General features: G+C 44.4%; 3 protein-coding genes across 3 annotated transcripts in view; all 3 read left to right on the forward strand.

The window, feature by feature from the left end:
* Positions 1-1090: 1090 nt before the first annotated feature.
* On the forward strand, positions 1091-35559 carry LOC120945954 (cytochrome P450 4B1-like). The gene is made up of 12 exons (XM_040360551.1): positions 1091-1343; positions 5042-5186; positions 9124-9168; positions 12017-12144; positions 14216-14340; positions 14748-14899; positions 19115-19221; positions 21245-21435; positions 26514-26647; positions 27081-27145; positions 33893-33975; positions 35343-35559. The coding sequence occupies exons 1-12, from the start codon at positions 1155-1157 to the stop codon at positions 35512-35514; spliced, it is 1536 nt and encodes a 511-aa protein (XP_040216485.1). The 5' UTR covers positions 1091-1154; the 3' UTR covers positions 35515-35559.
* An 8483-nt stretch (positions 35560-44042) lies between these two features.
* LOC120945952 (cytochrome P450 4B1-like) lies at positions 44043-86993 on the forward strand. The gene is made up of 12 exons (XM_040360549.1): positions 44043-44331; positions 56420-56564; positions 60310-60354; positions 62416-62543; positions 65395-65519; positions 67079-67230; positions 70888-70994; positions 73909-74099; positions 76011-76144; positions 81567-81631; positions 84826-84908; positions 86721-86993. Exons 1-12 carry the CDS (start codon positions 44143-44145, stop codon positions 86896-86898), a joined length of 1542 nt encoding a protein of 513 aa, XP_040216483.1. The 5' UTR covers positions 44043-44142; the 3' UTR covers positions 86899-86993.
* A 5796-nt stretch (positions 86994-92789) lies between these two features.
* The window catches only part of LOC120945953 (cytochrome P450 4B1-like), a 53589-nt gene continuing 2199 nt past the window's right edge, over positions 92790-144179 (forward strand). Inside the window, exons 1-10 of the mRNA XM_040360550.1 lie at positions 92790-93059; positions 109996-110140; positions 113987-114031; positions 117025-117152; positions 118524-118648; positions 118776-118927; positions 120663-120769; positions 132497-132687; positions 134157-134290; positions 139440-139504. Of these exons, the coding sequence (XP_040216484.1) occupies positions 92871-93059; positions 109996-110140; positions 113987-114031; positions 117025-117152; positions 118524-118648; positions 118776-118927; positions 120663-120769; positions 132497-132687; positions 134157-134290; positions 139440-139504 (1281 nt within the window). The 5' untranslated portion in view covers positions 92790-92870. The remainder of the gene's footprint in view (positions 93060-109995; positions 110141-113986; positions 114032-117024; positions 117153-118523; positions 118649-118775; positions 118928-120662; positions 120770-132496; positions 132688-134156; positions 134291-139439; positions 139505-144179) is intronic.

Raw genomic sequence — 144179 nt, forward strand, 5'->3', positions numbered from 1 at the left:
AGTGGAGGTTCACCCAAAAAATCATTTTTTAACAGTAGATTGGGCCTAATTGCGGAAAGCAGAATCGGGTGTTTTGATTAAAATCAATGCAGTACTTACCGTTTATGAGATAGATGTTCTCCCGCCGCTTCCGGGTATGGGCTGCGGGACTGGGCGTTCCTATTTGATTGGCAGCCTTCCGACCGTCGCATACAGCGCGTCACCAGTTTCCGAAAGTAGCCAAACGTCGGTGCGCAGGCGCCGTATAGCACCGCACCGACATTCGGCAACTCATGACGCGCTGTATGCGACCGTCGGAAGGCTGTCAATCAAATAGGACCGCCCAGTCCCGAAGACCATACCCGGAAGCGGCGGGAGAACATCTATCTCAAAAAAGGTAAGTACTGCATTGATTTTAATCAAAACACCCGATTCTGCTTCACGTAATTAGGCCCAATCTACTGTTAAAAAAATTTTTTCGGGTGAACTCCCGCTTTAAAAGGGGGTGAACTGAGCTTAAGAGAGTAGATCCCAAATCAACCAGCGGCTCCTTCGGGGGTAGCGCTACAGTAGTTTAAGGTTAAACCTCTTTTCTTCTAATTTTAATGAGTGGCCACATGTCTTATTAAACTCTGTTCCATGAAAAAGTTTTATCCCTACTGTGGGGTCACCAGTACGGTATTTGTAAATTGAAATCATATCCCCCCTCAAGCGTCTCTTCTCCAGAAAGAATCAGTTCAGTGCTCGTTTGTGTTTATTTTTATTCGCTTACCGTATTGATTTGCTGAAGTTTATTCGTGAATATACATTTAAATTGAGTGACTGGCAGCACAGCACTATTCTGCATTTACTTCAATTACAAATAATAATTTTACATGAATCTGGCTAACCCATTCTGATGAAATAAATTCTGCTGGATACTTTGATTTAATATTCTCTATTGCTTGTTTTCTCTTTCTTCCACTAAATCTCTCATACACCTGCTGCACTCAATGTCTGTTTATGATTGTCAGGGAAGTCACGCCCTCCTGCGTGGTTTATCCACCTCCTCTGCACATTGTCCTATCCATTGCATTTGTAAAGACATGCCTTCTACTGACAATGATTTACATATGTGATTTGACATACAGTACAGAGATCAGTGTAGTGTACACAGCGCAGTGTACATTGCCAACATGGCTTCCTCTATATTTGGATTGCCCTCTCTGAGTTTCTCAGATCTATTTCACTTTGTTGCCTGTCTGTGTGTCTTCTATCTCCTATATAAAGCTTATTCATTGCATCTGAGGAGGAAGCAGCTGCTGAAAAATTTCCGTTCTTTTCCAGGTCCCGAGACGCATTGGCTGTATGGCAATACACATGTGGTAAGGCGCTGTTATTCTTATCTTGACAATAATTTAAAGGGGTTGTAAACCCTCATTTATTTTTATTAATATTTTTTTTTTACTAGTAATGGCGGCAATCAGCGATTTTTATCGGTACTGCGACATTATGGCGGACACTTCTGACACATTTTTGGGGCCATTGGCATTTTTATAGCGATCAGTGCTATAAAAATGCATTGATTACTATAAAAATGGCACTGGCAGGGAAGGGGTTGACACTAGGGGGCGAGGAAGGGGTTAAGTATGTTCCCTGGGTGTGTTCTAACTGAAGGGGGGGTGGACTGACTAGGGGAAATGACAGATCGCTGTTCATACATCGTATGAACAGACAATCAGGCATTTCTCCCCCTGACAGGACCGGGAGCTGTGTGTTTACACACACAGCTCCCTGTTCTCGCTCTGTAACGAGCAATCGCGAGTGCCCGGCGGTGATCGCGCCCCTATTGGCTGCTCGGCGAGATGATGTAGATATACGTGATCTCGCCCAGCAGAGCCGACCTGCCGCCGTAAAACTGCGGCGGCTGGTCGGCAAGCGGTTAAAGGGGTTGTAAAGGTATTTTTTTTCCTAAATAGCTTCCTTTACCTTGGTGCAGTCCTCCTTCACTTATCTCATCCTTTGATTTTGCTTTTTAGGCCTGGTTCACACTGGTACGATTTGAGATGCGATTTGAGATGTCAAATCGCATCTCAAATTGGCGACATTTGTCGGCAATGGCACCGTGCTACTCGGTGCGACGCCGCATCTGCGGCGCTGCACCGATTTTAAAAAGTAGTTCCTGTACTACTTTTTGCGATTTCGGGTCGCGATTTACATTGACATCTGTGCAGAAACCTGCACAGATGTCTCTGAAATCGCGGCCGAAATCGGGACTGCCAGCGGGAGTGAAATCGTGCGAGTTCAACTGAACTCGCACGACTTCACTCCCGCAGCCCAGTGTGAACCTGGGCTAAATGTCCTTTTTTTCTTCTGAGAAATCCTCACTTCCTGTTCTTCTGTCTGTAACTCCACACAGTAATGCAAGGCTTTCTCCCTGGTGTGGAGTGTCGTGCTCGCCCCCTCCCTTGGATGACAGGAGAGTCAGGACGCTCTCTTCGTTGCAGATAGAGAAAGGAGCTGTGTGTTAGTGGGCATCCTGACTCTATTCGGATGCAAGAAACCAGCGCAAGGTTGGTATTGCGGCTTGCAGTCCAACCAGAAGTGCCGGTTCTGCCGGCTGTAAAACCTGTCGTGGTCGGAGGTAGAGGGGAAGCTGTCGCCACTAAGGGACCAACCACCTTATTACCAGGGACCACTGTGAGTAACTGAAGCAAGTACCGAAGCAGTATTTGCACCAACCGGGGACAGTGAAGAATTGGGAAACTTTAGCAGGTGTCAAGCCAGGGACCCAGCCAGCGGAGGTGACACTTGCAGAGCAGCCTTGTGTGTCAAGCCAGGGACTGAGCAGGCCAGTGGGGTGAAGCTTGAGAAGTATCTGGAGTGCCAAGCCAGGGACCCAGCAGAGAAGCGCGGGTGACGCCTGAGGAAGATGCTTAAGTGAAGATTGGAAGAGCTCAAGGGATTAAGTGGCAGTGAACCAGCAAGTCTAGTGAGAGAGAGACTGGGAGCTAAGTGGATTGAGAACCTGCAAGAAGTAAATGTAGAGAAAGTAAAGGAGTTTGTTACAAATTGAATTAGAAACTGATGCCATAGGAGACAGCATTCCTACAAATGCAGATTTGGTGTCTTGCTGGATGCCTTTCCCTGCATTGCTGTCTACCTGTAGAAGTCTCAAAGTCTGTCAATTAAAGCGGAGTTACACCCAAAAGTGGAACTTCTGTTTACCGTATTCCTCACCCCCCCCCCTTCCGGTGTCACATTTGGCACCTTTTGGGGTAGGGGGGGGGCAGGATACCTGTCTTTCCCTCTTCCGGGAGTCCGGGCCTCGGCCCGTAATGTCAGCGCGGGGCTCCCTCCTCCTCCCTCCCCCCATCCACCGGGCCAATAGGAGAGAGGAGCATGCCTCGCGAATGCGCTGTAAGTTTCCCGGCGCGAAACGGAAAGGCTACACTGCCGGGTACCCTTACCTGCAATGGCGGTGGCAGCAACCGACAGCTGATGGAAACATCAGCTGCAGGTGCCGACATCGCTGTACTCCAAGACAGGTAAGTGTCCATTTATTAAAAGCCAGTAGCTGCAGTATGTGTAGCTGCTGTTTTTTTTTGTTGGGGGTGCGGAACACCACTTTAACATTGCAACTACCTAATGGTGTCCTGGCCCTAAACCCTCTCTCCCACAGTTCTGTTAGAGAGAAAAACATATCTTTGCATTCAAGAAGTGTCTGGGGCCCATGAATCTACCTTGCACTACACCCACTATGCCTTACAACCCACTCTATGGGGCAGATCCACAGAGCGAGTACGCCGGTGTATCTACTGATACTTTAAAATTTCCCGCGTCGTATCGTTGTTTTGAATCCTCAAAACAAGATACGATGGCATCTGGGTTAGATCCGACAGGTGTACGTCTTCGTACGCCTTCGGATCTAAGATGCAATACTTCGGCGTCCGCTGGGTGGGGTTCACGTCGTTTTCCGCGTCGGGTATGCAAATTAGCTATTTCCGACAATCCACGAACGTACGAGTGGCCGGCGCATTTTTTTACGGCGTCTGTAGTCGGCTTTTTCCGGCGTATAGTTAAAACTGCTATTTCGTCGCGTATAGTTAGACTTGCCATGTTAAGTATGGCCGTCGTTCCCGCGTTTAATTTGAATTTTTTTTTTTTTTTTGCGTAAGTCGTCCGTGAATCAGAATGTAAGTAAGTCACGTCTATGTTTAAAAAAATGACGTCCTTGCGACGTCATTTAGCGCAATGCACAGCGGGAAATTTAGGGACGGCGCATGCGCAGTTCATTCGGCGCGGGGACGCGCTTCATTTAAATGAAACACGCCCCCTAATCGCCAATTTGAATTCCGCGCCGTTACGCCGCTTGAGATACACTACGCCGCCGTAACTTACGGCGCAAATTCTTTGGGGATTCAAACCGGCCTAATGTAAGTTACAGCGGCGTAGCGTATCTCACATACGCTGCGCCGATCTATTTGTATGTGAATCTACCCCTATATGGCATGATGTAAGCAGCTCTTGACTCTGGAGGTTCTCATTATACTAAAGGAGGCCTGGGATCTTGCTACACAGTGATGCACCATATTTTGCACCATGCAGTTTTAGTAAAATCCCAGTGTTGTTGATCCCGTGCAGCAGCAAATATCTAACACTTTTTTTGCTTCCTGTTGCCTTTTACATCATGTAATGTACCAATCCACACGTGGAACCACAGGGTTAGGTGGGAGGAATAGGTCCACACCCAGAAGTGTTAAATACCTGCAGCAGAAAGGGATCAACAACACGGCAGACGTTTAACACATGGGCCACCAGAGAGGTATATTTCATCTTACAGGGTGGCTTTATTTTACTTTTGCCTCTATAGTGATAGGGTCACTTTAACAATTGTAAAAGTTGAATGGAGTGGCGCCACTGGTAAGAAGTGCAGTTGCTCTTTAAATAACCCAATGCAACCGTTTATGTTTTCATCTTTATACTTTTACCCAGTGCAGGATTCTTCAAGATAGTCTTCCAACCGATTCTATAATGCTTTATTTTCTCCATTGTCAAAAATCTCTTTTTTTTTTGCTCATAGTTTAAAAAAGATGGCACAGATTTGGACATTGTGGCTAGTTATGGGAGAAGATTTAAATATGCATTTCCCATGTGGCTTGGAAGATTCTTTGCTACTGTCACTATCTGTCATCCAGACTATGCAAAGGTCATTTTTTCCAGACAAGGTAAGAAGTTTTTTTGCTTCTTTTTTGTTAAAGAATTTCAATTTGTAAAAGGATAACCTGTTATGTGATAAGGATTTGCGATTTGGGTATAGTAATGTAAACTTTTGCAGCCCATACATGGAGCAAATTTCTTTCCTGCAAACTGAAGAAATTCACTCAATTCTCCAAACAACACAGTGTTGACAGGAGAATCCCTCCCGCTGAGCCATTGTATTCTCCCAGAGGGGGAAGCCGTTCCCGTCAGGAGAAGACAGTGATTGTTGCTAGCGGCTATACCAGCCGGTAGCCAAAATTGTGTGTAAAATCAGGTATGCTGGTTGTACCCAAGTTAATTGATCAACTTGGTCCATTCAGCCTGCCCATATATGGTTCAAATCTTGGCCAGTTCCTGCTAAACCAGCTGAGATTTGAACTATGTATGGCCGGTCTTTGAGTTGCTTCTCTAAAGCCAGTATGCAGCAAGTGAAGTCGGAACTCCCAATCCAGTGCCGGGAAAAGGCCATTCAGGGCAAAGATACCAAACTGCGCCCCCCCTTCCTTAAAGGATAGGGTCAGGGTGCCCAAATCCCTGCCATAAACCATTGCGCCCAGGGCAGCCTCCTCTCCTGCCCTCCCCTTGTTCCGGCCCTGTCCCAATCTACAAACTTGTTCCTGGCTAGTAACTAAGGCCCAGATTCTCAAAGGGCTGACGACGGCGCAACGCCATTTGCGCCGTCGTAAGTCCTAATCTGGGCCGTCGTATCTATGCGACTGATTCTTAGAATCAGTTACGCATAGATATCAATTAGATCTGACAGGCGTAAGGCTCTTACGCTGTCAGATCTTAAATGCAATTTTTTTTCCCGCCGCTAGGTGTCGCCTCGTCGTTTTCCCCGTCGTCTATGCAAATTAGCTATTTAGGCGAGATTCCCGAATGTACGCGCGGTCGACGCAGTGAATTTACGACGTTTCTGTAAGCGTAAACTTACCCCTGCTATATGAGGGGTAAGTTTACGAAGGTCTGTCGTATGCCATGTTAAGTATGGCCTCGGGACAGCGTCGTCTTTTTCCGTCGGTTACGTCGTTTTACTAAGTCGTTCGCGAATACGACTTTACGTCAATGACGCTCACGTCGGTGTCATTGACGTTTTCCGTTGTGAGCTGGAGCATGCGCACTGGGTTATTTTTCCGCCCGGCGCATGCGCAGTTTGATCGGCGCGGGGGCGCGCTTAATTTGAATACAAGCCGCCCCCTTTGAATTACGCGGCCATACGCCGGGCCATTTACACTACGCGCTGCAAATTACGGAGCAAGTGCTTGGAGAATACGGCACTTGCTCCAGTAAGTTGCGGTGGCGTGGTGTAAATGGCTTACACTACGCCGCCGCCGATTCTATGAGAATCTGGCCCTCAGTGTTGAAGCCATTAGCTCAAAATGACAAGCAACCCACATTTTTAGGAGTGGTTAACAATGACAATCTGGATATTTCTATCACGATAGGTTCTCTTTAGAGAGAATCATTGCTGACATCTTATGAAGATTCAGAGCATCTGTTGGATGTACAGTATATTGCTGTCTGTGACCTAGTTCATCAAGGACACCAGGTTAAATAAATGGAAATATAAGATTGTTTCACTTTTATCACCTTCCTAGTTAGCCAGCTAGCTAGGCTTCATAAACGTTGTTCTTTTGGCTCTACTGTAATCAGTTGAGCAGCTTGTAATTGCTTTGGGCTGCTCTGAGTTTCACAGGATTTGGGTTTGACTGCTTCCCCCTGCCTTCTGGAGAGTACTGGAATGCAGTGGGCTGGGAGAGTCCAATCTACAGTCTGAATTCTTATGAGGTCCCAGACAATTCCTGGGGGAGGGTGACCAGTAGGTGGCTGAGAGAGTGTAGAAATAGTTTGAGACCTAGGGCAGATGGGTTCTTGTCCAGGAGAAGATGTCAGGCTGCTGCCCTTCTTTGCAGTCCCACTGTGCGTCTTCATTTGCTCATCGAGGTCCCAGCTGTGTTGGAGGGGGGGGGGGGCTATTCTACTGAACTTTGAGCTGATCGAAGGATTTATCTGGGGATCGTCTGAAGAGTTCACAGGAGACTTGTCTGGCTGATTTTGGAAGGAGGCATCCGAATATTAAAGAAGAAGTAAACCCTGATGGGTTTTGCTGTCTGCAAAGCCTGCAAATGAAAAGCATAATGGGCTAGTATGTATTGCATACTAGCCCATTATGTGACACTTACATGCAAAATAATTCAGCGATGTCCCCTGTGTAGGCAGCGTTCATCTTCTGGCCCCTCTTCCTTCCGGGCCGCGGACTCCATCTCCGGCTGTGATTCACCGTAGCCGCGTGACGTCACTCCCACGCATGGGAGCTGCCATTAACGGCACAGGCTAGGGAAAAAACGGCACTTAGTTTTGTTTCTTCCCCATGCATGCGGTATTTCCACTACCTATAGGTAAGCCTTATTCTAGGCTTACCTATAGGTAGAAGCCCATACAAAAGGATACCCCAGGGCTAATTATTGAGCTAGAAAAGTGACTGAGAATGTGTGCCCAGCTGCCTAACCCCCATCTTGGGAAAGAGAGGCTGGCATGACAGAGGTTAACTTGGCAGAGACAGAGTACGTGTCAGGGGGATGGCTTAGGGACAGAGCAGGGGGGCCGTGTGATTGTGTGATTGGCTCATGGGGATTGTGCAGGGAGGAGGACTGCCAGCAGGAAGGGGAGGGATCAGTTCACTGTGAGGGAGAGCAGGGTAAGGAACTTCCCGCCCACCCGACAACTTGGTGGGTGTTGTGTTTGTATAGGGTGGTTGCGGGATTTGAGGTTTGATTGCTGCATCTGCGGGGGTTCAAGATCATTTTAGGTCTTATGGGCACTTTAAAAGGCATGGTGGAGGGACCCGTCTGAGGTACGGCTCCCAGGTGGTACATGGGTACCCGCTAGTTGTCTCTGAGTCGGTGGTTTTCGCGACTGGAGGCCTGAGACGTACTAGCAGGTACAGTTCTGGTTTGTAGGCCATTGGGACCTTGGGCTCCGGTGCAGGGAATAACTGGTGTTATGTTTAAAAGAGTTTATGTTAATAAGGTGATTATTTTACATATTTATATTTGGTTAATAAAACGGCCCCAATGGCCAATTTCTCCATAGTCAGTGTTGCGTGGTTCTTAAGGGGAAGGATGGGATTATTGGTAGTGGTTACAAGATATAGTTAATACCATTATCGAGAACCCTGGGACCATTCAGTGGGCACTTTTGGGTGTGAGTGCTACACACTAGAGTGGGGTGGAAATTTCACGATGGGGATACTTATTCCAATGACGGTGATGATATCTGTCCAAGATGAGATAACAGATTACCATTTTTCTTCCTGCTGAGTCTCTGACAGGATATAAGGGGGGATATTTTCAAATAGAGAGACGGGCAGAATTAAAAACCCAAAAGAGGTCCTATCCCTTTCCCACTGATAAACAAGAGGGAAGGCTTTGTTTGGCGTTCCACCTTAAAGTTTTTAGGATATAGTATGTTGTATGCATGAATGCCTCCTTTTGCTTTTAGACACATACGCAGCAATTATGGTTTTACTTTACTGTAGGCCATTTGTCCCTGATGTTTATTTATTTTACCTTCCCCTCATTTTATCCTACCCTACAATGTTCATTACCACTCGTTAAAAAGGCAAATATCTCCTCATACATTTTAAAACTGAATAATTGAGTCGGGAAGCCAGGTACATTTTTTGATAGAAGGATACACTGTACATGTTTAATTATCATATATTAAATACTCTCCACTCATTTCTTACAATCCTTGTACTTTAATCTTCTGAAATTCAAAAAAAAATATTTTTTATTAAAAATTTGCAATCTGCAATTTTCCCCCTTGAATGGAGTACCTGGAACTGTTCAGTGCTCTATGTAACCTATACACAGAACTATCACGCTCTGTTTTTTCTTACAGATCCAAAGGATAACTTTGCCTATAACCTCCTCATCCCATGGATTGGTATGTAACAGCTTTCTTATTATCAGCTAACATTAGATTAGCATCTAAATACATATGTGTGTATCAGGGGCGGACTGACAACTCATGGGGGCCCCTGGACATCAGGAGGACACATGGGGACTCTGTGGGGGGGCGCAGAGGACACTGGGGGATGCAATGGACACAGGAAGATACCTTGGGGGTGCAGATGATACTGGGGGATGCAGAGGACACAGGGGGACAAGGGGATACAGCAGGGGGGGGGGCGCAGAGCACACTGGGGGGCACGAAAGACACAGGGATGCCTGGGGGGCACAGAGACACTGTGGGGGCACAGAGGATATTGGGGGCGTGAAGCACACAGGGGTACGCTGTGGGGGGCGCAGAGGACACAGGGGCATGCAGGGGAACACAGGGGGAAGTGGAGAACATAGGGGAAAGGGGAGGACACTGGGATGCCGTGGGGTGCCTGTAGGACACTGGGGGGTCTTCTGGGGTGCAGAGGACACAGGGATGTCTTGGGTGGCTGGAGGGAGGACACAGGTCCTCTGTGACATCTCTTTGATTTGGGGGGTAAGAGGATTTGTCCCCACCCCACCCCAGCACAAATCCTCTCCCCCTCCTGTGCTTTGACTTCTCCATGTGTGCTGTCCCCCTCCTCCTGTATCCATCAATAAACCATCAGCCGGTTCTAGGAGTACAATGTGCCCCCCGCAAATCCGCCGCAGAGACCACCACTACATTGTTTACAGGACCGCCGCCTGAAGAGATGGCTACCTCGGTTGTGGCAGCAAACTAAGGACGTATATAGTCATGCAACAGTGCAATTCAGATTCCAGTGAGCTGCAGCGTGTCGCGGCTGATGCAGTTACCCATAGTCAAAATACAGAGAGGGAGTTTTAGCTGGAGTCTTCTCATCATCTGCATCGTTGCCAATTTCATCTGAGTTCCAGAGTGTTTAGAGCGGGCATAGCCCATGTTATAGTTAAGGACACTGCTTTCAGACATCATTCACACAGTTCAGCTGGTGGTACTTGTAGTCCCACAGAAGTCAAATCTTAGGTTATAACGAATACTGAAAGCGGACATCTATGACCAGTTCACATTATTGACTCCAGTAGCCAGGATGGATAACACCTTTAGGATCATAAAAGAAGGAAGTCATAATACAAAAAGGGTAAACCAAATTTGCTACATTCTGTCATCTAGGATTACTTTATTTACAGCATAAAGAGGTTAGCTGAAGATATCTGGATTTCAAGTACTTTTTTACCTTTTTTATCATCCTTTTCCCTCATCTGCCTTAATTGCATTGGACTGCTAGGGGGAGCCATCTTATTTGAATATAATAGTTTGCATAGTGTTCCTCCATATTGTTCAGGATTTTCTGGCCTGTGAGTCGAGGAGGCAGAAGGGAGAAATCTGACACATAAGATATAGGGGTTGATTTACTAAATATGGTGAACGCAAGATCTGGTGCAGCTGTGCATTCTAGCCAATCAGCTTCTAACTTAAGCTTGTTCAATTAAAGGGTTTGTAAAGGATTTTTTTTTTTTTTTAAATAACAAACATGTCATACTTACCTCCACTGTGCAGTTCGTTTTGCACAGAGTGCCCCCGATCCATATCTTCTGGGGTCCCTCGGCGGCTGTCTCGATCCTCCCCGCAATTAGTCACCACAGTCATGCGAGAGCTCGCATGGTGGTCACTAATTGCGGGCTTGCTCCCGTGATACAGCGAGCGGCCATAGCCGCTCGCTGTATCACTAGGCCCTGCCCCGCACCGCGTCACTTGATGTGATTGACAGCAGCGCCAGCCAATGGCTGTGCTGCTCTCAATCCATCCGCGCTAGCCAATCAGCGGCCAGGCTGAGCGGCGAAGAGACCGCGCGGGACTTTCGAGGGGTCAGGTAAGTATAACGGACTCGGGGGGGGGGGGGGGGGGGGGGCGGCAACATCAGATGTTTTTTCACCTTAATGCATAGATTGCATTAAGGTGAAAAAAAAAATTCTTTACAACTCCTTTAAACTTTGACAATAAAACCTGGAAGCTGATTGGTTTCTATGCAAAGCTGCACCTTATTTTGCACTCTCCAGTTTTAGTAAATCAATCCCATAGTGTCAGTTGTCTACCATCCTGTTAACCTGTTCACATAGGTTTCTGTGATTGGGTTAATATTTGTGTTAATTTACAACCAAAGGAACTTTGCACCATTATATTGTGTTTTTTTTTTTGGATAAGTATAGATAAAATAGCTGTGTGTGTGTGTGTGTGTGTAGGAGTGTTTATTACTAACTGAGAAAGTTGATATATACGTATTTTGTGTTTTATTAATACAGAAAACGTATTTGAACTGTTCAAATACTGTGTGAGTCTATTTACTACTACAGTTAGTGATATGATGAAACCCAGGGTGTCAGAGGTAAGGGAGGATTTGCAGAGTCGAGGTAATCAGTGGGGTACAGAGTCTATTAGCAGCCCTCACGGGGGTACAGCTACATAAGGAACATTGTTCCCACTGACTATCGCACTAATGTAACATGAGTTGTAAAAATATACATTTTTAGAAGGGGATCCCCAAAACTGCAAAGTTAAGACAGACTACTCTGTTTACACAAGGATATGTTATCTTCCTTTTTCATGAGGCATGAAGTTTCTTCCTTACTACTTGACTTAATCCATCAAATTCTACACCTATCGTGCTACAATGGCATGCATTGTGCGCAGTTCAGAGGCAGTTGAGGCACGGCCCCATAGACCTGCATTGGTCGAGTTTGGTAGCCGTAAAACCTGCCAAGTGCAACATGTTCTGTACATTTAACTTTGGTTATTTTGCTCTGATCCTTTTTACTGTGCTTTTGTTATGCAGGGAAAGGATTATTGGTATTATCTGGTGAAAAGTGGTTCCAGCACCGCAAGCTACTGACCCCGAGTTTCCATTATGATGTTCTGAAGCCATATGTGGGAGTGATGTCAGACTGCGCCAATGTGATGCTGGTAAGAAACAATTAGTGCTGAGATATAGGCTGACCCTGTAGAGGGTGAATAAGCAAGCCGTTGCCCATCATTTTCCCAGCTGGTGAAGGTGAAACTGACCTCTAATAATCATTTGCATGTTAATTTGCCTCTTGTAGAAATGCTAGAGCATTGGCTGTCATGGTAGAGTCCTTTAGTTCTACCATAAAGAGGATTGTATTTCTCCCATGGTTGAGATGCAGGATCATTCATTCTATGAATAGTGTAGGACCCACTGATAATGGGGTACTTTGACGCAGTAGAATGCTTAAGCACTATATGGCCATATGGTGTGACCAAATCCCCATATTTTTGCTAATTTGCTGAATATGCTCAGGTTTTTTAAATGTAATTTTTATATGGGTACACTGTAAACTTTTGTTCTAGGTGAGGGATAAGCCTCACAGGGAGCCAATCCATTTTGCTGCAATGCTCCTGTGCTAAGTAGGAAAATGATGATAGGACAGAGCAGAGTGACAGTGTAATGAGCTCATGGATCTGCTGCTTTTTTCACTGTTCATTCGCAGGCTGGGGCAGGGACAAGTTCTATGACAGACCCTGTACTTCTCTTTTGAATGGTTTACCTTAAAGGGGTTGTAAAGGTTCATGTTTTTTCACCTTGGATCCTATGCTATAAAGTGAAAAAACATTTGGCGATTGCAGGCCCCCCAGCCCCCCGGTTTATTTACCTGAGCCCTCAAAAGTCCCACGTCGAGAACGCACTGGATGTCAGCCCGGTCTTTTTGTCTCTTCATTGCATAGATTGATAGCAGCGCAGCCATTGGCTCGCGCTGCTTTCAATCAACTCCAATGACGTGGGTGGCGGGGCCGAGTCCTGAAGTCGGTGGCTATGGACGCCCGATACAGGATTCGGGAGCGCGCCCACAAGGTAACCCCCTTGGCTGTTGCAGGGAGGAGCCGAGACAGCCACCGATGGACCCCAGAATGCGTGGATCGGGGCCACTCTGTGCAAAACAAGCTGTATAGTGGAGGTAAGTATGACATGTTTGTTATTTAAAAAAAAAAAGAAAAAGTGAAGCTTTACAATCACTTTAAAGTGACACTAAATTATATCCTTCCTTTTTTTTTTTTTATTATCCATACACATCTACTTTTAAATGGCCCTGTGAACTACAGTATTGCTGTGTTCCTACTAGGGAGATTTCTCATCACTTCCTGTCAGAATGGGGCAAAAAATAGTAGAGTAGAGAAGGGATAGAACTGAACTTGTTAAGTGAGCAGGTTTTCAAATTAATGTTTTTACAAAAATTCCTTGATTGGACAAATGTTGTTCAACAGTACTAAAAGCTGGAGTTCACCGGAATTTTTTTTTTAACATTAGATTGAGGCTAATTAAGGGGAGCAGAAACAGGTATTTTTTTTTTTAAATCAATGCCGCACTTACCGTTTTAGAGATCGATGTTCTCCCGCCGCTTCCAGGTATGATCTTCGGGACTGGGCGTTCCTATTTGATTGACAGCCTTCCAACGGTCGCATACAGCGCGTCACCAGGTGCCAAAAAAAGCCGAACGTCGGTGCGGCTCTATACTGCGCACCGACGTTCAGCTACTTTCGGAAACTCGTGACGCGCTGGATGCGACCGTCGGAAGCCTGTCGGAAGCCTGTCAATCAAATAGGAACGCCCAGTCCCGCAGCCCATACCCAGAAGCGGCGGGAGAACATCTATCTCTACAACGGTAAGTACGGCATTGATTTTAAAAAAAATACCCATTTCTGCTCCCCTTAATTAGCCTAAATATAATGTTAAAAAATTATATTTTGGGTGAACCTCCACTTTAAGTGTTGTTGAATGGAATTTCCTGAATGAAAACCACATATCACTCGTTCAAGAAAAAATTTCCACCCCACTCCTTCAAATTCTCTCATCATCGTGGTCAAAAAAAAAAACGATCACTGATTTGACCCATTAATGATTAGGAACTCACATCTCACCAGTGTAGTCACAGGCAGTAATAAAAAACAGACAATAGCTGAATTTAGTCTTTAATGAATGATTGCATTAATATTTTCCTTCTGGTTTGATCTTCATTAGGACAAATGGGAGCATCTGGTCTCAGAAAAGAAGTCTATAGAGCTGTTCCAGCATGTGAGCCTCATGACATTGGACACCATCATGAAATGTGCCTTCAGTTACCAAAGCAACTGCCAGAATGACAGGTCAGTATCTTCTGAAATCAGTATGAAAATTGAGAACTTTTTGTTATACCCAGGGCTTTTTTTCAGGGGGAACTTGAGGGAACTCAGTTCCACCACCTCTGGCTCAGACCCTTTGGTGCTTGCTCACCACAATCACTTGTAAACACAGAAGTCTGGTTTCTGGGTTTACAAGTGACAGCTCAGTACTCTGTGTGTAACCCCCTAAACTCTGCACTCTGAATGTAATGCAATCCTGGTATTTAATGCCCCTTTAAGACCCTTCTACTGTTTGTGAAATCTGAACAGGGTCGTGGTTGAGTTCCTGCACCTATTTTCCGAGAAAAAAAGCTCTGGTTATTACAATTAGGACACCTGGGTCTAAAAGTATTGCATGGCATAGACTGCTCTCACATTTTGTCCCCATACAGTGAGAGTGAATACATCAAGGCTGTCTATGATCTCTCCTATCTGGTGGATTTTCGATTTAGAAAATTCCAATATCATAGTGATCTCATCTTCAACCTGAGCCCCCATGGATACCGCTTCCGGAAGGCACGAAGAACAGCTCAAGAGCACACAAGTAAATGTCAACTTCTGAATGCTACACAACATCTCTCACAGGAAAAGTATATTGGCAGACGTTACTGACCTTCGAAAAACAGTCTGACTGCCTCTGGTTTTAGTATTTTATTAACATTGACCTGGAAAAACTAATCACAGCTCCCGATCCGAGTATTGGTCAGTGACTCCGAAAACACTGCAGATAGAGGATCAGCATTCATCAGCTATTCTCAACCAGGGCTGATTGACTGCTGATTTTATGGTGCCCATCACTGTTTGAGGGCCAACACCACTTGGCAGAGGCAGCAGCATGGCACCAATTATAATTTTAGCTGCCTGTAAAGGTGGTATTCTGACCAACACTGTAAGGGGGACACTCTTCATATTTAAAATGCTTGCAAACGGCAACTTCATCAAAAAATGTGTTATATTAGGTGCTATCATCTAACCATACAGTGCAAAGAAGTAAATAATATCATAAAAATATAGTTCAGCCGTGTGCATATAATCAAAATCACTGTAATAATAAATAATAAAAAAAACAGTTCAACTTCATAAAGTCCATGCTATCATGCAACTGTTGCCCTAGTGACGACATCTCATACGAAGATGCGTACGTTGGGTGAAGGTCGTAGCAGTGACATCAGCACGCCCATCAGGGAGTTGGACGGTTTAATTTACTAAATGCCTGTTTTTTTTTTTACTATACTTGTGAGTATATGCAAGGCTAGACCCTGTTATAAAGTCTTATAGCTGGATTCAGGTAGGCGGGCGCATAGTTGCGGCGGCGTAGCGTATGGCATTTACACTACGCCGCCATAAGTTTGCAAGGCAAGTACTGTATTCACAAAGTACTTGCCTGCTAAGTTACGGCGGCGTAGCGTAAATGCGGCGGGCGTAAGCAAACAACGTAAAATTTTCAAATTGCGACGCGGGAACGACGGCCATACTTAACATTACTAGTCCAGCTATTTGATGGAATGATGGAATAACTATACGCCTGAAAATGCCTTACGCAAACGGCGTATCTGTTCTGCGTCGGCCGGGCGTACGTTCGTGAATAGGCGTATCTAGTGATTTACATATTCTACGCCAAACTCAATGGAATCGCCACCTAGCGGCCAGCCTAAATATTGCATCTAAGATACGACGGCGCCAGCCGTCGTATCTTAGATAGGTTTAAGTATATCTCTGTTTGAGAATACACTTAAACTTAGGACAGCGCAGATTCCAAGTTAGGTCGGCGTATCTACTTATACGACGGCCTAACTCACCTAACTGAATCACCCCCTTAATATCTGGTAAGAGGCAAATTTCTACAACTACAAGTGGAACACAAATGGGTGATCACCTGGAGCACTAGCAAAATAGGAGGTGCATGCTTGGAGCACCATTTTTAATGTCATAATTTTAATTTATGACTTTGTCATATACAGTACACAACGTTTATGGATGGATTTTGCATTTGACTTTTGCATAATAGCACAGACTTTATGAATTTAAACTTTTTTTTTTTTTTTTATATTATGATGATTTTGTTTTATGCACATGGATGAATTGTTGTTGTATTATGTTGTTTTTTTTTTTTTTGCCACTTATATGCACTTTATGGTTACTGGTTGCATGATGGCACCTAATATAACAAATGTGTTGATTAATTTGCCTATCGCAACTATTTATATGTTGAGAAGCACTTATAAGCATTTTAAAATTACTTTTTGTATTGGTATGTGCGTGCAGTGAGTGCAGCTGTCAGTATTATTGATTATTGGCACAATCTGTATAATATTCACACTAAGCACAGAAAACAGATTTAAAGCGGTAGTTCCCTCTCAAAAAAATTGTTACCCTTAGATTGAGGCTCATTTTGTCTAGGGGAATCGGCTAGTTGTTTTAAAATCGAAGCTGTACTTACCGTTGTAGAGAGCGATCTTCTCCGCCGCTTCCGGGTATGGGCTTCGGGACTGGGTGTTCCTTCTTGATTGACAGTCTTCCGACAGGCTTCCAACGGTCGCATCTATCGCTTCACGATTTTCCGAAAGTAGCCGAACGTCGGTGCGCAGGCGCCGTATAGAGCCGCGCCGACGTTCGGCTTCTTTCGGCTACTCGTGACGGGATGGATGCGACCGTCGGAAGCCTGTCGGAGGACTGTCAATCAAAATAGGAACACCCAGTCCCGAAGACCATACCCGGAAGCGGCGGAGAAGATCGCTCTCTACAACGGTAAGTACAGCTTCGATTTTAAAACAACTAGCCGATTCCCCTAGACAAAATGAGCATCAATCTAAGGGTAACAATTTTTTTGAGGGGGAACTACCGCTTTAAGAGTCTTCCCACTGGACATTATTGTAAGAAGCATTTTCCCTTGATCCCCAATTAGTTTATTTTAGCAAGGGCTCCTTGAGATCTAAACATTTGATAAGGTTCTTCTGGGGTAAAATGGTTGATAAATGCGGCTTCAAGCAAAACCAGCAGGTACACCTTGCAATAGGAAGCTATATTATGCATATTTATTTTATATAAAATGGTAACTTAAAGTTCAATAGGAGTTATAACAAGCAAAGTTTGCCTTGTCTTTGCTTTGGGACTATGTTGGGTAATGCTGCCCAAAACAGTCCAACCATAGGCACCTATAAAGACCATGAAGGGTAATCCAAAATGTTATAGTTGTCCCCAAAACCAGAGGTAGGAGAATCTTCCAACAGACACCAGTTTTGATGGGGAAAAACGTCCCTAACCTTGGGAGGTTTCCTCTAACTTCTTGTTGCGTCCCTGGAACTGGAAGTAAAGGGAAATTCCCCCAATGTTGCACAGGCAGCAAAAAGATAATTTGACAGGGATTTTAACACTTTCCTGCTCTATCCAAAACTAAAAACTGTTTTGGGTTTACATACACTTTAAATGAAAGCTGTGTTTGAACATTTGTTAGGTGTAATCATAACTTAACTGCTTTTAAAAGGTGCACACCCTGATGCCTGGGGCTTGTGCATTTTCACACAAAAATGGGCACAGACTTGTGTTACTTATAGCTGCGCTTGAACTTCTACATTAATAATCCCTTCTGAACCAAGGTTGCCAACCTCCCGCAGCATTTTTTTACTGACAAAACATGAAAAATTTACTGGCAAAGCAAATTTTTTACTAGCAACTTGAGAAATTGCAGAACTCCTATTGAAAACTAACACCGTGAATACTTGAACAGTATAAACATGATATGGAAGCAGTGGGGTGGATTCAGTAAGCAATTGTGTCTGCGTATCCATAGTTACGCAGCGCAATTGCTTAGTTGCGCCGGCGTATCGACGTTTCTGTATTCAGAAAGCTCGATACGCCGACTGCAGCCTAAGATATGACTGGCATAAGGCTCTTATGCCGTCGTATCGTAGGCTGCATTCTTACGATGGCCGATAGGTCAGCGTAGAGTATGCAAATTGCATACTCACGCCGATTCACAACCGTACGCGCGCCCTGCGTACGCATTTTACGTCGTTTGCGTTCGTCGGTTTTTGCGTAAGGCTGCTCCTGCTATTAGCAGGGGCAGCCAATGCTAAGTATACCCGTCGTTCCTGCGTCGCGATTTTTAAAAATGACGTCGTTTGTGTAAGTGAATCGTGAATGGCGCTGGACGCCATTTACGTTCACGTTGAAGCAAATGACGTCCTTGCGACGTCATTTACCGCAATGCACGTCGGGAAAGTTTCCCGACGGAGCATGCGCACTACGTTCGGCGCGGGAACGCGCCTAATTTAAATGATCCACGCCCCCTACGGTATCATTTAAATTACGCCTTACGCCTGCCATTTTTACGGAGCGCCCCCGCAAATTACGGAGCTACTGCTTCGTGAATGAAGCGTAGCGCACTTGATTTACGGAGGCGTAGCGTAAAAACGGTACGCTGCGCCTCCGTAAGAGGGCGCAAATCTACCTGAATCTAGGCCACTGATAATATCTATAACAAAGTAATTTGCTTGATTTACACTTAAAAAGTCAACAAAGCATAAAATTATCAGCTCCTGATATTTACTGGCAGTTGTAAAAAAAATCACTGATTTTGACAAATTGTAAGTAAATTTACTGGCGGATGGCAACCCTGCTCTGAACGTTTTGTACTAAGTGTATGATATTTTCAAATTTCAGAATTTTGTAATTTGGCAGTTACAACATTTTATACTTTTATAACATCCTGATTAGTGGAAACAATGGCTGTAACGCAATTTTATTTTTTCCAATACAGATAATGTGATCAAGCAGCGGAAAGAATCTCTTAAACAGAACACTGAGCTGGAGAAAGTCAAGCAGAAGAGACACCTGGACTTTCTTGACATTCTTTTGTGTGCCAAGGTACCAAATCTAATCTGAAAGGACCACTTGATATACAGTAGATGGGATAATCTTCATCAGTTATTCAGGCAGTACAAATTGTATCCAATTCCATGGATCATGTATAACATTTTATTGGATTGTCAAACTATAGAAATAGAAAAAAGAAACATGGTTGCCTGTTTACTTATCATTCTGCAAATACTATTTTAATTTTTTTTTGCTATAATGCTTTTTTGCTATAACTCTCTTGCTTCAAAGCCGACACATGAACATGTATGCAAGGGCTGATTTACATTCTTGTTCTGGGGTCAATGTCTCAGGATATCAGGAAGCCAGAGGTCAACATCACAGCAAAGTAATACTGTATTTATCGGGGTATTGCGCGCTCCGGCGTATAGCGCGCACCCCTAATGTGGACCCGCATTCCTGTAAAAAAACATTTTAGTACTTACAGTTTTGGTGTCTTGCGCGGCGTCCATCGGCGGCCTCGTCGGGTCCGGCGTCGGTCTACAGCTTCGGTGGTGTCCTCCTTGTCAGGTCCGGGGTCCGTCTGCGGCTTCGGTGGTGTCCTCCTCGTCGGGTCCGGCATCCGTCTTCGGCTTCAGTAGTGTCCTCCCGCGCTGTTACCCGTCTAATCGCTGCTTCCCACACTCAGTTTCAATGCCTGCACCGACATATACCGTCGTGCAGTACACTCGGCTACATTCGGCTACTTGACGTCATCACACCGTTCCTAACGAGGAAGCACGGAGCACATACGAGCAGGAGAAGGAGGTGAAGCCGCCGCCGCCCCTCCATCACATTTGGATATATATATACACCGCTATCTGTTATCTTCGATCCTGTAAGTGCACAACTTTTTGGCTTAATTAAATTATGCTATGGTCTTTTTTCTTTCTTTGGTCGTTTGAGACAAGCAGACAGCACTTCCGGACCCTCTGTGGTGTATCTGAGGGAGACCTAAAATCCCCATGCATGCTGAGACCACTGTCATAGTGGTCATCTAAACAGGGTAAGGAGACTACATCACTACTCCCAGGTGTCTTCTCTGGTGGATGAAGTTTATTCTATCCCTTTACCGATCTTATGGATGATTATTTGGATTAACTCTTTTGGGACTATTTTTCCATGTGGATTGGTGCACACGTTTTCTCACTCATCACATATAGTGTGAATCCTTCCTTTTTTTATTTTGAGTTTTTGTGTTCACTATTGATGTTTTCAGTGTTACATACAGATTGTTTCATTCACAATTAAAATTTTTGTGATATTATATTTTCAAATATTTACTAGTTATCACGGTTTTTAATATTGATCTGTTCATTATTAGAATCCATTTTAAATTTTCTGAGCGCTGTACCCTATATTCCACATGTCTATCAAAGTGCCTGGACAAGGGGGAGGGGATGTATATGACGCGTGCGGCGGGGAACACAGCTATTGAATTGAAAGCTGTAATGTTTCCCGCGCTCTGAACAACCAGACGGCGGCTGGGACAGCAGCGGCGACTCTCCTCTCCTTGCTCGCCCCCCCCCCCTGCTCTCAGGCAGCCCACACTCGCCAGCCCTCAAAATTTACTTGCAAAATGCGAGCAGGCGAGTGAAAATTTTGAGGGCTGTGTGTATATATATATATATATATATATATATATATATATATATATATATATACAGAGAGAGAGAGAGAGAGAGAATAGAGAGTGAGAGAGAGAGAGAGAGAGAATCTCGTTTAACCCCAAATGTTCTGACAAGGCATATCCATATGTTTTTGTAAATAAAATGGCACCTTTAACAAGACCTGTTGGATTTTTTTTTGGATGTATAAATTCACTCACAATTTACACTAATCATTTTCTGAATTTAAAGTCAACCTTCGAGGAAAGAAATATAGAAGCTTTTGCTGACCTATCTGATTATTTATTTCATAATCCTGAGTAGACTAGGTCAAGGTTTTTGACTTGTCCTTATTTTTTGTTATTATAATATGTTGGAAGGTTTGCTAATATATGATTATTATTATTTATTTATTTTTTAAACCTCAGGATGAAAATGGTCAGGGTCTGTCGGATGAGGACTTGCGTGCAGAGGTGGACACATTCATGTTCGAGGGACATGATACAACAGCCAGCGGGGTCTCCTGGACATTATACTGTATGGCCACACACCCTGAACACCAGGACAAATGTCGAGAGGAGATCAGAGAGCTTCTGGGAGGTCGGAACACCTTGGAATGGTGAGAACATTATTTCATTGTCCTTTTAATTTTGATGACCTACGGAAAAGCTTTCTGTGCAGTAATAATGGATAAGGCCAATCAAAACCTAAATAGCACTTCTGCGTGGATGCTTGAAAGTTAGAATATCTCAGTTTTACAAATTCCACATATAAGTTGGTGGTTAAACCCACAATTGTCCATGCCCAGCTTTTTTATCATTTTTGGTTTGACTGAGCCTTTAAGCGGAGGTAATAGTCAGTGAAGAGAAGGGGTTGAATCTTCACCCTGCCTTACTCATGTGAATGAGACCAGAATATAACTTATAGTTTGTGAAAATACAGTGGGGGTAATCCACAAAGAAGCGGCGCAACGTAATTTTTCCTATTTAAGTTACACCGCCGCAAAATTTCTACCTAAGTGCCCAATCCACAAAGCACTTACCTAGAAATTTTGAGCGGCCGGCGCAAGGCGTTCCTCTTCTCCAGGGGGCGATTCCCATTTAAATGAGGCGCGCTCCCACGCCGGCCGTACTGCGCATGCTCGTGACGTCATTTTCCCGACGTGCATAGCGCGAAATTACGTTACGTCGGGCTTTGTGGATCGCGACGGGACAATAAAGTTGCGTCGGGTAAAAAAAAAGATACAGCGCCAAAAAAAAAAATTTAATTAAAAAAAAATCGCGTCGCTAGCAAGAAAGGTCTGTTTTTACAAGGTGTAAACAGTTTAGGCCTGGTAAAAGCAGCCCTAATTTTGCGTTTGCAAAATAAAACTTACGGAGAAAAAACGAAGCTGAAAAGTCCTAATTTGCATACCCGAGGCGGCATTTCGACGCAAAATGCCCCCAGCGGCAGATGCGGTACTGCATCCTAAGATCCGACAGTGTAAGTCCCTTACACATGCAGGATCTTCTGCCTAACTATGGAAAACTGATTCTGTGGATCAGTTCCATAGTTAGGACCAGGGATACGACGGAGTAACAGCAGTTACTCCGCCGTATCTCTTTTGAGGATTTGGCCCAGTGTCACTATTAATATTAAAATAAAATTATGGCCTCCCAGTTAAACAAAATGTTTGCTGTAACATAGACATGTGCAATTCGTTTTGTTCCGAATAGTTTTTTTGACAAAATTCCACAAATTCCTTCGGAAATATTCAAATTAATGAAAACCTGTTTAACAAATGTTTCCAAAATTTGAAAATCGTAAATATTAACTAACTAATAATAACTATTAAATTATAGTTATTGGCATTTCTTCGGATAAATTCGTATTTAGTTATATTCACTAAAAGCCAAATTTTAAAGGAAATTCCAATACCTATAATTTGATAGTTAGATATTTATTAGTTAGTTATTTTCGCATTTTTAAATTTGCGGATTTTCGTTCTTATTTTTGCATTTTCAAAGTTACAAAATGTATTAAAAAAATAAAAAATTTTGATCCAAAAAATTGGGCTAACTTTACTGTTGACTTATTTTTTAATTAAAAAAAGTGTATTTTTTCCCAAAAAATTTGATTGTAAGATCGATGCGCAAATACGGTGTGACATAAAGTATTGCAATGACCGTCATTTTATTCTCTAGGGTGTCGGGAAAAAAATGTATAATGTTTGGGGGTTCTAAGTAATTTTCTAGCAAAAAACCTTGTTTTTAACTTGTAAACAACATGAAAAAGAGGCTCAGTCCTTAAGTGGTTAACCCAATTGTTACACTAGACAGGGTATGGCAAACATCACATAACATGATAAATGGCAGGGGGTATAAACAATAAATAGACCACTGTGGGCACAAATTTCTCCTATCTACCCCAGGCATTTGTTACTATTTACTGTAAATTATGTTTCTTTACGCTTCCCTTACCAAACTCTTCAGATTTGGAATGTAACTTAGAGACTTAGGGGCAGATTCTCGTAGATCGGCGTAAATGTCGGCGGGCGTAACGTATCTCATTTAGGTTACGCCGCCGCAAGTTTTACAGGCAAGTGCTTTATTCACAAAGCACTTGCGTGTAAAGTTGCGGTGGCGTAGCGTAAATCACCCGGGTCAAGCCCGCCTAATTCAAATTAGGCGGGTAGGGGGCGGGTAGTATTTAAATTAAGCGTGTTCCCGCGCCGAACGTACTGCCGTACTGCGCATGCGTCGTCCGAAAAATATCCCAGGGTGCATTGCTCCAAATGATGTCGCAAGGACGTCATTGGTTTCGACGTGAACGTAAATGGCGTCCAGCCCCATTCACGGACGACTTACGCAAACGACATAAATTTATAAATTTCGACGCGGGAACGACGGCCATACTTAACATTGGTTGCCCCTCATATAGCAGGGGCAACTTTACGCTGGAAAAACCTAACGTAAACGTCGTAAATTCACTGCGTCGGCCGTACGTACGTACGTTCGTGAATTTGCGTATCTAGCTAATTTGCATACTCAATGGCGTAAGAGCCTTACGCCTGTCGGATCTAATGGATATCTATGCGTAACTGATTCTAAATATCAGTCGGATAGATACGACGGCCCAGATTAGGACTTACGACGGCGTACATGGCGCTGCGCCGTCGTAAGCCCTTTGAGAATCTGGGCCTTAGAGTCCTCTTACCTTTTGGATGTTCTCCAAACAGGAGAAGTTCTCAATGATGCAACGTCATCTGCAACGTCACTGCTCTCTGCATCACTCTATATAGATCTCGATCTACCTGTCAATTGCGGTCATGTCACAGTTGGATTGCCAGCCCCTGGTCTAAACTGCTTCTCTCACAAAGGCTGAGAGGCCCAGGGAGGGAACACACCCAGCATGCAGTGTTGATCCCCCACACCTTCCTCTCAAGTCCATCCCAGACACTTGTTTGTGATATCACAGGGGATGGACAAGTAAGGAGGGGGTGAAGGGCACCAGAGGAGCAAATAGCAGAGCTTAGACAGCACTTCACTGTTCTGCCAGTGTGGGAATTTTCTGCCCTGCTGTGACCACTGTACCTGCAAGTTTCTGCCATGCATTATTGCTTATTGACTGTTCCCTGCTTACTGACCATCCATTGCCCCTTGCTTACTGACCATTCACTGCTTACTAACCATCCACTGCCCCATGCGTACTAGGGTGACCACATTTCCAAACTACCATTCAGGGACACCCTCCCTTCCCAAAAATCAGCTTGTGCTGTAACAAATCACAGCACAGTGATTGGACACAAGAGGCGGGATTTATGATTTCTCCAATCATAAACAGGGGCGGGGATAGTGCTCCTCCAGGCTTTCCCGGCCAGGACAAGTACTGCCAGTGAGTACTTGACCAAGTTTCTCACTGAAGCAAAATTTTAAGGTAGGCTAAGTTTCTATCTTTACAGGAAAAAAATAGTTCTTATTTTTTATCATTTTTCCTTGTGTCATCCTTCCTTTTGGGGGCTTGCTAGTTAGTTTTTTATAGTAATAATATAAAAAAAGCTCCAAAACCCAGTGATCTTTGATCTTTTCCATGTTGTTCAGGTAAATCTCCACCTCTCAAAGGTTGCCTGCACCTACACTATATGAATGCAGAGAACTGTGGTGATGCTCCCTCAGTGGGAGAGTCTGTGATGTACTTGTACCCACCAGATGTTCTCAATCTTCTGTGCATCATTCAACTTAGAAGACTGAGGACATCTAATCACACAATAGAACTACTGCAGAAGACAAGAGTAAGAATTAAATATAGTCTTGGAGACTATTATAATATATATATATATATATATATATATATATATATATATATATATTAACCACTTAGTAACCGCCCTATAGCCGAAATACGGCTACAAGGCGGTTCCCTTACTCTGGGAGGGCGTCAATATACGTCCTCCCAGAGAATCAGACCCGCGCGCCCGAGCGAGCGCGCACACGCGATCACCGGGTCCACGGGACCCGCAGCAACAACGATCGCGGTAAGGAGCCAATGGAAGCGGCTCCTTACCACGTGATCGCGCCGTCCAATGACGGCGCGATCACTTGTAAACAAACTGGCGTCAGCCGTTCGGTACAGTGTGAGAGGAGGGGGGGAGCGGGTGGCAGCAGCAGCAGCACTGTGGGCTGGATCTGTGACAATTGCAGTCACAGATCCAGCCATCCATCCCTGCGCAATACTCTGCAATACCCCCCATACTGTGCAATACCCCCCATACTCTGCAATACCCCCCCATACTCTGCAATACCCCCCCATACTCTGCAATACCCCCCATACTGTGCAATACCCCCCCCCCCATACTCTGCAATACCCCCCCCCATACTCTGCAATACCCCCCCCATACTCTGCAATACCCCCCCCCCATACTCTGCAATACCCTCCCATACTCTGCAATACCCTCCCATACTCTGCAATACCCTCCCATACTCTGCAATACCCTGCCATACTCTGAAATACCCTCCCATACTCTGAAATACCCTCCCATACTCTGAAATACCCTCCCATACTCTGCAATACCCTCCATACTCTGCAATACCCTCCATACTCTGCAATACCCTCCATACTCTGCAATACCCTCCATACTCTGCAATACCCCCCATACTCTGCAATACCCTCAATACTCCACAATACCCTCAATACTCCGCAATACCCTCAATACTCCACAATACCCCAATACTCCAATACCTTGCAATACGTCGCCTATGGGGATTTTTATGTAGCAAAGTTTGGCGCCATTCCACGAGCGTGTGCAATTTTGAAGGGTGACATGTTGGGTATCTATTTACTCGGCGTAACTTTATCTTTCACATTTATGCAAAAGAATGAAGAAAAATACGAAATTTGCCAAATATTATAACAGAAACAAAGAAAAATTCATTTTTTTTACAGAATTTTCAGTCTTTTTTCTCTTATAGCGCAAAAAATAAAAAACCCAACAGTGATTAAATACCACCAAAAGAAAGCTCTATTTGTGTGAAAAAAAGGACAACAATTTCATTTGGGTACAGTGTTGTATGACTGAGTAATTGTCATTCAAATTGTGAGAGCACCGAAAGCTGAAAATTGGTCTGGTTATTAAGGGGGTTTACGTGCCCAGTGATCAAGTGGTTAAATGATTTGGGCTTAAAATATTAACATATATTTCATTTTTGTGTGTGTGATCAGGGATGATTTGAGTAAGATGCCGTACACCACCATGTGTATTAAGGAGAGCATGCGCCTGTATCCACCAGTACCAGGAGTGGTCCGTCAACTTGCCACACCCATCACCTTCCCTGATGGACGGAGTCTCCCAAAAGGTCAGTCGTCACAAATGCATTGTATACTGAGATTGTGTGATCTGTGTCTTTAAAGCTCAACTATTGTGTTTTGTTTTTTTTTAATGCATTTTTTGCGATTTGGCACTGCGTTGCTTTAACTGACAATTGCATGGTCGTGCGATGTTGCACCCAAACAAAATTGACGTCCTTTTTTCCCCACAAAAAGAGATTTCTTTTGGGGGTATTTGATTACCTCTGTTTTTTTTTCCTCAGTTTAGGGAGGTTAAAAAAAATCATCCTATGATTCACCCTAAAGCCCCCCCCCCCCCCCCCACGCCTATCAACTTTTAATTGGGAATATGGCCCATCAAATTTTACACTCCTTTGAAAAACAAAAATTTAATTATATCATTTTACTCTCCCACATCTGAGATTTACAATGTATAATGCTTTGTTCTCTTTTATCTGGCAGATTCTATTGTTTTTCTGAGTATATTTCTCATGAACAGATGCCCCAGTGTCTGGGATGATCCAGAGGTAAGGTTGGTCTACTTTAAAAATGTATGTGTAGAATAACATGTAATTGTTTCCCTTTCTTATTATTTTATCCAGTGACCTCTACAGTTGTTTAGCAGTGGCGGCCCGTCCATAGGGGGCGCCCGCGCGCCGCCCCCCCCCCCCTCCTGTAGTCATAAAAAAAAAGAAAAGAAAAATAAAAAAACCCGGCCCTTTAAAACATTTAGAATGTCATTCTGCAGCGCTGCCGGCTCTCCTGTAGTCATAAAAAAAAAAGAGAAAAAAAAAACGGGCCCTTTAAGACATTAGAATGTCTTTCTGCAGCGCCGCCGGCTCTTGCAAATAACATACATTCATGCATTGCACGAATGTATGTTATTGTGGCCAGCTGGTTGGCTGAGCGGAAGTGCCTATCAGAGCCAGCGGCTCGGCTCCCGGATGTCTTATCCTCGGAACGTAGGGGGGCTGCGTCCCTTGGATAAGACTGACGTCCGTCTCAGCCATTCAGGTTCACCGATTCTGGTTATCGGTAACCTGATTGGCTGAAGAGTCATCGAGGGCGGCAGAGGACATCGAGGGACATGGAAGCAGAAAAGTAAGTGCATTTTATAGGGCACAGCGGCGACAAAGGGCACAGAGGCGACAAAGGGCACAGTGGCATCAATAGGTACAGTGGTGACAAAGGGCACAGTGGTGACAATGGGCACAGTGGTAACAATTAAAGGGCACAGTGACATGCACAGTGGCAACAATGGGCACAGTGGCGACAATTAAAGGGCACAGTGGTGACAATTGGCACAGTGGCGACAATTGAGGGGCACAGTGGCTGCGTTTGATGGCATGGCACAGTGGTGACAATTGATGGCACAGTGGCTGTGTTTGATGGCATAGCACAGTGGTGACAATTGATGACACAGTGGCTGTGTTTGATGGCATGGCACAGTGGCTGTGTTTGATGGCATGGCACAGTGACTGCATTTGATAGCATTGCACAGTGGTGCGAATTGATGGCACAGTGGCTGCGTTTGATGGCATGGCACAGTGGGACAATTGATGGCACAGTGGCTGCATTTGATGGCATGGCACAGTGGTGACAATTGATGGCACAGTGGCTGCGTTTGATGGCATGGCACAGTGGTGACAATTGATGGCACAGTGGCTGCGTTTGATGGCATGGCACAGTGACTGCATTTGATAGCATTGCACAGTGGTGCGAATTGATGGCATAGTGACTGCATTTGATGGCATGGCACAGTGGTGGCAATTGATGGAACAGTGGCTGCGTTTGATGGCATGGCACAGTGGCTGCGTTTGATGGCATGGCACAGTGGTGACAATTGATGGCACAGTGGCTGCGTTTGATGGCATGGCACAGTGGTGACAATTGATGACACAGTGGCTGCGTTTGATGGCATGGCACATTGGCTGCGTTTGGCATGGCACAGTGGTGACAATTGATGGCACAGTGGCTGCATTTGATGGCATGGCACAGTGGTGACAATTGATAACACAGTGGCTGCATTTGATGGGCACAGTGAGGCTGCAATTTTTTTTTTGCGCCCCCCCCAAAAATTTTGAGCACCAGCCGCCACTGTTGTTTAGTAAAAGCTCTGTGCAAAATCACATCCCAAGTTTGGTCTTTAAATAAAGAAATACACCAACTTTTACATATGTAGCGGTTGGTTGCTACTAGTTACTACATCCACGCATTGTCAACCTGCTGCTAGACATCCAAATGTCACACTTGTAGACAATGAAAAGGTCTTTTGCTTTGTTTTGTTATTTCATTTGGGGGATTGAACAGGGTATGGGATGCCCACAAGATGAATTAATATATGCAAAGTTATAGCGGTTCACAATTTGCATTGAAATTGTTATAACATTTCCAAAGTAATGAGTGAATTGCTATAACTGTTCATTCATTACTTTGAAATTGTTATAACGGTTCACTCATTACTTTGGAAATGTTATAACCAGGGCTCAAGTCTTGTGGGAACGGAGTTCCTGCACTTTTTTCACAGCAGGAACTCAGTTCCCTTTGCAGGACTAGAGCAACCGAGAGCAGCCGAGCCACCCGAGTCAATCCTTCACTAAGCGGCGATGCCCAGCTCGAGTCACTGTCAGGGGCAGACGAACCTTAGTAATCCTTTATATTACTGGTCGCTTCCTGTATACGGATTCATCGGGTAGTGTGCGGGTATTCCGTCACTTCCTCGATGCCGCAATGTCTCCTGGGAGCTTTTGTCATTGTTCCCAGGAGACATTCCAGAGGTCTGCCGCGAGTTATCGTGGTATTTAGAAAGAACTTGCTTCTAGTAATTAAAATGTGGTTTAGTCATTATGCATATAAATAGGATCTTGGGTGGGAGTTCCCACACTTTTTTCCCCAGGACTTGACCCCTAGTTATAATGGTTCACTCATTACTTTGCACTTCCTCAGTTAGAACAAAAATAGCGGACTCTAATCTTGACAGCTTCACCTCAGAACATTTCCCGCCTTAGCACTCTCCCTGCAGACTTTTACCTCTAGGGCATTTCTCCTCCTGCACATCACTTTCCTGTCACAGCATTAGTACTCCTGTCCCGCCATCTTGAGCTGACCAGGCCTCACTCTTAATATAGGGTGACCAGACATCCCTGGTTTCCAGGAACAGTCCCCCGATTGAGGACACTGTCCCCGGACCAATTCTGCCCCCGATTTTGTCCCCGGATTAGATTTGAACAGGGGCTAGGGCAATTTCAAAGACAGTGGGCCAGATTCATGTCGATCAGCGGATCTTTAGATCCGCTCGATCTACGTGTTTTACGATCCGCCGGTGCAATTTAGCGAGGCTAGTGCAGTATTCACAAAGCACTTACCTCGAAAATTGCACCGTCGGATCGTAACTCCCCCTGCGGAATGCAAATTCCGCGGCTAGGGGGAGTGTACAATTTAAATCAGGCGCGTTCCCGCCGCCGGCGAAATTTCCCAGTGCGCATGCTCCAAATGACGTCGCTAGGACGTCATTGTTTGCGGCCGCTACGTCAATTGCGGCCATCCGTATTCCCGACTTACGCAAACGATGTAAAAATTTGAATCTCGGCGCGGGAACGACGGCCATACTTAACATTAGCTACCCCTCATATAGCAGGGGTAGCTATCCGCCGGAAAAAGCCGAACGCAAACGACGTTAAAAAAAAGCGACGGGCGTGCGTACGGACTTGAATCGGCGGTTCTCCTCATTTGCATATCCGACGCGTAAAAAAAAAGCGACGACACCTAGCGGCCGGCGGTAGATTGCAGCCTAAGATTCGACTGGTGTAAGTCACTTACACCAGTCGGATCTAAGGGAGATCTATGCGGAATCTGATTCTATGAATCAGCCTCATAGATCCGACCGGCTGGACTCAGAGGTACGACGGCGGATCAGGAGATCCGCCGTCGTATCTCTTTGATGAATCTGCCCCTGTCAGTGCAGAATTAATCAAATTAAAATCTGAATTACAACCCCCCCCCCCCACTCCGCCGCTCCTACTAGCTTAGGGGGGTTTATTTTTTTCCATGTGCTGGTCGAAGCAGAAGGAATATTTCTTCAGTTTCAGGTGGATGCCCATCCAGTTCCACTCGCATGTTCTTCTGCCTTGGCTCAAGTCCCAGCCAGCTGCCTGCCTGTTTATCTCCGCTCCCCACCCAGTAGTAGCCAGGAGTAAGAGTTAACAGGCTGTGAGGCGAGCGGCGGCGGTGACGGGCAGAGAGTCGCTGATTGGCGCCATTACTAGTAAAAAAAAAATGCCCCCGGATTTCATTTAAAAAATCTGGTCACCTTATCTTGATAAGCCCTAGCAGTGGTTTCAACTGATGATCCTTAGTAGGCCGGGGGCCTGCACTACCCCTCCTTGTGGCCGTGGACATTACTTGAAAGTGATATTTGATGATGGACTACCGATCCCAGCAAGCCCGACTTGCAAATCCTGCCGGCCCTCATGGCTCTGTAATGATTTGACACAGCTCTCCAGTCTCTCCCTCTGGCTCCGCACTCAGCACCCCTGGCATGTCTCTTCCAGATATTCTCTGTGCTCCTGCACCGACTCCTGCCCTGAGTCCTTTCTGCAGGATTTACCTGGATGTGCGGACCTACAGCTCCTGCTCCAGGACCCCTCTCCATGACCGTGTAAGGAAAGGCTGCCTCCCAGAGCTCCTCCGCCTGAGTCAGACCACCCCAGATGGGGGTGTTCCATCCTTCACTCCACCCTCCACCCAAGCACTCCATCCTTCAGTTCACCCAGCCGACAACTCCTCCCCAAGCAGGCTGACCTAGTTGGGGATTGGTCAGGACTTCTCACATGTACTCCATGTCACTCCAACTCTCAGCCCTGCCCCTCTTCCAGAACATTCTCACTGGAAGCCGGTGAAAGGCGTCCAAAAGCTGAAGTACATTTCATTTACCTACTGTTACACAAACAGGCCTAGCTTGCAGCATAGGCCTGCTTAAATGTACCTGCACTGGCTCTACCTATGGTAGAGGGTGCTACACATAATTTTCTGCCATGATGTGTTCTTAAAGTGGAACTAAACTGTGTCGGAATACCACAAACTGAAAACGCCATTTAACCGGTTCCCGACCAGCTTGCGTACATATACTGTGGCATAATGGCACCGCTGCGCGAAACCCTGTACAGGTACTTGTTCCTTTTTAAGAGCCGCCAGAGGGCACGTGCGAGTGCTGCACAGTGGGGGACCCCATGCACGTGGCAGGCGGTCTCTGCTGGCCAATGCGCGATCACGTGCACGAGTGCCAGCACAGGGTTTTGTGTGTGTGTGTGTAAACACAAAAATCCTTGTGTGGTCAGAGGAGACGAGACATGTCGTTTGTTCCTAGTAAGTAGTTGAAACACACTGAGGGAACACGCATACATTTAACCCCTTGATCGCCCCCTAGTGTTAACCCCTTTCCTACCAGTGTCGTTTACACAGTAATCGGTGCATTTTTAAATGTCAATGGTCCCAAAAATGTGTCACAAGTGTCCGATGTTTTCGCCGCAATGTCTTAATACCGCAAAAAATCGCAGATTACCACCATTACTAGTGTAGCACTACCCCCGAAGGAGCTGCTGGTTTGATTTGGGTGGCACGTTACCTCAATCTTCCCGCCGTCTAGGGTACTGGATGAGAGCTGTAATAAAGTCAATGTCTTTTCTGTGCTTTTATTACCCAACGGGGTAAAATGGTAGAAAGGTGAAGGGATAGAAGGTATGGAAGGTGACAGATTCAGGTGTAACTGGTTACGGAAACAGTCCTGCTTCCAACGACAACTTTCTTCGCCACTCTAGCCAGAGTGCGTATAGCGCATCTGGATCAGTGTTGCCAACCGTCCGTAGAATTACGGACAGTTCATAAATACAAGGCACTTTTTCCCTGTCCGTGAGATGGGATTTTGCTTTTTGTAAATTGTAGGAGAGAGGGATGGTTGATTTATGGGGTGTGGTGGGTATATGTAGGGGAAGTTAGGTTCACGATGGAGAGCGGTTTATTGTGGTGCTGTTCATTTTTTCAATAAATCGGGTATGAGGAGATAACCCCTGGATGTGCATATATTTTTAATTTTCCTTTTTGTGACAGGTGATGGAGGCAGGAGGTAATTGGACTAAATAATCCGCCCTTATTAATTCGAAAATAACAAAAAATTTTTTTTTTTTACCCAGTTCACCCAAAAATCAACTTTCTGCAGTTAGATCCAGCATACTGCTGACAGCTGCAGTATGCTGGTCATTTTTTTGGTACTTATCGTTTTAGCAGTATTTCTCCTATGGCTCCGAGCGGGGGAATCCTTCGGGGAATGGGCGTTCCCGAAGGCAAGCAAGTTGATTGACGGCCTTCGATAGCTAGTCGCGCTGTGCAGTTCCCAATGGTTCCCGTTGTGTTCTGGGAGCCGAGTGTGACACCGGAGGGGGGGAGGGTTCCAAAAAGCGGAGGTTCACTTTTGGGAAAAGGAAAAGGAAAATTGGTCGCACACCATGGAAGGAAGAACTTACTTTATTGTCAAAGGACAGGACATTACAGGAAAATTGGCAGACCGGTTTCACGCAGATAACTCGTGCTTGTTCACAACACAACATAGAGGGATATGCAATTAGCGGACCTCCAGCTGTTGCAGAACTACAAGTCCCATGAGGCATAGCAAAGCTCTGACAGTCACAAGCATGACACCCAGAGGCATGATGGGACTTGTAGTTTTGCAACAGCTGGAGATCCGCTAATTGCAGATCCCTGACAAATTGAACCTTAGACGGTTTAGCAGATTTGGTCCATCTATGTGCAGGCTGGTTGTACTGAAGTTGATCCATTAATCCAGCGATTCTGCCATCAACACTGACCTCTGGTGGCAGGAAAGAAAATTGCATCATACATGACTTGGTTTACTCTTGACTAAAAAAAATTGTATTTACTATGATTTTCTGTTTTAGTGGTAATGGACACCAAGACAAATGGAGATAGTAAATCTCTCCCAGTGAGACCACCAATAAAAACGTAGCAGGGTTTCTAATCCTTTCAAGATCCATCCTAAACAAACAAGGTTTTGGGCTATACATACACTTTAATGATGATAATGCTGATATTTTATACTGCATAGGTGGTCTTAATGTGTCTTTAACTAGTGTTCTATTATTTGTTGTTCTTGTCCTATTTATTGGTATGTTATGTTTTTAGTGATTTATTTTTAAAATAGTACACACTGTGATCACTTCTTTTTTTTTTTTTATATATATATATTTTTTTTTCTCTTTCAGGTTTTTGATCCTTTAAGATTTTCACCAGAGAATTCCACCGGCCGACATTCATTTGCCTTTGTACCTTTCTCAGCTGGATCAAGGTATACATCTTATCCTGATTTTACAGTGTGGGAGATTTTACATGTATTTTTTTTTAGCAAGGTTTATATGTGCCTTTTTATATGTCAACATCCCTTTAGGGCAGTGGCGGTGCATCCATTAAGGGCATTGCATGAATCTATCCATGGGCGCTTTAGTTAAGACTTTAAGACTTTAGTATCCCTTTAAAGGGGTTCTAAAGGCAGAAGTTTTTTTTTTATCCTGATGCATTTTATGCATTAAGATAAAAAGCCTTCTGTGTGCAGCAGCCCCCCAGTATACAGGTAGCTCTCTGTCCAGCGATGTCCACGGGGGGTCTCAGCCGATCAAGATTCTCCTTCCTGATTGGCTTTCACTGCTGTCAATCAAAGTCAGCTAGCCAATCAGGGGAGAGAGGGGGCAGGGCCGGGTGAGGGCTCCGTGTCTGAATGGACACAGGGAGCTGTGACTCAGCTTGGGTGCCCCCAAAGCAAGCTGCTTGTTGTGGGGGCACTGAACAGGAGGGAGGGGCCAGCATCACAGAAGGGGGACCCAAGAAGAAGAGGACCGGGATTCTCTTTGCAAAACCTGGAACGACGGCCATGCAGACCAATTTGATGCAGTGTGCAGCGTATGGTCTGAGCACTGACAGGCTGACCCCCCCCCCCCACCCCTTTAACCTCTTTGGCAATACGGGCAGCACTCATACGTCTATTTCCCAAAGACAACCTCTGGATATGACGTTGAGCACGTGCACGCAACTTCTTTGGTCGGCCATGGCAATGTCTGTTCTGAGTGGAACCTGTCCTGTTAAACCGCTGTTTGGTCTTGGCCACCGTGCTGCAGCTCAGTTTCAGGGTCTTGGCAATCTTCTTATAGCCTAGACCATCTTTATGTAGAGAAACAATTTTTTTTTTTTCAGAGTTCTTTGCCATGAGGTGCCATGTTGAATTTCCAGTGACCAGCATGAGAGAGTGAGAGCGATAACACCAAATTTAACACACCTGCTCCCCATTCACACCTGAGACCTTGTAACACTAACAAGTCACATGACACTGGGGAGAGAAAATGTGGCTAATTGGGCCCAATTTGGACATTTTTCACTTGGGGTGTACTAACTTTTGTTGCCAGCGGTTTAGACGTTAATGGCTGTGTGTTGAGTTATTTTGAGGGAACAGCAAATTTACACCGTTATACAAGCTGTACACTCACTACACAACATTGTAGCAAAGTGTCATTTCTTCAGTGTTGTCACATGAAAAGATATAATAAAATATTTACAAAAATGTGAGGGGTGTACTCACTTATGTGAGATGCTGTATGTAAGTGTACTCTACTGCGTTCCATTTATAGACGATTAACAAAAAAACTGTTGTACTCTTCTCTTCAGAAACTGCATCGGACAGAACTTTGCCATGAATGAGTTGAAAGTCGCCCTCGCATTGACGTTACAAAGATTTGAACTGAGCCCAGACCCTGAGAAAGTGCCAAAGAAAGTTCCTCAGCTCGTTCTACGATCTGTAAATGGTGTCCATGTATATCTGAAGAAAATAAATATGTAAATATAATAAAATGAATATCTGGCTTTAATATGACAAAACAATTGAGTGATAAATGTGTGAGATTTTTTTGTTATCGTTAAACCCTAACTTTCTGACTGACGGAATTATTAATTGCAATCTAACTTCATTCAAAAGTTGTACTTGGATTTTCTGGGGGAGGATTAGAACCTCTTTGTGGTTTTTATTTCTGGAGAAATTTAGTCGCATTTCTTGGATGTTGGAATCTCATTGAAAGGGATAATGTTCAGCAGAGGGATGTGTACATTGGTTCTCTGGGGGAAGGGCGGCGGCACATCACATACACCCATGGCTTTTTTCCAGCTAGAATGTGGTGAAACTCCATTCCACCACCTACGGGTTTCGTCCTCCACTCTCTGCTCACCACTGTCACTTGTAAACACAGAAGCTTCTGTGCTTATAAGGACAGCTTACCTCTCCTGGCAGCTTCACAGACCCCTCCCTGCCCTGCACTCACAGCAGGGATATGGAAGTTACTTGTATTAGTACAGTGGGCTCATGGGTGGGAGGTAGGGTGACCATGTGTCCCGGATTACCCACATTTTGCAGGTCTGTCCCGGGCACCTTCATTCCAGGTGTCCCGGAATGAAAGTGACACAGCCACCCCCCCCCCCGGCTAATCTGATGCCCCCAAAAAAGGCCGCCATATCACCGCTTTACTCACTGACAGTACTTGTTCTGGCCGGGAATGCCTGGAGGAGCACAATCCCCGCCCCCTGCTTGTGATTGGAGAAATCATAAATCCCGCCTCTTGTGTCCAATCACTGTGCTGTGATTTGTCACAGCACAAGCTGATTTTTGGGAAGGGAGGGTGTCCCTGAATGGTAGTTTGGAAAGGTGGTCCCCCTAGTGGGAAGGGGAATCACGTAGTAGGCTGTACCCTCTGGGATCACCATCTGTTCCCAGGGTGCATGGATGACAACTCCCATGTATGATCTCACTGCAAGTAAGAGCGGAAGAAGTCGCCTACAGTTCAGGGAGGCACTAGAGCCGAGCAGGTGTTTTTTTGAAAAGGTAAAATGCGTAGAACCTTTGAAGAAATGGTAGGGGGAAATTGAACACAGTGGGGTGGGTGATGGGGGGATATGAGGGCAGTGAAGGAGGGGGTGTGTGTGCAAAGGTGGGGGATAGTGGCATAATAGGTCAGAGCTAAGAAGGGGTTAAAATAAGATATGGATAGGGGGATGCAGAGGTAAGGACATGTGAAAGAGCTTCACTCTGTACATAGTAGGGCTGGGAAAAAAAATCGATTTGAGCCGTGAATCAAGTTGCGAGGTCAAATTGATTCAGATTTTGACCAAATCTATTTTTTTTTCCCATAGGACCGGCTCTCCGCGGACTAGGTCGAAGCCGATGCCTTTTCCCAGGATCGCGGTGAGCTTCGGGCAGGATTTTTTAGGCGAGGCCGCAGCTTCGGCCTAGTCCGCGGCCTTTTCACAGGATTGCAGCCAGCGGACTAGGCCGAAGCCACGGGCTCGTCTAAAAACTCCTGCCCGCATCTCCTTAGGACCGGTGTAGTGTCAGTTTGCTGCCTATCCTAGAATGCTGCGGAAGTCACGTGGCGGCCAACTGCGCATGCGCGATGCGTTCCAAACGCAAGTGCGATGCGTTCCAATGGATTTTCGACAGTACACACCAGCGAACCCGGCTCCGCTCGCTCGGCCTCCTGGCTCTTTTTTTAACATCCTCCAATCCACGGGGATGTTAAGGAAAGAGCCTGGATGCCGGTCGAGGTTTCACTGGTGTGCACTGTCGTGAATGCATTGGAACGCATCGCATTTGCGTTTGGAACGCATCGCGCATGCGCAGTTGGCCGCCACCTGACTTCCGGAGCATTCTAGGATAGGCAGCAAACTGTGACAATACACCGGCGCGTTGTCCATCAGAAAAAAAACTCGATTCGAATCGTGAATCAAGGTTGTTTTTTTTTTATTTTTTAAATCAGTTTTTTTGGGGCCAAAATCGCCCAGCTCTAGTAGGTAGCACACCCCCTAAATGCGGCACTCTTTGTGTAGTGCACCCCAGAACCCCGCACTCGGTCTATAGCACACTCCTAGACACTGGAGTCTGTACGTAGTACACGCCTGAACCCTCATGTAATGCACTCCTAGTATTAAATACCCCTTTAAGAACCTCCCACTGCAATTTGATTACACTAACCATTTGTCAGGAAGGAGGAGTGTGTGTGGTTGAGTTTCTGCACCTATTCTCTGAGAAAAAAAGCCCTGTATAAACCATAGATCACTGTAGGCAGCCTGGTGCCACCTTGAGCATGCCCAGGCCCTGGCCTGCGAGGCCTTTCGAGAAATCCATCCTTGAATGAACCCAGAAAGGACGCAGGAAGACAAGTCTACATAATGTACACATAACACAAAGACACACAAAGGTCCCTACATTCTTTTTCCAAGACCTGCGGCTCTTTCTCTGTCACATTTACTGAGTGTGGAAGACATCCAGTATCTCACAAAAGTGAGTACACCCCTCACATTTTTGTAAATATTTTATTATATCTTTTCATGTGACAACACTGAAGAAATTACACTTTGCTACAATGTTGTGTAGTGAGTGTATAGCTTGTATAACAGTGTAAATTTGCTGTCCCTTCAAAATAACTCAACAGACAGCCATTAATGTCTAAACCGCTGGCAACAAAAGTGAGTACACCCCTAAGGGAAAATGTCAAAATTGGGCCCAAAGTGTCAATATTTTGTGTGGCTACCATTATTTTCCAGCACTGCCTTAACCCTCTTGGGAATGGAGTTCACCAGAGCTTCACAGGTTGACACTTCCACTCCTCCATGACGACATCACAGAGCTGGTGGATGTTAGAGACCTTGCCCTCCTCCACCCTTTGTTTGAGGATGTCCCACAGATGCTAAATAGGGTTTAGGTCTGTAGACATGCTTGGCCAGTCCATCACCTTTACCCTCAGCTTCTTTAGCAAGGCAGTGGTCGTCTTGAAGGTGTGTTGGAGTCGTTATCATGTGGGAAAACTGCCCTGCGGCCCAGTCTCCGAAGGGAAGGATCATGCTCTGCTTCACCCGGGCGGGTGTATGAAAAGAAGGGCGAGTTTTGCACTGTTGATGGGAGCGACTTTGTGGCATCTGCCCCTTACATGATATACTTGTAATGCACCTGCCCCCCTTGCAGAGTGGAGCGAGCATCGACAGCGTGTGGCACAATATTGTGCTCAATGCACATGCGCCATGTCCAGGCTATTGGGAGGTGTGTTAAGGTTTCGGCAGTTTTCGTAGGTCCGCTGCGCCTGCGTAGGAGGTTGGCTGCACCTGCGCAGGACAGAGCGGGCAAAATCCACCGGGGGACAATTCTCGGCAGGAAACCGGCAGCACTCATGCAGTCCCAGACCATGACACTTCCACCACCATGCTTGACTGTAGGCAAGACACATGTTTCTTTGTACTCCTCACCTGGTTACCGCCACACACGCTTGACACCATCTGAACCAAATAAGTTTATCTTGATCTCATCAGATCACAGGACAATGTTCCATCAACCAAGTCCTTAGTCTGCTTGTCTTTAGCAAACTGTTTGCAAGCTTTCTTGTGCATCATTTTTTGAAGAGAGTTTACACACAGAGCTCCACGTCCCTGCTGTCACCGCCAATCGCGGGTACCTGGCGGACATCGCGGCCGCCAGGCACGCGCATCGGCATCTCAGTGATGCGCCGGGAACAGTGTTTCCCCGCGGGGAATGCACATAAAAGGACGTCCAGGGACGTCCACCCGGCAGTTGAGAGCCGCGCTGTGGACGTCTTTCGTCTATAGCGCGGCTCTCTAGTGGTTAAAGGGGGCATGGCAAAGGGGTGTGTCCTATGCCTGCCTACTTTTGCTGATAGGTGTCCTTCATTCCCAACTCAAAAAGTTGGGAGGTATGCACTAGCGTGTGTGTTATGCTTACAGCAACATGTGCCGTGATGTGAATGGGCTTATTACTGCAGGATTGAATCAGGCAGTAGAAAGAATTGTATGGGATTCATTGCAACAGTAATTGTTCCTCCTTGAAATTTACTAAAGATCGTACACAGACAAACTACAAAGTTGCATCATTCATAAATTCTTTACACCTGCCTAAGACTCTTGTAAACTCTTTTATTCTGCTTATTTTGCATGTTATAACATGCATGGCACTTAAGTCTGTAGAAGGAAAGTAAATAAAAGTGATTATGTCATTCAGTGATAAGCCATTCAGACCTAGGTTTGAGATGTACAAGTAATCACGAGACTTGAATGTGTTACCTTTACCTTCCTTTCCATAAATAAAGGATGTGACAATTGTAAGAGTGATGACATTGAGTGTATTATACCGCAACCATGTGAAAGAAGATATTTCATTTCAGGCAGCTTGAAATTCTGTGAAATTGAAAATCCACTATCCACCGAAATAAATCAGCAAAACAAGAACAATGTGAATTCCAATTACCGCATATACTCGAGTATAAGCCGACCCGAATATAAGCCGAGGCACCTAATTTTACCCCCCAAAAAATGGATAAAGGTATTGACTCGAGTATAAGCCTAGGGTGGGAATGGGAAATGCAGCAGCTACTGTAAGTGGAAAAGAGGATCAACAATGCCCATCTGCAGCCTCACTGTGCCCATCTGCAGCCTCACTTTGCCCATCTGCAGCCTCACTTTGCCCATCTGCAGCCTCACTTTGCCCATCTGCAGCCTCATGTACCTTTGATCCGCTGTGTTAGTCTTAACTGTTCTGCGCCGTCCACTGTAACAAAGCCCCGCCTCCTCCTCGTCCATTATAGACAGAACACTGAATCAGTTTCCCAGCATTGTCATCAGTGTTCCATCTATAACGGACGAGGAGGAGGCGGGGCTTTGTTACAGTGGACGGCGCGGAACAGTAAAGACTGGCACAGCGGGAGACCCTCACTCGAGTATAAGCCATAAAAAATGTGCTGAAAAAGTCATTATACTCAAGTATATACAGTAGTTATTTATTGTATTGTAATGAGCACTTTGCTTCTTGCCCTATTTTATGGGAGGACTGGTCCAATAGTTTTACCTATAACCCACTTTTAGGGGGGGGGGGGGTCACATCCCATTTGTATGGGTTTCTGGCTCTGCAGTGACTGTGCCCGGCTCCATCACAATGACACTGCACACACTGCATCAATCTGGCCTGCTCATGGCCTCACCTTACCCTTTAGTTCCCTCCTTCTCTCAGAGCATACCAGAGGCCCAAAGAAGATTGAGGAGGTGGGTGGACCGGGGGGAACACTAGGCGTGGAAGAGAGGGAGGTAAATCCTCCTCTGCTTTGAATGCTGGGGCCGCCTCAGGCTCCATCTGCATTAGGGTGGGGAGTCGCGGCCGTGACATCACTGGTTGCTAGACGCCAGGTGGCTCTAGCAACCAGTGGCCAGTAGAGCCAGTGCTAGGGCCGGGTTTTTAAACTAAACAGGCTCTCACTCTAGTCTATCTTCGCCCCTTGCGGTGGCCTATGTTTGGAGCATGAGATCAGCGCCCCAGTGCACCCCTGTTCTCTGCATTATGCGCCGAGCGGACTGTTTGCTAGTGTTCTTTCTGCCGGAGGGGGGGGGGTGTCGCCGCCCCCTCCGTAAAATGATGCCTGAGTCAAATGCCTTGCTCCTCATGGCTGGTGAAGATCAGTGTTGCCAACCTACCAGATTGAAATTTACTGACACAAAAAACAGAATTTACTGGCATGGCCAACTTTTTGCTGGCATTTCCAAAAAAATTACAAAGTGCAAATTTTAGTATTTAGGCTACACACAAGTACAATATGCAGTTAGCAATGTAATTTAAGGTAGACATTAAGGCAAAAACTAAGGCAAATTTTTGGTATAGTAAGTAAGTAGCTCAGGGACAGGACTCTCACGGTGACACTGACAGCTGTTTGCAGCGGCACAGATGGTGATGAATCCTCACCGACATGACATGTCCCCTCCTGAGTCACAGTGACAGTCTCTCTCCATGCCAGGGGGTCCATTCAGTCTAAACAGCACTGACAGTTTCTTGTCCAGCTTGCCTTGCTCCCGTCAAGCAGACCCACAAATGAGGCTTCGGCCAAACACACTGTAGCAGACACTCGGATGGTCTCTGCCTGTGAATAGCGCAGCGCAGTGCCGACTTCCTCTGCACGTGGGCTTTGCGAGCACGCCGGAGCTCATCCTTACATGCCATTACATTAAGGTGACCAGATTCTTAAAATTAAATCCGGGGACATATTTTTTCTTTACTAGTAATGGCAACAATCAGCGACTCTCTGCCCGTCGCCGCCCGCCTCACAGCCTCTCAAATCTTAGGGCCCTTTCACACGTACGGACAAACGGTCCGTTTTTTACAAGTCCGTAAACGGACTTGTAACGCTTCCCTATAGGATTGCAGACGTTAGCGGATGATGCATCCGCTAACGTCCGCAAACATCCGCTTTTGCGGACGGAAGAAAACCCTATTTTTCTTCCGTCTGGCGGAACGGATTGGATGAATACGGACACACGGTCCGTATTCATCCGATTCCCCATAGGGGAGAGCGGAGGAAAGACAGGGCGGTCTCTGCACAGTGTGCGGGGACCGCCCTGTCACACACGGGGCGGATCAATACGGATGCGCTCCGTGTGAAAGGGCCCTTACTCTTCAGGCCCCGGCTACTTCTGGATGGGGAGCAGAGGAAGATCACTCCGCCAGGGAAGGCAAGGAGATAGGCAGGCGGCTGGCCAGGATTTGAGCCAAGGCAGAAGAACATGCGAGTGGAGCTGAATGGGCATGCGCCCGAAACTGAAGAAATATTCCCTCCGCTCCGACCAGCACATGATCATCAAAAAGGGGCACAGATAAATGGGAAAAATACAACCCCCCTATGCTAGTAGGCACGGTGGAGCGGGGGGGTGCAATTCTAATTTTTCTATTTTAATTCTGCACTGACTGTCTTTGAAATTGCCCCTGCCCCATATTAAATTCAATCTGGGGACAAAATCAGGGACAGACTTGGTCCGGGGACAGTGTCCTCAACAGGGCACTGTCCCCTGAAACTGGGGATGTCTGGTCACCCTACATTACATACATTCAGTGCTGGAGGTGCCAGAGCTCTGTTCCCCCCGTGTTCCCACTGAAAAAAAAGCCCAAGTCCTATGGATGGGCAAAGTTATTCATAAATATGTTGCCATACATTTATATCAGGAAAGAAAAATTACCAATGGGTAACTAACTGTACAATTTTTCATATTTTCCATGTTGGAGAAGATTGGATCATGCTTTATAATGTGGTGGCAAAAAGCTGGGCTGTACGCAGAGCACAGCGCCATTTTGCCCTGTGCTATTAAGCACAGAATCCATCTTAATGAAATAATCCATAATTAAGCTAAATAAATTCACTCACCATCATTCTCTGCCATTCATACAAGCAAGAGACCTCACACCAGCATGTTCTCATTCCATTCAGCTCTCAGTCATCATCCCTTCTGACCTCCAGCTCCTTTTCTCTTTATTTATGTCAATTTGAGTAACAAAAGAAGGTGGTGGCTTTACAAAACAGCCAATCAGACATGGTGTATACATTCAAAAGAACCAATCACAGACATGTGATTGGAACAATGCTAAGACGGTTGCAGGCAGTTTAATTAAAAGACTCAGTAGGAAGTGAGGTCACAACATGTGACCACCTCCATAGGAAGTGAGCTCACAGGGTGTCAGCTTCACCCAGCAGATGCTCATGTATGGAAACCCCTCCAACAGGGATTCCATACAGCAATAACAAAATACAACAACACTACAATACAGCAATAATCAATAACAATACAGCAATATAATAACAATAGGATACAGTTCCTGATGAGGAGCTTATCTGCAGGTGTAAGCTCACATCACAAAACAGTGTTGATCAGGTACTGAGAGGATGACAGGAGCGCACACCAGCTAAATTGACAATGCGTTTGCAGAGCGGACGCACCGAGAAGGCGAATATCTGTGCATCACACAGGGGCCCTTTCGCCGGCCGACACCCCCTCCACAAACACCCTTCTTCAAATCAGGAAGTGTATCTCGACCAGTCTGTCTGCCCCAGTCAGCTTTCTAGAGCGGGCTGAGGGAGAACCAACCATGGGTGCCATTATGACAATACATAACAAATACATCTTTAAATTTCCACAACAATAAGGGTCGTTTGCCTTACTCTGAATTAACAGCAGGTTTGGAATTTGCTTCATTTATTTTTTGTAATAGTTGCATCTTTTTTTTCAATATATGTAAACCAAGTGAAAATGAAAACGTGTATTTATTTGCTTAGATACATTTTTTTTCTTTACTGCAACACTTATAAATAAATTGCAAATAAATGAATTTGGCTAACGCATACCTGAACAATGGAGTTTTTTGATCGACTCCATTGTTTTGTTTTGCTTTTTTTCCTTTGCACGCATGCTGATTCATGTGACTGTGAATGATTGTCAGGGAAGTCACACCTTCCTCCAGGGTGTATCCTCCTCCTCTGTACAATGTCCTATCCCTTGCATTTGTGAGGACATGCCTTCTCTTGTCACTAAACTATATATATGAATATGATTTGACATACAGTACAGAGATCAGTGTAGTGTACACAGTGCAGTGTGCATTGCCAACATGGCTTCCTCTATATTTGGATTGCCCTCTCTGAGTTTCTCAGATCTATTTCACTGGGTTGCCTGGCTGTGTGTCTTCTATTTCCTATATAAAGCTTATTCATTGCATCTGAGGAGGAAGCAGCTGCAGAAAAATTTCCATTCTTTTCCGGGTCCTGAGTCGCACTGGCTGTACGGAAATACCCGTGAGGTAAGGCGCTGTTATGCTTATCTAGACAATAATTTAAGCTCCACTCCGGGCACCAGGTTTTGAATGTGTGCACATGTGTTAATCTGTTTGTAAAGGAGGGTGACAGGCAGAGGCGTATCTAGTGAAAATGGCACCTATGGCAAGCACTGAAACTGCGCGCCTGTCAAAACATTTGAAACCCATCTTTCATATATCCAGGGACAAGGAGGGACGCAGCGCAACAAAGACAGAGAGGGACACTGGGGACCACTGGCGGCTGGTGCTGAACATTTTTGGGAGGCGCAATCGAACTGAAAAAAAAAACATCAATTGCAGCCACTGTGCCCATCAATTGCCGCCACTGTGCCCACAAAGCGCAGCCACTGTGCCAATCAAACGCAGCCACTATGCCCATCAAACGCAGACACTGTGCCATCAATTGCCGCCACTGTGCCCAACAAGCGTAGCCACTGTGCCCAGCAAACGCAGCCACTGTGCCAATCAAACACAACCACTGTGCCTATCAAACGTAGCCACTGTGCCCATCAAACGCAGCCACTGTGCCAATCAAACGCAGCCACTATGCCCATCAAACGCAGACACTGTGCCATCAATTGCCACCACTGTGCCCAACAAGCGTAGCCACTGTGCCAATCAAGCGCAGCCACTGTGCCAATCAAACGCAACCACTGTGCCTATCAAACGCAGCCACTGTGCCCATCAAACGCAGCCACTGTGCCCATCAAACGCAGCCACGGTACCCATCAATAGCCCCTGCTCAAAGTTTGCAGTACATGAACTTTCACTGAATGTGGACTGTTTAATGAGCTTGTTGCACAAATCACTTTATTACACTTTATTAATGATATCTATGGCTATGCATATTTATAATTTATTTAATCCATATTGAGCACTATATTTGATGCCTGGCACACACGCACAATCGCACATGATGACTTAAAAGCTATGCATATTTATAATTAATTTTATCCATATTGACGGATGGGTTTTCTTTGTGCAGGGGGTGGCTTTTTGTCGCCCCACTCTCCATGGTGCCCATGGCACTTGCCATGGCTGCCATACCCTAGATACGCCACTGGTGACAGGGTGGTCATCACATTGTCTATGCTTCCTCTCTCGTTAGGCGCTAAGCAAAGGATCACATGAGAGACTTAACCCGGGGTGGGTTTTTCTGGGCTACCCCGGGGTGGGTTCTTCTGGGCTACCCCGGAGTGGGTTCTTCTGGGCTACCCTGGAGTGGGTTCTTCTGGGCTACCCCGGGGTGGGTTCCTCTTTGGTTCCCCCGGGTCGGGTTCTTCTGGGCTACCCCAGGGTGGGTTTTTCTGGGCTACCCCAGGGTGGGTTCTTCTGGGCTAACCCAGGGTGGGTTCTTCTGTGCTACGCTAATTACAGGGTCACTGCCATACACACAAGGTTGAAAAACATGAAAGAACTCTAGTAAACTTTCTTGATGTCACATACACCAACACGATCACTTGTGTATTTAGGAGGGACGCGCAGAGCCAATGCCCTCTTCACCTGTCCAGCCTATAGGCCCGTACCTGCGATCGGATTTTCCGATGGGAAAAGTGTGATGACAGGCTGTTGTCGGAAAATGTGACCGCTTGTAGGCTTCATCAGACAATTGATTTTCCGACAACAAATGTTGGATAGCATGCTTTAAAATTTTCCGACAACAAATGTGTGATGTCTGATTTTCCGATCGTGTGTGCACAAGTCCGTCGGGAAAAAAATTAAAAGTAAAAACACGCATGCTCAGAAGCAATGCCCACCATAACACAACATTAGCAGAAGTTGCTCAAAGGGTGGCGCTAAAGAGCTAAAAAAAACACGTAGTTCCGTGTTTGCTGGCCAACAATTCTTTGCTGTTTGTATGCAATTGCAAGTTCACGGCCAATGGCCTTCAGACAAAAGTCTGAGACTTGGCCCGCGGGAAATCCGATCATGTTTATGAGGCTTACCACTGCTTTTTTCCTTTGATTGGTTGAACTAGTAAATTGGGGAGGTATGCATTATGGATAAGCTCCAGGTTTGGATTGAATTTTGCTTGTTTGGGAGTTCTTCCAAACACAGAAGTTGTAGCTCATTTGGCAGGAGCCAAACATTATATAGTGGCATTTTTTTCTACTACTAATATATATGACAGCTGCCTTCTCCTGTCAATTTTTGTTATGGAAGCAGCATGTGCTGGCACATTTCTTGTCCTTAGCAACCAGTGACATCACCTCACCCTATTAATTTGTTAGCCAGGAATCCCCGGCCATGTAAACAAAGGGGCAGGGATCGTGGCTGACATCATAGCTCAAATATGGTTGGAGATCAGCAGAGAAGTTTTAACACCAGAAAAGGTAAGTATATTGGGTTGTGTTTTACAATGTGTCTTTATTTTACTTTTCACTCTATAGTACGATTAGGCAAATCGAGAGCTACTTGAATAACACCGATAAAGTCAAAGATCACCGGGCACAGTGTCCTGTTGTTAGAACTGGTTCGCGCCAGAACCCAATGCCAGAAAGGCATGTTCCATGTGTGTTCCCTGCACCATGTTCAAAATGCATGGCTTTTGTTACCTACTGTGGGTGATGATACATTGTTAACCTCAAATTTAGATCGCAAATGCAGTGGAGTGCAGCATTCAGGAGTGTGTTGCACTCAGAATGCAGGGATCAGGAGTGCGTTGCGCTCAGAATGCAGGGATCAGGAGTGCGTTGCGCTCAGAATGCAGGGATCAGGAGTGCGTTGCGCTCAGAATGCAGGGATCAGGAGTGCGTTGCGCTCAGAATGCAGGGATCAGGAGTGTGTTGCACTCAGAATGCAGGCATCAGGAGTGCGTTGCACTCAGAATGCAGGGATCAGGAGTGCGTTGCACTCAGAATGCAGGGATCAGGCGTGTGTTACACTCAGAATGCAGGGATCAGGAGTGTGTTGCGCTCAGAATGCAGGGATAAGGAGTGCGTTGCGCTCAGAATGCAGGGATCAGGAATGCGTTGCACTCAGAATGCAGGGATCAGGAGTGTGTTACACTCAGAATGCAGGTATGGGGGTTTGTTATGTGAAGGGTGGTAGAGGACACTGCTATGGGGTGGCTATGCCCATAGCAGTGTCCACTGCCCCTTCACATCACTCCTGGACCCCCTCCCTCCCAATGCAGTGTTCCAAAGCATCCTACCTGTGCACACAGGAGACCATGAGGCAGCACAGTTCTGGACAAGGGGCGGAAGCTGGCAGAGTGACTTTTCATATTAACAAGCTGTTGATGATTGGTTGCTTAGGAACTAGAAACCAATCACCTGCGGTTTAACGTGAAAAGTTAATTTGGCCAGCTCCTCCTCCCGCCCTGGGCTGTGCTGCCTCTCGGTCTCCGCTGTTCACTGATGAGAGCAGGGGAGGAGGCTGGGGTGGGGAAGAGAGAAGGACCGAAGGCACGGCAGAGGAGGCTGCATTAATGGGCAATGGCGAGGCTGCAGATGGGCACAGAGCAGGTTGCATTATTGGGCAATGGTGAGACTGCAGATAGGCACTGAGCAGACTGCATTAATGGGAAATGGTGAAGCTGCAGATGGGTACTGATCAGGCTGCAATGATAGGCAATGGCGAGGCTGCAGATAGGCACTGAGCAGACTGCATTAATGGGCAATGGTAAGGCTGCATTAATGGGCAATGGTAAGGCTGCATTAATGGGCAATGGTGAGGCTGCAGATGGGCACTGAGCAAGCTGCATTAACAGGCAATGGTCCCTGATATAGGGAAACACGATCAATGATGTCACACGTCCAGCCCTGCCCCCCCCTACAGTTAGAAACACATATGACGTCACACTTAACCCCTTCAGCGCCCCCTAGTGGTTAACTCCCAAACTGCAATTGTAATTTTCACAGTAAACAATGCATTTTTATAGCATTTTTTGCTGTGAGAATTACAATTGTCCCAAAAATGTGTCAAAATTGTCCGATGTGTCCGCCATAATGTCGATGATCACCGCCATTAGTAGTAAAAAAAATGTTTTTAATAAAAATGCAATAAAACTATCCCCTATTTTGTAAACACTATAAATTTTGCGCAAACCAATCGATAAACGCTTATTTTTTTACCAAAAATAGGTAGAAGAATACGTATCGGCCTAAACAAGGAAAAAAATAGTTTTTTTATATATTTTTGGGGGATATTTATTATAGCAAAAAGGAAAAAATATTGCATTTTTTTCAAAATTGTCGCTCTATTTTTGTTTATAGCGCAAAAAATAAAAACCGCAGAGGTTATCAAATACCACCAAAAGAAAGCTCTATTTGTGGGAAAAAAAGGACGCCAATTTTGTTTGGGAGCCACTTTCGCACGACCGCGCAATTGTCAGTTAAAGCGACGCAGTGCCGAATCGCAAAAACTGGCTGGGTCCTTTACCTGCATTTTGGTCCGGGTCTTAAGTGGTTAATCCAGATAAACCTTTTTATTGAACTTGAATGGCTGCAGTTTAATCTCAGATTCCAGTTCCAGAGGTCTTTTCTCGCCGATAAATTTAGCGGGCTCTGTGTCATGTGACATCACAGCATTGGTCTCTGTGCCGTGTATTAGACAGTCATTGACTATAACAGCTGTTATCAGTTTAGAATCAAAGCCAGTAGATTACAACCTTCAACCCAGACGTGTGTTTACATTTTTTTCTTTTTTCTTGGTGAAAGGTACATTTATATAACGATGACCATGAACTACCTGCAGTATCAGTTGTAATTGAAGAGGCTACAGTATGTACACAAAACAAAATACAAAAATTGCGCAGTGCTAAAATAATGTTAACCAGTTTAGGTTTTACTGCTACAGGGTGGCACCTGTGCGCTGGATCACATGTGTGTGTATAACCCTTTCATGACTAAGCCTATTTCTGACATTTGTTGCTTGCAAGTTAAAATCCATATTTTTTGTTAGAAAATTACCTAGAACCCCCAAACATTATATATATATATATATATATATATATATATATATATATATATATATATATATATGTAGCACCTTGCTCCTGTCGAACAGGCGCTGCTGTAATTTAGAGGGGGTCTGAGTCGTTATTTGGCTCAGACAAATATGATTAAGGGCAATTTAGCCTCTGTTTCAGCCATGGCTGTGCTGGGAGCAAAACCACCATTGTTCGCCTGGGGGTGTTATTACCACCCCAGGACAAGGGTGGCAGCAGCAGAGTCAGGGTGTATTTTGTGTCCCCCTCGGTGGTGAATCAGTGGTATTGGTCGCTGTGCTGTGCGTGCTGGGGAGGGGTACTTAAGGAACAGACGCCATTGGCGTGGGGTCCGTTGTTTGCGCCTCATGGCCCGCCTGGCCTGGGGTGCGTGTTACTGAATCCTAGCTCTGGGACCACGTTGGTCCGGGGTTTCGGCTTTGCCTGGGATGCCCAGTAGTCAGACTGGGGCCTGCCTTTTTCAGAGGTGATCATGTGCTGTCTGTCCTGTGGGAGGAAGCCACTTGATGAAGGAAGCCAGGGGAGGACCTATCCCAGAGAGGACCATGCAAAAGGCTGGTATCATGGCAGAAAGGCCTGGAAACTTCATCGAAGGATGCACCGCACACTGAGAGGCTTGACAGTGTTGCCTATCGAGTCTAAAGTTCTACTAAAACTAAGCTGGAGAGATCCGGGTGCTGAATCCTGTGGCAGGGGATTCTGGACCAAAAGTGTCTCCTCATAAAGGATGGTCTGTGGCAGAGACTGTACTTCGTGCGCCGTGCGCCATCCCGGCTGCTAGGCCAGTGAGAGGGACCTATCCGGGTGAGCAATACCCGCTCTGGCTAGAGTGGCGATGAGAACTGTTTGCTGGAAGCAGGAGTGTTTCCAATTTGTGACTATACACCTGAACCTACCTACCCTTCCACTCCGCCAACTTCTTTTCTACCAAGTTCTACAAATAAATCCTAGAAAAAGAGGTGTATTGTGTAGACATTGGAATTCTTCAAACTCTCATTTCACCCTGGACAGCGAGAAGATAGAGGTAACGTGCCACCCAAAATTACTCAGCAGCTCCTTCGGGGGTAGTGCTACATATATATATATATATATATATATATAATCTAGAGAATAAAATGGCAAACGTTGCAATATTTTATGTCACACTGTATTTGCGCAGTGGTCTTTCAAATGCAATTTTTTAGGAGAAAAGACACATTCATAAATTAACAACAAAAAAATAAACCATAAAGTAAGCCCACTTTTTTTGTATAATGTGAAAGATGATGTTATGCCAAGTAAATGGATACCTAATATGTGACGCTTTGAAATTGCACACACTCGTGGAATGGCGACAAACTACAGTACCTCAAAATCTCCATAGGCGGTGCTTTAAAAAGAAATAACGGTTACCCATTTTGAGTTACAGAGAAGGTCTAGTGCTAGAATTATTGCTCCCGCTCTGGCGATCGCAGCGATACCTCACATGTGTGATTTGAACACCGTTTACATACGAGGGCGCGACTTATGTGTGCGGTTTCTTTGCTGCGCGAGCTCGCGGGGATGGGGGGGCTTTAAAACAAAAACATTTATTATTTATTTTAGTTATTTTTTACATTGTTACATTTAAAAATTCAAATCAAAAATGTGATCACCTTTATTGCTTTCACAAGGAATGTAAACATCCCTTATCACAGTAAAAGGTGGTGACAGGTACTCTTTATGGAGGGATCGTTGGTCTTGAAGAATCCAAATACCTCCTTTTGCACTTCAAAGTATTCAGATCGGCAAAACGGCAATTCTGCCATTGGCAGCCGAGTAAACTGGAAGTGACGTTGTGACGTTGCTTCCGTCTTTACAGAAAGAAGACTGGAATGAAGCCATTTCCTGCTTCCTTCCAGTTTTACTCTAGCCAGCTGAAGTGCCGAATCGCGTCTTGGGTCTCCCGGTGGGACAGGAGCCCCGGGAAGAGTGGCGGAAGAAGGCGGCGGGAGGTGGGGGACGTCCCCTCTCGCTCCTCTGGTATAAAAGCTGAGCGGCTTATAGCCACATCTTTTGTGATCCCCGAAGAGTCGACCGCCCGCTCTAAAAAAACGGTACCAGGGTGATGCCTGCAGCTGCAAGCATAATCCCAGTATAACCCCTGAAAGGCGAGGCCGCATATGCTCGGTGGGAAGGAGGAACTGACTCTTGTGGGCAGGGAACAGAACACCTTTGGGATGAATGTAACTATATACTATGATGCACAAGAAAGCCTGCAAACAGTTTGTTGAAGACAAGCAGACTAAGGACTACTGGAATTACTGGAAGCATGTCCTGTGGTCTGATGAGACCAAGATAAACTTATTTGGTTCAGATGGTGTCAAGTGTGTGTGGCAGCAACCAAGTCTTGCCTGCAGTCAAGCATGGTGGTGGGAGTGTCATGGTTTGGGGCGGCACTGGGGAGCTACAGTTCATTGAGGGAACCATGAATGCCAACATGTACTGTGACATACTGAAGCAGAGCATGATCCCCTCCCTTCGGAAACTGGGCCGCAGGGCAGTATTCCAACATGATAACGACCCCAAACACACCTCCAAGATGGTAAAGGTGTTGGACTGGTCAAGCATGTCTCCAGACCTAAACCCTATTTAGCATCTGTGGGTCATCCTCAAACGGAAGGTGGAGGAGCGCAAGGTCTCTAACATCCAGCAGCTCTGTGATGTCATCATGGAGGAGTGGAAGAGGACTCCAGTGGAAACCTGTGAAGCTCTGGTGAACTCCAAGCCCAAGAGGGTTAATGCAGTGCTGGAAAATAATGGTGGCCACACAAAATATTGATACTTTGGGCCTGATTTGGACATTTTCACTTAGGAGTGCGCTTACTTTCATTGCCAGCAGTTAAGACATTAATGGCTGTGTGTTGAGTTACCGTATTTATCGCGGTATAACACGCTCTGGCGTATACCGCGCACCCCCAAAGTGGCCCCCAATCCTGTGGGAAAAAAAGATTTTTTGTTTTTTTGTACTTACAGTTTTGGTGTCTTGCGCGGCGTCCATCTGCGGCCTCGTCGGGTCCGGCGTCCTTCTGCGGCCTCGTCGGGTCCGGCGTCCTTCTGCGGCCTCGTCGGGTGTCCTCTTCGGCGGGTCGGGCGTCCATCTTCGGCGGGTCCGGTGTCCATCTTCGGCGGGTCCGGTGTCCATCTTCGGCGGCTCCGGTGTCCATCTTCGGCGGGTCCGGCGTCCTTCTGCGGCGTCCTCCCGCTCGTTTCCCGCCACGACTTTGAATACTGCGCCCGCATATAGCGAGCGCAGTACACTCGTGAATCTTCGGGCAGGCTCGGGCGCCTCTCGCACTGACGTCCTGTACGCTCAGGACGTCAGGACGTCAGTACGAGAGGCGCCGAGACTGCCCGAAGATTCACGAGTGTACTGCGCTCGCTATATGCGGGCGCAGTATTCAAACTCGTGGCGGGAAAGCGGGTATCGGCGTATATCGCGCACCCACGATTTTGCCCTGATTTTCAGGGCAAAATAGTGCGCGGTATACGCCGATAAATACGGTATTTTGTGAGGACAGCAAATTTACACTGTTATACAAGCTGTACACTCACTACTTTACATTGTAGCAAAGTGTAATTTCTTCCGTGTTGTCACATGAAAAGATATAATAATATGTTTACAAATATGTGAGGGGTGTACCTACTTTTGTGAGATACTGTATGTGATGATGACTGTTCATACTCCAGCTTGGCCATTTGAATGAGACATTAGTGTGTGTTAGTCCATCCAATAGAAAAGTTAGCATGATATTGTTTATCATCTGGAAGAGGGAGACAAATAATGAACACATAGGCCCAGATTCTCTTTTCTGGGCGTAAAACTATGCGGGCGTAACGTATCTCGTTTACGTTACGCCGCCGCAAGTTTTACGGGCAAGTGCTTGATTCACAAAGAACTTGCCTGTAAAGTTGCGGCGGCGTAGCGTAAATCCTCCGGCACAAGCCCGCGTAATTCAAATGATCCGGGTAGGGGGCGTGGATCATTTAAATTAGGCGCGTTCCCACGCCGAACGTACTGCGAATGCGCCGTCCCTAAAATTTTCCGACGTGCATTGCGCTAAATGACGTCGCAAGGACGTCATTGGTTTAGACGTTAACGTAAATGGCGTCCAGCGCCATTCACGGATGACTTACGCAAACAACGTACATTTTCAAATTTCGACGCGGGAACGACAGCCATACTTAACATTGACTGCTCCTCATAGACCCAGGGGCAACTTTACGCGTCGCAAATCTTACGTAAACGTCGTAAATTCACTGCGTCGGTCGGGCGTACGTTCGGAAATTCGCGTATTTTGCTAATTTGCATAGACGACGGGGAAAACAACGGAGGCGACACCTAGCGGCGGAAAAAAAAATTGCATTCAAGATCTGACAGCGTAAGAGCCTTACGCCTGTCAGATCTAATGGATATCTATGCGTAACTGATTCTAAGAATCAGTCGCATAGATACGACGGCCCAGATTAGGACTTACGACGGCGCAAATGGCGTTGCGCCGTCGTAAGCCCTTTGAGAATCTGGGCCAATGTGATCTCACCAATGAAAAGGCATTGCTATTACCAGGCAACAATGCTAGCTGCCTTATTTTAGAGTCACTTCAGTGTTGTCAGCCTGTGCATCTGTAAAGGGTTACATGATAATTTATACTAAGGAGGAGGGATATTGGTGTCATCACAGAAGATAAAGCTTCCCCTGAATGCCAGTCCATACAGGATGTGCCCAGCATGGCTGTCAAGCTCAGGAATCCATGAATGAATGGAATAGCAGAGCTCACAATTGAGCCTAGCCTGTTAGATTTTTTATAAGTTGCTGGATAATGTATTCAGCTATTGAGCAATTACTATAAGAATGTGAGGTGTGCAGCCATACTTTAACCACTTGCCGACCGCGCTATAGCAAAAATACTGCTACAGCGCGGTCGAGTTACTCTGACAGGACGTCCCTGGGATGTCCTTGTGCACTTCCGCGTTTGCGCGTCCCCTGGGGCGCGCTCGCGGAAGTGTCCGTGCTCGCCGGGTCTAGAAGACCCGGCGCATCACGGATGACGGTAAATTGCCGCTGATCGCGGCCGTTTACCACGTGATCGCTCCGTCAAATGACGGAGCGATCACTTGTAAACAAACCTGGCGTCATTTGATGACGCCGGTTCCTCCCTCTCCTCTCTGTACAGAGAGGGGGGGGGGGAGCGGGTGTCAGCAGTGCTGTGGCTGGATCTGTGACAACTGCAGTCACAGATCCAGCCATCCTTCCCTGCGCAATACTCTGCAATAACCCATACTCTGCCTGCAATACCCCATACTCTGCCTGCAATACCCCATACTCTGCCTGCCATACCCCATACTCTGCCTGCCATACCCCATACTCTGCCTGCCATACCCCATACTCTGCCTGCCATACCCCATACTCTGCCTGCCATACCCCATACTCTGCCTGCCATACCCCATACTCTGCCATACCTCGATACTCTGCAATACCTCGATACTCTGCAATACCTCGATACTCTGCAATACCCCAATACTCTGCAATACCCCAATACTCTGCAATACCCCAATACTCTGCCTGCCATACCCCATACATTGCTATACCCCATACTCTGCCATACCCCATACTCTGCAATACCTCGATACTCTGCAATACCCCGATACTCTGCAATACCCTGCGCAATACTCTGCAATACCCCAATACTCTGCAATACCCCAATACCCTGCGCGATACTCTGCAATACCCAAATACTCTGCAATGCCCCCAATACTCCGCAATACCCCAATACTCCGCAATACCCAAATACTCTGCAATACCCAAATACTCTGCAATACCCAAATACTCTGCAATACCCAAATACTCCGCAATACCCCAATACTCTGCAATACCCAAATACTCTGCAATACCCCAATACTCTGCATATATAATGTTTTGGGGTTCTATGTAATTTTCTAGCAAATAAATGGTGATTTTTCATTTAGGAGAGAAATGTCAGAATTGGCCTGGGTGCTCCAGAACGCCTGATGGTGCTCCCTGCATGTTGGGCCTCTGTATGTGGCCACGCCGTGTAAAAGTTGCACACATGGGGTATCGCCATACTCGGGAGGAATAGCAGAATGTGTTTTGGGGTGTCATTCGTGGTATGCATATGCTGTGTGTGAGAAATAACCTGCGAATATGACAGAAACAAGTTTTTATTTATTTATTTTTACAGAATTTTCTGTCGTTTTTCTTTTATAGCGCAAAAAATAAAAAACCCAGAGGTGATCTAATACCACCAAAAGAAAGCTCTATTTGTGTGGAAAAAAAGGACAAAAATTTCAAATGGGTACAATGTTGTATGACTGAGTAATTGTCATTCAAATTGTGAGAGCACCGAAAGCTGAAAATTGGTCTGGTTTGGAAGGGGGTTTAAGTGCCCAGTGGTCAAGTGGTTAAATAATCCATAGCAACTGTTTAGTATTCATCTTCACACTTTGGGGTTGATTTACTAAAGGGAAATGGGCTGTGCACTTTGCAAGTGCAGTTGTTCCAGAGTTCAGTAAATGAGGCAAAGCTTTACTTTGTAGACAAAGAATACCCAATCACATGCAAGACAAATGGACAAAACATAATTTTTGCTGGCACATGTAGTGCCTGGTTACTTTAGAGTACCGGTGCTATTTAAATTTAGAGGTAGATCAGAGTAGTTAAACTCTGATCCAAATTGTTATGTTCAAAACAGGGTCTCTGTCTCGGCTTGGCTGTGCTGTGGGCTCATTCTGTTATGCTGGGGTGTTCTTCCCACCCCAGTGCAGTAGATGGCAGCAGTGGAGTCAAGGTTTGGGTGCTCTTCCCCAGCGGCCAATCAAGAGGATTGAGCCTCGCTGTGCATGCTGGGGGAGGGTATTCATGGGGCAGACACCATTGGTTTCTGGGTTCGTCTTCTTCGTCCAGTGTGGCACCCACCTTTAGGGTGGCCACATCACGGCGCCCCAGGGTTATGATTAGTTAATCAACCCCTTTATCTAGTGTTGCAATCAGACAGGCAGAATCTGCTGAATGATTATCATGCTTTAAATTCTCCATCTACATTAATGTGTGTTTTTTTTCTTTTTCATTTATATATAAATATATAGTTTAAGCAAGATGGCACCGATCTGGACATTGTGGCTGCTTATGGGCGAAAATATGAATACGCATATCCCATGTGGCTTGGAAGATTCTTTGCCACAATCATTATCGTCCACCCAGAATATGCAAGGACCATACTGTCCAGACAAGGTAAGAATTTTTTTTTGTTTTAAGAATTTTAATTTTAAAATCATACTCTGTTATGTGATTAGGCTTCGGATAGATTAATGTAGTTTAGTTTGCAGTGTGAGTTGTGCATTATTGAAGCAGATAATAGTGTTTTTGAAAGCTCATGATTTTATTACTATGAGTTGTTTCTCCAGAGCAAGTATGCAGCAAGTGAAATTGTAACTCCCAATCTTTATGTAGTGCCTGTGTACTTTCTGTACAGGTGCTATTCTAAATTTAGAGGGGGGTGAGAGATTTAGTTAGCTCTCATCCAAGTGATTTGCACAAATTGGGCCTCTGTTTCGGCTGGGCTGTACTGTGGGTTCCTTCTGTGGTCCGAGGTGCTTTTCCACCTCGGGGCGGCAGGTGGCAGCAGTGGAGTCCAGGCTGGGGTGCCTCTTGCCAGCAGCCAATCAGGAGGGGTTTTCCCTTGCGGGGCATGCTGGGGGAGGGTACTTCTGGAGCAGACGCCATCAGGCCGGAGTCTTGTTCCGGGTGTGGCACCCACCTTTAGGGTGACCACACATCACGGCTGCCCGGCGATATGGCCTACCAGGCCGGGGTGCGCGTGCCCGTTCGTGGCACCGGGCGTGTTGGCCCGGTGCAAGGAACTCTGGGCCAACATGGTCCCAGAGTTCCTGGTTCCAGGACCATGTTGGCCTGGAGCATCTAAAGCTGTGGCGGGGATCCAATGGTCGGCTGGGTTCCCAACTCTAAGGAGATCCCAAGCAAGTGTGGCTGTTCGGTGGGGAGTCCGTCTGAGGAGCGCCAATGAGAGGCTGGCGGTCCAACAGGGCCTAGACAATCCACCGGGGATCCAGGTAACCGAATGCTGAGGGGTGGATGTTAGCCACCTGCCAGTCGGTAACCTAATTGAAACTACCTGAGCGAGATCCAGGCCAGAAGAAGTTTACTGAGGAGAATAGTCTCCGTAACCTAAGTTCTGAGGACAGGTCTGTGGCAGAGACCTGTTTCCTCTCAAAGTTCCGAGTGATATCCTGGCTGCCAGGTCGGTGTGAGAGGCCTGTCCAGATACACTGTACCCACTCAGGCTGGAGTGGCGACGAAAGTGAAGTGTCAGGCCTGAATCTGCTAATCCTCCTCCTCACCCACCTTTGATCTGTCTACCTCAAGTTTATTGTTGCCGTGTTGGGCAGAAATAAAATCACAAGAAAGACACCTGCTGTTTGGACATTCCATCATTGCTGCTCTCATCATCATCGGCCTCTGGACGCTCACAAAGGTAACACGCCGTCACTATTCTATCCAGCGGCTCCTTCGGGGGTGAGCGCTACATTTATAATTGTCAGTGATTCAGGAAGTGTTAAAGCTATTCGCTCGGACATTTTCATGAGAAGTCTGGATACTTCTGTCACTACAAATTTTCTTTAGCCCTGGTTCACATTGGAGCGATTTGGCATTCCGGAAATGGCACTGTCTGAATCGGTCTGACGCCGAATTTGCAGCGCAGCACTGATTCCCAAAAGTAGTTTCTGTATTTCTTTTGGCGACTGAAATCGCCCCTGAAGTCGGGACTGACACGCGGGAATGAAATCGTGCGAGTTCAGCTGAACTCGTGCAATTTTATTCCCACTGTCAGTGTGAACCTAGGCTTAGAGAGGATTATTGCTTAACATTTTTAAAGATTCACAATCTCTGTTGGGTTTTTATTGTAGCACCCTCTACTTAGGTAGGTGCTAGAGTTAGGATTTTTGTGCAGGTAAATTTAGGCAGGCCTAGCTGGAAGTTTTGATCTGTGTGGGCTGGGAGTGGCTCAGAGTAGGCTGGGGACTCACAGACAACATCACTTCTCGGTTACCTCCCTCTGCCTTCTAGAGGATTCTAGAAGAGAGGAGGGGAAGAGAGGTGGAGCTGCCTGGGGTGTTCTAAGGAGCCCTGACCAATCCCCAACTTGGATTGGCAGGGGGCAGGCCTCCTTAAATACCTAGATTCAGCCTAGCTGGGGAGTTGTTGTCAGGTGGAATAACTAAGGATGGAGTACTAGGCTGTCTGGGCCTTTGAGGGCGCTCCCCATTCTGGGGGGGTGACCTTGGGCCTGGGACTCGGGTGCAGGACAGATCCCTTCAAGAACACATGAAGGATCTGAACAGTAGGCACAGAGAGGAGTCGGAGAGGACAACAGGAGTTGGTAATGCCGGGCAAGTTGTCAGGAGGGAACCACCGGTGTGTGTGCAGCTGGGAGGGCTTGTGAGTGACATGTGCTATCAGGAGGACTGGAGACAGAGCCATGCCAGAGAGGACTGAGAGGAAACAGTCAGAGCTGGGTAATCTTCAAGTGAAACAAGAAAAACTGCTCCAGGTGAATGAGGCTCTGGTAATCCTCCACACACACACACTCAGGTGCTAGCCCAGCCCGTATGCTGTGTAACATAAGAAAATGATTTCGGGCAGATGCACTTCCAAAAATCCTATTATTGAAGCTTGACAAGTGGTTGACAGATGGAGCAGAGGACAAAGAGGTAGACGTGTTTCACGCAAATGTAAGCGCTTAGTCATTACCTATTGGAACAAGTCACCACAATTACCTATATACTGCTCTAATGTGTCATCATTAGGTTACAGGTGAACTAACCATTTAAAAAATAGGACTCAGCTGGTGATACAAAGAAGCTACCATATCTAATAATTCATAAGCTACAATATATTACAATTTTGGTTTTGGGTTTATTACGGCTTTAAAGGGGTTGTAAAGGTTTTTTTTTTTTTCTAAATAGGTTCCTTTAAGCTAGTGCACTGTTGGTTCACTTACCTTTTCCTTCAATTTCCCTGCTAAAAATTTTTTTTCTTTGTCTCAATTTTTCACTTTCTCAATAAGCTTGCCCCCATCATCCCAGCCATTCTAGCTGGGGGTTAGTCAGTGTGCTCGACCTCTCCCTTGGGACTACATCCCTGCATTCACAGCGTCTCCCCACAGGGATGTAGTCACAAAGGAGGGGGCAAGCACACTAATGCCTTGTTTCCACTAAACAGAACGGTTCGGGTCAGTAGATTTGTAACGGTTTAGAACAGACTGGTCTATTCTCGTGAGCGTTTCCACTGCAAATCGGACCGTCGGGACCATGCAGGATTCAGAAAAAATGCCTAGCACGTCCACCAATCAGTGGAATGTATTGCATCTCCGCCCTAATGGAACCGTTCCATTTTCTATGGCCCCACATCTGATGCAGGACCCAGAATGGTGCGGTACGGTTCGGTTTTATGGCACACTTTCATAATGGAAACACCCAAAATAGCGTACCGAACCGAACCGTACCGAACCGATCCGCTCAGTGGAAACGAGGCATAACTAACCCCCAGCCAGAACGGCTCGGATGATGGGGGCAAGTTTATTGAGAAAGTGAGAAATTCAGACAAAGAAGGGAAGGGAAAGGGAAATCGAAGGAAAAGGTAAGTGAACCAACAATGCACTAGCTTAAAGGAACCCTATTTAGAAAATAAAAAACAAACCTTTACAACCCCTTTAAGTAGCAGAGACACCCATAAATACAAACAGTAGGGGGCAGCAGATCCAGTTATTTAAAAAGGTCGCAGTTATATTAAAAAGGGGCTCTAAACCACTTCTAGGATGAACCTGGGTAGGTATAAAAATATACAACTCCATTCTCCTTTTGCCCTAATTTGGGTTCTGCCACCTTGTACCCTAAATCAGATGTTTGAAACATTTCAGTACTCTGTATGAACTATCATTGTCTGTTCTTTGTTACAGATCCAAAGGACAACTTTGCTTATCACTTCATCACCCCATGGATTGGTATGTAACAACTTTCCTATCAATTAATATTAGATTAGGAAATGCATACCTATCATTTGCTCCTCCTATCACTTCCTCTTCTATACATTCCTGTTTACTGCTTATTGGCAGATGACACTTACACACACCTCCCAACTTTCTGAGATGGGAATGAGGGACACCTATTAGCAAAAGTATGTAGGTGTAGGAAACACCCCCTGCCACGCCTGCCTTAACCACTAGCCTACCACCTTACGCAGATTTACTGTACCTGTACGGCGGCACGCGCAGTGGTGGGTGCCCGTGGGGCGGGCGGACTTGATGTCCACCGGCGACCCACGATCGCTCTGAGGAGAGGCAGAACGGGGAACTGCCTATGTAAACAAGACAATTCCCTGTTGATGATATATATATATATATATATATATATATATGTAGCGCCTGTGTACTTTCAGGTACCATTGCTATTCTAAATTTAAAGGGGGATGAGAGAGTTAGTTAGCTCTCATCCAGTTGATTTGTTTAAATCGGGTCTCTGCTTTAGCTGGGCTGTACTGTGGGCTCATTCTGTTGTAGCTGGGGTGCTATACTACCCCGGAGCAACAGGTGGCGCCAGTGGAGTTCAGGTGCCTCTTGCCAGCAGCCAATCAGGAGGGTTTTTCCCTCGCGGGGCATGCTGGGGGAGGGTACTTCTGGAGCGGACGCCATTAGGCGGGGGTCTTGTTCCTGGTGTGGCGCCCACCTTCAGGGTGACCACACATCACGGCTCCCCGGCGAGATGGCCTACCAGGCTGGGGTGCGCGTGCCACAAGGTGTTCTTGGTTCCGGGACCATGTCGGCCCGGAACATTTAAAGCTGTGGCGGGGCCCCAGTATTCGACTGGGTGCCCAATTCTGAGAAGATCCCAAGCAAGATAGCTGTTCGGTGGGGAATCCGCCTGAGGAGAGCTAAGAGAGGCTGGCGATCCAACAGGGCCTAGAAAATCCATCGGGGATTGAGGTAACCGGACACTGAGAGGTTGGATGTCAGCCACCTGTCAGTCGGTAACCTAACTGAAAACTACCTGGGGAAGATTCAGGCGCAAATTCTACCAAGGAGGATTGTCTCCATGATCTAAGTTCTAGGAAGGATCTGTGGCAGAGATCTGTTCCCTCAAAAGTTCCGAGTGATACTCTGTCTGCCAGGTCGGTGTGAGAGGCCTGTCCAGGTACACTATACCCACTCTGGTTGGAGTGGCGACGAAAGTGAAGTACCGTTGGAAGCAGGACTGCTTCCACACTGTTAGGCCTGAAACTGCTATTTCTTCTCCTCATACATCTCTACTATCTACCTCAAGTTTTACTGTTTACCGTGTTGGGTAAAATAAAAGCACAAGAAAAGACACCTGCTGTGTGGACATTCCATTTGCTAAGGCTCTCATCATCTACCCTAGACGATCACAGAGGTAACATGCCATCCCATCTTTAACCAGCGGCTCCTTCAGGGGGTGAGCGCTACATATATATCATCATCTCTAATATATAATATTAAAAAAATAAAACCTGTTTTTCTTTGTTTCTGTTAAAAAAATGTTGCAAACATGAATCTGGCCCATTATTTATATTTTTCTATGAGTGATCACATGACCTCTGTTCTCCACTGCATATGGGGCTTAGAGGTGGGGGTGGAGGCTGCAGGGGGTGTGTCATCAGGGGGCAGATGTAGAGCAATACAGTAATCTTCCCACTGAATGGCTATTGGGGGGGGGGGGGCATTGGAGGACACACTGAGGTGGATGTGCTTCTAGGCCTAGTGTGGTCATCAGTTTTAAATAGGAAAGTGGGGGGCTGTCAGGATCACCGGGTATATCACACAAAGGAAGACATACAAAATGAACAGGATACTTTTAAACACAAGTACATGGTACAACAGACACATATCAGAAATATAAATTGATGGGGTAACATACTATACATGTGAAGGAGCCAGTGGAATATTCAGCTCAGTCAAGACTAAAATTTCAGTATGGTATCCATGGACCAGGTACTCCTGGTTTTTATGCATCTTTTGCTCTGATCGTTCTACTGTGTTTTTGTTATACAGGGAAAGGTTTATTGGTATCATCTGGTGCAAAGTGGTTCCAGCACCGCAAGCTGCTGACCCCAGGTTTCCATTATGATGTTCTGAAGCCATATGTGAGACTGATGTCAGACTGCGCTAATGTGATGTTGGTAAGGAACAATCAATGTTGAGATAACGGACCTTGTAGATTGTGACCAGAATAGTAGAGTGGAGAAGGGATAGTCCTTAACCAGTTAAGCCCCGGACCAATATGCAGCCTAAAGACCCAAGGTGTTTTTACAGTTCGGGACTGCGTCGCTTTAACAGACAATTGCGCGGTCGTGCGACGTGGCTCCCAAACAAAATTGGCGTCCTTTTTTCCCCACAAATAGAGCTTTCTTTTGGTGGTATTTGATCACATCTGCGGTTTTTAGTTTTTGCGCTATAAACAAAAATAGAGCGACAATTTTGAAAAAAATGCAATATTTTTTACTTTTTGCTGTAATAAATATCCCCCAAAAACATATATAAAAACATTTTTTTTCCTCAGTTTAGGCCGATACGTATTCTTCTACCTATTTTTAGTAAAAAAAATCGCAATAAGCGTTTATCGATTGGTTTGCGCAAAATTTATAGCGTTTACAAAATAGGGGATAGTTTTATTGCATTTTTATAAAAAAAAATTTTTTTACTACTAATGGCGGCGATCAGCAATTTTTTTCGTGACTGCGACATTATGGCGGACATTTCGGACAATTTTGACACATTTTTGGGACCATTGTCATTTTCACAGCAAAAAATGCATTTAAATTGCATTCTTTATTGTGAAAATGACAGTTGCAGTTTGGGAGTTAACCACAGGTGGCGCTGTAGGAGTTAGGGTGCACCTAGTGTGTGTTTACAACTGTAGGGGGGTGTGGCTGTAGGAATGACGTCATCGATTGTGTCTCCCTATAAAGGGGATGACACGATCGATGCGCCGCCATAGTGAAGCACGGGGAAGCCGTGTTTACATACGGCTCTCCCCGTTCTTCAGCTCCGGGGAGCGATCGCGACGGAGCGGCTATAAACAAATAGCCGCGCCGTGGTCCCGGATCGCTCCTCGAGCGGACCCGACCTCCGCATGTAGCGGGGGGGGTCCCGATCGGATCCCCCACCCGCTAATAGGCAAGGATGTACGTGTACGCCCATGTGCCTGTACGTGCCATATTGTGGACGTATATGTACATGCGGGGGTCGGGAACTGGTTAAAGTGGAGTTCCACCCATAAATATAACATTACATCAGTAGTTTTAAAAAAATGTCATTAGTCCTTTACGAAAAATATATATTTTTTTAGATGCCTTCAAAGTGTTGTTGCTAGGCAGAATAGTTAATCTTCCCTCTTCCTGCACCTAGGTGCTTAATGCTTCCTAACCTACACCGCACAGACTCCTGGAAATGTAGTGGGTGTAACTTTCCAGGAGTCTGTGCACTCCCTAGTCTCAAAGAATCATGTGACTTGGACAGCACAGGTGCTGAAACCTGATCTGACACTGCTTGTGCAGCACTGAGCATGTGCGAGATCTGCAAGGCTGAAATCCAGGAAGTCATACAGTCTGGCTTCATGATGCCCACACTTAAGATGGCCCCAGTCAATTTCTATTTTATAAAGTGTCTAAATGCTGTAACAACCTAACAAAACGGACCTTAGTTTACAGGCCAACTTTACTAGATTACATTAAGCTTGTGTATTACAGGGGTATTTATATTTAAAACGTGAAATTGTGGCCGGAACTCCGCTTTAAACAGTTTTTTCTATTATCTTGAATAGAGTATGAAATGGTTATAATCCCTGTCAGTTGTTTTTTTAGCCATCTGTGTCCCATTGAGGAGATTTCCCTTCATCTTCTGCCCATAGCCAAAACAGAAATGAGAGAAAATGCCTCCATCAGGATCTCCAGAATTAGTGTCCCCATTGGAAGACTTCCTCTCTATTCCCGTTCTGCTGACAAACCAAAACTGGGGTTTTTCTTTCACTTCCACTCTCTGTGATACCGTGTTTCCCCGAAAATAAGACCTAGTGTGATTTTCGGGAAGGGCTGCAATATAAGTCCTACCCTGAAAATAAGACCTAGTTTACAGTGCTGTCCACTCTATTACAGTGTTATTAAGTGTAGAGAGTGTGTGGGTGGGTGTTTATGCGATCTAGTTGTGCCAAATACCTTCGGCATATCGCTGACCTTCCGCTGCTCTCACGCTGCTTTCCTCTTCTCCTCTCCTCTCAGATGTCAGTGGGGGATCTCAAGCTCTCCTCCCTCTGCAGTTCTCGGAGCTTGGAAGAGGCTTCCGACGGAGCACAGAAGCGCCGAGCGGCGCACGGCTGATGTCACTCCGCTCTGCTTACGGTATTTGCAAGCTGTCAGCAGGAGATGTTGGGGCCCCCCTTCCTCTGCAGTGCTCGGAGCTGGGATGAGGGCCCCGGCTGGCCATGGAAGCGCCGAGCGGCGCTCAGCTGATGTCACTCTGCTCTTCTGCAAGCTGTCAGCGGGGGATGTCAGGCCCCCCTGCCTCTGCAGTGCTCGAAGAAGGGGAAGAGAGCTTTGGTGGGTTACAGATGTGCCAAGCACTATAAGGTATGTGGCACTAATGGATTGCAGAGACATACACATTTTGCAATATGTAGTGGATTCTAGGATTTTACAAGCACTTTACACGGTTCCACAGGGGATTTATGACAGGCATGGGGGAGAGAAGACAGCACACGGCATGATAAGACCTACCCCGAAAATAAGCCCTAGTGTGTTTTTGGGTGCCAAAATTAATATAAGACCCGGGCTTATTTTCGGGGAAACACGGTAGTAGTACACAAACCAAGTGGAAAAGGTAATTCTTCACAATGGTGGCAAAGGCAGAAATAAAACCTGACAGGTGTTCTAATCCTTCTCCACTTTTCTCAGAATAAAAATAAATAAAGTTTTGCTTTTTATATTTCGATAAATGATGACATCATTATGATCTTTCTTGTCTGATCTTCATTAGGACAAATGGGAGCATCTGGCTTCAGAGAAGAAGTCTATAGAGCTGTTCCATGACGTCAGCCTCATGACATTGGACACCATCATGAAATGTGCCTTCAGTTACCAAAGCAACTGCCAGAATGACAGGTCAGTATCTTCTGAGCGGTACTAAAATATTTGGGCCCGGATTCACAGACACTGGCGCATATTTATGGCGCCGTAGCGTATCTCCTTTACGCTACGCCGACGCAGCGCAGAGAGGCAAGCACTGAATTCACAAAGCCAGTGTTTCCAAATCTGCGCTGGGTTTCCAAGGCGTAAGTTCTCGTAAGTGGAAGTGGGCGTGAGCCATGCTGATGAGGTGTGACCCCATGCAAATGATGGGCCGAGCGCCAGACAGATACGTATCGTCAACTGCGCATGCGCCGTCCCGTGGTCGCAACTCAGTGCGCATGCTCACAATCACGTCGGAACAACTGCCTAAGATACGTCGGATCACTGCCTACGGCGTGAACGTAACCTACGTAGCCTAGTCATATTCACGTCCTATGTAAAGGTCGTAAAATGCGTCGGCTTGTGTACCCTGGTGCAGCCCTTTGCATGGATGCTGCTGAGTTACACCTCCTTTATGGGGCATAACTTTACGCCGGACGTATGACTTTACGCACACTGCGTCGGACGTACGTTCGTGAATTGGCGTATCACCCTCATTTGCATATGTGAATAGAAAATCAATGGGAGCGCCAAATACGACCAGCGTAAATATGCTCCCACACTACGCCAGCGTAGGCAAGTTACGTTGGTTGGATGAAGCCTATTTTCAGGCGTATCTTAGATATGACGGCACATATTTGCACTTACGCGGCGTATCTCGAGATACGTCGGCGCAAGTGCTTTGTGAATCCGGGCCTTGGACTTTTTTGGCTTTTTGCTATCAAGGCACCTGGGGCCAGATTCAGGTACAATTACGCCCGTGTAACGTAAGCCATTTACGTTACACCGCCGCAAGTTTTCAGTTTTAGTGCCCGATCCACAAAGCACTTAACTGGAAACTTGCGGCGGTGTATCGTAAACACGTCCAGTGCAAGGCGGTCCAAATGGAATGGGGCTGGTACCATTTAAATTAGGCGCGCTCCCGAGCCGGACCTACTGCGCATGCTCCGTTTTGAAATTCCCGCCGTGCTTTGCACGAACTGACGTCATTTTTTCGATCGGCGACGTGCGTAGCGTACTTCCGTATTCCCGGTCGTCTTACGCAAACGACGTGAAATTTTACATTTCGATGCGGGAACGACGGCCATACTTTATACAGCAATACGTTTGCTGTCTAAAGTTAAGGCACCCAAAACGACGACTAACTTTGCGACGGGAAACTAGACTAGCGGCGATGTAGCGAACGCGAAAAACCGTCGTGGATCGCCGTAACTGCTAATTTGCATACCTGACGCTGGTTTACGACGCAAACTCCCCCCAGCGGCGGCCGCGGTACTGCATCCTAAGAGCCGACAGTGTAAAACAATTACACCTGTCGGATCTTAGGGATATCTATGCGTAAGTGATTCTATGAATCAGTCGCATAGATACTCTGAGAGATACGACTGAATATCTGAGATACTCCGTCGTATCTCCTTTGTGAATCTGGGCCCTGGTGGCTGAAAGAGTTTACTGCATGGCATAGACCGATCTCACATGATGTTCCCTTACAGTGATAGTGAATACATCAAGGCTGTTTATGATCTCTCCTATTTGGTGGAATATCGAATCCGAGCTTTCCAATACCATAGTGATCTCATCTTCAACCTGAGCCCCCCCGGATACCGCTTCCGGAGGGCACTGAGGATAGCTCATGAACACACAGGTAAGCAGGGGCGTGGATTAGGGGATATGAGGGGGGTATAAATATCCCCCGTCCGGCATGATTGGCAACCATAATTAAAAATAAAGAAGTATTTCCATTTTCTAAAAGTTTGTTTTTTAGCAGTTTGTGAAAATAACCCTAGTTCCTGCCGTCTGCCACTCGCATGTGTACTGTAGTAGATCAGAGACTGATTACCAAAGAACTACTTGTAAGCAGGCCCCTGGTTGGCTGCCAGCAAAGACCATGCTGGCATGGGGACCTTTCCTTCATTCTCCTGAAATAGGAATGACATACTTTGATAAGAGACACCTCTGCCATTTTGGCTATTCACTTACTTTTGGCCTGAGGCCTGGTTCCATAGTACGCCTTGACACTTTTTCACATTTGTCACAAAACCAGTTTTTCAAAATGCTTTACTGAACATGAACAGGGTACAAGTATTCTTCAGACTAGGTCACGCATAGCCCAGGGCTCGACAAATCCCGGGCGCCAGGTCGCCATGGCGACTAGAAATAGGGTCCTGGCGACTTAACTTGGAAGGGGGGCAAAAAAAAAAAATATATATATTTTTTTTTTTTTGAGCTGGCGCCATCTGGTGGTGAGCCGTTGGTATTACAAGTTATTACCACCAGATGTGTAAGCTGGTGCCATCTGGTGGTGGCCGTTGGTATTACAAGTTAAGCATTACAAGTTAAACAGCAATTCTAATGTAATTTTTCACTATTTTCACTGCCATCTTCTTCCCTCTAATTAGAACCCCCAAACATTATATATATTTTTTATCCTAACACCCTAGAGAATAAAATGGCGATCGTTGCAATACTTTCTGTCACGCCGTATTTGCGCAGCGGTCTTACAAGCACGCTTTTTTGGGAAAAAATTACACTTTTTTTAATTAAAAAATAAGACAACAGTAAAAGTTATCCCCATTTTTTTTTATATTATGAAAGATAATGTTACGCCGAGTAAATTGATACCTAACATGTCACGCTTCAAAATTACGTCCGCTCGTGGAATGGCGACAAACTTTTACCCTTTAAAATCTCCATAGGCGACGTTTAAAAAATTCTACAGGTTGCATGTTTTGAGTTACAGAGGAGGTCTAGGGCTAGAATTATTGCTCTCGCTCTACCAATCGCGGCGATACCTCACATGTGTGGTTTGAACACCGTTTACATATGCGGTCGCTGCTCACGTATGTGTTCGCTTCTGCGCGCAAGCTCGTCGGGACGGGGCGCGTTTTCTGGCTCCTAGATTCCAAGCAAATTTGTCAACCCCTGCGCATAGCCTATTTCTCCACATCACTTAAAGAGGAAGTAAACCCTCTTGTAAAAAAAAAAACAACAACCTGCAAGACAAAGGCATAATGAGCTAGTATGCATAGCATACTAGCTCATTATGAATTACTTACCTGAGATGGAAGCCCCCGCATCGGCCCTTGTTCGCCTCCTCCGACGCCGCCATGATACCCGGAGTGACTTCCGGTTATCGCTGCTCCGTGCTGTGACTGGCCGGAGCAGCAATGGTGTTTACAACCACTTTAACAGTATAATGTTGAGTGCAACATGGGGTGCCAACCAGCTCCTCCACCATCCCTCCTTTATAAAGTTTTTTTCCTTACATGGGCTCTTTTTCCATTCATAGGTTTAACCGTAAATCTATAAATGCTACAAGACACTGTCATAAAAAATATAAGGGAATACATCACTGCAAAGATAAATGTATGTTTTATCCCTGGAGTTCAGCTTTAATTGTTGATAACTACGTTATGCATATTTACTTTATATAAAATGGTGCCTTAATGTGTTTGCTAACCAAAAACAAAAAAAAATGATATCCTGGTCCCTTAAAGCAGATAAAACAGCATAGTGCTTGTGTTGTGTAATCTGCCCCTCTAAACTGTAAAAAAAAAATCCCTGAAATTCCTATATACCCTCTCTATACTGACCACAAGAATCAGGGCTGCTGAGCCTTGACTACCGTGGTCAGAGTGAGTCCCTCCATCATATGCAGCTCTGCTCTCATCTCTCCCCCTCATTCCCTCCTTGTCAGCGTCTTCCTATGTGTCTCCGTCTCTGCCCCCCCGCTGCTATTAGTATTTATCAAAAAAAATATTGAATGCTCACTGGCAGCCCCTTCAACATATTAAGGCAGAGCACACTATATATAATTTTTCCAAAAAAGAGCATTGTAAATGGCTATTTAGAGCTGGTTTTAGGCCAGTCATGTGACTCACGGCCGCTGTACAGCTCCAAGACAAGGCATCTGCAGGAGAGGATGAACAGCCATGTGATCTGAAGAGATTGGGAGAGGGGGGATCTGTGTTGGGAGGGGAAGGAAATGGGGGGGGGTGGCAGGGGGTATGAATTGCTATAGGAGGGGAAATGGGGGTGCGTGCTGGAAGTCATGGTTTAGGGGGATTTGTGTTAGTAGGGATGATTGGGAAGTATTTGTGCTAGGAGGGGAAATTTGGAGGGGGGATTATGCTAGAAGGGTTAATAAATTAAGCTGAGAAGGGGGATTTTCAGTGGGGGGGGGGGGTATTTACCGGGAGGAGAAATTTGAAGGGTGGAGGATTTGTGCTAGGAGGAGTGATTTTTTTGGGGGGGGGGCTTTGATTTGCAGAGAGAGGATATGAGCTAGGAGGGGGCGTGGGGGAGGCAAAGATTTGTGTTGGGAGGGGGGATATCAGAAGGGGGGTGGATTTGTCCTGGAGGATGGGGATTTATGCTTAGGGGGTAAGCATGCAGATTAGTCCCCAATTTTGAATTTGTGGGGGGGGGGGGGTTTTTGCTGACATATAATGCTCATACATCTTGGGGGTGGGGGGCGCATGTCCTGGCACTGGTAATAACATTTTATATGTTATGACATGATGACGCTAGGTTTGTAAAAACAATGGGCCAGATTCACAAAAGAGATACGACGGCGTATCTCCTGATACGCCGTTGTATCTCTGAAATACGATTGTCGTATCTATGCGCCCGATTCATAGAATCAGGTTACGCATAGATAGCCCTAAGATCCGACAGGTGTAAGTGACTTACACCGTCGGATCTTAGGCTGCAATTCTAGGCCGGCCGCTAGGTGGCGATTCCATTGCGGTCGGCGTAGAATATGCAAATGACTAGTTACGGCGATTCACGAACGTCCGCTTTGCCCGTCGCTCTAAATTTACGTTGTTTCCGTAGAGATACGTCGCGTAAAAACTAAGCATGGCCTCTAGGTGGTCTAACCAATGTTAAGTATGGCCGTCGTTCCCGCGTCGAATTTTTAAATTTCACGTCGTTTGCGTAAGTCGTTCGTGAATGGCGCTGGACGCCATTCACGCTAACGTCGAAACCAATGACGTCCTTGCGAAGTCATTTATCGCAATGCACGTCGGGAAATTTTAGGGACGGAGCATGCGCAGTACGTTCGGCGTGGGAACGCGCCTAATTTAAATGGTCCCCGCCCCATTTGAATTAGGCGAGCTTGCGCCGGGCGGATTTACGCTACGCCGCCGCAAGTTTACAGGTAAGTGCTTTGTGAATCAGGCACTAACGCTGTAAACTTGCGGCGGTGTAACGTAAATGGGATACGTTACGCCGCCGCAGCGTAGCCCATTTCTACGTGAATCTGGCCCTATGTCTGTAATCTGATTTCTTTTCGATACAGATAATGTGATCAAGCAGCGGAAAGAATCTCTTAAACAGGACACAGAGCTGGAGAAGATCAAGCAGAAGAGACACCTGGACTTTCTTGACATTCTTCTGTACGCCAAGGTACCAAATCAAAGCTGAATAGGCCATTTGTCATAGAAGACATTATTCTCATTGAATAGCTCATACAGAAAAGAGTTCAACAACATCCATGGATAGATATGTAAAATTTTAGCAGATCAACAAAATTTTCTTTTAGAGAAAGCCTTTTCTAAGAGAAACATTAGATGCATGTTGTGAATGAGAGTGATTGGTGTGTCCTCTTTTGGATACGGCACCTCATCCCTATAAAATATGTTATAGGATTGTGGAAGAGGTAGGAGGGATTATAGCGGTGCCATTTAAACAAGTCATCAGGAAAATATAAGCATTTTATTGATAGTAGAAAATTGGTATAAAAACATTAAGGATCGACTAAGATTGACATAAGTTTGTACAAAGTCCCGACATGTTTCGGCTAATCGTTGACTTCCTCAGGGGTATGTGTCATGCAATATGTTTTGTACAATCTAATAAAGAATACATACACAAAATTAGTTCAGAAAAATATATATAATTTGTATGACTTGTTTAAATGGCACCGCTATAATCCCTCCTACCTCTTCCACAATCCTATTAGATGCATGTTGTCATTCTGAAAGTACAAATTTCCTGGCTATATTGCTGACCCTCTTGCTTCAATCCTTTGCGTCACTAAAAACAAGTATGCAGAGGAGGGTATCTGACTTTGCTGATCTGCACTCTTGTTCTGGGGTCAACATCTCAGGATATACTGTATTGAAGATATACTGTATAACAGTCAAAAGCTCAAAAGTGTTGTTACAAGAGTGGCGGTGCGTCCATTAAAGGCGCACGGGTGCCACCCCCCTCTCTCCAGCCACCCCCTCTATGTAAAATGGATAGATTCATGCATGGCCGCAGTAGCATGCATGCACGCGGGGGACTTCTTTCCAGCAAGGCGCGGGTCTAATAGCAGTTAACTGATTGGCTGAAGGCAGAGGCGATCCCATTGGCCGCCTAGCAGAACAGGAAGAAGAGACGTAAGGAGGACACAGGAGCCATTGCCTGAACTGCGCAAACCCGTCCCACAGCTCGCCGCCGTCACCCGCTGCCTGACCCACCACCATGATGGGGTAAGTGCCGGGCAGACAGCGGACGAGCGGGCCGGGGCACATAGGCTGCATTTGCTGGGCACAGTTGGCTGCATTTGCTGGGCACAGTTGGCTGCATTTGCTGGGCACAGTTGGCTGCATATGATGGGCACAGTTGGCTGCATATGATGGGCACAGTTGGCTGCATTTGCTGGGCACAGTTGGCTGCATTTGCTGGGCACAGTTGGCTGCATTTGCTGGGTACAGTTGGCTGCAATTGATGTTTTTGATTTAGTATTTTTCAGAATTTTACAGTTAGTTTGCGCCCCCCCCCCCCCAAAAAAAATTGAGCACCAGCCACCACCGCAAGAGTTATTAAAAGAGTTAAGGCGAAGAGTTAAAGGAGTTACTCGTCACCAGTTGCCCCACCAAAACCCTACTCTGCCCCACCCCTAAACACGTCCTCTCCAGCACACCTATGTCCCCAATTCCCCTTCCGCCTAGCACACCTCTACCTCTAATTCCTTTTCCCAGCATATCTCTTTTCTCCGATGCCAGCCCCCCCCCCCCCCCCCAGCACACCTCGTCTTCCAACCACACCCATGTCTCCAAACCCCCTCCCCCCCCCAATCCAGCACACCAGCTACCATTCTTCTGCACCCACAGGGGTCAGGTATCCGTGCACACTGAGGGTGGGCCGAAAGGGTTTGAGCCTGCCCACTGAAGACTGCCTTGAGACCTGCACCGCTCCACTCCTTAGATGTGTCGCAGGAGGAAGGTGTAGAGGGGTCCCAGACGGCTGTATGATTTCTCATTGAGATAGCCATGCTGCGAGCCTGTGCGCAGCCAGGGAGCACTGGCTATACATTCCCAGGACAGCACAGCCCTGTCCATACACGCCCTCCTTATTTTTCCACTCACCAAATGCAAATGGCAATTTTGAGGGCGGTATGTATGTGTGTGTGTGTGTGTGTGTGTATATACATACATACATACACACACACACACACACACACACACTGAACTGCAACTCAATTTATAACATTTATATATGTTTTTTCTGGATTTTTGGTTAATATTCTGTCTCTATTATTTAAAATACACCTGATAAAATTATAGACCCTTCATTTCTATGTAAGTGGGCAAACTAACAAAATCTGCAGGGGATCAAATTATAATTTTCCTAACTGTATATGCATATGTAACTTCACTCACAATTTATGCTAAGGCTAGGTTCACATCACGATTTTTACATCCGATAATCGGACCGTTAAATCGGATGGAATCGTATATGACAAAATCGGATGGAATCGTATGTCAAAAAAAAATCGGATCCTGATTTTAAATAATGTCTGGCAATGGCCATAAAAGAAGATTCTTGAAGTTTCTAGCTCGTTCCAGTGTCTAGTGCGCATGCGTAATAAAAAATCGGTACGATTTATCGGATAAAAACGCACAGTCATCCGATTTATTACGATTTAGATTGACCACAATATAAAAAAAAATCGGACACGATTTTAATACGATTTCAAATCAGGACCAAAAATCGTGGTCAAACACGATTTTTGATGCGATTTTAAATCGTATCAAATCTGATGCGGATCAAATCGGATGCACTTGGGGACCTACATTAATGAATGGAAGTGAATGGATACGTTTTGCCATACAGATTTGTACGATTTCAAACCTAAGAATCGTGAGAAGAAGTAGGATGATAAAATCGTGGTGTGAATGCACCCTAAGAATTTACAGAAAAATAGAAGAATCCCCAATTCTTTGTGGAGCCTGGATAGACTAGTGTGGAGATTTTGGTTTGTCTTTTCTTTTTTTTTTATTACTATTATGAGCTCAAAGGTTGCTAATATATCAATTGCTGAAACCATCAGGATGAAAAAGGTCAGGGTCTGTCAGATGAGGACTTGCGTGCAGAGGTGGACACATTCATGTTCGAGGGACATGATACAACGGCCAGCGGGATCTCTTGGACATTATACTGTATGGCTATATACCCTGAACACCAGGACAAATGCCGGGAGGAGATCGGAGAGCTTCTGGGAGGTCGGAACACCTTGGAATGGTGAGAACATTTTTATCCCGAACAGCTTTCTGTGCACTAATAATGGTCAAATCCAATCAAAGCCAAAATAGCAGTGTGGATGCTTGATAGTTTGACTTTCCAATGTCTCCCAGGTTTCTGGAATTTCATTATTCTGACTCTGATTGTTGTGAAGCGATTTATCCCTTGTGAGACCTCTATGCCTGGCCTGTATAAGCAGACATAATCACTGAGGACAATCCTTATCAGATAGCTTGAACTCACCAATACCGATTCTATTCACAGAAGTTGCTTTAATCCAAACATCAGAATACATCAGATGACAGGTTACAGCAGATTAACAGGTTGTAGTATTGTGCAGTCAAAAGATGATACTGCCTGTAGCTTACTTATGCAGAATACATGTGCCCTTGTTACATGTGGCCTGTAAGCAGTCTCCATAGACAGGAAGAAGAAAGCTGAGGAAGAAGGGGGTAGAGCATTACAGAAAGGAAGTGTGTAATAGATCAGACAAAGAAAATAAGAAACTGTGCATTACCACAAAAGGTCACTAGATAGCAGCATGTAAACAAACATAACATCCATAGAAAATGGTTAAGAGAAACAGTATTATATATAAAAAAAACTCTATGCCCATTGGGGCAGCACATTCAGATCTAAGGAGCTAGTTGGTGGTTAAATCCACTATTGTCCATGCTCGACATTAATATCAGTTTTGGTTGGACTGTGACTGTATTAGTGAGTGGGAAGTAGGGGTTAAAACTGCACCCTGCCTTACTCATGTTAGAATGAGACCGGGACAAAAAGGTATTGTTTGTTATTTTACAGTGTCAGTCTTAATATTAAAGTGGCCTCCTAATAAAAGATAATATATACTGTAACACTTAATTACACATGCATCTGCATTTGCATTTTTCTCTTGATTCCCCTTAAGTCCCACATATTCCTGTCAATCTTGGCTGTGAAGTCCACCTAATACAGCTTCCTGTGATAGAGTGGCAACAATGTTATACAGCTCCTAAATTCAGAGCACAGTTGCCACTCTCATGTAGGCTGTGTCTTCTTGCACTACAATGGAGCGGAAACATGTTATGGGGGCGTAGCCACAGTGGTGTAGCGTGGGGGGTGTGGAGGGGGCCAGGGCACAAAACTTAGGGGTGCAAAATTTCATGCCAGTGTGTGTTACTACTGGCTGCCTCCTCCTAATTTCAATTTCATGTGTCCCTGCGCTCTGGCCGCCATGTTCAGTCTCAAACGCCCTTTGATTGGGAGTATGGGGTCCGTGATCATGGTTGCTCCTGGAGTTCCGCCTCCGCACATGACCCCATTCGCCCAATCACAGGGTGTGGAGACTGAACATGGGGGCCAGAGCAGGGGGACACAGGAAATTGAAACTAGGAGGAGGCAGCCATTAGTAACACACACTGGTGTGGAATATAGCCCTCCTAAATGTTACGCCCGGGGCCGCGGCCCCCTCCGCACCCCAAAACTACGCCACTGTGGCCACGCCCCCTGTAACATCTTTCCATCCCACTGTAGCATAAGCCAGTTTTCTTTATGGTTAGTTTACCAAAATCTTCAGCCCTATTATGAGACATGTAGAATTATCTTACCTTTTAAATGCTCTCCGGCGAAGGACAGTTGTCACTGATGAATAATCATCGACTCAGCACTGCGCTCTGCATCACTCAATATGAATTCAGGGAACTGGTGATGCCCCCATAGTGGGAGAACCTAAAAGACTGAGGACACCTATTCACACAATAGGACAACTGCCGGAGATAAGAGCAAGAGTTGAGTATTGCAGCCAAAGCAGTTTTTCCTTTTTTATTTTATTTTTTGGTGGGGGGGGGGGGGGGGTTAATTGATAGAGACTACTTTAAAAAATGAGGGTATTAATATTTTGCATATTTCACTTTTGTGTGTTATCAGGGAGGATATGGGTAAGATGCCGTACACCACCATGTGTATTAAGGAGAGCATGCGCCTGTTTCCACCAGTACCAGGAGTGGCCCGTCAACTTGCCTCACCTGTCACCTTCCCTGATGGACGGAGTCTGCCTAAAGGTCAGTGATCACAAATGCATTGTATACTGAGATTGTGTGTTCTGTCACTGTGTCTTTAAAGCCCAACTACTGTTTTTTATTTTTGAAAGTATACTTTTTCTAACATTGCAGTTATAACATTACTATTGCCATATTTCTCTGAATACATAATTGGAGTCTCGGCACATGTACAAACTGTTTACCCATAGTGCACTCCAAGAATATGGTTGCCACACAATTATGTCCTTACCATGCTAGTGAATAGGGATGAGCTTTGAGTTCCATTCGAACTCATGTTCGACTCGAACATTGCCTGTTCGCCTGTTCGGTGAACAGCGAACAATTTGGGGTGTTCGCAGCAACACCCTGTTAAAGTCTATGGGAGAAATCCAAAGTGCTGATTTTAAAGGCTAATATGCAAGTTATTGTCCTAAAAAGTGTTTGTGGACCTGGGTCCTGCCCCAGGGGACATGTATAAATTGCAAAAAAAGTTTTAAAAAACAGCAGTTTTTCCGGGAGCAGTGAATTTAATAATGCCTAAGGTGAAACAATAAAAGTGAAATATTCCTTTAAATTTCGTACCTAGGGGGGGTGTGTAGTGTGCCTGTGAAATAGCGCATGTTTCCCTTGCTTAGAACTGTCCCTGCACAAAATGTCATTTCTGAAGGAAAAAACGTAATTTAAAATGACTCGCAGCTATAATGAATTGTCGGCTCCTGGCAATTCATAGATAATTCATTTATTCATAAAAAATAAAAAAAAGCGTGGGGGTCCCCCAAAATTCAATTACCAGGCCCTTCAGGTCTGGTTGGGATATTAAGGGGAACCCCTCCGTCAATTTAAAAAAAAGAAGATATGGGGTTCCCCCCAAGTATCCATTCCAGGCCCTTCAGGTCTGGTGTGGATTTTAAGGGGAACTCCACCCCAAATTTAAAAAAAAATTGCATGGAGTTCCCCCAAAAATCCACACCAGACCCCTTATCCGCAACCTGGCCGGCCGCAGGAAAAGAGGGGGGATGAGAAAGCGCCCCCCCCTCCTCAACTGCCCTCAACATGGGAAGGATGTCCCCATGTTGATGGGGACAAGGGCCTCATCCCCACAACCCTTGCCCGGTGGTTGTGGGGGTCTGCGGGAGGGGGGCTTATCAGAATCTGGAAGACCGGCTCCCCCCCATGTGAATTGGTAATGGGGTACATTGTACATCTACCAATTCACTAAGGAAGTGTAAATAATAGTAAAAAAAAAACACACACACACAGTGGAAAAAGTCCTTTATTAAAAAAATAAAATAAAAATCCAGCGGTGGTAATCCACTCTCGATCCTCACTCCAACGTTGTCGGTATCCTGCGATGGGTGATCTCCTCTCCGCCGGGGTCCAGAGATGAGAAGATCTCTTCATCCAGGTCCAGGATTCAGAGCGCACACATCGCCGGCCGCCTGTCTCCACCGGAGACAGCTCGGCGAATGACGCGGCTTGAGCCAGTGACAGCTATTATATAGGTGAGGCGGGGCCACCCGTCCCGTGACCCAGCACCCCTCTGACGCAAAGAAAAGCCTGGGCTTCCCCAGTGACGTAGTCAGAGGGGGGTGGGGTCACGTGACGTCACCTATATAAGAGCTGTCACTGGCTCAAGCCGCGTCATTCGCCGGGCTGTCTCACTGCTCTCCAAAAAACTTCAATTTTTAAAACTTTTTTTTGCATTGATAATTTTCCCCTGGGGCAGGACCCGGGTCCCCAAACACTTTTTAGGACAATTACTTGCATATTAGCCTTTAAAATTAGCACTTTGGATTTCTCCCATAAACGTTCGAGTCCCATAGACATTAACGGTGTTCTAAAGTTTACACAAACTTTTGGTCTGTTCGCAGGTTCTGGTGCAAACCGAACGGGGGGGGTGCTCCGCTCATCCCTACTAGTGAACATACCGAATAGTTTTGTTGTAATTTGCTATTATGACTGTAATAATGGCACAGTGCCGTCTACAGGCTGGAAGAGAACCTGCACCTGCCTACATCTTAGTCCGAGCCATATTGTTTTAAGTTTGCCTGAAGAGAGTAAGGAGAACCAAAAATGCCAAGAATATATGTCATCTCTCAAAATATTTGCAGTTCGTTCCCGAAGACAGCTCAGATAGATACTGTAAATTTGTATGTGGGACCCAATAATCCAGTCTGCAATCTTAACCACGCTCTACAAATATCTCCTCTTGATCTGTGTACAACTACGGAAAAAAAAATATATATACAGTATATGTACAAGAGATCTTGCACACACAATCACTCACTGCTCCAAAACCCTACTTATGCCATAAAATTATATAAGAGTCCATGGGCCCGGATTCAGAGAGCAATTGCGCCTGCGTAACCATAGTTACGCAGCGCAATTGCTTACTTGCGCCGGCGTAACGAATGCTCCTGATTCAGGAACCTCGTTACGCCGACTGCAGCCTAAGATATGCGTGACATAAGGCTCTTATGCCCGCATACCTTAGGCTGCATTCTTGCGATGGCCACTAGGTGGCGTTCCCGTTGTGCTCAGCATATAGTATGCAAATTGCATACTAACGCTGATTCACAACGTTACTCGAGCCCTGCGTACGCAGTTTACGTCGTTTGCGTATGGCGGTTTTCGCGTAAGGTTGCCCCTGCTAATAGCAGGGGCAGCCCATGTTACGTATACCCGTCGTTCCCGCGTCGCGAAATTTGAACTTTACGTAGTTTGTGTAAGTGAATTGTGAATGGCGCTCACGTTCACTTTGAAGCAAATGACGTCCTTGCGACGTCATTTGCCGCAATGCACGTCGGGAAAGTTTTCCGACGGAGCATGCACTCTACGATCGGCGCGGGAACGCGCCTAATTTAAATGATTCCCGCCCCCTATGGGATCATTTACGCTGGGCATTTTGCCGGAGCGCCCACGCAATTTACGGAGCTACTGCTCCATGAATCGCGGGTAGCGCAGAAAATTTGCGGGGGCGCAGGGCAAAAACAATGCCCTGCGCCTCCGTAAAAACTGCGCAAAGGTACCATGAACAGTTTCTAGATGGGTATGAAGAGCAAAAGAAAATCCTGCAGATTCTGGGAACAATCCATTGAGATGATGTAAAAAGATAAAACAGCAAGGCAGTGAGTTAAAAACTGTAAAGAGTTTTTGTTTTAACAGAAATATCATCACTCACATTATAGTTGCCTATGTCTGACTTGGGGTGCAGGAAGATGTAATGCAACCACCAGGGGCTTCTTAGTGGAAGCACTAATGTCCGGTAAGCCTTGATTACAGTGGGGCCCACTTTCGAAAAGATAACAGCTGATGGCATCTTCAGGTGTGTTCCGTACACCTCACAGACAGAGCACAATGTCACAGGGGATAGAATGGGCAGCAATGTGTTTCAAGGACACAGCCCCCTTTGTCAAGCCTGTCTGAAAGAACGAGATGCCGGCTACATGTAAGCACAACATACAGGAGTGGGAGGTTAAAGCAATGTGATCGGGGCTTAGCGAGATGTAAAAGGCGGACTACAAGGACTAGCTGGATTACAAGTAAGCAAAAGAGGCAAAAGCAAACAAAGGAACAAATATTAAGGCCCAGGATAACCAAACTAAAACTTAATAATAAGGCATAATGGATAAAAGGCAGGTCAGGCACATTTTAACCGAGGCTTGCTGAACACCAGTGCTTCCCCTATGGGGCCCTGGTATACACATGGAATAGAAAAAGGGGACTTTTAAAGTGGAGGTTCACCCAAAAAATACATTTTTAACATTACATTCAGCCGAGTTGTCCTAATGACAATCGGCAGTTTTTTTTCCCCGTATGTCTTCTGCGGGACTGGGCGTTCCTAATTGATTGACAGGCTTCCGACCGTCGCATACTGCGCGTCACGAGTTGCCGAAAGAAGCCGAACGTCGGTGCGCAGGCGCCATATAGAGCCGCACCGACGTTCGGCTTCTTTTGGCAACTCGGATTAGGAACGCCCAGTCCCGCAGAAGACATACCCGGAAGCGGCGGTGAAAATACGGTATGTACGGGGGAAAAAACAGCCGATTGTCATTCGGACAACTCGGCTGAATGTAATATTAAAAATGTATTTTTGGGTGAACCCCCGCTTTAAGGTTTCAGACAAAAATACTATCCTACGTCATATTTTTTAAACATTTATAACAAATGTTATTGAATACATTAAAAAAGATACTTTGAAAAAAAAAAAAGATACTTTGTTAAAATATTTTTTTCCAAATAGAGATCATGTGAGATCCAGGTATGGGGTCCTGGTGGTTGCATTACATCTTCTTCCTGCATCCTAAGTCAGACACAGGGGCAGATCCACAGACAGAGTACGCCGGCGTATCTACTGATACGCCGGCGTACTTTCAAATTTCCCGCGTCGTATCGTTGTTTTGAATCCTCAAACCAAGATACGGCGGCTTCTAGGTTAGATCCCACAGGTGTACGTCTTCGAACGTCTTCGGATCTAAGATGCAATTCTTCGGCATCCGCTGGGTGGCGTTCACGTCGTTTTCTGCGTCTGGTATGCAAATTAGCTATTTCCGACGATCCACGAACGTATACGCGGCCGTCGCATTTTTTTACGCCGTCTGTAGTCGGCTTTTTCCGGCGTATAGTTAAAGCTGCTATTTCGTCGCGTATAGTTAGATTTGCCATGTTAAGTATGGCCGTCGTTCCCGCGTCGAAATTTGAATTTTTTTTTTTTTTTGCGTAAGTCGTCCGTGAATCGGAATGTACGTAAGTCACGTCTAAGTTTAAAAAATGACGTCCTTGCGACGTCATTTCGCGCAATGCACGGCGGGAAATTTAGGGACGGCGCAGGCGCAGTTCATTCGGCGCGGGGACGCGCTTCATTTAAATGAAACACGCCCCCTAATCGCCGATTTTAATTAGGCGCCCTTACGCCGCGAGAGATACTCTTTGAGGATTCGAAGTTTAAAAATGTAAGTTACAGCGGCGTAGCGTATCTCCCATACGCTGCGCCGGGGCAGATCTCTGTGGATCTGCCCCACAGGCAACTATAATGTGAGTGATGCTATTTCTGTTGATAAAACTTTTCATATAGTTACATAGTTTGTCAGGTTGAAAAAAAGACACAATAGAAAACCTCCAACCTCATGCTGTAGTTCCTCCCATGGGCTCATACATCACTGAAGTGGTGAGAGGAACCACTGTGTGTGGTGCAGGAATTGGTATTCACACAGCTGAAAGTGTAGAATACCTGCAGCGACCAGGGATCAGCAATGCAACAGCGATTCTGCAGGTTGTCGGAATGATAAAAACATAAAAAAATATATATATTTTTTTACACTTTGAAGTTCTTTCACTTTTAACCCTGTAGTGACAAGGTCATTTTAAATGCATGAAAAATAAACATTTAATCATGCCAATTTACATGCGATTTACAACTTCAGACTTTCTTCTTATCTGACAGATTCCATTGTTCTAATGAGCATATATACCATAAACAGATGCCCCAGTGTCTGGAATGATCCAGAGGTAAGATTGGTCTACTTTTAACATTGGTGTGTATAATAATTGCATAAGATTGATCATTCTTTCCATTTTAATTATTTTATCCAGTGATATCGGCTTTATGCCGCGTACAGACGGTCGTTTTTTGTGATGACAAAAAAACGTCGTTTTTGAAAACGTCATTTAACATGACCGTGTGTGGGGAAAACGTTGTTTTATGTCTTCTGAAAAACAACAAAAAAAAATTCGAATGTGCTTGAATTTTTTGTGTCGTTTTTCAAAACGTCGTTTTTTGTGTCATTTAAAATGATAGTGTGTGGGCAAAATGACGTTTAAAACGACGTTTTTAAACCCGCGCATGCTCAGAAGCAAGTTATGAAGCGATCTTCAATTGAACAGAGTGCCGTCGTACGTGCTGAACGTAACCGTGCTTTGCTAGAGCATTTAGAAAAAACGATGGTGTGTATGCTACGTCGTTTCAAAAACGTTGTTTTATTTCATCACATAAAACGTCGTTTTTTTCTATCACAAAAAACGTCCGTCTGTACGCGGCATTAGGCGTGTTTTTTTTTTCAGCTACATTACTCTCCCCTGGAGCAAAGGTGTCCAGGAGAGGTAAAATAAAAGTGCATTAGGCCCTGTATGTATGAGGCCTTATGCCCTGTACACACGATCACTTTTTGTGATGAAATAAAATGACATTTTTAAAAAATGTCATTTAAAATGATCGTGTGTGGTCAAAACATCATTTTTTGTCTTCTAAAAAACGACAAAAAAAAAATTAGAACATGCTTCAATTTTTTATGTCATTTTTTAAAATGTCATTTTTTGTGTCATAAAAAATGATCGTGTGTGGGCAAAAACGACGTTTTAAACCCGCACATGCCCAGAAGCAAGTTTTGAGACGGGAGGTAAAACTACCATTCATAATGGAGTAAGCACATTCATCACGCTGTAACAGACAAAAAAGCGCGAATCATCTTTTACTAACAAGTAACCAGCTAAAAGCAGCCTCAAGGCGAATAGAACTTCCCCTTCAGAGTGCCGTCACTTTGTTCATCATTTTTCAAAAACGATGGTGTGTGGGCAACATCATTTTTAATGATGAAGTTGGAAAAATTTCATTTTTTTTCATGATAGAAAATGAATTTTTTTTCATCACAAAAAGTGATCGTGTGTACAGGGCATTACACTCCCCTCCTGTTCTGGTAACAGATAAACTATATTGGATTTTCTATCATTTTCTGGTTTGGTGGCAATAGTCACCAGCAAAAACAGAGAAGGTGAATCTTCTCAACTGGGAACCCTGACAGGGTTTTAATTTTTTCACCCTCGATCCAAAAAATAAATAAAGGTTTGGGCTATACATACACTTTAATGGTGATAGCCAAGGCTTTTTTTTTCTCAGAAAATAGGTGCAGGGACTCAACCCCCCCCCCGCCACACACACACACATACCCTCCAACCCACATCAAAAGGTTGTGGTTAAATTTGTGGTCAAAGTGGAAGGGTCTTAAAGAGGTATTTAAGTGGTTTTAAACCCAGATTTTATTATTTTTTTTATAAAAACCTGCAAGACAAAGGCATAATGAGCTAGTATGACTAGCATACTAGCTCATTATGAATTACTTACCTTAGATCGAAGCCCCCAAAGCGATCTCTCCGGAAGGTTACTTCCGGGTATCGCCGCTCCGGCACTGTGATTGGCCGGAGCGGCGATGACGTCACTCCGCACATGCGCGCGGGAGCTGTCAAAGCCGGCATTATCGATTCATAAAGCCGGCATTTTCAGTGCGCCTGCGCCAGTGTCTATGGCGTGCATGCGCTGTAGACATCGGTGTATTCTTTGTGGCAAATATCTCCTAAACCGTGTAGGTTTAGGAGATATTGCAAACACATACAGGTAAACCTTAATCTAGGCTTACCTGTAGTTGTAATTTCCCCCAGAGGGTTTACAGACACTTTAAATACCAGGGGCCAGATTCTCGTAGAATGGCGTATCTATGCGGCGGCGGAACGTTTCCGATTTACGTTACGCCGCCGCAAGTTTTTCAGGCAAGTGCTTTATTCACAAAGCACTTGCCTGTAAAGTTGCGGCGGCGTAGCGTAAATCACGCGGCGGAATTCAAAATCGGCGGGTAGGGGGCGTGTATCATTTAAATGAAGCGCGTCCCCGCGCCGAACGAACTGCGCATGCGCCGTCTGTAAAATATCCCAGTGTGCATTGCTCCAAATGACGTCGCAAGGACGTCATTGGTTTCGACGGTAATGTAAATGACGTCCAGCCCCATTCACGGACGACTTACGCAAACGACGTAACTTTTTAAAATTTAGACGCGGGAACGACGGCCATACTTAACATTGGCTGCGCCTCATATAGCAGGGGCAACTATACGCCGGGAAAAGCCTAACGTAAACGTTGTAACTTTACTGCATCGGCCGCGTGTACGTTCGGGAATTTGCGTATCTAGCTTATTTGCATACTCTACGTGGAAATCGACGGAAGCGCCACCTAGCGGGCAAAACAAAAATTGCAGTTACGATCCGACGGCGTAAGAGACTTACGCCTGTCGGATCTAATGGATATCTATGCGTAACTGATTCTAAGAATCAGACGCATAGATACGACGGGCCAGATTAGGACTTACGACGGCGTACATGGCGCTGCGCCGTCGTAAGTCCTTTGAGAATCCGGGCCTAGGAGTGCATTATGCACATAGTGCAGAGTTCTGGGGGGGGGGGGGCTCCACCATCTTCCACATGTCTTGTGTTGCCTTATTAAACTGAAGCACTCAGCCGGCTCTAGTACCTCCCCGCACACTGTAGGTGGCTCTGACTCACTCACTTGCAGGGAGATCATCCAGTGGAGGTGTCGGAATCTGCACTGCACCCCCTGCATCTCCCTTGTCTCCATCCTGCACTCAGTGGGAGCCCCTCAGGAGGTCAGATCTGTGGGAGCTGTTGGAAGACAAGCCGTCACTTGTAAACACAGAAACCAGACTTCTGTGTTTACAAGTGATAGCGGGGAGCAGAGGGCCTGAGCCAGAGGTGGTGGAACTGAGTTCCAGATGAAAAAAGCTCTGGTGATAACATTCATTTTTTTGTGCTGCAAAATGCTGTTACCCTAACTTCTGCTTTAAACTTTGTTTTTGTTTTTTGTCCTATTGGTATTTTAGATTTTTAGAGATCATTTAAATTAATTTATTTTCTGCTTTCAGGTTTTTGATCCCTTGAGATTTTCACCAGAGAATTCCACCGGCCGCCATTCGTACGCCTTTGTACCTTTCTCAGCAGGATCAAGGTATATGTTTAGCCTGATTTTACAGTGCAGGTTTTTTTACATATATTTCCATCAAGATTTACACATGCCTCTTTTTTTTTTTAACCACTTAAGACCCGGACCTAAATGCAGCTAAAGGACCCGGCCAGGTTTTGCGATTCGGCACCGCGTCGCTTTAACTGACAATTGCCCGGCCGTGCGACGTGGCTCCCAAACAAAATTGGCATCCTTTTTTTCCCACGAATAGAGCTTTCTTTTGGTGGTATTTGATCACCTCTGCAGTTTTTAGTTTTTGCGCTATAAACAAAAATAGAGCGACAATTTTGAAAAAAAATAATATTTTTTACTTTTTACCATAATAAATATCCCCCAAAAATATATAAAAAAAAAAAATGTTTTCCTCAGTTTAGGCCGATACGTATTCTTCTACATATTTTTCATAAAAGAAAATCGCAATAAGCGTTTATTGATTGGTTTGCGCAAAAGTTATAGCGTTTACAAAATAGGGGGTAGTTTTATGGCATTTTTATTAATATTTTTTTTTTACTAGTAATGGTGGCGATCAGCGATTTTTTTCCGGTACTGCGACATTATGCCGAACACTTTGGACACTTTTGACACATTTTTGGGACCATTGGCATTTTTATAGCGATCAGTGCTATAAAAATGCATTGATTACTATAAAAATGCCACTGGCAGGGAAGGGGTTAAAGGAACACTAAAGGCAAACTTTTTTTTTTTTTTTAAATAACAAACATGTTATACTTACCTCCACTGTGCAGCTCGTTTTGCACAGAGTGTCCCCTAACCCTGTCTTCTGGGGTCCCTCGGCGGCTGCCTCGGCTCCTCCTTGCAAAAGCTTTCCACCTTCATGCGAGCGAGCATGGTGGAAAGCTATTGCGAGCGCGCTCCCCAGATACAGCGGCGGGCATAGCTGTATCACTCGGCCCCGCCATCCGCTGTGATTGACAGCAGCGCCAGCCAATGGCTGCGCTGCTATCAATCTGTCCAGCCTAGCCAATCAACGGCCAGGCTGGGAACCGGAAGAGGGTCACGTGGACGCGCGCAGGACTTTTGAGGGGTCAGGTAAGTAAAACGGGGGTTCGGGCGGGGGGGGGGCGGTACCGTCGGATGTTTTTTCACCTTAATGCATAGGATGCATTAAGGTGAAAAAACATTTACCTTTACAACCCCTTTAACACTAGGGGGCGGGGAAGGAGTTAAGTATGTTCCCTGGGTGTGTTCTAACTGTAGGGGGGTGGACTCACTAGGGGAAATGACTGATCGCTGTTCATACATTGTATGAACAGACGGTTAGGCATTTCTCCCCTGACAGGACCGGGAGCTGTGTGTTTACACACACAGCTCCCGGTTCTCGCTCTGTAACGAGCGATCGCCGGTGCCCGGCGGCGATCGCGCCCGCAGAAGTCAGGAGCGAGCGGGGGTGCGTGCCTCCGGCGGCGCGCGCGCCCCTATTGGCTGCTTGGCGAGATGACGTATAGCTACGTGCTCTCGCCCAGCTCTCGCCCAGCCAGTCGGCGGCTGGTCGGCAAGCAGTTAAAGCGATAGTAAAGCCCACTTAGTGATTTTTACCCACAGGTAAACCTATAATAAGACTTACCTGTAGGTAAAAATATTAATGGGTCACGTTTAGGAGATATTCACCCTGGATGCAGCCAGTTACGTCACAGGTGCATGCTCTCTGAAGGCCCGGGTACCTCTAGGCTTCGTTCGTGAAAATATTAGCTAACATGACAAAATGGCATCTACTGTATGTACTGGGTTAGATTTACAGATGATCATTGGCAATAACTATTGCCCTGTACTCTCCAGAAACTGCATCGGACAGAACTTTGCCATGAATGAGATGAAAGTCGCCCTCGCATTGACATTACAGAGATTTGAACTGAGCCCAGACCCCGAGAAAGTGCCAAAGAAAATTCCTCAGCTCGTTCTACGATCTGTAAATGGTGTCCATGTATATCTGAAGAAATTACCACAGAAAAAATAGGACACAGAAAACAGAAGAATATCATTTGTGTGATGTTGTTCCAGTTACTGTACTATATGTGTAATATACAAATATATTCATTTGTGTTTTTTGGATATTCATTGTTTTTTTTTTTAGGAGGAAAGTTGAATAAACCTTTCATTATGACCCAAATATATAAAATCGCTGGCTTTGTTAATATGACAAAACAATTCTGAGTGATAAATGTGTGTGAGAGTCGCTTGTTAGTCATATTTCTATGAAGAAGGGCTTCCTTACAATGACAGAATTAGCCCTCGTACACACCATCAAACCGAAATCCGCGCGGACAGGATACGCGGTGACGTGGCCGCGCTGTCGCCGCGACGATGACGCGGCGACGTGCGCGACCCTGGAAGGTCAATGCTTCCACGCATGCGTCAAATCACTTCGACGCATGCGAGGGCTTTCGGCCGAGCGGACATGTCCGGTGAGTCGTACAGACGACCGAACATGTCCGACGGACAGGCTTCCAGCGGACATGTTTCCTAGCATTCTAAGAAACATTTGTCCGCTGAAAACCTGTCCGCTCCGCCGGAAAATTGTCCGGTCGGCCGTACACACGACCGAACATGTCCGCGGAAACTGGTCCGTGGACCAGTTTCAGCAGACATGTTCGGTCGTGTGTACGAGGCCTTAGTAGTAATCCAACTCCAGACAAAACCTGTGGTTATCCAAAATAGTTAATATGCAAATACAGTGATACCTATTATAAATAAGGTGCCAAATGTGATATTAAACAGCGCTCAAAAAAATATGTGAAAATGTAAATATCAACAAATATAATATTGGTACAGTGACATAGTGAAAAATAAATAAATAATCCACCCTCTAAGTGAGTCAATATATAAGTGTCCAAAAATCTGTGCAAAAATCGCATCAAAAAATACCAGGTTGGCAAATAAAGTCCATGAACTGTCTAAGTGAACAAAAAAATATATATAAATAGTTCATAAATGGAGAGCAAAGGAAAAGAAAAAATCCTTCCCGATCTTCAATAAGTGCTTTCACCACACCACAGTGACTGCGTGCTTCCACCACCCATCAGAAATGCAAACTCACCGCAACAAATGGCCTGACACTTTCGTGTTTAGGCACACAGGCTTGTTAACTGACCCCCTCAGTTTAGTTGATAGAACTCCTTCTTTTCATATAGGGTGGAGCATTCAGTTAAACAGATGGAGATCCGAAGCAAAAAGAAAACTCCAAGATAACAGCCATATGCAAATAAGAAAAAGAGAGCACAATAGTGTGATACTGTAACACAACTTTTAAAACCACACTACAAATCTCCCAAAGAATGCACTCACAAAGGTAACTCTTGTTACAAGCAGTGTATAAATCCAAAAACTGACACGGTGTAAAACAAAAAATAAAGATATCCTCCAGGTGAACTAGTGGTCACAGCGGACCAACGAATAGCCCAAGTGTTACTCACAGCCCTTGTGCAGGTGTACTGGAGCCGCTGCTTAGGTAATTGAGCTGGTGGCAGATTAGACCATTCCACGTTCAAGCTTAGAAAGTTAAGGTGTGCGGTTGTGACTTCAGTAATCACTCCCCGACATGTTTCATCGAAATGATTTCTTCATGGGGTTACTTACCAGCTGTCTAGTGCCGCTTTATATAGTTGCCAGGGTCCTCCCTCCCCCCTTGTGTTAATCAGTAGGCACGCATCATAACAAGCTGCAGCTGAGTGGACTTACGTTCCTCCCAGCCATGCTAACATGCAGCTGATCCGCTCATCCAATCAGAGCAGCATCATCGTCATGACGCTGTAGCTGGCATTCTTCCAACGTGGTGGAGGCCCTCAGTGGCGACGTTGGTGTATTACACCACATCCCACTGCCTAGTATCGAATGTAATGTCTAACCCCGATGGTTAAACTGGGGTATGACACTCAACCTGCCTGCAGTGTATTCCATAATGGAGGGATGAAAACCAAATATTGCTGACTGTCAGCTTTTCGGATGTCCCTATGACCACAAGTTACCTCTAGGGTCTATGCATACAGAGTATAGCAATATAAATTCAGAAACACAGAGTACAAAACCTGTGGTTAGATTTTCTGGGGGAGGATTAGAATCTCTTTCAGGTTTTTATTTCTGGACAGATTTACTCTCGGCTCCTGGATGCTGGAGTCTCATTCCCTAAGGGGAAAGTTCATCAGTGGGGTGCATAGACTGGATCTCTGGGGACAGGGAGGCAACATGTGATATTAAACACATATTGCAGTAGGCAGCCTGGTGCCACCCTGAGCATGGCCTAGTCCTGGCATTTGAGTCTTATTTAGACATCCGGTGTTCTGTCAGAATCCGCGACCCATCAGACAATGTAACGGAAGTGACGTTCCGTCAGCTGTGCATGCGTGCCACCGTTACCAGGTTTGCTCATCTGACAGAACACCTGCAGTCATAAGAAGGTGGTGGACATCTTCGTACACCCAGCTACGTCCTTGACATTCAGAGTAATGTTAGCAATAAAGTGAGAGTATATAAATATAGTATATTGACATCTGTGATGCTGTTTGGATGTTTTATTTTGAAAGCCTAAAGCTACTCTAACAATGGGGCGGTGCTTTTCGGCCAAGGAAAGGGTTAAAAGTGCCCGCTTTGCAAGTGCTTCGGTAGCAGGGGTTCCCATTGATTTCAATGGCAGGGGCGGTGGAGGAGCGGTGTATACACTGCTCCCGCACCGCCCGAAAGATGCTGCTTGCAGGACTTTTTCTAACAAAGCGCCCATCAAATGCGGCCTCACCAGCGCCCATCAAATGCAGCCTCACCAGCGCCCATCAAATGCTGCCTCACCAGCGCCCATCATATTCTGCATCACCAGCGCCCATCATATTCTGCATCACCAGCGCCCATTAAATGCTGCCTCACCAGCACCCATCAATACAGCCTACCAGCACCCATTAAATGCTGCCTTTTCAGTGCCCATCAAATGCAGCCTCTCCAGTGCCCATCAAATGCAGCCTCTCCAGTGCCCATCAAATGCTGCCTCACCAGCGCCCATCAAATGCTGCCTCACCAGCGCCCATCAAATGCTGCCTCACCAGCGCCCATCATATTCTGCATCACCAGTGCCCATTAAATGCTGCCTCACCAGTGCCCATCAAATGCTGCCTCACCAGCACCCATCAAATTCTGCATCACCAGCGCCCATCAAATGCAGCCTCACCAGTGCCCATCAAATGCAGCCTCACCAGTGCCCATCAAATGCAGCCTCACCAGTACCCATCAAATGCAGCCTCACCAGTACCCATCAATGAATGTTTACTTGCTTCCATTCATTCGGGAGTCGGAACACAAACACAGTCCTCCGCCGCCACAGCGCCTCTGACACTAGGCGGCTGCCTGCTGATGCTGAGACTGAGTTGCTTGCTCCAGAGAGAAGAGAGTAGGAACACCAGTGGCCAGGCGCCCTAGGCAGCAGTGGTAGCACCGGCCCTTCATCTGCGCCCCATGCAGCTGGGGCCCCTGGGCCATTCCCAGGTGTGCCCACTCATTAAGACAGCCCTGCAGAAAGGTCTTTAGTTTTGTAGCACATTTAAAGTGGTGTTCCGGCCTCTCCCTCCAAAAATTAAAAGTCAGCAGCTACAGTACGTGTAGCTGCTGACTTTTAATTTTAGGACACTTACCTGTCCTGGAATTCCAGCGATGTCGGCACCGCAGCTGATGTTTCCATCGGTCGGTCGGGTGCTGTCGCCGCCATTAAATATTTTATATATATATATATATATATATATATATATATATATATATATACATAACTATATAAAGAAATATATATATATACACCTATATTATATATGAATGGGATTTTTATGTAACATAGTGGAATAGTATAGCTCAAAGTGAACACATGCATTTTGCTTTAGAAGAACTTTATTCCCCTTGGCATTTTTATATATATATGATTTGTGGCATTATGCATGATCATTCATGGTTTATTCTACCTAATACTGCGCAGCATTAATACAATATTTGCTTGTCAGTGTCACAGGTGGGAACAGAGTGTATGCAGCAGTATCCGGGTGTATAATCAGATATACATCTTTCTTGAGGCAATTGCATGTTCATATTCATATCAATTTGGGGTCACTACACTCACATCATAAGGTTTCTTTTACTATCTTTGATAAAAGACTCAGAACTGTAAATTCCGGGCCAGATTCACAGAAGTACGCCGGAGTATCTACTGATACTCCGGCGTACTTTCAAATTTGCCGCGTCGTATCTTTAGTTTGAATCCTCAAACCAAGATACGACGGCTTTTGGCTTCAAATCAATGGGTACAAATCGCCTACAAGTCGGATTGAAGTAGTACAGGAACTTCTTTTGAAGTCGGAGCGACTTGAGTCGTGTGTATTAACACCACTCCCATTCACTTGCATTGTTTTTCTCGACAGCGCGACTTGGGACGACTTGAGGCGACTTCAAGTCGGATCCCAAGTCGCCCCAGTGTGAACCGGCTCTAACTGCAAATTTTACTTATAAATAAATATATACAGTCTAGAGGAAAGAAGGAAAAGGGAGATATGATTGAAACCTTTCGGCCGGGTTCACACGATTACAAATTGGATGTGAGTTTTCCCGCATTCAATTCACATGACAGGAGACTGTGACCAGCTCTCAATGGAGCCGGTTCACACATCTCCAGGACGGCCCAGAGCACACAGCAGAAAGGGTCCTGTGCGTCTTTGGCTCTGTTTCAGGTCCAAATTCGAACCTAAAAAGGTGAACAGGAACATACTGGACCCCCTGCTGTGCCCCATGGACCCAGCCTGAAATACATTAGGGGGTGAATAAGGAGAGTATTTTTTTTTCAATATGAAACCAAAAACAAGAGCATACATGACCTAAAACTAACTAAAGGAAGGTTCAAAATGAATTTTAGAAAGTATTATTTTACTGAAATGGTAGTTGATGCTTGGAATAAACTTCCAGCAGAGGTAGTGAGACAGTAACAGTAAATGGCTTTAAACATGCTTGGGACAAACATAGATCTATACTCAGACGAAAAAGTTAATGAGAAATAAAACAAGGAAAACTAAAAATAACACAACGACTACAGTATTTGCCGGCGTATAAGGCGACTAGACATAATAAGACGACCCCCTAATTTTCCAGCTAAAAGGTTGGTTTTGGGATATACTCACCTTATAAGACGACCCCCTTCCGACTCACCTCACTGTGCCCATTGCATACCTTACTGTGTCTATTGCATACCTCACTGTGCCCATTGCATACCTCACTGTGTCTATTGCATACCTCACTGTGCCCAACCTCACTGTGTCTATTGCATACCTCACTGTGCCCAACCTCACTGTGTCTATTGCATACCTCACTGTGCCCATTGCATACCTCACTGTGTCTATTGCATACCTCCATGTGCCCATCCGTGATAGGCGGAACACTGAACACAGGCTCTGCTGGGAAACTGAGTGTTCCGCTTATCACGGAACAGGACGAGGAGGAGGCGCGGCTTTTGATCAATGGATGCCTGCAGTCTGACTCTGCATACAGGTACTGGCGTATAAGACGACCCCCGATTTTTGGAGGATATTTTTAAGTACAAAAGGTTGTCTTATACGCCGGAAAATACGGTAGTTGGTCTTTTTTGCAGTTACTTTTCTTCTTTTTTTATTTTTTTATGAATTTGGTTAATATTTGCCTGACAAATCCCTACACTGTAAATTGTATTTTATTTAACTTTGTTGTTTTCTTGTTCTCTCTCTTCTGCTGATTCGCACACCAGCTGTACTTTAGACTGTGTATGTATATGATTGTCAGGGAAGTCACACCTTCATTTAGAATTTGTCCTCCTACTTTGTACATTGTCCTATGAACTGCATTTGTGAGGACATGCCTTCTCCTGTCATTACACTATTTATGTGACTTGTCATACAGTATAGATATTAATGTAGTGCACACAGCGCAGTGTACACTTCCAGCATGGCGTCATCCATATTTGGATTGCCCTCTCTGAGTTTCTCAGATCTATTCCACTGGGTTGCCTGGCTGTGTGTCTTCTATCTCCTATATACAGCTTATTCATTGTATCTGAGGAGGAAGCAGCTGCAGAAACATTTTCGTTCTTTTCCAGGTCCTGAGACGCACTGGCTGTATGGAAATGCTCATGTGGTAAGACGCTGCGTATTTCGATCAATAACTTTGGGCAGGGAGATGAATCCTAGCACCATAACTCACAAAATATCATCAGCAAATTAGAATGATTAAAAACAGGACTTTTAAGGTGCCCCCAATTTTTTTAAAAGCAATATCCATAGAATTTAAATCAGATTTTAAATTTATTATAAAACATTAAAGCAGATTTATTAAAGCGCATTATATATCAATACAACAATGTTATATACAAATAAGCTTTTCTATATGGCTTTCCCCTTATTTGTAAGGGGAAAGCCATATAGGAAAGCTTACTGCTATATCGTTTTAAAATCATTTTCCATAACATTTAAGCAGTGAAGCAGCCTTTTATTAATGTGTTTTGCACGCTTGATCCTTTAAGAGAGCAGAAAGAGTTTTATTAACCTCTTGACCACTGGGCACTTAAACCCCCTTCCTCACCAGACCAATTTTCAGCTTTCGGTGCTCTCACAATTTGAATGACAATTACTCAGTCATACAACATTGTACCCATTTGAAATTCTTGTCCTTTTTTTCACACAAATAGAGCTTTCTTTTGGTGGTATTTGATCAGCTCTGGGTTTTTTATTTTTTGCGCTATAAAAGAAAAACAACTGAAAATTCTGTAAAAAAAAATCTAGTTTCTGTCATATTAGCAGGTTATTTCTCACACACAGCATATGCATACCACAAATTACACCCCAAAACACATTCTGCTATTCCTCCCGAGTATGGCGATACCACATGTGTGCGACTTTTACACAGCGTGGCCACATACAGAGGCCCAACATGCAGGGAGCACCTTCAAGCGTTCTAAAGCACCCAGGCCAATTCTGACATTTCTCTCCTACATGTAAAAATCATAATTTATTTGCTATAAAATTACATAGAAACCCAAAACATTATATATGTTTTTTTAGCAAAGACCCTAGAGAATACAATGGCGGCCGTTACAACTTTTTATCTCGCATGGTTTTTTCGCAGAAATTTTTTGAACGCGTGTTTTAAAAAAAAAATGTTTTGTGCTTAAAAAAAAACAAAACAGTAAAGTTAGCGCAATTTTTTTTCAGAATGTGAAAGATGAAGTTACGCCGAGTAAATAGATACCTAACATGTCACACTTCAAAATTGCGCACACTCATGGAATGGCGCCAAACTTCACTACTTAAAAATCCCCATAGGCGACGCTTTAATTACTTTTATTGGTTACATGTTTTTAGTTACAGAGGAGGTATAGGGCCAAAATTATTGCTCTCGCTCTAACGTTCGCAGAGATACCTCACATGTGTAGCTTGAACACCGTTTTCATATGTGGGCGGGACTTACATTTGCGTTCGCTTCTGCATGCGAGCACACGGGGACAGGGGCGCTTTAAAAAAATGGATATTGCAGAGTATTTGGGTATTGCAGAGTATGGGGGGTATTGCAGAGTATTGGGGTATTGCAGAGTATTGGGGTATTGCAGTGTATCGCGCAGGGTATTGGGGTATTGCAGAGTATTGCGCAGGGTATTGCAGAGTATTGGGGTATTGCAGAGTATCGCGCAGGGTATTGCAGAGTATTGGGGTATTGCAGAGTTTCGCGCAGGGTATTGCAGAGTATTGGGGTATTGCAGAGTATTTCGCAGGGTATTGCAGAGTATTGGGGTATTGCAGAGTATTGGGGTATTGCAGAGTATCGCGCAGGGTATTGCAGAATATTGGGGTATTGCAGGGTATTGCAGAGTATTGGTGTATTGCAGAGTATTGTGCAGGGATAGCTCAGCTGGGATGGATGGATGGATGGATCTGTGACTGCAGTTGTCACAGATCCAGCCCTCAGTGCTGCTGCTGACACCCGCTCCCCCCCTCCTCTCACACTGTACCGAACGGTACAGAGAGGAGAGGGAGGAACCAGTTTCATCAAATGACGCCGGTTTGTTTACAAGTGATCGCTCCGTCAAGTGATCAGCGGCAATTTACCGCGATCCGCGATGCACCGGGTCTTCTAGACCCGGCGCTCACGGATGATTCCAGGGGGCGCGCGAGTGAAGGATTCTGGGAGGACGTCCCAGGGACGTCCTCCCAGAATAACTCCACCGCGCTGTAGCAGTAAAATGTCTATGGCGCGGTGGGCAAGTGGTTAAGGGACTAAGCGCAGTCCAGCACCCCAAAAAAAAGTGACCCCCCACATGGAATATTTAATGGGAGCCAAATCAATGTGCACATATGATGAAAACCATAAGCGAGCCTGGTAATGTATATATGGGTCTTCAAACTACGGCCCTCCAGTTGTTCAGGAACTACAATTCCCAACATTCCCAGTCATGTCTGTGAATGTCAGTGTGTTACAATGCCTCATGGGCCGTAGTTTGAGGATGACTCTAAACATATTTCTGTTGTCTTTAGTCATAGTATTTAATTTATCTATCCATAGAGCTAAGATATGTTCATATACCGTATTTTCCGGCGTATAAGACGACCCCCTATTTTTCCAGGAAAAATGTTGGTTTTGGGATATACTCACTGTAAAAGACAACCCCCTTCCTACTAGTCTTTCTGGAAGCTGAGGGGTAGCCAGAACAACCGCTGACAGGAACAACCACTGACAGAAACAGGCATTTTTCAAATCTCACTGTGCCATTACATTCCATTACATGCCTCACTGTGCCATTCCATTACATGCCCCACTGTGCCAATCCATTACATGCCCCCTGTGCCATTCCATTACATGCCCCACTGTGCCGTGCCATTACATGCCCCACTGTGCCGTGCCATTACATGCCCCACTGTGCCATGCCATTCCATGCCTCACTGTGCCATTCCATGCCCCCACTGTGCCATTCCATGCCTCCACTGTCCATCACATGCCTCCACTGTCCATCACATGCCTCCACTGTGCCGGCCAAGACGATCTCCCTACCTTATTTTTTTGCTGCAGACATCCATGTTTCAGGCTGCAGGCATCCATGATTCAAAAGCCGCGCCTCCTTCTCAGACTATTCCGTGATAGGCGGAACACAAATTTTCCCAGCGGGGCCTCTGTTCAGTGTTCCGCCTATCACAGACGTCCTCTCGTCCGAGGATGAGAAGGCATCCGTGATAGGCGGAACACTAAACAGAGGCCCTGCTGGGAAAATGAGTGTTCCGCCTATCACGGAACAGTCTGAGGAGGAGGCGTGGCTTTAAAAATCATGGATGCCCGCAGCCTGAAACATGGATGCCCGCAGCCTGAAACATGGATGTCCGCAGCCTGACGGAGACAGATCCGGCGTATAAGACGACCCCCGACTTTGGATGCATTTTTTTGCATCCAAAAGGTCGTCTTATACGCCGCCAAATACGGTAGGTATATTTCTTGTACTGCAAATCCAGTACATCAAATCTAATGGCAATTTTAAACTGTGGTTTTTGCCCATAATGTACAGGGTATAACCCACCACCAGAGCTCAGATATCAATTACTGTATTTATTGGCGTATAACACACATTTTTTCACCCTGAAAATCTGGTAAAAATAGTGTGTCCGTGTTATACGCAGATATTGCAATTTGGGCTGTCTCGGAGAGAAAGGGGAGGGGGGCGGGACGCGAGCTCCATCAGATTACATACAGCGAGAATCTCCTGTTTACTCAGCGGTCTCTGTAATAGGCAGTCCCGTCTCCTGGGCCAGCATAGGACCAGTGTTCTGTCTATCATAGAAGCCAGTCCAGGCCGCCGAGTAAACAGGAGATTCTCGCTGTATGTAATATGTATGTAATATGCCACCCTCCCTATCCACTCCAAGGCAGCAGTAATCTGAGGTGAGGCTGCAGATGGGCATTGGTCAGGCTGCATTCATGGCAATGGTGAGGCTGCGAAAAGAAAGAAACGTCCTGGAATGCCGCACACTGGTAGACAAATTTTATTTTAGAAAAATAGCAAAGAATAAAATCCAAAAAATCATACAAAACACAGTCAAAAACAAAGAGTGGACAATCAGGGGCAGGTGGCTAACGCGTTTCACATCAAGGTTAGATGCTTACTCATAGCTGAGGTGTATGACCCCTCCGCACAGCATTGAAATAATAGATGCCTAATTGAATCCAAAACACCTCATGATCAGAAGAGCACCTGCACGATCAAAAACATGTGTGCATAATGAAAAACAATAATAATAATAAAGATTTAAATTTAGCCTGAGAAAAAAAAACATAAATAGGTAGATTCAGAAAGAGTTAGGCCGGCTTATCTACAGATAAGCCGACCTAACTCTGAATCTAAGCCGACCTATGTTTAAGTGTATTCTCTAACAGAGATACACTTAAACATATCTAAGATAGGAAGGCTTGCGCCGTCCTTTCTTAGATTTCAATGTTTTGGCTGACCGCTAGGTGGCGCTTCCATTGCGGCCGGTGTAGAATATGTAAATTAGCTTTTACGACGATTCCCGAACGTACGCGAGCCCGCCGCATTGATTAACGTTGTTTCCGTAAGGCCTTAGGTGGCCTAAAGTTAGAGCTATGCTCTAGTGGCCTAGCCAATGTTAAGTATGGCCGCCGTTCCGGCCACGAGGTTTGAATTTTTTACGTCGTTTGCGTAAGTCGTCCGCGAATCGGGAGTTACGTCGTTTACGTACACGTCAAAATCAATAGGCCCGTACGGCGTCCTTAGCCGCAATGCGCACTGGGAAATGTAGGCGCCCGGCGCATGCGCAGTAGCAAAAGACATCGAAAAGCTTGAGGTCAAGCCTCATTTCCATACAACACGCCCCCCTCCAACCAATTTGAATTAGGTGCCCTTATGCCTGCTCGTTTGAGGCTACGCCACCGTAGATTAGCAGGTAAGTAGATTGAGAATCACTACTAGCCTAGTTAATTTACGGCGGTGTAGCCTAAACAGGCTAGGCTAGGCCGCCCTAAAGTTAGTCCCATCTCTTTAAATCTACCTAATAATTTAAACTCAAAAATTGAGATATGCATAAAAAAATATATGTATGTATGTAAGACATAAAAATAGGCGTGTGAAGAAAAATGATGTGAGTGGATAAGAAATGTTATATGATAAACTCAAGTGCTAATCTGTGGCAGATAGAACAACATCAAAGTGTCGATATATATATATCTTTTTTAGTATTAGCTGAGTTTTTTGCTTTCCTTTTTGGTCTAGTATAATGCCGCGTACACACGGTCGCTTTATGTGATAAAAAAAACTGCGTTTTTAAAAACGTCATTTAAAATGACCGTGTGTGGGGAAAACTTTGTTTTATGCCTTCTGAAAAACGACAAAAAAAAAATTCGAGCATGCTTAAATTTTTTGTGTCGTTTTTCAAAACGTTGTTTTTTGTATCATAAAAATGACCGTGTGTAGGCTAAAACGACGTTTAAAACAACGTTTTTAAACCCGCGCATGCTCAGAAGCAAGTTAGGACGCGAGTTTGAATGGAACAGAGCTGACGTGCTGAATGTAACCACGCTTTGCTAGAGCTTTTGGAAAAAACGATGGTGTGTATGCTACATCGTTTTTGAAAATGAAGTTTGAAAAACGTCGTTTTTTTTCATCACATAAAACTTCGTTTTTTTTTAACAAAAAACGACTGTCTGTACGCGGAATTACACTTGACCATCTGGTACACATAAACTCCATATTCATTGTTAACACTGGGGTTCGTCCTTTATTACACCTGTCATTATACACAACCTCTCTCACTTATAGAATAACATTAGTAACATTCTTCAAAATGTATTCGACATATGAGAAATGTGTCAAACGACATGTGTTTGTTGTCAGTTATTACAACAACCTTATATATCAATATATATATACAGTGGGGATCGAAAGTTTGGGCACCCAAAGTCAAAAATTAGTATTAATGTGCATAACGAAGCCAAAGAAAGATAGAAAAATCTCCAAAATGCATCAAATTACAGATTAGACATTCCTATAATATGTCAAAAAAAGTTAGCCAAGAGTCTTTCAATTCTTGTTTGAGGTATCTTTGCCCATTCTTCCTTACAAAAGTCTTCCAGTTCTTTAAGATTTCTGGGCTGTCTGTCACGCACTGCTCTTTTAAGGTCTATCCATAGATTTTCAATTATGTTGAGGTCAGGAGATTGTGAAGGCCATGGCAAAACCTTCAGTTTACGCCTCTTGATGTAATCCCCCGTGGATTTTGAGGTGTGTTTAGGATCATTATCCATTTGTAGAAGCCATCCTCTCTTTAACTTCAGCTTTTTCACAGATGGCATCAAGTTACCATCCAAAATTTGCTGAAATGTTATTGAATCCATTTTTCCTTCTACTCGTGAAATGTTCCCTGTGCCACTGGCTGCAATACAACCCCAAAGCATGATTGATCCACCCCCATGCTTAACAGTTGGACAGAGGTTCTTTTCATTAAATTCTGTGCCCTTCTTCTCCAAACGTACCTTTGCTCATTCCGGCCAAAAAGTTCTATTTTAACCTCATCGGTCCACAGAACTTGTTTCCAAAATGCATCAGGCTTGTCTATATGTTCATTTGCAAAGTTCAAACGCTGATTTTTGTGGTGAGGACGTAGAAAAGGGTTTTCTTCTGATGACTCTTCCATGAAGACCATATTTGTACAAGTATCTCTTTATAGTGGAATAGTGTACCACAACTCCAGTGTCTGCCAGATCTTTCTGGAGGGATCGTGCAGTCAAACGTGGGTTTTGAATTGCTTTTCTCACAATCCTGCTAGGTGTTCTGTCTGATATTTTTCTTGGTCTTCCAGATCTTGCTTTAACTTCCACTGTTCCTAATGACTGCCATTTCTTAATTACATTCTAAACAGAGGATATTGACATCTGAAAACGCTTTGCTATCTTCTTATAGCCTTCTCCAGCTTTGTGAGCGTCAACTATTTTGAGTTTCAGTTTTCTAGACAACTGCTTAGAAGAACCCATGGTGCTGATTGTTGGGGCAAGGTCAGATGAGTCTGGGTATTTAAAACCTTTGAGATTGACATCACCTGGTCTTCCCAGACGATGATTGAGAACAATCCATGACACTGGCAGGTCTCAGCTTTGCAAAGGGGGCAGTGCATGCTATAAATTCTGCAGAGTGCGCAAACTTTTGCAGATGCCATTTTTTTGTTTTCTGTCATTTTGAAAGTGTAAATGATGGAAATAAAATCTAACTTTTTTTGACATATTATAAGAATGTCTAATCTGTAATTTGATGCCTTTTGGAGATTTTTCCATCCTTCCTTGGCTTCGTTATGCACAATAATACACATTTTTACCTGGGGTGCCCAAACTTTCGATCCCCACTGTATATATATATATATAGGTTTTTATCCCATATTATGTTTTTACGTTTATGAATACTATTTTCTTCATCCAGTCACATGCATATAAAATATTTATTATTTATATACCCTTCGGGGTTTATTTACATTATGTGTAAGATCACATCACATATGTATACTGGGTACACACAGTTCTTTATTTCACACACATATAATTAATCTATATTTATATATACAACCGATTTCATCATGTTTGGTTACTTTTACCTCGGGCCAAGTTCCCAATTATTTATACTGTATTATCATTACAATATATCCCATATATCGACACTTTGATGTTGTTCCATCTGCCACAGATTAGCACTTGGGTTTATCATATAACATTTCTCATTCACTCACATAATTTTCCTTCTCAGACCTATTTTTATGTCTTACACACATACATATTTTGTTATGCATATCTCAATTTTTGAGTTTAAATTATATGGTGTGTTTCAGGCTAAATTTTAATCTTTATTATTATTATGGTTTTTCATTATGCACACATGTTTTTGATCGTGCAGGTGCTCTTCTGACCGTGATGTGTTTCGGATTCAATTAGGCATCTATTATTTCAATGCTGTGCGGAGAGGTCACAATTGGTTTAGTGACCTCTGATGTCCTGTGTTTATACATGCTTTGAGTCCCATACACCTCAGCTACGAGTAAGCATCTAACCTTGATGTGAAACGCGTTAGCCACCTGCCACTGTATGTCCACTTTTTGTTTTTGACTGTGTTTTTTTGCCATTTTTTGGATTTTACTCTTTGCTATTTTTCTGAAATAAAATTTGCCTACCAGTGTGTGGCAGTCCAGGACGTTTCTTTCTTTCCTTGGATCAGTGCAGAGCCAGCACCTGTCAGTGTTACAGGGTGGGAGCGAACCACAGGTGTTTAGGGTTTGGAGCGGTAATACTTTCATCAATGGTGAGGCTGCATATGGGCATTGATCAGGCTGCATTGATGGCAATGGTGAGGCTGCAGATGGGCATTGATCAAGCTGCAATGATGGGCAATTGTAAGGCTGCAGATGGGCATTGATCAAGCTGCATTGATGGGCAATTGTGAGGCTGTAGATGGCATTGATCAGGCTGAAGATGGGCAATTGTGAGGCTGTAGATGGCATTGATCAGGCTGAAGATGGGCAATTGTGAGGCTGCAGATGGCATTGATCAGGCTGAAGATGGGCAATTGTGAGGCTGAAGATGGGCTATGGTGAGGCTGCATTGATGGACACTAACCCTTATTTTGCTTCAAAGTTCTCTATTTAAAAAAAAAAATTCTTGAAACGTCCCTCCTAAAATGAAGGTGCGTGTTATATGCCGCTAAATACGGTACTTTTCAGAAGATTGTGCCCACTGATTTGGATCCAGTAACTTCCAAAAGTGTCGTGCTCACAAGATGGAATATAGTTAGAAAGCTTTGTTTCATTAAATTAACATATAGCAGCTTTAACTATGCGCCGGAAAAAGCCAAACTAAAACGACGTCCAAAAAATGCGACTGCCGGTCGTACGTTCGTGGATCGTCGGAAATAGCTAATTTGCATACTCGACGCAGAAAGGAAACGGCACCTAGCGGCCTCCGAAAAATTGCATCTAAGGTCCGACGGCGTACGAAGACGTACGCCTGTCGCATCTAGCCGAGATGCCGTTGTATCTTGTTTTGAGGATTCAAAACAAAGATACAACGCGGGAATTTTGAAATTACGCCGGCGTATCAATAGATACGCCGGCGTAATTTCTTTGTGCATCTACCCCCATGTGCGTGTAAAGGCAGGCGTCACAATACTTTTGGTAATATAGTGTATGTGAGTGCGGCTGAACCAGAAGAAAAAATTTGAAGCATTATATATTCTAGACACGTGACCTGTGCTTTCAATCAGGGGAATGTAGTGTGGAAGCGCGCTCCCATGTTTTTTTTTTTTACTTTATTTTTTATATTGGTAGAGATGCAATGGGCAAACCACATCTTTGATATTACATATTGAGCATTTAGCTGTAGCGCATTAATAGTCCAAACATGGGGTGTTGTAACAGCGTTGCCATTCAAATAGGTGGTGGGTTTGTGTAATCAAATTGATTGTAAATACTGTCTACAATTCTATACTTTTTGTAGAATTTAAGTATTTTGCATCCATTTCATATTAGTCTATTAACCACTTCAATACTGGGCACTTTCACCCCCTTCCTGCCCAAGCCATTTTTCAGCTTTCAGCGCTGTCACAATTTGAATGACAATTGCGCGGTCATGCAACACTTTACCCAAATTAAATTGTAATAATTTTTTCCCCACAAATAGAGCTTTCTTTTGGTGGTATTTGATCACCTCTGTCTTTTTATTTTTTCGCTATAAACAAAAGAAGAGCGACAATTTTGAAAAAAAAATCTATATTTTTTACTTTTTGCTATAATAAATATCCCCAAAAATATATAAAAAAAAAACAATTTTTTCCATCTAAATTTTTTGGTAAAAAAAAAATCGCAATAAGCGTATATTGATTGGTTTGCGTAAAAGTTATAGTGGCTACAAAATAGGGGCTAGATTTATAGCAATAATAATGGCAATAATAATGGCGGCGATCAGTGATTTTTATCATGACTGCGATATTGCGGCGGACACATTAGACACTTTTGACACTATTTTGGGACAATTCACATTTATACAGCGAACAGTGCTATAAATATGCACTGATAACAATGTAAATGTGACTGGCAGGGAAGGGGTTAACACTAGGGGGCGATCAAGGGGTTAAATGTGAATCCTAGTGAGTGATTCTAATGCCCCGTACACACCATCACTTTATGTGATGAAAAAAAACGACGTTTTTAAAAACGTCAATTAAAATGACCGTGTGTGGGGGAAAACGTTGTTTTATGTCTTGTGAAAAACGAAAAAAATAATTGAAGCATGCTTCAATTTTTTGTGTCGTTTTTCAAAACGTAGTTTTTTGTGTCACAAAAATTGACCGTGTGTAGCAAAAACGACGTTTAAAACAACGTTTTTAAACCCGTGCATGCTCAGAATCTAGTTATGAAGCGAGCTTCAATGGAAAAACGTGGTGGAACGTAACCTTGCTTTGCTAGAGCATTGTGAAAAAACGATGGTGTGTAGGCAACGTCGTTTTTGAAAATTGAAGTTCCAAAAACGTTGTTTTTTACTTCACAGAAAATGTCGTTTTTTTCCATCACATAAAGTGATGGTGTGTACGTGGCATAACTGTAGGGGGAGGGGACTGACTAGGGCAGGTGACCGATCTGTGTCCCTATGTACAAGGGACTCAGCATCGGTCCCTTTTCCCTGACAGGACGTGGATCTCTGTGTTTACACACAGAGATCCATGGTAATGCTCAGTTACTGGGCAATCGTGGGTGCCCGGCAGTCATCACGGCTCCTGGGCACGAGCATGGGGTTCCCAGTAATGCGATGGGTGCGCGCGCACGCCGTCGGCAGCTCGCGCGGACCCCCTAGTGGCTCTGCAAGGCTAGGATGTCATATGACGTCCTCCCAGAACAAGAGCACTATCATGACGCCGTCCATTGACGGCGGCCGGTAGTAAAGTGGTTAATTACCAAAAAATAAGAGAAATGGGACTTTGTGCATGTGCTACCCCCTAAGAATGGCACAAGCACAAATGAATGCTGCTAAACCCGTATGTACACAAGATTAGCCTATTGTTAATCCTCTGTAATTACTCCTTCAGTGGTAAAGTTTATACACAATTTCTTAGGTTACAGGATGGTGCTCAATAATTGTAAGCGAGACTCCCAGGTGTGTTTACTTTTTAACAATTTGTAATCTGAAATGGTGTAAATGATATATTTAAAGGCAAACATTTTCTGTGTTCCTATTGGAGAAATCTCTCTTTTTATGGCAGCGACCATAGTCACCAAGGATAAAAGTCAGGGAAAATCCAAAAAATGTTGAATTGTCATCAGAACAAACAGTGAGAGGAAATTCTCCAACGAGGAAACCTTTTCCTAAAACAACTCTGTTCTCTTTGGAAAAACTTTTTTTCCTTTTGAGTCTCTAGTAGGGATGAGCATGATGTTCGGGACGAACATAAGTTTGACTTGAACATCGGGTGTTCGCCCATTCGCAGAACAGCGAACATTTTGGTGTGTTCACAGCAAATTTGAGCACCGGGGAATGCCCCATAATGCACTGCAAGATCGCAGTGCATTGCTGTATGATGATTGGCCAAAGCGTGCACCTGACCTGCATGCGTTGGCCAATCACAGTGCCCTCTGCTAAGAGAGCCAAAATTGGTCAAAGGCAGGGTGCCTTTGGCCAATCATGGCTCAGGGGGACCAAGTCAATGCCCCACACTATATAAAGTAGCTTACACGGCTTCAGGCAAGAATGGTTGTATGCGACAATGGCACCAACCTTCTCTACGCCCTCCGACAGGAACACTTTACCCATGTTCCATGTTTGGCACACGTCCTCAATTTGGTGGTGTAGCAGTTCTTGAGCAAGTACCCAGGCTTACAGGATCTTCTGGGCCAGGCCAGAAAAGTCTGTGGTAATATCTGCCGGTTATACAATGCCAGTGCTCGGCTGGCTGACATTTAAAGGGAGAGTCAGGACGCTCTCTACGTTGCAGATAGAGAAAGGAGCTGTGTGTTAGTGGGTGTCCTGACTCTCCTGTAGTCCAAGGGAGGGGGCAAGCACGACAGTCCACACCAGGGAGAAAGCCTTGCATTACTGTGTGGAGTTACAGACAGAAGAACAGGAAGTGAGGATTTCTCAGAAGAAATAAGGACATTTAAAAGCAAAATCGAAGGATGAGGTAAGTGAAGGAGAACTGCACTACGGTAAAGGAAGCTATTTAGGGGGAAAAAAATATATATTTACAACCCCTTTAAACAATATGAAGGGAACAAATCATCTTCAATAGCTTTCCCAGGAGTGACGGCTGAAGGTCAACTATTTGGTCAACTATTTGGTCAATTAATGACTGAGTGCACAAGGAGGAAAACAGAACGTGTAAAGTTCAGATTTAATTTTATTCAGACTCTTTAATCATAAAAAAGACTTGTATCATAAAAATCCAATGCAATTCCGGGGTCCCATTTATCAGGGTTTTGTACTGTTGAACAAAGTGTGTACTGGACAGATAAAATTGAAGGAAATCTTCATGTGACAGCACTGGGCCAATCACCCAGCACCACTACTATCACGTGGAAAAAGTCCATCATCCTATGTAAGTTATGACTTTATAAACCTGTGGCTTACAGACAAAAAAAATCTTCTGTTTGAAAAAGAGCAGCAGGAAGGTGAGAAGGAAAGGTGATTATGTGTTACCTTGGATTGGTAAGAAAGGGTGAAATAGGAAGTCTGAGGCCTTGTACACACGACCGAGGAACTCAACAGAATCCATCAAGACACTTGGTGGCAGAGCTTTTTTTCCGAGGAAACCGGTCGTGTGTATGTTTTTCATCGAGGAAACTGTCGAGGAACTCGACGAGGAAAAAAGAGAACAAGTTCTCTTTTTTCCTTGATGGGTGTCTCAATTTCCTCGTCGTGTTCCTCGTCGGGCTGGTTTTCGACGAGAAACACGATGGTGTGTTTGCTAAGAAACCCGCGCATGTTTAGAATAAAGTATGAGACGGGAGTAAAAGTAGCACTTGTAATGGAGATAACACATTTTTCACGCTGTAACAGACTGAAAAGTGCAAATCGTCTCCGACCAAACTTTTACTTAACACGCAGTAACATGAGATTAGCAAAAGCAGCCCCAAGGGTTGTGCCAGTGGAATCGAACTTCCCCTGCCATTGTTTTTGTTGTACGTCACCGCGTTTGAGAATGAGGAGATTTTGGCTTGACTGTGTGTACGCAAAGCAAGCTTGTCGAGTTCTCTATTTCATCAACGGGAATAGAGAAACTTGCCTTGTCGAGTTCCTCGACAGCCTAACAAGGAACTCGGCGAGGAAAACGATGTGTCTTTTCCGACGGTTTCCTCGGTCGTGTGTACGAGGCCTGAAGCCTCGTACACACGACCGAGGAACTCGAAGGGCGAAACACATCGTTTTCCTCGTCAAGTTCCTTGTTAGGCTGTCGAGGAACTCGACAAGGCAAGTTTCTCCATTCCCGTCGAGGAAATAGAGAACTTGCTCTCTTTTTGGCTCGTCGAGTTTCTCGACAGTTTCCTCGGCGAAAATGTACACACGACCGGTTTCCTCTGCAAAAAAATATCTCCCAGCAAGTTTCTTGCTGTTTTTTGCCGAGAAACTCGGTCGTGTGTACGAGGCTTAAGAAAAACTGTTGGGCACAGCAATACCTGCGGGTTACGGGTGGGTGCACGGAAATGTAAAAGTCGCACATCTAGAGTATAAACTAAAGCATACTGATAACACTAGAAATGTGATGATGGTGCACATTTTGATAGTGGGTTTAAAAAGAAAGAAGAATAGACATATAATAAAACAACCTACATAACTAACCTTTACCTTCCATTCTATAAATATAGCATGACTATGCAGAGACCTCATGAGCAAAAGTAACTAAAATAAGTACAGCTTGTAATGCTCTAACACTACTAGGTATATTCTACTTTACATTCCAAATCTGCAGTGGGAAAATGACAGCTGTACTCCTCACTGGTAACTCCACTGAGCAAAATTATAAACGCAACTTTTGTGTTTGCCCCTATTTATCATGAGCTGAACTCAAAGATCTACAACTTTTTCTATGCACACAAAAGGCCTATTTTATCACACTGCACAATGCCACCCAATGCCACAGATGTCGCAAGTTTTGAGGGAGTGTGCAATTGGCATGCTGAATGAAGAAATGCCCACAAGAGCTGATGCCCTTCAGTTGAATGTTCATTTCTCTACCTTAAGCCGTCTCCAAAGGCGTTTCAGAGAATTTGGCAGTACATCCAACCAGCCTCACAACCGCAGATCACTCGTAACCACGCGTAATTATGTAATTGTAAAAAAAAACAATAGTGAAATTGACAAATCATACTTTTTGCCTTTAAATGCATTTGGTATGCTTTTTGACATACATAGCTTCTATTGTAACTTAAAGTGGAGGTTCCCCTAAAAATTAACTTTTAACATTAGATTGATGCTCATTTTGTCTAGGGGGAATCGGCTAGTTTTTTTTTAAAAACGAAGCAGTACTTACCGTTTTAGAGAGCGATCTTCTCCGCCGCTTCCGGGTATGGTCTTCGGGTCTGGGCGTTCCTTCTTGATTGACAGGCTTCCGACAGGCTTCCGACGGTCGCATCTATCGCGTCACGAGTAGCCGAAAGAAGCCGAAGGTCGGTGCGGCTCTGTACGGCGCCTGCGCACCGACGTTCGGCTACTTTCGGAAAATCGTGACGCGATAAATGCGACCGTCGGAAGCCTGTCGGAAGCCTGTCAATCAAGAAGGAACGCCCGCTCCCGCAGCCCATACCCGGAAGCGGCCGAAAAGATCGCTCTCTAAATCGGTAAGTACTGCTTAGTTTTTAAAAAAAACTACCCGATTCCCCTAGACAAAATGAGCCTCAATCTAATCTTAAAAGTTTATTTTTAGGGGAACCTCCACTTTAACATTGCCAACCCTCTACATAACATAATAGTATTCCCAGTAACTCAATAACTCGCAATACAAGTTCCAGTTCCAGAGGTCTTGTTCCACTGATAAGTTTAGCAGGCTCTGTGTCATGTGACATGCATTGACCCTTGTGTGCCATGGATAAGACAGTGAAGTCAATAGACTTGTCATTCAGCTGTTATCAGTGTAGGGGTAGTAACACAGTCAGTAGATAAGACTGAACCCAGATGTGTGCTTTGAGATCTCATATACTGGGTGAAAGGTATGTGTAAATAACGCCGACCATACACGATTTGCAGGATTACTTGAGATTGGGTTAAAGCGGAGGTTCCCCCTCAATACAAACTGCAGCTTATTTAGACCAGCTCAGTAAGTACATATACAGTCTGCTATCCATACTTTTTTATATCATTTAAATACCTTTAATCAGGAGACAATAGCAGGCACTTCTGGGTATCCCTCCCTCGGGAGTGGGCGTGTTACTTCATTTCTAAGCGCCCCAGTGTGTGTTGGGAAAAGATCGCAATGTCTCCTGGGAGCACAGTGTCACGCTTCCCAGGAGACGATTCAGAATGCCTATTCACGAAATATCGCAGGATTTTACTCATCACGTGACTCATGAAGCAGGTCACGTGATGAGGGCGGGTCAAAATTCCGCCATTTTAATAGTTGGCAAACAGGTAAAATCTGCATGTCGTCACAACGGGGCGTGAACTTTTCATTACGCCGGCCGTTGTGATGGCAACGGAGAAGTGTTAATGGCGCTGCTCGCCGTCAACACTGCTCATGCGCGGGATAGAGCGGTGAATGCTGGGATATCCGCATTCACCGCTTCCCGGAAGTATTTGCTTGTGGGCTTCACGCTGCCCACAAGCAAAATGGAAAAGTCCTGAAGATATTTTTATGAATACAGATTTCATGACGATTATGAATGTGGGGGGGGGGGGGGGGGCAGCAACCTTAAACATGTGAGTACAAGCTTACTAACATTAAAAGTGTTAAATTCACAGAAAAGAAAAATGCCGGACCGTGGAACCCGCCCTTTAAGAACATCTCCCACTTTAAATCAGTATGAAACCTAAACACATAGGCCCGGATTCACAAAGCACTTACGCCGACGTATCTCGAGATACGCCGCGTAAGTGTAAATGTGCGCCGTCGTATCTATGCGCCGTGCCCATAAACTGAGATACGCCTGAAAATAGGCTTCATCCGACCGACGTAACTTTCCTACGCCATCGTATCATGGGCGCATATTTACGCTGGGCGCATTTGCTGCTCCCATTGATACCCCCCCCCATTGAGGGGGGGTAGCAACCTATAATAAGGCTTACCTGTAGGTGCTATGAATATCTCCTAAACCTTCACTTAGGAGATATTCACACTTCATGCAGACGGTGATGTCACAGGCGTATGCGCTCCGAAGGGACAATGTACCTGTGCCATCCCTTTAGAGCTCCGTGCCACGATCCGTGACTCCCATGCTCATGAGTGATGTCATTGCAGCGCGGCCAATCAGACGGATTGGAGGATGCAATCTCAGGAGGAAGACTGGGTGAAGATGGAAGCATCTGTCAGAGCTCACAGTGCAGCGTTGCAGGGCTTCGCTCTAAGGTAAGTATTTCATAATGTACTAGTATGTGATGCATACTAGCACATTATGCCTTTACTTTGCAGGTTTAAAAAAAAAATTAAGAATTGGGGCGGTTTACTTCCTCTTTTGCCTTTTTCCTTTTATTTTCACCAGTGTGTTTCCCTGAAGACAGCGGGGGGTGATGCAAAGGGGCATGACTCCCACGGGAGTCTATTCTCGGAAGTGGGTGCAAATACCTGTATTATACAGGTATCTGCACCCCTCTCCCCCCTGAAAGGTGTCAAATGTGACACCGGAGGGGGGAGGGTTCAGAAAAGCGGAAGTTCACTTTTTTTTTGTTTGGACCTCCGCTTTAAGAATGCCTATCTGATTCCGTTGTAATATTTTGTCTGATGTGGGCCTTTCACCTACTTGTATTTACAGAAAATATTCCTTTGACAGAAATCAGAAAGATTCGATCTTTTGGATGACTATCATGCTTTATTTTTTCCATTGTCATAATTTGTTTATTTATTTTTTTACAGTTAAAACAAGATGGCACTGATCTGGACACTTTGTCTAGTTATGGGAGAAAATATGAATATGCATTTCCTATGTGGTTTGGAAGATACATTGCTTCTCTTACTATCTATCATCCAGACTATGCAAGGACCATTTTGTCAAGACAAGGTAAGATTTTTAAATGCTTAAATGATACCAAGTTCTGTTACAGATCTGAATAGGATAATGTGGGATACTTTGCCAGCTAAGCTTTGTCTGATTGAAATGTTCTTGAAAATGCTATTGCTAATAACATTATATAGGTGTGCGTAGCCTATTACATTAGGGTGTGCACCTCAAAGCTCCAGAGGAGAACAAAGGGGAACCTGGGCAGCAGAAAGAAGAGGAACAGGCAAGAGGGAGAGGAGGAGAAGGCTTCTTTCAGCAGCTGCAGAGGAAATTACAAATCGGTTCCACTCATTTTCACCCCTGCTGCCTATCCTGTTCTGGGGGTTGGCAAGTAGGGATTGCGGCTTACCTGTCACCTGCCCACGGTTGACGGGTTACCAACTCCAGGATTAGGGTGTGCCCAGGCACACCTGGCACACCCCTTGCGCATGCCTATGACCCCCTATGAGTTGCTGCTCCAAAGCGAGTATGCAGCAAGTGAAGTTAGAACTCTCCATTTGTATAATTAATTCTTGGCAGTGATTTAGAAAGTGTTGAAGGCATAAGCTCTGAATGATGGGCGGATTTTAGGAGAGGTCAACAATGACAGTCTAGTTTACTCTGTCACTACTGGTTTCCTTTAGAGAGAATCATTAAAGTGGAGTTCCACCCATTTTTTATGTTTGTGCTGCATGCCCTAATCTCATAGTGTTCAGAATGGACAATTTTTGTTTATTTTGTTGCTTGTAAATACCTTTATTTTGTAGTCCTTCATTACTTCCTCCTCCTTATTAGCCTAGGCTATTAAGTCACAAGGCTATTCACAAGGGTTTCTGGGATAGGCATCATGTATCATAGTAGTCCTTGCAAATAGCCTATTTGCATAGAGAAGGGGCGGCAACTTACTCTGACACTCCCGTTGCTATGGAAACCTGACTGAAACCTATTACATCTCTTGTGCAGCACTGAGCATGTGCGAGATCTGCAATGCTGAAATCCAGGAAGTCATACAGTCTGGCTTCATGATGCCCACACTTAAGATGGCCACGGTCTATTTCTAGATTATAAACTAACTAAATGCTCTAACAACCTAACAAAACGGACCTTAGTTTACAGACTAACTTTACTAGACTACATTAAGCTTGTGTATTACAGGGGTATTTATATTTAAAAAGTGAAATTGTGGGTGGAACTCCCCTTTAAGGCTGCAATTGCTGACTTCTCATGAAGATTAGCAGATCTCCTTGTGGCCCTTGTGGGTCTTCAATAACAAGGGATTATCATCCCATTTCCTGTATCAGAAAGGAGTCAAGAATTTTATTACAACCATTGCACAGTTCCAAGAATCAAGACCAAAGTAGGACATCAGCCCGATCTTGGATTTCAAGGTACTGAATGTCTTAATTTTATCAAAAAGTTTCTGTATAGAATCGAATGGGTCTGTCATAACCTCCCTTTTATCATGGATACTTTCTACCTCTGTAGACCTCGGGGATGTGCATTTGCATTTGTCTATTTTTCCAGCACATTAGCAATCTTTTCACTTTGATGACCTTTAGTGGATTGTCATTAGCAACCTGTGTTTTCACCAAGGTTCTAGCCTTTGTGCTTGCCTTTATACACTCTAATGCCACGTACACACGATCAGAATTTCCGACAAGAAAAGTTCTATGGGAGCTATGGGAAATTCCGACCGTGAGTAGGCTCCATCGGACATTTGCTGTCAGAATTCCCGACAGCAAAAATTTAAAAGATGGATCTCAAATTTTCCGACGGCAAACGTTCTTGTTGGAAATTCTGTACGTCACCACGTTCTTGACGGTCGGAATTTCAGACAACATTTGTGTGACCGTGTGTATGCGACACAAGTTTGAGCCAAAATTCAGTCGGAAAAAAATCCACGGTTTTCTTGTTGGAATTTCCGATCGTGTGTACACAGCATTAGGGCATCTCTGCCGTTGGGTATATGGACAATATTCCGTTGAGGGAACAATCGGCACAGATCCTGACCAACAAAGTGGTGTGGTTTGTTTGGATCCTGTAACTCCAAAAGTCTACACAGAAGCCGATTGATCTCTTGGAGTATTTAGGCCTAATCCTGGACACAGCTTAAGCCAGAGGTTTTGTTCCACAAGGATAGGTGGATTCAGAAAGACTTAGGCTGGTGTATCAGTAGATACGCCAGCCTAAGTCTGAATGTGCGCCGGCGCTAATTTAAGCGTATTCTGGAAACCAGATACGCTTAAATTAGGCTCAGATACGAGCGGCGTAAGTGTCTTACACCGTCGTATCCTAAAGTGTAATTTTTAGGCTGACCGCTAGGTGGCGCTTCCATTACGGTCGGGGTAGAATATGTAAATCACTAGATACGCCTATTCACGAACCTACGCCCGGCCGACACAGTACAGATACGCCGTTTACGTAACGCATTATCAGGCCTAAAGTTATTCCATCAAATAGCTGGAATAGTAATGTTAAGTATGGCCGTCGTTCCCGCGTCAAAATTTGAAAATTTTACGTTGTTTGCGTAAGTTGTCCGTGAATAGGGATTTACATCATTTACGTCCACGTCAAAACCAATAGGACCGTGCGCTGTACTTAACCGCAATGCACACTGGGATATGTACACGGACGGCGCATGCGCCGTTCCAAAAAAACGTCAATCACGTCAGGTCAACCCAAATTAACATAAAACACGCCCCCACGGCCTATTTTGATATAGCCTTGTGACTTAATAGCCTAGGCTAATAAGGAGGAGGAAGTAATGAAGGACTACAAAATAAAGGCATTTACAAGCAACAAATTAAATAAAAATTGTCCATTCTGAACACTATGGGCCATATTCTCAAACATTTCAGGCGGCGGAACGTATGTACTTTACGTTACGCCGCCGCAAGTTTAAGTGGCAAGTGCCGGATTCCCAAACCACTTACCTGTGAACTTGCGGCGGCATCGCGTAAAGTCCACCCGTGTAAGCCATCCTAATTCAAATGATCCAGGCAGGGGGCGTGGATCATTTAAATTAGGCGCGCTCCCGCGCCGATCGTAATGCGCATGCTCCGTCGGGTAAATTACCCGACTTGCATTGCGCTAAATGACGTCTCACGGACGTCATTTGTTTTGACTGTAACGTAAATGGCGTCCAGCGCCATTCACGGACGACTTACGTAAACGACGTTCAATTTTGAAATTTCGACGCGGGATCGACGGCCATACTTAACATTGAGTACGCCACCTAGGGGGCATCTTTATCTTTACGCCGCGTATCGCTTACGGAAACGACGTTAAAACACTACGGCGGGCAAGCGTACGTTCGAGAATCGGCGTGACTAGTCATTTGCATATTCTACGCTGACCGCCACCTAGCGGTCAGCGTAAATATTGCAGCCTAAGATACAACGGCGCAGGCTGTTGTATCTTAGGCATGTTTAAGTGTATCTCAGTTTGAGAATACACTTAAACATAGGAAACGGACTTACGTAGGCGTATCTGTTGATACGCCTACGTAACTTGTTTGAGAATATGGCCCTATGAGATTAGAGCATGCAGCACAGACAAACATAAAAAAATGGATGGAACTCCACTTTAAAACAAAACAAAAAGCTTGTTATTTTTCTAATTGTGATCTAATACTTCCTACTCATGCAAAATGATCCCTGTAGCTTGAAATTCTAAAATAAAGATAAAGATTCTATTTATAAAAATGGTGTTAGTCATTTCTATTATAGACCTCGAATAGAATTGAAATATACAATTTCAGTTCTGTTTGCTTTATTTTAGGTTTTGCCAACATGTACCCCAACTGGGGTGTCTAAAAAATGTAAGTGTGACCTGTACACAGAACTATCATGCTTTTATTTCTTACAGATCCAAAGGATAACTTTGCCTATTACTTCATCACCCCATGGATTGGTATGTAACAAATTTATTGTCATCAATTAACATTTGAGTGAGTGAGTGAGTGAGTGAAAAACGTACCCTGTTTCCCCAAAAATAAGACCTACCCTGAAAATAAGACCTAGTGCTATTTTCCAGGAAGGCTGCAATATAAGCCCTACCCCGAAAATAAGCCCTAGTTAAAAATGCTTGTAAAATCCTATAATCCACTATATTACAGTAGTTTATAATGTACAATGTGTGTGTTTCTGTAATATAATTGCGGGGAAGAGAGCTGCGGCGGGTAACGGAAGTGCAGAGCGGCGCTATAACAAATGTATTTGGCACAATTATATTCCAGAAACACACATTGTACATTATATAATACTGTAATAGAGTGGATTATAGGATTGTACAAGCATTTTAACTCAGTTCACACTGGGGATTCCTGACAGGCAGGGAGGGAGAGGGGGAGAGAAGACAGCACATTACATGGTAAGACCTACCCTGAAAATAAGCCCTACTGTGTCTTTTGTTGGCATAATTAATATAAGACCCGGGCTTATTTTCGGGGAAACACGGTATATAGCGCAGCACATGCGAACTGAATCGCCTCTGGGCGCTGAATTGATCGATTCCATGCGTAGAGCCCCTTTGACCTCAGAAGAGATAGGTCTTGATCTTTCTCCTGAAGGCCAAGTGGTCCACCTCCAACCGAATGATGGTTGGTAGATCGTTCCACAAACGAGGTCCCTGGACTGCAAATCTTCGATCTCCTTTGGACTTGTACATGGCTTTGGGTATCTGGACTAGATTTTGATTGGTGGATCGCAGAACGCAATTGGGGTTGTGAGCTTTTATTTTTTCGCATAGATATTGGGGGGCGTTTCCTTGAATACACTTATGCATTAGACAAAGTGCCTTGAAAGTGATTCTGTCTTTTACTGGCAACCAATGAAGGGATCTCAGAGAAGGTGAGATTGATTCCCATGTTTTTTTTCCCAGTCACGAGTCGAGCAGCCATATTTTGAAAGACTTGCAGATGAGTGATTTGGTATTTGGGGAGTCCGAGATAGAGGGCATTCGCATAGTCAAGTCTGGAATTGATCATTGTTCCCACCACGGCTGGAATGTTCTCTTTGGGGATAAAGGGGGTGAGTGTGCGTAGTAGGCGCAGCAGATGGTGCGATCCGCTGACCACTGACCCTATTTGTGCATCCATTGTCATGTTGGAGTCGAAGATGACTCCAAGACTTTTGACTTTGGTGCTAGGGGTTATCGATGTCCCCAGAATGGGCGGAGGTGTCCATGTTGTTGCAGGATGATTTTATGCGGTTGATTAGATTCTGCATACCTGCATTTATCATTTGCTCTTCCTATCACTCAACCTTCTGTACATTGTTTACAGCTTCTTGGCTTCTAAATTGAGTCCTCATAACCAAGGCACCCTTTACCTATAGGGACTAACGCCACTGGGCCTCCACATATACACAGCAACGGTGCTCCAAACCCCCCTTTGTGAAATAGCCCAGGTTTTCCTGAGTTATTGACACTAGGACTGTCCATATTGGATCTACTGGAGCAACTTTTGGGTCTTTTATTAAAAAACCGTCCCACATCGGGATTTCCTGTGCTCTTGGACACCCATAGCTACGCATATTAAATTTGAGGGGATCTTACTCTGAGCCCAAGGGAAGGGGAAGATCCACGACACCAAGGGACTACACTACTCGTTTTTTATAAACGATTGAGAACCTACAACCATACACTCCTACTCTGAGCCCAAGGGAAGGGGAAGATCCACGACACCAAGGGACTACTCTACTCGTTTTTTATAAACGATCGAGAACCTACAACCATACACTCCTGTGGCCCCTGATGATGGTCTTTTGCTTGTTCACAAGACCAGAAACGCGTCGAGCATTTTTTACCGCCCCCTGAAGAGTGTTTTTATTCTTTATGTTGTTTTACACTGGGTACTTTTTTGTTCTAATTTTTCTTTCTTTGTACACGGGGCACACTTCAGTCCCTGGTGTTATTTATCTGTATGTTTGTTTAATAGTTGTACCTGCTCCAGTGCATATACACCTTGATATTCAAGGTTTATTCTGTGAACAAGTGTCAACCTAATTTTGCTTGATCCACCCAATAAACATTTTTTCTCATCCAATTCGGAGTTTGGCCTTAAAAGTCCCATTCTGGGGGTATCCTTTCTTTTTTCACATAACCAAATTTGATCATTTCGAATACATACCCCTATCACCTCCAATTATTTTATCTCCCACTTATATATCTTTGCACCAATATCTTTGTGCTTGAATTCCTAGCTCCACTCACTTGTGAAGTCTCATTCCTTTTGTTGGACATTTATGTTGCATGTGACAATGCAGTATGAGACTCAATGGCAGAAAGGTAGACAGTCTGGCTAATAGCCAAGCTATTTAGTGTGAATGGAGGAATCGCCTGCTACTGCTACGGCTGTCAGTATACCAAAACCGCAGTTGTTTGGCACAAAAATGTCCATGTCCTTCAAGTTTTCAATGGAAGGATGTCAAGTGGGAGGATGGATCCACCCATGGAGCAAACTTTGGCTGGTTCATCAGGAACTTTCTGAAATACCTAAAGAGTATGGTCAGCTTTATAATTATAACAGGCCAAGTTTCCAGTACAGGAGTCTGTAGGGATATAAGCCAGGCTGCCCTAAGTGCTAGCAGGACCATCTCTACTCCACATGAACCACAAAAAATATATATCTTGTTTTGCCAGTCCCAACCTCTCTTATAATATTGTGGCAATATCTTAATAAGCCATTATGGGAGGACTGTATTTATTTTTGCTTATCAAGGGACCTGCAAATAATGCATCAAGGAAATTTTGATACAGGCATTGTTAGACATCCAGGAATCAAATGGATTGTTCAACTGAACAGAGTCTGTAATTTCAGTTTGATGTTCTCTGACCATGTACATGTAACTGTAGTTGGTATGTCTAATTTTCTCAGATGTTTCTGCTGTGTTTTTGTTATACAGGGAAAGGTTTATTGATATTATCTGGTGCAAAGTGGTTCCAGCACCGCAAGCTGCTAACCCCGGGTTTCCATTATGATGTTTTGAAGCCATATGTGGGAGTGATGTCAGACTGCGCTAATGTGATGCTGGTAAGGAGAAATCAGTGCTGCAATATACTGTAGGTTACTGAAGTTTGCCGCCAGTTCAAGGGTGCACACAGTTTGATATGCTGGTTATCTGTTTGCAATCTCATCTTTTAGGTTTTAACTAAAAAATTGATAAATCATTGCATGTGTGCGCCCTAAAGTTAATTTTAGTGAATTTTTTACTACCACTACTTTTAATTCCCTAGGGTGTATGCTGCTTTCAGAAAATATATAATTTTTGGTGGTTTACATAATTTTAAGATCTAAAATTATTTTTTAAACATGTGCAGAAAACACAAAAACAGCTCTGTTAGCGAAAGGTCAAAAAACTCATGCGTAACTTTTTTATTACATTTTTTTAGATCATCTGCCTGGGTTTTATTGCTTTGTTCCTACTGGGAAGATTTCCCCTAACTTGCTATAGTACAGTGAAGAAGGAATAAAAATGAAAATATTTTTAGTGCTGTCTGTACTATTCAGTTCCATTGACAACAGGGACAGAAAGTAAGAGTAAATCTCAGGCAAGAGTAGTCTCAGGCAGTCATAAAATCCAGACCGAAGTTCTTTTTCTTTTTTTGTACTCATACCAAATAAAAGTAGCTGGATTTAGGGCCAGATTCACATAGAAATACGTTACGCTGGGTGGCGTAACGTATCCCATTTACGTTACACCGCCGCAAGTTTACAGCGTAAGTGCTTGATTCACAAAGCACTTACCTGTAAACTTGCGGCGGCGTAGCGTAAATCCGCCCGGCGCAAGCCCGCCTAATTCAAATGGGGCAGGGACCATTTAAATTAGGCGCGTTCCCGCGCCGAACGTACTGCGCATGCTCCGTCCCTAAAATTGCGCTAAATGACGTCGCAAGGACGTCATTGGTTTAGACGTTAATGTAAATGGCGTCCAGCGCCATTCACGGACGACTTACGCAAACGATGTGAAATTTAAAAAATTTGATGCGGGAACGACGGCCATACTTAACATTGGTTAGACCACCTAGAGGGCATGCTTAGTTTTACGCGACGTATCTCTACGGAAACGACGTAAATTTAGAGCGAAGGGCAAAGCGGACGTTCGTGAATCGGCGTAACTAGTCATTTGCATATTCTACGCCGACCGCAATGGAATCGCCACCTAGCGGCCGGCCTAGAATTGCAGCCTAAGATCCGACGGTGTAAGTCACTTACACCTGTCAGATCTAAGGGCTATCTATGCGTAACCTGATTCTATGAATCAGGCACATAGATACGACAATCGTATCTCAGAGATACGACGGCGTATCAGGAGATACGCTGTCGTATCTCTTTTGTGAATCTGGCCCTTAGTCTTTAATAAATTATTGCATTAATAGAATCCTTCGTTTTCAACTTTGCTAGGACAAATGGGAGCATCTGGTCTCAGAGAAAAAGTCTATAGAGCTGTTTCATCATGTCAGCCTCATGACACTGGACACCATCATGAAATGTGCCTTCAGTTACCAAAGTAACTGCCAGGATGACAGGTCAGTATCTTCTGAGTGGTACTAAAATATGTTGAAATTTTTTTTGGCTTATTGCTATTAGGATACCTGATGGCTGAAAGGGATTACTGCATGGCATAGACCGGTCTCAAATTTTGTCCCCTTACAGTGATAGTGAATACATCAAGGCTGTCTATGAGCTCTCCTATCTGGTAAATCATCGATTCCGCTTTTTCCCATACCATAGTGATCTAATCTTCTATCTGAGCCCCCATGGCTACCGCTTCCGAAGGGCACTAAGAACAGCTCATGAACATACAAGTAAGTGTCAATCCCTATGAATGCTACAGGACACCTGGCAAAATAATATGAGGGCTTATTATCTCGTTACAATGGCATCTGAAATTGAGTGGGGTGTATTAAGCAGAAAAGTGAATATGTTGTTCCTGAAACTGATGTGTTGAAAGCAGAAAAAGTGGGCAAGCATTAGCATCTAAGCGACTTTGACAAGGGCCAAACTGTAATGGCCTGCATCTCCAAAACTGCAGCTCTTGTGGGATGTTCCTGGGCTACAATGATCAAGAGCAACCAAAAGTGGTCCAAGAAAGGAAAACCAGGAAAGACAGGAAATAGCCTGTCTGATTTGGGGGTGCAGATAAAAAAAAGAAAGTTATTGGAGGGGCATAATGTCAACATACTATCATTTTATCCTCTCTTAGTCCCCTTCATATTCATATGCATGTTGTGAAATGAAAAGCACATGTATTAGGTTAACCTTTTTTCAATATTCCTTAGTCATGGTACCCTTGTATGAAAAATCTCAAGACACCCTAGCCATGCTCTGTATTTATGGGGCTGAGGGACACTACCATCTACACTGGATGATGATGTCACCAACTGGATGATGATGTCGCCCACTCCTTGGCACCACATGGGAGAGTTCCCCCTTCACATCAGATTCCACCCTTCACTTCAGAGTCAGACTCTTTACATCACAGTACCCCCATGACATTGCCTCCTTCAAATCAAAGTCACCCCCAAACTATTAGAAACCCTCCCTTCCCAATGGTGCTCCACCCATCATAACAGAGCGTCATCCCATCACAACAGAGTCTGTCCCCCAACACAACAGAGGTCAACCCCATCACAACAGAGGCCCCTCATTGCAACAGGGTCTCCCCGATTCCACCATCACAACAGAGTCCCCTCTTCACAAAGAGCAACAAAATATGCCATGTATCCTGTTCCATTGCCCTGCACCATGGAAACAAATGATTTTGTGCAGTGGATAGAGGCAGGGCACTGTGTAGCCATGCTGCCTTGGCACTGCTGAAGCTGCACGCTACCTTCCAAACCCTCTACTTCCTGTTACCAATGTCATTGGTCTAGGGCAGTGTTTCTCGATTCCAGTCCTCAGGCCCCCCCAACAGGTCAGGTTTTCAGGATTTCCCTCAGATGAAAAGGCTGTGGTGATTACTAAGGCAGTGAAACTGATCAAATCACCTGTGCAAAATAATGGAAATCCTGAAAACCTGACCTGTTGGGGGGGCCTGAGGACTGGAATTGAGAAACACTGGTTTAGGGAGAGTGACACTGAAATGTGGGGGGCAAAGCCCTCCTCAGGAGGCCTGTCAGCAAACCAGGAACAGGGTCATGTGCGGCCAAGGCTCATTAATGCACATGGGGAGTGAAGGTATTTTGATTCAATTGAAGAGCTACTGTAGCTCAAAAAAGTTAATGCTGGTTTGGATAGAAAGGTGTCAGACCACACAGTGCATCACAGGGAGCAGGGAGTGATGGGAAATCTCTCCAATGGAGAGAGATGGCAAAATAGGAAACATTTTACCCATATACAGGCCTAACTCGTGTTAATAAATTGTAGCTCCACTTAAACTTCTATACTAACAATTCCCTCTGAATTAACTTTTTTGTTTTTCCTAAGGGTATAATATATTCCAATTTAAAGAATTTTGTCAATTCACAGTAACAACAAATACAATATGACATCTTGATTTTACATTAGTTGAAAAAAGTCTGTAATACGTTTTCAATACAGATAATGTGATCAAGCGGCGGAAAGAATCTCTTAAACAGAACATAGAGCTGGAGAAGATCAAGCAGAAGAGACACCTGGACTTTCTTGACATTCTTCTGTATGCCAAGGTACCAAATCTAATCTGAAAGGGCCATGCAACATAAATCACATACTTTATATTACATCATTTCAAGGTTCATGAAAGAAACATTTTAACACCCTTGGATATATATTGTCATGTTTAGGGAGCTTGGATCACCAACCAGCCACGTTGGTAAACGCAAACAGTCTTTACATTTCAAAACGTAAGACCCCGTACACACGACCGAACATGTCTGCTGAAACTGGTCCGCGGACATGTTCGGTCGTCTGTACGTCCGACCGGACAATTTTCCGGCGGATCGGACAGTTTTCCAGCGGACAAATGTTTCTTAGCATGCTAAGAAACATGTCCGCTGGAAGCCTGTCCGTCGGACATGTTCGGTCGTCTGTACAGACTCACCGGACATGTCCGCTCGGCCGAAAGCCCTCGCATGCGTCAAAGTGATTCGACGCATGCATGGAAGCATTGACCTTCCAGGGCCGCGCACGTCGCTGTGTCATCGTCGCGGTGACGGCGCGGCCACGTCACCGCGTATAGTGTCCGCGTGGATTTCTGTTTGATGGTGTGTACAACCATCAGACAGAAATCTCCGAGCGAACATGTCCGATGAAAACGGTCCAGTGGACCGTTTTCATCGGACAGTCCGTCCGTGTGTACGAGGCCTAAAAAAAAAACAGCTTCCTTTCAGCATATAAAACAAAACAATACACCCGTCATCTCACATATAAAACAAAACTTTGGCTCACCGCCAGCATAAACCTTGCCCCATAACAGGGTTTAGAGTCCTTCTTCTGCCTGCTTCAGGGATGAAAAGAAAAGGTCGCCGCAGTTCAGCAGTGTCTCAGTAGCCCACACAGTACACAGATCCTTCTCACAAATGTGTCCTGCTCCAATTGGTACTGGAAGGAAGAAGAACTCTCCCTAAGACCTCTTTCACATTGAGGCGTGGAGCCGCAGTGACGGTATAGCCGCGCTATTTGTAGCGCCGCTATACCGTTGTATTTACCGCGATATTCGGGCGCTAGCGGTGAGGTTTTAACCCCCGCTAGCGGCCGAAAAAGGGTTAATACCGCGGTGTTACCGCGGTTTCCCATTTATTTCAATGGGAAGGCACGGTATAGGAGCGGTGAACACACCGCTCCTATACCGTGGTAAAGATGCGGCTAGCAGGACTTTTGAAGCGCTCCTGCTAGCGCACCGCTTCAGTGTGAAAGCCTTCGGGCTTTCACATTGAACACTACAGGGCATGATTTTTCATGCAGTATAGCAGCGCTATTTTTAGCGCTGTACCGCATGAAAAACGCCCAAGTGTGCAAGGGGCCTTAGGCTAATGTCATAAGGCAACCTGCCAGAGACAGACCACTTACTGTACCTTTTCCTAGAGAGTTCCTTGCTAGCCAAATCATTGAGGTGTTACTTTCTAGCTGCTGGCATTTAAGGAAATTTCATAAGGGAAACTTGTTGCCCTGTCAAGGTGAAGCAACCGCTAAAAAAAGGGACAATTCTCTCCAACAGCGACACAGGTAGTAATAAGGACCTGAAAGAGCTTTCCTCACTATTGTATGCAATTTTTACAGTAAGAATTTTGTTTGAATTCAAAATGAAGGCCTCATGCACACAGGCTTATGAAACTAAGGTCCCACTCACACCACCGATTAAAAAGAGACCGAACAGAAACAAAAGATCCACCATGATGATCAGTATATAGAACGCTTAAAAACTGTCCTGTTGGTTTTTATTAATGGCATACATGCATATGCATGGAGTCTGTGTTATGGACCTGAATGCAGTGCATGTTTACACACCTGTTTGAATGTCTTCATTGAAAAAAATGCAGCTGCATTCAGATCTGTAAATTAAAAATGCTTGTTTTTTTTTCTATGGCCATGGGAATGGGGCCAAAGCAGGATTTTTTTTCTTCCAGGATTCGGCAGAAAAAACACCTTTGATAAAATATGTATGCGTGTTTATGCATGTATTCAAATGGATATTTAGAATGTTCACTTATTCCGGCCTTTGGTATATATTTATGTGCATATGCGCACGTTTAGACGTATGTCTTTGTTGCTTAACCGCTCCTCTAAGAGCGTGCCATTGGCGCTTTTGTTTCCTGGATGTAAACGCTCCTCTTCAAATACGCCAGTAAATGCTTGTGTGTGTATGGCCACATAGGCTAACACAGAGGTGTTTTTACAGGCAGAAAAAAAAAGTGCAGAATGCCTGTATAAGTGTCTGGTTTTAGGCTATGTGTAGAGGCCCAAGGCTACATTCACATGGTCGTAACACAGCTGTAAACATTTTACCGATCATTAGGCAAGGAACAAAAGTTTGTGCATGAATGATCAGTAAATAGATACATTTTTGAGCTGAGTTGAGTGGCATCTTGATATAGCGTGGGTCATTTACACCGAAGGATCCCAACGGGCTTGGCGGAGTCCCTGGGGAAAAAAACCCAGGGACTAGGAGGAGACAGAAACAGGTGGAAGCAGCATGAGAGATGGAACAAGAGAGGCTTTTGTATGCGTAAAATTGTCATGTTCTTATTCTCAATGGTATATGTGTATACGCATGTCTTTAGATGCAGATTTTTGGCTACAGATCTGAATGCTGTGCATGTTTAGGCACCTATGTGAATATCTCTATTGAAAACAATGCAGCTGTGCTCAGATCTGTTTAAAAAAAATAACTGTGATGCCCTGTACACACGACCGGTTTTCCCGACGGAATAAACTCCGACGGTTTTTCCAACGATTTTTCCGATGGAATTCTGCTCAAGCTGTCTTGCATACACACGGTCACACTAAAATCCGACCGTCAAGAACGAGGTGACGTAAAACACTACGACAAGCCGAGAAAATTAAGTTCTATGCTTCTGAGCATGCGTCGAATTGTTTCCGAGCATGCGCGGTGTTTATTCCGTCGGAAAAGCATATGGACTATAGGTTTTAAAAAAGGGGGGAACTAATGCGCATAACAAAGGGAAATAATCTGAAACCTAAAATAAATAGCAACAGCCACCTAAAAATGATCGCACATAGATAGCAATATTAAGAAGAAGAAGAAGAAGAAGGTAGGGGGGGCTCACTGACTGAATAATTATGTAACTAAATGGGTGAACAGTAGGATAATTGATAAAATAAAAACAGATCAGTTAATAAAATGTCCAAACAAATCCAAAACATGCAATTCCAGTGCAAAAGTAAACAAGTGGGAAAAAAAGAGGTGAAATAGGCAATCAGTAACCCATATAAGACAGGTGGATATAAATCCAGTAAATAAATAAATAAATATATAAATGTGCAACTGACAACAATCAATGTGCATAAAAGTGCAAAAGTCTGGTACAAAATAAATTTGTCAAAAAAGTTAATATTTCATAATGATGTGCAATAAACTCCAAAAGTGCAAGCAGGCAATCTTCACAGGATCACAGTGATTACAAAAGTGCAGGTGCTGTTTCTTCCAGTGCAGGTGCTAAAAACTGTTTCCCCCAGCCTCTCACCTTAATAGGCCAAAATAAAAGCCTTGCTGCAATATCTCTTTAGGACTGATTACTGCTCTCTTCTCATTGTCGTCCCAGCTCCTGATGGGACGGCAAACAGATATTGCAGCAAGGCTTTTATTTTGGCCTATTAAGGTGAGAGGCTGGGGGAAACAGTTTTTAGCACCTATTGTGTAGTGAGGTGAGGGGCGCTATATCAAAATAGTGGATGCGTGTCACAATGTGCGTTTGAGTAGTACACAGTGTAACTGTGTGCCCAAATCTATGTGAAAAACCAAACAGATTATAGTCTAAACTCTATAAGTACAATAGTGCCAAATGCTGTGGAAAATAAATAAAAAAAAAAAAAAAAAATTAAAAGAATGTCCAGCAAATAAATAGTTAAGTGCAAAATGGATCCAGTGTTGTATCAAGTCCAGGGGCAAAATGCAAATAATCCAATCCCAAATCGCAGGGAAAAGTGCAAATGCTAAAGTGCTTGTGAATCTTCAAAATAGCCAAAGTGCGAGAAAGAAGTGATCCGCCTTCACCTATAGGTCACCAGAATAATAATGGATGGCTCCTTACCACACGGTGTTGACCAGATTACTTAAAATATGGTCAATCAGGCTTGTTTTAAATGAGGATCAGCAGGGTCTCATTGGATTCCAATGTCAGCGATTGCAGCAAATGGTGTACCAAGAAAGGAGAAGAGATACCACCATAGTATAAAACCATTTAATATACAAAAGTTAAAATTACAATGCCAAATGGCCTCTTACTGTTGCTGGTGCCCGTTCCCGGCACTGAGGCTGTAGGTGGTGGGGATAGTAAGACAAGATAAGAGATGGCCGCGTCCTGGTCCACTAGCGTGCGTTCCACCGCTAGTTGTCCATCAACCAGTGAGACCGGAAGTGCGTGGCTATGCGTGCGCGCTCGGATACCGCCTCGACGTCACGTTTCAGTTAAACCGTCTTCAGGAAGCGTATCCAGCACACGCAACAGACATCTATTATATAGGTCTGTTTATCAGCCTGTGGGAGGGGCAATCGAATCATGTGACAGCCTCTGTCCCAGTTACCAAAGCTCACATATTAAACACATTATGGCTGTGCAAACTGTCTCCAATCATAAATCAATACATACATGTATCTGCTCGCTGCTTAAAATACCTGAAATGTATCTTTGAATTCTTATTTGGACATGTTGAATTTGTTTAAAACTCTGTCATTTTTAATATGCTATGCAATGGGTCCATAGTGTTCTGTGCGCCATCTAGAGGGGTTATGTGGTATTGTGCAAAATAGCACCAGTATTCTAAATCCATCTAGATGCAGTGCGTTTTTAGTTCTCCCAGTTATATTATTATTTAATATGTGTGCCATTTGCGTAGCCTGTAAATTAGTTAAAATAGGTTATAAAATAATAAAAAATAATAAAAATTATACAATCCAACTCGAGTAGTACAAGGAGTGTGTATGTAACTATAGTTGTAAAACAATCAAAATTCTACACTCCAAGGCTCGGGTGGTGCAAGGAATGTATGTTTTCCCTCTACCCTTTTGTTTTGTGTGAGCCCAATTCAAGATGGGTTGGCCGATGGGTGATGTGCAAACTGCCCAGCCCCTTGGAGTGGGGATCTCCCAAAATCCTCTGGGTGTGTGTATGGAATGATGCACTAAAACATAGGTCTGCCGTTCACGCATCAGTTAAAAAACAATTAAGGTCGAGCTCTATATTGAGCCCTAGTGGTCGCATAGTCCTTAGACGATGTATCCATTGAGTCTCGTTCTGAGATACTGCCTTAGTAAGGTCAGTACCACGCCAATGTTTGGTAATCCTATCAATTCCATAGAATTTTAACAGACTCGGGTCCCTGTTGTGGTACAAGTCAAAATGCTTAGACACGCTGTGTTCTGGGTACCCTTTAATTATATTGGCCACGTGTTCGTTTATTCTGACTTTAAGTTCGCGGGTAGTCCGGCCCACGTATTGCAGAGTGCACGGACATTCTAGGACGTACGTAGAATAGGGGTTAATCTGCGCTTAGGCTCTAGCCAGACTAATATATATGACAGTAGATACTAGACAGATGTCTAATCAAATCCAGGAAAACCGATAAATAAAATAATCAGAGTAATTGTAATAAAAATATTCAATAATCAGGCTGCAGCCCCCCAAAAACAAATCCCCATAGGAGATAGTAAAAGGACTGGATGAACGTGTGGAGGGGTAGTGGCGCTGCCCTACCTGCAACTGGGCACAGCAATAATTGTGAACAGTAACCCAAATGGGTGTGAGGTGATGTGTAGTGGTCAGTACAGTAAGTAAACCAGACCTGTATACCGACAAAATATTAGGTGAAAATACAATATTAAAAAATTATAACATAAAGTGCCCCACCACATATAAATATGTGTTATGGGGTGGGGATATATGCAAATATCACTGGTAGGCTATAAACTAGCCTGTGAAGATTCCAATGTGCTATAAGTAGGACAATAATGCGAATACATATACATGTGACAAAAGAAAAGCATGTAGCCAAAATATAAAATTGTGATACTTATAAAATATATAAAAAATGTATATATATAGTAATAGTCCAATAATGTGCTTATATAGAAAAAATATAGTCCAGCAATATGGATGCGGTGAAAGTACTTTTTACAGCAATACTATGAAAAAAGCCATCCAGGGGGTGATAAAGTCCGTGCTGTGATAGGTGCACCTGTGAAGGTAAGTGCTCAGGTATGCAGTAGTGGAACTTGCACGCAGTGTTCACGGTGCTCCCCCTTGTGGGTCCCCACTTACCAGAGGCACTAACCCCTGCAGGGGTAAAGTGCAAAGTAGTCAGCCTCGGACGGCTCAGTGGTCTCCCGTAGTTCCTCAGTTGTACTTGGGACCTCCTAGATGTAGTAGTGGTGTGTTATCCGAATCCAAGGTGGGTAGTTGTTTTTTTAAAAACCAGCAGCCCTCCGGAGAAAAAAACACACTGACATAGCGTGGTATGTTTGGAATAGGTGCTTGGTTTATTTAGCACTCACAAAAGCATGCAGGGTATATCAGAAAAATATATATAATAAAAAATAGTAAAAAATATGAACATAAAAATAGGTTTAGAGCGGGGGTGGTTGCTCAAAGAGATAAAAGTTTGTTAAAAACAAAAAGATATCTGTGGAGCAGCTAACAGCCTGTTAGCATGGCTCCGTCGCTGCACTAGGTATGTCAGGAAGTATCGGCTATCGCCTGGGAGCGGCGTGCGTTCCACTGATACTCCAGCTAGAACCGGAAGTGCGTGCGTGTCTGCGTGTATCCGCTTTACACGTGTTTCGTCGTAATACGTCTTCTGAAGACGTATTACGACGAAACACGTGTAAAGCGGATACACGCAGACACGCACGCACTTCCGGTTCTAGCTGGAGTATCAGTGGAACGCACGCCGCTCCCAGGCGATAGCCGATACTTCCTGACATACCTAGTGCAGCGACGGAGCCATGCTAACAGGCTGTTAGCTGCTCCACAGATATCTTTTTGTTTTTAACAAACTTTTATCTCTTTGAGCAACCACCCCCGCTCTAAACCTATTTTTATGTTCATATTTTTTACTATTTTTTATTATATATATTTTTCTGATATACCCTGCATGCTTTTGTGAGTGCTAAATAAACCAAGCACCTATTCCAAACATACCACGCTATGTCAGTGTGTTTTTTTCTCCGGAGGGCTGCTGGTTTTTAAAAAAACAACTACCCACCTTGGATTCGGATAACACACCACTACTACATCTAGGAGGTCCCAAGTACAACTGAGGAACTACGGGAGACCACTGAGCCGTCCGAGGCTGACTACTTTGCACTTTACCCCTGCAGGGGTTAGTGCCTCTGGTAAGTGGGGACCCACAAGGGGGAGCACCGTGAACACTGCGTGCAAGTTCCACTACTGCATACCTGAGCACTTACCTTCACAGGTGCACCTATCACAGCACGGACTTTATCACCCCCTGGATGGCTTTTTTCATAGTATTGCTGTAAAAAGTACTTTCACCGCATCCATATTGCTGGACTATATTTTTTCTATATAAGCACATTATTGGACTATTACTATATATATACATTTTTTATATATTTTATAAGTATCACAATTTTATATTTTGGCTACATGCTTTTCTTTTGTCACATGTATATGTATTCGCATTATTGTCCTACTTATAGCACATTGGAATCTTCACAGGCTAGTTTATAGCCTACCAGTGATATTTGCATATATCCCCACCCCATAACACATATTTATATGTGGTGGGGCACTTTATGTTATAATTTTTTAATATTGTATTTTCACCTAATATTTTGTCGGTATACAGGTCTGGTTTACTTACTGTACTGACCACTACACATCACCTCACACCCATTTGGGTTACTGTTCACAATTATTGCTGTGCCCAGTTGCAGGTAGGGCAGCGCCACTACCCCTCCACACGTTCATCCAATTCTAGGACGTACGTTACAAATTTGGAATGGCATGTTATCAATGGTTTGATAGTGAATTCTTGTCCAGTTACACTGGACGTGAACTTACTGATCTTTTTTCCTTGCCTTTTTGTTTTCTTACAGGATCTGCAGCGGGTGCAGTAGTGGAAGCTGGATCCGTCCAGGAAAGTGTATGGCTTTTCTGGAGGATCTGGGACATTGGTGGCTACCATATTTCTCAGGCCTGGTGCTTTCTTATAGATAAAGGTGGGATGTTTCGGCAGGATTTTGACCAAATCCATGTCTTTTAAAAGTATAGGCCAAAACTCTTTGACAATTTTCTCCACACTTCTATATTGCCTGTGGTAACCTGATATAAAAGGTACATCTTCTTTTCTGGGGGGTCTCACTCTAGTTTCCAAGAGGGACTCCCTATCCATTGCCAAGACTTCTTGCTGCGTTTTCCACAATGCATTTTGGGTATAACCTTTTTCTATAAACTTCTCAGTTAATATTGCGGCTTGTAGTTCAAAATCCGCAACATCATCGCAGTTTCGACGGATCCTCATGTATTGCCCTTTTGGTATTGCACCCAGCCATTTTGGGTGATGGCAACTTGAAATAGGCACGAATCCGTTGCGGTCCGTTGGTTTAAAATACGTTTTTGTGAGGACCCGGCTGCCCTTTTTCGTTAGCGTAAGGTCCAAAAAATGGCTGGAAGTCTTACTGGACTCTGCTGTGAAACTGAGACCGTAGTTGTTGGTATTCATTTTGGATAAAAATTGTTCCAATGATGCTTGGGGACCTTCCCAGAATAGTAAAATATCGTCTATATACCTTCGGTAATATATAAGCGATGTAATATTGTCCTTAAAAATGGTCTCTTCCTCCCATCTGTTAAGTACCAGATTAGCTACACTGGGGGCATACCTGGCGCCCATTGCGACTCCTTTGATTTGCTTGTAGAAGTCTCCCTGGGCCCAGAAGTAGTTGTTTCCCATAGCTATTTTAAGACCCTTCACCAAATATCCAATTTGGGCCTGGGGTAATGAAGATTTTTCTTCCAAGGCCTCCTTTACTGCCAGAATTGCGTCTGCTTGCCGGATGTTGGTGTAAAGCGACTCTACGTCTACAGTTACCAACTGTAGAAATCCAAATATTCTCCCACTCTGGAATAGAGTGATCCTATCCCACTGATGATGGGTCTTCCTGGTGGATGGGTCTTGTTTTTGTGTATCTTAGGCACAATGTAAAGGACAGGTGTGCGAGGTACTTTGGGCACTAGATAGTGTGCTTCTTTTTCCGTTAGGATGGATTGCACCTTCCCATCTTCCACCCATAGTGAAAGTTCTAATTTAAGTTTACCCAGCGGATCTCCCGAGAGTGGTAAATAGGTGTCAGTAGCACTCAGAAGACGGTCGATCTCTCCATAATAGTCCGCCCTCTTGAGTATGACTACCCCTACGCCTTTGTCTGCTGGGCGTACTACTATGTTTTTATTCTGTTCCAATGCTTTAATTCCCTCCATCACCAATTTGTTACTATGAGTGGTGCGTTTAATTTCCAAATCTTGGATTTTCCCTTGCACCATACTTTTGAAGATTTCCACATGATGGTGAGTCCCTTTTTGTGGATTGAATACCGAACTGTTTCTTAACCCGCTGTGTTGGAATCCTGTATTTTCTGTTTGGGGTTCATATGTGGTTTGTTTTGAAAAATGTTTTTTAATGTTTAATTTTCTCACAAATTTTTCCACATCTATGAAGGCCTCAAATTTATCCAGGCATTTGTTGGGGGCGAATTTTAGACCCTGTGACAGGACTGTTAATTCTGCCTGAGAAAGGTCTACCCCCGCCAAATTGAAAATGCCTTCCCCTAGTTGTCCCTGGCTCTTTTTCTTGTTCCCCCTCTTTTGCCTCTGGTTCTGCGTTTATTTTCGGGGGCTGGGATGAATTGGTGGGAATCTTGTAGGGCTCGTTCCAGCCCCTCCATTCCCCCCCTGGCTGCTGTCCAGGGTGTTGTTGTCCCTGTTTGCCTCTATGGTTGCCCCTGGATTTGCCTCTAGGGGGTCTCTGGGCATACTGTTGGGGACCCTGATAATAGTTGGAATAGTTGTAATCCATTGGGCGATTGTCCAAGGGTGCAAACCGGTTGTGTATAAAATGTGCATAAAAGTGCAAAAGTCTGGTACAAAATAAATTTGTCAAAAAAGTTAATATTTCATAATGATGTGCAATAAACTCCAAAAGTGCAAGCAGGCAATCTTCACAGGATCACAGTGATTACAAAAGTGCAGGTGCTGTTTCTTCCAGTGCAGGTGCTAAAAACTGTTTCCCCCAGCCTCTCACCTTAATAGGCCAAAATAAAAGCCTTGCTGCAATATCTCTTTAGGACTGATTACTGCTCTCTTCTCATTGTCGTCCCAGCTCCTGATGGGACGGCAAACAGATATTGCAGCAAGGCTTTTATTTTGGCCTATTAAGGTGAGAGGCTGGGGGAAACAGTTTTTAGCACCTGCACTGGAAGAAACAGCACCTGCACTTTTGTAATCACCGTGATCCTGTCAAGATTGCCTGCTTGCACCTTTGGAGTTTATTGCACATCATTATGAAATATGAACTTTTTTGAAGAATTTATTTTGTACCAGACTTTTCCACTTTTGCACTTTTATGCACATTGATTGTTGTCAGTTGCACATTTATATATTTATTTATTTACTGGATTTTTATCCACCTGTCTTATATGGGTTACTGATTGCCTATTTCACCTCTTTTTTTCCACCTGTCCACTTGTTTACTTTTGCACTGTAATTGCATGTTTTGGATTTGTTTGGATATTTTATTAACTGATCTGTTTTTATTTAATCAATTATCCTACTGTTCACCCATTTAGTTACATAGTTATTCAGTCAGTGAGCGCCCCCTACCTTCTTCTTAATACAGACTATAGGAATTTCCGATTAAATGTTTTTCCAACGGAAAAATTGAGAACATGTTCTCTATCTAATTCCGTCGGAATAGGACATACACGCGGATGGAATATCCGATGAAAAGCTCCCGTCTGGCTTTTTCCATCGGAAATCCCACTCGTGTGTACAAGGCACGTTTTTTCACAGCTGTGTGAAGGAGACCTTAAAGTGGATGTAAACCCGATTCATGAAATTTGAGCTGGGCACATATATCTGTAGTGTTTTGTTATCTCTCTTCAAAGCATCATGTCTGACAGCTGTCTCCTGCCCAGTTCTTCTGTTATCAGCCTAATAACTCCTGAAAAGTCACATATGTTTAAAGCAGCAGGAGTTTTGTGTTGGGGAGGATGCTATAAATAGAGTAGCAGAGCCCTGAACGATTCAATGATCAGAGCTGAAAGTCTCTACCTATGAGGAGAAGGGGTGTGTGCCTTTCCTCCAATCAGCTGTCTTGGCTGTATGTCCAGGTTTCACTGCAGTGTTAACCAGGAAGAGAAAATCCCCTAACACGTGGTGCACTTTCTAAACAGTATATACAGATGAAGAAAGCAGATATACATGTAAAACTTATGTAGGAAAATTTGTTTAATCTCTGTGTATCATCTGAGGCTGTTCACTTCACTGGGTATATGTGAGGGTTTACATCCACTTTAAAGTCAACCTTTGAGGGGCAGAAATAGATGCTTTTGCTCACCCAGTCCCACCCAAATATGGGCCTATATGATTACTTCAGGGTGGAGCCTGTATGACCTAAGGAAAGGCTTTTGACTTGCCCTGATTTTATTATAATATGTTGGAAGGTTTGCCAATATATTATTTTTTTTAAACCATCAGGATGAAAATGGTCAGGGTCTGTCAGATGAGGACTTGCGTGCAGAAGTGGACACATTTATGTTTGAGGGACATGATACAACGGCCAGCGGGGTCTCCTGGACATTATACTGTATGGCTATATACCCTGAACACCAAAACAAATGTCGCGAGGAGATCAGAGAGCTTCTCGGAGGTCGGAACACTTTAGAATGGTGAGAACATTTTATCTCAATGTTTGGGATATCCAGGGATATGCAATTAGCGGACCTCCAGCTGTTGCAAAACTACAAGTCCCATCATGCTTCTGCCTCTGAGTGTTATGCTTGTGGCTGTCAAGAGTCTTGCTATGCCTCATGGGATTTGTAGTTCTGCAACATCTGGAGGTCCGCTAATTGCATATCCCTGGGATATACCTTTATTATGATGACTTACGAAAAAGCTTTCTGTGCACTATATATAGCTATGGCCAATAAAAACTTCAGATGTATCTAGGGTCAAAATTGAAAATCCTATATTAATTTACAAGTTACCTTCAATTATTTGTAGCTTATTCCTATTAATCTAAAATAGTACTTCTCAACCTTTTTTCAGTCAAGGCACCCTTTAAAATGATGGACAGTCTCAAGGTACACCATTCTAAAATGTAAAAAACTATTCTAATAGTTTTACATAATGTGGCAGCATCAACACACGAAAGACACTCAACGTTAGAGCTGATATATTATTCCAAAGCAAATACACTTTTGCACACTAGTACTGACTAGTATTCCAATGTTTCTCTTCTCCTTCAGTTTCTCTCCATCACTCAGCTAATGTGACCCCTTCTGGTTCGTGTTTCTGATTGAAGCTTGGATGCAGAAAAAACCCTAGAACTCTCCTAAACTGGTCTAAACTTTGTACAAAAAATGCTCTATATGAGCATTTTTTACTTCTGTCAGAACAGATGTTTTTTTTAAGCTCAGCATGCATTGAGCCTAAAGACCCCCAGCGTTGTTGCACAAAAGAAGCCCTTTTTGAGACATTCGTGGGAAAATCGCAGCGTGATTGAGTTGCCATTAGAAGCAATGGAATCGCAAATGCATGTCAAGTTTTGAAGCCATGTAAAATCGCGGCCGTGTCGGGATTGCAACGATTCCACCCACGATCATGTGTGAATGCAGCCTAAAGGGCAGTAGATGTAAACCTAAGTTCCGAGAACCCAAAACCTTAGTATTCTAAAATTTGCAAGCCCAAGCAGTGACATATTTGAAAACACATTCTTTTTTGTCTGGCTCCCCCATCACTGCAGCAAGGTAAAACATTTTTAGGTAACAGTATCACCCCCTCACCCCTTTTATACTTACCTGAGCCCTCACTCGTCCAGCTCTGTGCCTGTCTGTAGTGGCTCTCTCCTCTCACTTCCTGGTCTCGTACGCTTTGCTGAGTCAAGTCTCTGACAAGGGAGCAGGTGACAGGGCAGAGCCACGCTATCTGTGTCTATGGACGCAGAGAGGGTGCAATTCAGGAGCAAGTCTGCAGGTGGAACCCCCATAGGAAACAGCTTCCTACAGGGTTCCACTGAGAAGAGGAGGAGCTGAAAGCATACAAGGAGGACCACAAAGCAAGTAAGTATGACGGTTTTCCTATTAAAAAAAATTACTTTACAATCACTTTAATATTTTTTGCTTTTGTGTGTGCTCAGGGATGATCTGGGTAGGATGCCGTATACCACTATGTGTATTAAGGAGAGCATGCGCCTGTATCCACCAGTGCCAGGAGTGGGCCGTCAGCTTACCTCACCCGTCACCTTCCCTGATGGACGAAGCCTGCCTAAAGGTCAGTGATCACAACAGTTTCACATTTTAGATTGTACATTTTTGTGCCTTTTAACCCCCCTGGCGGTATTCCCGAGTCTGACTCGGGGTGGAATTTCAGCACCAAAAGCGGTAACCCCGAGCCAGACTCGGGATCGCCTCGCAGCATCCACAGGCATGGTTCTCTTACCTTGTCCCTGGATCTTGCGATGCCTCTCCGCTGTGTGATCGAGCAGTGTCTCCTCGCTCGATTCACAGTGTCCCTGTGTGCCGCCGAGCTCCATTCCCTGCGCTGTTACGACGCACAGAGGCGGAGAACGGCGCCAAATTCAAAAAAGTAAATAAACACAATACATACAGTATACTGTAATCTGTACTATTACAGTACTGTATGTAAAAAAATACACACCCCCTTTGTCCCTAGTTGTCTGCCCAGTGCCCTGCATGCACTTTTATATAATAAAAACAGTTCTTTCTGCCTGCAAACTGTAGATTGTCCATAGCAACTAAAAAGTGTCCCTTTATGTCAAAAATGGTTTTAGACCAGCTAGAAAACAGCGATAATAAATTATAATCACTTGCAGAATTGAGCGATAGCGATTTGTGGGGAAATTCATCATAAAAAAAGTAATGACAGCGACAATTCTGCAACTGAGCAAATTTCAGTGATTTTGAGTTGATTACATTATTGAATAATTTTTATTATAATTATATTATTATTTGTTATAATTATTTATTATATTATAATTTATGATTTTGTTTTTCAAACTTTTTCATACCCAAGATGTCTACTAGACTCTTGTTTGGACAGATTTAAGTGAGTTATTCCTAAGAATTACAGGCCTACAATGTAAAACGCCAAATTTCCTTGCAAAATAATGGTACCGCTTTCAGCACCTAAAATCTGAAATAATCATACCGCTAGGGAGGTTAAAACCGATTTAATTTTTGAATGTATGCTTTTCTGAAATTGCACTTGCAGTATACCATTACAATTTGCCACATTTCTCTGAACATATAATTAGGGTCTCAGCATATGTACAAGATTTTTACCCATGGCGCATTCCAAAACCGTGGTTGCCACAAAGTTATGGTGTCATCATGCCAGTGAACATACCAAATTGTGCTAGTGTAATTTGATACTATGTCAGTTAAATCATTGGAACTAACTGTTCCTAGTATGGTGACAGCATGCTACAATAAATATTTTCTACATGTGTCCAGACAATGCCTGCTAACTGTGCATAGGCTATTCAAAAGGAAATGCACCACTTTGTAAATTAATTTCCATTTTATATTACCATACCTCCCAACTTTTTGAGATGGGAACGAGGTACACCTATTAGCAAAAGTATGTAGGCATAGGACACACCCCTGTAATGTCCCTTGAAGGAGAATTATACCAAAAAAGGGATTAGTTAAAGTGGTTGTATACCCCACTTTTTTACTTTTACCTACAGGTAAGCCTTATTATAGGCTTACCTGTAGGTATAAAGAATATCTCCTAAACCTGTACGGTTTAGGAGATATTTCCCCCGCAAGCGCAGCGGGGATCCTCGGCTAAAGGACCGGCAGCCGCCGGACCTTGCCGAATTGAAGTCTCCCGCGCGAATTGACGTCATCGCTGCTCCAGCCAATCACAGCGCTGGAGCGGCGATACACAGAAAACACGCCGAAACAAGATGACATCTCGCTCGGCGTGGACCAGGTAAGTTCTCTTCACCTCGTTTTAAGGTAAGTATTTCATAATGAGCTAGTATGCGGTGCATACTAGCTCATTATGGCTTTTCCTTTACAGGTGTAAAAAAAATATATATATATATATATATATAACAGGGTATACAGCCGCTTTAAGTCCAAAAAAAAAAAATCTTTACCGCTACTGATCCTTCTATATTGGCTTTTTTAAAATTTAAAAAATGCAGCAATTTAGAAATTGGATGAAAAGTTTAGCACTGAGAAACACTTTTTTAAGGCTAAAAAGTCCATTTAATATCTCACTATATAGATCAGACCAAAATGAGGAGGGAAGAGGGACAGAGGGACATTGTTCCAAATCAGGGACAGTCCCTCAAAATCTGGGATTTCTATCCCAGGTGGTATGCTCTAGTGCAGGGATCCTCAAACTACGGCCCTCCAGCTGTTGTGGAACTACACATCCCATGAGGCATTGTAAAGCTCTGACATTCACAGACATGACTAGGCATGATGGGAATTGTAGTTCCCGAACAACTGGAGGGCCATAGTTTGAAGACCCCTGCTATAGTGCTTTCAAGTTTAGCTCTGAATTTTTTTTTGGGCAGAGATTTTTTTGTTTTTTTCATTATCAGTTTCAATGTTTCTCCTTCTGATAACATAGTAATACATATGTGTGACTGCTGGAAATTATTTCTAAAGGGACTCTGTCACTACAGGGCCTAAAGTAAAATAACCACAGCCTGTAAAAGAAGATGCTGTATACCTACCTTTTCAGGCGGGTGTGTGTTGAAACTTTGCTACGTTGCCTATATCCAGCCAATGCAGTTATTTGACGCTAATGGGCATGCATACCTGTTCCTCCCATCACTACAGGGGATATGAGATGGCAGGAGCGACCACTGCAGGTTTCAAGGGAATGAGTATTTACACCCGTAAGTGTGTAGCTAAGATAAGCATAGTTTTGGGTTATTTCACCTGTTGTGACAGGGTCACTTTAAATATAAGCTTGAAAATATGGGGGGTGTAATGGCGCTTGCAAATAACTAAATAACCATAATAATAATTCCTGTTGATGGAAATGACTAAGTGACGCGTGGTCGTCACGATACGCGTGATGAAGAGGAGGATTGCTGGTGACGTCATCCGCTCGCGGTCGCAGAGCGGAGACACTCGGTTTACTACACGCTGTTTACTACACGCTACCTACGCTGTACAAACAGCATTGTCTGTAAGTGTTACTTGTTTTTTTGTTATTAAACTGCAAATGATTTTACACTATGGAGGCTTCCATGTTTCTCTGTTTGAGTGCCATCGCTGGGACCCTGTGAGCTGCCTTTTGGGGGATTAGTAACAGCAGGCTGGCTGTGGGATACTCTGCTATCAGCATTAATACAGGCTTTATACAAGCCTCTTTAAGGTAAGGGGCTTGTGGGAACACTTATATCCACACTGCGGATTGCCTGGCGTTTGGATTTGCAAGCACGTGTGCACATTATTATTTTGCACTGCAGTAGTTTCTGTGAAAATTCGATTACCAATGGAGCACTTATGCACTTTGAAAATCCTGGATTGTTATTTCATTTTAATTTGCACGATTGTGCACTGGACACGTTATTTATTTTATTTTGAATTTAATTAATATTTTTTATAGTATTATTTTTATAATTCTAAAATCCTGTGATGGATTTTATGGGACATTTTCACTATAGACACTTTATGGATTGGGTTGCGTTCACCCATGCATGCTGAACATTTCTTTTAACCACTTCCTTACTGGGCACATATACCCCTTCCTGACCAGGTGAAATTTCAGCTTCCGGCACTGCGTCGCTTTAACTGACAATTGCGCGGTCATGCGACGTGGCTCCCAAACAAAATTGACGTCCTTTTTTCCACACAAATAGAGCTTTCTTTTGGTGGTATTTGATCACCTCTGCGGTTTTTATTTTTTGCGCTATAAACAAAAATAGAGCGACAATTTTGAAAAAAAAAACAATATTTTTTACTTGTTACTAGTGTTAATAAATTGCCCAATTTTTTTAAAAAAACTTTTTTTTTCTCAGTCTAGGCGATACGTATTATTCTACATATTTTTGTTAAAAAAAAAAAAATCGCAAGAAGCGTCTGGTTTGCTCAAAAGTTATTGCGCTTACAAAATAGGGGACAGAATTATTATTTTTTTTTTTTTTTTTTTACTACTAATGGCGGTGATCAGCATTTTTTTTCGTGACTGCGACATTATGGCGGAGACATCGGACACTTTTGACACATTTTTGGCGCCATTCACATTTATGCAGCGATCAGTGCAATAAATATGCACTAATTACTGTATAAATGTGACTGGCATTGAAGGGGTTAACACTAGGGGGTGAGGAAGGGGTTAATGTGTACCCTGAATTGTGTTACTAACTGTGGGGGAAGGGGGGTGACTGGGGGAGGTGACCGGTGCTGTGTTGCTATGTACAAGGGACAGAGATCGGTCTCCTCTCTCCCCTGACAGGACGTGGAGCTCTGTGTTTACACACAGAGCTCCACGTCTTGTCCCTGTAGCCGCCGATCGCCAGTCCCTGGCGGACATCGCGGCCGCCAGGCATTCGCATCGGCATCTCAGCGATGCGGCGAGCGTGCGCGCACCTCCACCGGACGCGCGCGCGCCGCTGGCTGCGCGCGCAGGCCGTAAAAACACGGCCAGTCAGAGATGTAGAGCCACCCTGCGGCCGTACGACTGGAAGTGGTTAAGGAATTTTTGCATGCAATATTGTATTGAAATATATTCATTGGGTCTGACACTTACCATTGCATTATTGCACTCTTAATGGATGGAGCACTTTAATGATTTTTCACCTATTCATTATTTATTCATATATGTTTTATGAAGTTTTATTGCTGAGCATTATTTAGACACTGTAGGATTACTTTATTGTGTTTCACCTCATCAACACTGTGCTTTCATTGGCACGTTTGTTTACTTTAATAGGTATATTCTTATTATTATTTCACTCTTACTACCCTCCACATAAATTTGTTGATGTTGGATGGTTTTTTGATCTTATTCGGAGTGGAACATTTTTAGACACACAGGAAGAATTTCATTTTGATGCACTATTCTTATTTTATCATATATATATTTTTTCCATCAACAGGAATTATTATTATGGTTATTTAGTTATTTGCAAGCGGCATTACACCCCCCATATTTTCAATCTGTTATCAGTGTGTGAGCACTATTAGTTGTGGCTGCTGCTTGTTAGTTTTATTTGTTTATTTCGTTTAGTTTTATGTGCCCTTGTCAGGTTGGTTTTGCGCATTAGTTCCCCCCATTTTTATATTTTTAAATATAAGCTAAGTTGTATTGTGTGTGAACATGACGCATAAAATCTTGGAAACACACACACATACTTCTAAGTCTAAGTTCTAAATCTTATATTTACAAGCAATTGTATAATGATGCTTTGTTCTTTTTTATCTGGCAGACTCTATTGTTTTTATGAATATATATATCATGAACAGATGCCCCAGTATCTGGGATGACCCAGAGGTAAGGTTGGTGATTTTGAAACATTGCTGTGCATAATGACATGTAATTAACTGTTATATTATTAATTATTTTAACCAGTGACATCTACAATAATTTAGCAAAAGCTCTGTGCAAAATCATATTAGAACAAGTCATGTCTTCAATTTATCAAATACACCAATTCTTACATTGCATGCTGTGTACAGCCATGGTGTGCTCTTACTAAAGGCTGATTACATACATAAAGACTTGTCAGTTTATCGCAGACTGGCTGTGTACCCTATTTACTAAATACATTTCTTTACAATGTGGTGCGTTGATCAGCTGTTTTCAAGTCTAGGATGTGTTCCCTTTTACCATCTCCTTTCTTTCTCTTTTTTCTCCAAATATTCTGATATATTTATTTTTTGTTTCCTTTGAGCTCATTATCTGCCTGATTTCTATGTATGGCGTTGATTTGACCCATTTCTGCAGTCTTAGCTGTGTTCCCCACTTTTTCAGGGGACTTGCACTGATAACACTCTTTCAACTGTAGCGCCCCCCTTGCTTTCAGCATGGGCACTACGCTAAAGTTAGTGGGAATGGGAGAGTTACTTTGCTCCCATTCGGTGTTTGTTTAAATTTGGGACTTTTGTCATCCCAGGAATGTCCACTGGGTCAGTCTGTGGTCAGGGGGTGCAATGCCACCCCTGGCCGGCAGTTGGCACCAGAGGGGTTTCTGGCAGAGCAGGTTTTCTCCAGCAGCCAATTGGAGGAGTTTTCCCTCGCGGGGCATGCTGGGGGAGAGTATATCTGTGACAGGGGTCATGTGTTAAGAAATCTTCGCTGGGTCCCCGTTCCAGGTGTGGTACCCACCTTCAGGGTACGCGCATCCATGGACCCCGCCGTCGCAGCTCACCTGGCCAAAGCTGCAGACCTCACCGAACCTCATCCTGAGGAAAAAGGGGACCCCAGTGCTTCGCTGGGTTCCAGGACCTGTTGAGAAAATCCCAATCTGGGATCGGGTGTCCGGACCACTGACAGGTATGATTGCTGTCATCCAGGGGACTATATAGGAAAAGTCTACTGGGAGGATTCGCTCTCTTTATTCACCTAAGTCCTTTATTGAAATTGGCCTGTGGCAGAGGCCCTAGAGCCAGGTCTGTGAGATAGACCTGTTCCTCCCAGCTAGTTCAGAGTGACACTTCAGCTGCCAGGCCTATCATAGGGGTCTGTCCGGGGGCACTTTACCCACTCCAAGCAGAGTGGCGACGAGTTACAGAAATTGGTACTACACAGAGCAGTACTGACTGCTCCATCCAATATCCAGGCCTGATACCGCAAGGTTCTCTTCCTTTCCTTCATCAACCTTGACCTTACCAATTTATGTTGATGTTGGCCGTGTTTGGCCTGGGCAATAAAGCATTGAAATCTCTTTATTGGATGTCTGGACATTCGCTCACTACCGCTGTTCTCACAACTGCACCCCTAGACACCACCAGTGTAACTCAGTAGGCCGATCCCAAAATCAACCAGCGGCTCCTTCGGGGGTGAGCGCTACACAACCAAAGGTCTATCTATTGAGATGAGAACGTGTTAGAATAGATAGGCGGGTGGTACTTCCTCCATGTTTCCCTCTTCGTTGGGCAACAGGGTTACACATGGGGTACCTTTACTTGATCCAGTAGATGACAAACATGAAGGAACTCTAATGAATTCTCTTGGTATCTTAAGCATCACCATGGTTATTTGTGCATTATCTGGGACACGCAAAGCCAATGCCCTCTCTACTTGTCCAGAATATCACTGCTACCTCACTTTCAGCAATGGTATGGGTTTCTGCCTTGCACCTAGCGTGGACTCCATGCATGCACTTCGCTTAACTGTTTCTCTTCTGTACCTGTGTACAGGCTGAGGGCCCCAGCAGTGCAGATCTGCTCCCGCTGCTACGGACGGATCTCTGCTGAAGGAGTGCCAACCACATCTTCCTCACTGCAAGAGGCTATCTCACTAGCTACATGTACATGCTTAAAGACAGGCTGCTAGAGAAACCTACTTTTCCCTTGGTAACCACTGTATCTTCACACTGAATGAACTTTTGTACTGTTGTTTTCATACCCCAATGCGCTTTATCTGACCCACAATGAAGACTGTGTTTGCCAGTTACTTGCATTACACCCCTTTTAATAACTTCAAACAAGGCAAAGCAAAGTTTCAAAGCTTTACTGAATAAATTAACATAATGATGACAATTCAAAAATAAGTGCAAACACATTCCTAACATCCTTATTCCATAACTAAGGCTTGCTACTGCCCCAACATTGCAAACCGGAAGAAATTCTGGAAAGCCACATTCCAAAAAAAGTTCCTGCCTCTATTTAAAAAATGGATTCAAAAATACATGCCACAGCAGATAAAAATGGACAGAAGAACTGACGCGTTTCACACTAACAAACAGTGCTTAGTCATAACCCCAACATACCTGCTCAGGTTAAGCCCATAATTGGATGAGCCCATAGTGGGTTTAACACCGATTTCAGCAATTCTCTGGTCCTCCAGGCTGCGATAACTGCATAGCAACTTTCCAATCCCCACATTCCCAGGCTCCATGCGACTCTGGCTGTTTCCTTTCTCTTTTATTTTATTTTACCTGTTTTCCCCCATAGGCGTGAACCCCCTGCTCCTTTTTATAATGGAGGAAACCAATGGGCTGGACCCAGCAAAGCCCGCCAAGAAGATAACCAGGGAACACAATTCTTAGCTTCCTGACTGGAGCAGTGTGAACAAGCAGCCATAACCACTGACTGACTACAAACATACTCACAAGGGTGGTGGAAGTCATACTGAATTGCACTATTGGAATATGCAAGAAAAAAAGACAGTCACTTCCAGCGCTAAGGGGTTTTCTAAAGTGAAAGGCAACAGGGACATCAGTAGCCTAGCTCTGAGGAAGGGAAATTCGTCCCCGAAACACGTCAGCTTATACCCTGTGATGTTATATAGCACGTGATCCTACACTGTGTGGTTTTATGGCTTATAAGAGTTGCTGTTTGTGAGTACCCACCTTATATGAATTTGATCATTTATTAAATGTCATTGGTAATGCACTAGGCAAAGGCACCTTTCCATTTTTGTCTTTTATGTTACATGCAATGCACGTTTATAATGACATTGATTTAGGATTTGTACAGTTTTAGTGCACTAACTTTTGGGACACTCTATGTTTAATATTGTATTTTTCATCTTGATACACAATTGTTGCATTTGAATTTTCACTTGAATGCACTATTGCCAAACCTTGAGTATAGGAATTTCATAAATATACGATATATATACAGTACAGACCAAAAGTTTGGACACACCTTCTCATTCAAATAGTTTTCTTTATTTTCATGACTATGAAAATTGTAGATTCACACTGAAGGCATCAAAACTAAATATAAAAATAAATAAAATATATTTCATATTCTGGGTTCTTCAAAGTAGCCACCTTTTGCTTTGATTACTGCTTGGCACACTCTTGGCATTCTCTTGATGAGCTTCAAGAGGTAGTCATCTGGCGCAGCACCCCATCACTCTCCTTCTTGGTCAAATAGCCCTTACACAGCCTGGAGGTGTGTTTGGGGTCATTGTCCTGTTGAAAAATAAATGATGGTCCAACTAAACGCAAACTGGATGGAATAGCATGCCGCTGCAAGATGCTGTGGTAGCCATGCTGGTTCAGTATGCCTTCAATTTTGATTAAATCCCCAACAGTGTCACCAGCAAAGCACCCCCACACCATCACACCTCCTCCTCCATGCTTCACGGTGGGAACCAGGCATGTAGAGTCCATCCGTTCACCTTTTCTGCGTCACACAAAGACACAGGGGTTGGAACCAAAGATCTCAAGTTTGGACTCATCAGACCAAAGCACAGATTTCCACTGGTCTAATGTCCATTCCTTGTGTTCTTTAGCCCAAACAAGTCTCTTCTGCTTGTTGCCTTTCTTTAGCAGTGGTTTCCTAGCAGATATTCTACCATGAAGGCCTGATTCACACAGTCTCCTCTTACCAGTTCTAGAGATGTGTCTGCTGCAAAAGGTGGCGACTTTGAAGAACCTAGAATATGAAATATATTTTCAGTTTCACACTTTTTTGTTTTGTATATTCCACATGTGTTAATTCATTGTTTTGATGCCTTCAGTGTGAATCTACAATTTTCATAGTCATGAAAATAAAGAAAACTCTTTGAATGAGAAGGTGTGTCCAAACTTTTGGTCTGTACTGTATATATATATATATATATATATATATATATATATATATATATATATATATATATATATATATACATACAGAGATCGATAAGCACAGCACAAATGTATTTTTTTTATTGTGTGATCATTATCACCTCAAAACAATCCCTTAGACCTGGCAAATAGAGAAATTAGCAGTGAAGGAAGGTTTTCCCATATTGCAAGCATGAAACTGTCTGCTTGCACTACTCATCTTCTTAAGTCACAGTAATAAAGTCCAAAATATTATTTGTAGGAAGATGAAAGTTATTTCTTTTGATAATATACATAATTAGCTACATGCAAATGCAAAATGATTTGTCCAGGCCTTGTAGACTAGCCAAGAGAGTTACTAATAGTTTGTATGAAAACAGCTTGGGCCATCCAAGTTGTATTTGAACTCACTGTAACCAGAATGATGTGCTCATGTCAGAAATCCTA

This window comes from Rana temporaria, chromosome 7 (assembly GCF_905171775.1).
Source record: "Rana temporaria chromosome 7, aRanTem1.1, whole genome shotgun sequence".
NCBI lineage: Eukaryota > Metazoa > Chordata > Amphibia > Anura > Ranidae > Rana > Rana temporaria.

What these genes read in the sequence shown, in the direction of transcription:
- LOC120945952 (XM_040360549.1), top strand. Translation starts at nt 44,143, where the DNA reads ATGGCTTCCTCTATATTTGGATTGCCCTCTCTGAGTTTCTCAGATCTA. An exon ending in CTTCATCACCCCATGGATTG is followed by an intron (nt 60,355 to 62,415) that starts GTATGTAACAAC and finishes TTTGTTATACAG; the next exon opens with GGAAAGGTTTATTGGTATCA. An exon ending in CCTTTCTCAGCAGGATCAAG is followed by an intron (nt 84,909 to 86,720) that starts GTATATGTTTAG and finishes TGTACTCTCCAG; the next exon opens with AAACTGCATCGGACAGAACT.
- LOC120945954 (XM_040360551.1), top strand. Translation starts at nt 1,155, where the DNA reads ATGGCTTCCTCTATATTTGGATTGCCCTCTCTGAGTTTCTCAGATCTA. An exon ending in TGTATGGCAATACACATGTG is followed by an intron (nt 1,344 to 5,041) that starts GTAAGGCGCTGT and finishes TTTTGCTCATAG; the next exon opens with TTTAAAAAAGATGGCACAGA. An exon ending in CCTTTCTCAGCTGGATCAAG is followed by an intron (nt 33,976 to 35,342) that starts GTATACATCTTA and finishes TCTTCTCTTCAG; the next exon opens with AAACTGCATCGGACAGAACT.